At 38.4% G+C, this 144,179-nt stretch overlaps 1 protein-coding gene across 1 annotated transcript; it reads right to left on the minus strand.

Annotated features, from left to right (window-relative positions):
• Positions 1 to 95,435: 95,435 nt before the first annotated feature.
• On the minus strand, positions 95,436 to 97,747 carry LOC145156247 (transcription factor MYB74-like). Its single transcript, XM_079075695.1, has 3 exons — positions 97,514 to 97,747; positions 97,254 to 97,383; positions 95,436 to 95,998 (listed from the first exon to the last, which is right to left on the minus strand). Exons 1-3 carry the CDS (start codon positions 97,644 to 97,646, stop codon positions 95,578 to 95,580), a joined length of 684 nt encoding a protein of 227 aa, XP_078931821.1. The 5' UTR covers positions 97,647 to 97,747; the 3' UTR covers positions 95,436 to 95,577.
• Between the last annotated feature and the right edge of the window lie 46,432 nt (positions 97,748 to 144,179).

The raw sequence follows: 144,179 nt of genomic DNA on the forward strand, positions 1-144,179 counted from the left end.
CAAACTTAATTGTGCGTATGAACAGTTGTGAGAAGAACAATGAAGCGAATAAAGCTGAACTGAGGAAGGTCATGAACTGGTATGCAGAGATTCGAAGGACATTACATATGACTGCTCAAGTTTTGATAACTTGATTTCGACACTGCTTACAAAGGGGGAGATTGTAAGAGTCGAAGTTAGTTGTAAGGTGTCGTAAGTTTTGGATTGTTCGTGATGTAATGTAATGTTATTTACAAAGGCATTGTTGTTTTCAAAACTGTATTGTTTAGTCCTTTGTATTTTTTGTGTGCTTTCATTTTCCTATAAATTGGGAAGGATACTTAGACTAGATAGAACTTTTTGACATATTTTTTGTCTGAATCTCTTTGTATCTGAAAGCATAATATGAGCTGAAACAAGATTATATTTACTCTCGGTGTTCTTACTTCATATCAATTTTGATCTCGTTTCTTTACTCGATAAATCAAACCACTTCAGATCCTCAAAATATCCTCAATAAGCTAGGATCCCCTCCTGTTGACACCAATGTAATCAATGTGATATCTAGAGGATCTGACATTTGTGGTACCTCTTATTATGCAGCAAAAATGCATGCCAAGGTTTCAAAAATAGAAAAATAAGAAAGGCCACAGAAGAATTCGTTAATCACAAATAAGAAGGAGATCACCTTCGACGAAGCAGATAGACAATACATTCAGGATCCTCACCACGACGGATTGGTGATCACTGTTTACATTGCCAACCATTTCTTCAGAAGGATCCTTGTCGATGGAGGATCCTCCGTCAACATTATACTCTTGGATGCTTTAAAAAGAATGAACATCCCAGAGTCCGAAATAATCAAATGATCCTCAGTATTAACAGGATTCAGTGGAGAAACAAAACATACATTCGACAAAATAAAGCTACCTAACTACATTGAGGGGGTAAATTCTATGCAACGTTTTTGTGTAATAGATACATTATCCTCTTATAATGTTATACTAGGTAGACCATGGATTCACGACATGAAGGCACACCCATCAAAATATCATCAATGTGTGAAGATGCCCACCCCATAGGGGACAGTGAAGATCACATGTGATCAATAAGAATCCAAAGAGTGCTACAAGATCTCGATGAAATCTTCAACAATACCACGACAAGCATAACAATTAAAGCAGGGGCATAAGATGTGCTAGGAACAAGAGAACAAGATGCAAAGGAAGTACCCCTGAGCCTTGAGGATCATGATGCCAAAGTTCTCATAAGATCCTTAATACCATAACCAATTGAACAAGAACTAATAAAGTTCCTCAAAGCTAGAAGCAATACATTTGCATGGAAGCACGATGACATGACATGTATAGGAAAAATATAATAACCCATAAATTTAATATTGATCCTTCTTTCAGACCAATACACCAAAAGAGAAGGAAATTCACACCAGAGAGAAACTAAATCATACAAGAAGAAGTAGAAAACTTCTTAAAACACGAATGATCAAGTAAGTGAAGTTCCCATGGTGGCTAGCCAACGTGGTCATAGTACAAAAGAAGAATGGAAAAATGGAGAGTATGTGTGGGTTATACAGATCTCAACAAGGCTTGTACCAATGATCCTTCCCCTCTACCACACATAGACTCCATGATAGACAACACAACTGGTCCTGAGTTACTAACATTCATGGATGCATCAACAACATTCCAACAAATCCAAATGGAACCATTTGACCAAGAGGATATATCTTTCATAACCCCAACAGGTATATATTGTTATAATGTCATGCCAGTTGGTCTTAAAAATACAGGTGTAACATATCAAAGGCTAATCAACAAGATGTTCAAAGAAAAATGGGGGACACCATGGAAGTCTATATTGATGAAATGGTGGTCAAGTCGAAGAAAGCTGAAGACCATCTCAAGGATTTTGAAGAAGCCTTCGACATACTGGACGAGTATAACATGAAGCTGAACCCCTCCAAGTGTCACTTTGGAAGGAGATCAGGAAAGTTACTTGGGTACATGGTGACAAAAAGAAGAATTGTAGCAAGTCACGAGCAAATCAAAGCAATCATTGATCTAAGATCCCCATCCTCGACAGAGGAAATTCAAAGAATAACAGGAAGAGTGGCAGCCTTAAACAGGTTCATCTCAAGATTCTCAGAAAGATGCAAACCTTTCTACGACATCTTGAAAAAAAATAAATAGTTCGAGTGGACTAAGGCGCGCGAAGATGCTGTCCAGGAACTTAAAAGATACCTAAGTTCAGCACCCCTGTTGGAAAAACCATCAGGTGGGGAACCACTTCTCTCTACCTTTCAGTATCCTCAAACACAGTGAGTGTAGTCTTAGCTAAGGATCTTAACAGGGACCAACATCCCGTCTACTATGTAAGTAAAAGTCTCTTGGATCCTGAGACCCGTTACTCTCACCTTGAAAAACTTATAGTTGCACTAGTAACTGCTTCCACAAAATTAAGACACTACTTTGAAACACATCCTATAAATGTAAGAACTAATTATCCTATTAAGAATGTTATGAGATAACCAAAAATATCAGGAAGGATGGAAAAGTGGTCCGTGAAGATAAGCACATACGACATCAAGTATAAGCCAAGATCCGCGATAAAGTCTCAAGCACTGATGAACTTTATGGATGACTTCAGTAATGATCTACAATTTGAAGTAGAGATAGAAACTAAACGATTCCTAGTAGAATAAAACATAGGAAGATGGACACTATTCATAGATGGAGCATCAAACCAAAGAGGAACTGGACTAGGGATCATACTAAAGTTGCCACATGGGGACATCCTACCCTAGGTAGTCAGTTGTGAGTTCGATGCAACTAATAATGAGGCTGAATAAGAGGCACTAATCACGAGATTATAGCTATCCATGGATCTTTAGATCAAGGATCTTCAGGTATATGTTGACTCCTTATTAATATCTAACCAATTTACTGGATCCTATGCAATAAAAAGAGAAAGAATAACACTATACATCTAGATCCTCAAAAATTTAGCCTCTGAATTTGAAGCATTCAGCCTAAACCAAGTTCCTAGAGAAGACAACGCTGAAGCGGATGCTTTAACCAATATAGGATCTTCTCTTAGGATCCCACCAGAAACCAGGATCCCGATAAGCCACATGATGATCCCAGCAATCGAGGATCCTGCCAAAAGATTGAAGGATCGCAACGATGACGAGGTAACAACCAACGTTGCTACAATTGAATATCCATATCCTCAAGTTCCTTATTAGGATCCTAGCATCAAGGATCCTTCCCCAACCTCAAGATCTTGGATTCAACCCATTATATAATATCTCCAAAATAGTACCATCCCGAAGGAAGAAAAAAATGAAAAATCATTCAAAATGTGGGTCTCACATTTTGTGATGATCCAAGGTAAGATATACAGGAAATCCATGGCAGGTCCATACCTTAGGTTCCTAGAAGAACACGAGGTTGCGAAAGTTCTAAAATATATACATGAAGGAGATTGTGGTAACCATACTGGGGGCAGATCCTTGTGCTCCAAGGTGTTGAGCACGGGATACTACTGGCCAACCATGAAGGAAGATTACTTCTTGTATGCTCAAAGATGTGATGTTTGTCAACTACATAGCAACATCCTACACCAACTAGTGGAACCTTTACATCCTATCATCTCCCTTTAGCTATTCATGAAGTGGGGGATGAATATAATAGGAAAATTACCAGGAGGAAAAGTCTTCATGCTGGTAATGACAGACTATTCTCGAAGTGGATCGAGGCTGAGGCTTTTTTTCAAGTAAGAGATAAGGAGGTGGTGTCGTTTATCAAACGTAATATCCTAACCAGGTTCGGGATCCCCGCCGAAGTTATATATAACAATGGATCCTAATTCATAAGCAAGAGGACTAGGGACTTTTTCACAAGTTGAGGGATCAAAAGTATAATGTCCACTCCTGTTCACCCTTAAGCCAACGGTCAAGCAAAATCTAGCAACAAAATCATAGTCAATAACTTGAAGAAGAGGTTATACAAAAAGAAAAGAAGATGGGCAGAAGAACTTCCTTTCGTCCTATGGGCAGATAGGTACACTTCCAAAGTGGGCACAGGTGAAACTCCATACTCTTTGGTGTTCGGAGTATAAGCGATGATCCTCACTGAAGTGGTGACCCCAACGACAATATATATATGTCAAGACCAGGAAAACAACGATAGGATCGTATCCCAGGATCTTGATACTATCGATGAACTCAGGGATCTTGCCAAGATCCGCATCGCTGCCCATCAACAGAGAATCACCAATGCATGCAACAAGAATATCAAATTCAGAAGATTCCAGGTAGGAGACTTGGTCTTAAGGAAAGCATTCCAAAATACCAAGGATCCTAGTGCAGGTAAATTGGCACCTAAATGGGAAGGACCGTATCTCATAGATGCTGAAGCAGCAAAGGGGGCATATTGGCTAGCTACTGTCGATGGAAATGTCTTGCTAAGATCTCGGAATGCTATACATCTTAAAGCTTATTTCATGTAAGTGAGATTAGTCATTTTCCAACAAACTTAAGGTACGCATACTCTTTACCTTTTACCCTTTATTTTCATTATTATTATTATTATTATTTACTCTCCCGAAAACCATTACTAACTTAAGCATCGGAGGGGCGTTAGCTAAGCTAATGACCACCCCATTCTAACTATTTCGATGCGCAAGAACATAAGGATCCTAACACACGAGGATCCCGACACTCAAAGATCTAAGGATCTTGATATTTAAGGATCCTGGCACTTAATAGTCCCAATAGCTACAATATTCTATGAATCTTAACGATTGCAATACGTAAGTGTCCTATTAACTACGAATAGAGATTTATCATCTCTCTTACGAATAAGGGTACTTAATCCCCTCCATGGTTTAAAGAGTTAATTACCTCTTTCATATGAGTTAAGGTTTCTACACCTCGCTTGGACGCACAATATATAATTATGGGATGTGAATAAGGGGATCATTTCACGCTGCAGTGACTTGGAAACCCTCTTATTTCTGAACATAAGTTAAGATCCTAAAGTTTGAATCTAAGGTTTATAACATTGACATGTTATCTTAAGTTAGGATCTTCCCCAGAAAACACATAAGGTTTATAACATGTCTTAAGTTGGGATCTTCCCCTGAAAACACATATGGTTATAACATTGACATGTTAAGTTGGGATCTTCCCTAGAAAGTTTCCTAAGGTTTATAACATTGAAATGTTATCTCAAGTTGGGATTCTCCCCATTAATTTACTTAGGTTTGTAACATCAGCGTGTTATCCTGAATTGGGATTTTCCCCAACGATTTTCTAAGATATATGACACCAATGTGTTGTATAAAGTTGGGATGTTTCCAAAAAAATATGCAAGGTTTACAACATTATCACGTTGCAAAATAAGAGTTTTTCTCAGGTATTTTCCAAGTTGAAGTTATTTCCAATTGATTCCTAAGAAGGGATCCTTCCCAGGTTCATTGACTTAGGGCCAATCAAGGATCCTCTCTGATGAACTCTTAAAGCAAGGCTCTTCCTATATCATACTAAAGGACTTCTCCTAAGTCTAAAGATCACAAAGCCTAAGGATAGTTAGGTTCTACCTATCCTTTAAAGTTATTTTTCCTACATAATGATTAAGATCTTAACTATTCTAAGATCCCAATTTGATAACTAACCATTTTAGGCTAAACAGATCTAGAAAAATTTGTACTTTACAAGATCCTGACTACGTATGGATCCTCAGAAATCCTATAATCATATCACGCAAGTCAAACATGCAAACAAGAGGTATGAAACTGTTGGGTTTTAAGTACTATAACACTCCTATGGTGCACATACAACCCTAATGATTTGGTTCTAAGTTTTCTCTAGTTATACATTCAATTTTCATTTTCCAAAGCATGAAGCCTAACTAGCACACAACATTGATATTTGAAGCATAAAAACAAGTTAGATGATTAACTCTTTGTTGTAGCTTGCAGTTCTTGGCATTTCAAGAGCTTAGCACCTCAAGTGTGATGCCTCAAATGGTTCACAAAACACTACCAAAAATTGGAGGACAATGAGAGAGAGGTTAGGAACCACCAAAATCGTCTATATCCTTCATAGAATACTAGTGTCACGATTTTAAGGCTTAGGGGTTACATATATAGTGTAGAATTCCAAGGGTCACTTGTAAACCCTAATTCATACACTTAGGCTTTTGATCCAATAATTCATTTAGACTAACACTTCATGGATTCTCACATAAGCTTAGTCCATCACTAATCAATCATGGATCATTAGCCCAAACTATATGTATCACTGATTTACATAATCAACCCCTGTTAATTTAATTAATCTCTTTTGATCACTAAATTAATTCCAAATTAATTCTTGATCAATAAAAATTAAATAATATGATTTCTCAATTAATATATTATTCTTATAATATATTAATAAATCACAAATAACCTCTTTCTCAAATATCCTTCCTATGAAATTGCTCCGGTGAATGCAACCCAAAATGGACCATGCTACTCTCGGGTCAAGTACATACCAATTATAGTTGTGGGCTTAGACACCTAATCCAACAGTCTCCCACTTGGATAAGTCTAATAACTATAACTGCAAGTATGACTTCAAAAACCGACTAGCAATCGTAGCTCTCAAAAGCCGTTTTCGAACTCTGACGCGTCCATTAGATAAGGTATCAAATATTCCTCTGGTATACAAGATATTGTATGAAATGAGACAAGGATTATAATCATTCTCTCTATTCATGTGTTGTTTTCCCGATTTCCGATTTATGACGACTGACTAATTGAACAAATCAAATCTGTCCAGGCTTGGCCAAGCGCTTAGGGTGTCATCACTAAATCATCGAGGGGCCCACAGATATCGCTTTTATCCCACATTGGGTAAAAGGAACGGAAAAAATTCAACTCATACGTTCGCTCTATTTACTCATCAAATCACACACAACAATACGGTTTATAACACCAACTTACTGGTGCGTTTACGCATCATCAATGTGCAACCGACTTGTAAACTACAACTCATATGTCTTGGTTTCAAGAATATAAGATATTATAGTCTCACAATCACTCGTGATAAATCCATGAAGTGATTCAGATGAGCGTGGGTTTAATCCAATACTCAATTCTTATTACAGGAGTACTCATGAACACTGCAGCAAACTTTTGCTATGTCTAAACACTTTGGACAATATACAGTCGGATTCATGACAGTCTTACCTCATTACTTACTTCCAAAGTATGATTGACTATGTTTGAATAACGTAGTTATTCGGTAAGTAAAACATGCAAAGTGAAACACAAGAATAATCGAATCTAATATGGTTTCAAAACTTTTGAATATAAATAAAACACTTATTATTTAATCACCATATTGATTACATATTATTCATTGTATAATGTTTGAACTAATCAACTTTATACTTGAATTAAAACAATAGTCATCCCATGCTCCAAGCATGCACACTATGTTTACCTATGGTCCTTACTTTGTGAAATAGATCAACTATAAACATTTCCAATGACACTCATTTCACAATTCCAAATCCTTATCGTAAGTATAAGAATATCAAATTCTTGCCATTTATTGTGATCTGTTAGATTCTAAACTTATATCCAACGATCCTTTTGTAATGACTATGCACAAAAGTCACAGACAACAATTCCATGGAAACGAAGTCTCATATTCAAAGTACATCCTTCTTGCATTAAGGTTCCTTATCTTACACAGATTTTATGATTAACTTCCACTTATGGAAACATTTCCATATTCCCATTTTGACTATCACTTTTGAACAAGAGTTACCTCTTCTCAGAACATGTCTATATTGTCCTTCCAAAATTATACTATACTTCCAACTGTCCACAAGCAACCAATCCTCAGTGAAACTTAGATTGTCCTTGACAATTGTTTAACAACTTTTAGTCATATCTTGTTCTAGCCCTTTTTCTCTCGTAATGCCCTTGGCATTTGGAAAATTAGAACAGATTAATATTATAGCATATGTAATTGATCCTATATCCGAAGGATATGGGACACGATTCATAATGTCTCACATAAAGACATGATACTTTACCAGTCTCTCGCTATAATATTTCCACATATAGAATTTCCTTATGTTGAATCATTTCAACATAACATTCACATATGTCCATGACTAAATTAAAATTTCAATCTAAGTTTTTAGATTCGAAATGAAGTACCAGTATTTTCTGCCTATGACTTACTATAGCGAAACAATATACAAACTTACAACTTTGCAAACTTGTAACTTCTGTTTCCTACAAATAGTATTACAACTTTGCAATACTTAGTATAATAGTTGTGCTCCCACTAGCTTAACGATTATACTCTTTCTAGCATAACAATTTTTCTTACTTTAGCACAACACTTATGCTCCCACTAGCCTTGACATGTATCCAAAAATCAGTTGGACTTTTAGAAATCAATACTTATTGACTTTACCATAGTTCAGATTTCTGGTATGTAATGCTTCGATAAGTCCTTGCCCAGACTTCTCAAGCTCATACACCTTTCAGATTAAATAGCAAAAGTGTATGTTTGAACCTTTCAGAAACTTATAGTCAATAAGTCTCGAATGTTCAAACTAATTTCCATTTCTTACAATTCGAACTATGAAGAGGGATGCCATAGTCATACTCGAATTTGAGAAAGCAATTATCATAATTGCTAACTCTAACCCTTTAAAATCTACTTAGTGAAAGCATTTCCTCACAATCATTTTCATGAATTGGAGAGAAAACTTTTTTCACTTAGTTTTTTATGGTGTATATGTTCCTATCCATATAAATTTATCATTTCCAACCATTATCATAAGACAAGGTTTATGACAAATCCAAACTCATATGGACTGAACTTATTTAATCTTAATTTCTTGCCATCTGGTAGCACAAGGGGTCCTACCATTTCTTCCAAGTAATTGAGCAGCTCAACCCCACAAATCAATGTACTTTCCATTGATCAAGGTGCTTTGCCTTATGCATTCAAATGAGAACTCGTAGAACTCATATGCATAGTAAAACCAAATGGAACAGGCACAGAAAGAAGAGTATGTCAACACGATAGGCTATAAACCTTAAGTCGTGTGCTAGTGATAACTAAAAGGTTTATTCTTGATTAGTACTTGAAACTATTCAAGATCATCAAGACTCCCACTGACCTCTTGACATATAAGATTCTCTTGTCAGAAAACACTTCTTGATAATAAAATATTCAAGAGTTAGTGTGAGATCTTATCAAGACAACACTTCATGTAATTGGTCTTAGTTGATCTTTGTTTTATCCAAAACATCACAACTACCAATTTCAAATATGCAAGAATAAGAAACATTTCTATTCCACATTTCATGAGGCATTATAAACCTACTTAAGATATGTCACTCAATGTACAATCTTGGAGTATGACTCTAAGACTTGATCTTGGAACGAAGTATGATTCAACTTCTTGATTTAACCAATTCAATAATTCATAATTCCTCTTCTTAGTCATGCAAGTGCACTAAGGTGTCCTTAGAGGATTAATTGTGACATGGTTCCATAATCATTATGATGATCATAAAACACGATGCTAAAGTATTCTCCTTTCCTTTCAGATTGGAGAAAACCTTTATCTTTCTACCTAATTTGAATTCGTTCTGCTACACTTTGAATCCTTTTCAAGGTATCAGAATTATACTTAATTTTGTAAGCTTAATCATATTTACTGAACAATTAGTAAATCATGACGAATAGCCTTGTAACATCCGAATTTTCAGGTATATTATTGTGTGAAGTAATTCTGAGATATATGGAGCAACTCGACGAGTTGTGAGTCCAACTCGTCAAGTAGAGTCGAGATATATGTGCGAGTTTAATGAGCTGACTCGACGAGTCAGAGATCCGACTCGTCGAGTAGGTGCTATGTAGTGAAACCCTAAATTCCTGGGGTTGGGGCCTATTTAAGGGAACTTATAGCCTCAATAGCGGCTCACCTTCACTGAGAATAAACCCTAATCAACCATTGAGTTTAGAGAGATTATTTTGAGCTAATCTTGAGTGTTTGGTGCATCTTATGAAGTGAAAGGAAGAATTCCAAGCCAAGGGATGTGAAGGAGCTGCAAGATCCATGGTTGTTTCACTTTAGAGCTTCTGAGAAAGGTATAAAGCTTGCACCGTTCTCATTTTCTTTAGTAGATCTCATGATTTTGGGAATCTAAGGCTTTTTCCATCTTTTATGAGTACCTTGAGTGTTTTTAGTTCATATTGAGGTTTCAACCTCAAATCTGGACCTTGTGAGGTCCCTAGAGCCCAAAGGTCCCAACTTTATTCATCTATGTGAGGAGTATAGTGTTTAACACCTTGTGAGAGCATGTATTGGTGGATTGGAGCAAAACCACCATGCATGAGTGTAAAGCTTGAAACTTTACGTGACAACCGAGCCTTGGGAGCTTAGATCTAGTGTTTGGAGTGGTATATCTGCTTAAAAACGGCTGAATGGGAAACCAGATTAAAGTGACTCGTCGAGTCTATGAGCTAACTCGACGATTCGGTTAGGGTTTGTCCCGATGAGCTTGATCATGCGATAACTCGGGGAGTTAGGGGTCAACTCGACGAGCTAAGCTGGACCTTCATGAGACTTCTGGGGAAACGAGTGGACTCAACGAGTGACAAAGGTGCACTCGGCGAGTCGGGTCAAACATGGACTGTTGACTCGAGTTTGACTTCTATTGACTTTAGGGTTTGGTTAAGCATGAGTAATGGAGACCATGAAGGGTTACAATGGTCTTTTACCCACTTCATGAGTTAGAAGAAGGAAGAATAACCTTTGGTTTACTTAGAGTCGAGAATCGAGTATTTATTGAGATAATTACCCTATGTTTTAGGCGGTGGCTAGTTCGAGATTCGAGTACGAGGATAATTGCTTGCTTGCTTTCGAGGTGAGTTTTCTCACTATACATATCTGAGTAGTAGTTACTGTGTGACCGAAGGGTCTCCATAGAGATATTTGATCAGAGGGTCCTCATTATTGACCGGAGGGTCTCATTGTTATACTATGATATGCGTTATTGCGCATACTGTCTTTGTGACTTATGTTGTTATGTTATTCAATGTAAATGTGGTTATATGTGCTTACATTGATTTATGTGATTGAAATATGCATTATGCCTTGTGGTTATTCTATGCTTTGTGTTTATGCTATGCTTTTCTGAGTTAGGACCGGAGGGTCCACCCGAGTTGTAGGATCGGAGGGTCTCCACTGAGACACATTGACCGGAGGGTCTTATTTGCGGAGTACGTGGTATTTTGGGGACTCACTAAGCTTCGTGCTTACCGTGTTATGTGATATGTGTTTCAGGTACTTTTCATGATATCGGTAAGGCCCCGGCTCGATTGTACACACGAGAGAAAGAGTTATGTTTGGAGGATCCTGGACTCGTGATAAACAATTTAGATAAAAATGTGTTGATAATTGTTACTTGTGAATTGGAGGAAATGTGACCTATGTTTTATTGTGTTTTGAAATGAAAAATTTGTTTAAAAATTTACAGTGTTGCAAGTTGGTATCAGAGCCTTGGGTTGAGGGATTCGGATGCACCTTCGGGTTAGTCTGGACTCAAACTGAGGATTTGAGAAAAGTTTTCAAAAAGAAAAGATTTTTCTAAAACGAGTAGGAGTTTCTAAGAGAAAAATGAGAAGGTGCAGTGTGTACAATCAGCCAGAGCCCGAACGGTGATTTCCCAGAATACCTAAAATTGTTTACTTTATGAGATATTATTTATGCATGCTAGAGGATAGGCTAGGTACTTCATGTTTAGGGCTAGAGATGCCTGATTTGTGATGCCTTAGCCTAGGGATTGTTGCTATATGTTATGTGCCTTAAGTATGTGCTGAGTAAGAGCATCTAGCGGGAATCATTAGAGAGGGAGTTCCGAGTCGAGAGATAATCGAGGATAGATACCTAGATGAGCATTCGAGGAGTCTACTGAGAAGAGTAATTAGATACCATGAGAGGTGGACAGACTGAGTTCAGTGATGCCTTTGAGTTGTGAGTGGAGCAAGTTGAGTTGTGTGCTCGAGTGGTGGGTTAGTGTCGGTGGAGGTTAATCGATGCCCGAATGCTGCTTGCTTTGTGCTTTGTGGAACTCTTGATAACGGGAGGCAGCTACCGAGAGAATATGGCAATATTCAAGAGGTAGATGGTTGGCATCATAAGAGTTCTTCAGCAGTTGTTGGCAGAGAAATGTGAGAACCTAGGGGAGCCTAGTGAATAATTTGAGTCCTATGAGTATGCGGTTTAGGGAAGGGTATGCGCCGGAGGACGAGCGCATGTAACGAGATTGGTGATCGAGGAAGGTGAGCAGCTACTTAGGAAATCTGGGATGATCCGTGTGGAAAGTATGGGTAGATGTGGAAGGTAGTATGGGCCCGTACTACTGAAAGCAGAGGACCCATACTCGAAACAGGGAGAATTCTAGAGGTTCTAAGTAGTGGATTGAGAGGAGATAACATGGTTCGGGTACCATGATTTTAGTCGATTGAGAGGAGGTAACATGGTTCGGGTACCATGATTGCGGTAGATTAAGGGGAGATATCATGGGTTGAGAACCATGATTCGTAGTAGATAGTGCTTATGCCTTTTTCCGGTTGTCCAGTTGTGATTATTAGGTTGAGATCTGATGTAATAGAGTGTGGGGCCAGAGGGTCATGTCGAGCAAGCCTCAAATAAAGCTTATCTAGGAGGGGAAATTGGGTTAGTTTCCGAGAGATTTTACTGGTGAGAGGCCAGTTGGAGTCGCAAGACTCAAGGAGGAGTAGAGATGATGCCTTATGGAGGGTTACAGTCTGAGTTGAGCAATCGGCTGATAGTGGAGATGTCACTTTCTGTGACCAGAGTGGCGTTATTTCTGTTTCCTGTGTGAGGCAGAAGAGATATTGAGCTTCCGGTTTCTGAGCTTGGAGGTAAACCCTGTGGGGTGGTATTGGTTGTGACCTTTTCACTAGAGTATTGGGGCAGTACGTCTGCCGCAAGGTAATATTATAGCGTGAGAGGGTCATCAGTGGGGACTGAGATGATCAAGGATAAGGATATACCCTATTAGAGTATAGTATGGCGTATGTTAGCAGTAGAATCGGGTGATCAAGAGGAGTATATCGGGGCGGTGGCTCCCATTGTCTAAGATGGATATCGAGTGAGGGAGTGAGGTCTCTGTTCTCCTCATAATTCTCATGATGGGACGTTGGTTGGGGAGTCGAAGATGAGGAGTATGATATTCCATTATTTCAGACTGAGAGTCATGGCTGCTACGGGACAGTTGAGATGTCCTGTAGTGTGTCAAGTGCGAGATTTTGGATGACACGTTGGGAAGTCTTCGTGGATTTTATCTGAGATTCGGGATATTTGGAGTTGCTTGGTATCTATCAGGAAGACCATCGAGCGTTGCGTAGCACTCTCCAAGAGTAAGTGTGATGTACTTGGTAAATCAGTCTGTGGAATAGATTGTTGGTGTGCCAAATTGTGATGGTTCGAACCCTAAGTGGGGGAGAACCGGGTATTTTATTGGGAAGATCAGGGATTTGTTCAAGAGCGATTAGAGATCTGGATATAGAGACCTGCGGTACGGATTCATGAGACCAGGGTTATTGGTGGTCGGGGCGAGGTGCATAGCGAGATAATGCATGTTCGGGAAAGGATGAGTATCTCCATGACATGTGGCCGTTGGTTAGAGACCTTTTGGAGGTTAGGGATTCTTCGAGGTTATATTGGTGAATTCGAGGTGGTTGGCTCGTAAGGATAGTTCCGACGGTTGAGAATTTCTGGTTCAATGTAAGGGTTGTTATATGCACTTTGGAAAGGGCAGAAGTTGATTTGGCAACCAACTTCACGGTCGTTATGAGTATTCTTGCATGAGTTTCAAGCATTAGTGGAGGGAGTTTCGGATTGTCATCAACGTGTTCTGAGTCATTGTCGATTTCTCCGTGTTTCAAATTGAGATTCGGAATATTCCGAAGTTACGAGTTGTGTGAGAGGAAGATCAGTTGTGAGATTCTAAAAGGATGCATTGCGTTATATAAGTGCGATGCTGTAAGTAGGAGATCAGTGGTTGAGGCAAGACATCGTTAGGTTCTGTGATGGTGTACCGACGTATCCGAGTATGATGACCTGAATTTTGGATTATTTTGAGACTTGAGTTATGAGATGGCAAGTGGAGTATCAGGTGGCAACGGTTCCAGCGGAAGCCCTTCAGCTAAGTCTCATCGAACGGGAGTATCCAAAAATGCAAATTTCATTAAGAAAAAGTGTTTCGTCACGACGGTTGTCGTCAGGAGTGGTGATGCTTAACCTGGGTGGGTGGGTGTACCCATCTATGTTGGACCATGGAGTGTTCGGTAGTGAACCCAGTGGGGTGATGACTCGAGGATGAGATTATAAGGTGATAAGTGAGTGAGTGGATCCGAGTGGGAGTAATCACTTTGGAATATCAAGGGAAAACCATGGAGTGAGCCCATGGCGAGTTAGTGAGAGAGAAGTATTATGCTACTGCAAGGAGCCACAGTATTCACTAGTCAGCGAGAGAGCGTTGTGATACTGCGGGGAGCCGTAGTATTCATGAGTCAGTGAGAGAGTGTCGTAGGCCTGCGGGGATCCGTAACCTTCACGGGTTAGCGATAGGGGATGTTATGATACTATGGGGAGCCGTATTATTTGCTAGTCAGAGCATGACGCATAAGAGTTTTTAGGCTTGGGTAGCCTTTGTATTTGAGTTTTCGGGAACCTGGTCGGACCAGGGGTGAGACTGGGGTCTTCATATTGGTCGGGAATCGTTATACTCTGAATTAAGGTGTGGTTATCACAATCTGAAGGAGTTGGAGAAGCGATGTACGTGCGATTTGCGGATCATGGGTCATAAGTTGAGAGCTTCGTTGGGACGAGTGGTTCCAATTCTGGAACAGACCAGACTCTTGAGTTTAAGTTTGGCTCTAGTGGTGTATTGAGTAGGCGAAATGAGGTTCCAGATTCAGAGATGGGTTCCATTTTGAGGGTTATTGTTGTTAGATGGTAGAGGATACTTCTGAGCAAGCATGATCTTTTTCTTGTGTCTGAGGATAGGGTGTTGAGAGTTTATTGTTCAGAAGGGTTTTGATTGCAGTGCAGTGGATGGGACCCTGGTGTGATGTGACCTTTTAATTCTTTGGAGCATGATCCAGATTGTTTTATATGTCGGGTGTGAGTGATCGGTAGCCAATTCTTTTGGGCATTGACTTGATTCCATCGGTCGCATCAAGAGAATCAGAGGGGCAGTAAGTTATCTGGGTCTGTTATGCGAAGAGCGTTTAGCATAGTGATATCTTATAAGGGCGGTCTGGCAGGGAAACCGACCACTAGAGTTTTCAATTTCTGGGGAGCCAGAATGAGTATCATAGCGACAGAAGGGTCTGTCCTTCTTGGGTTTTGGAGTTCCTGGTTGGGTACAAGCGTCTTGGGAGGAAATTGTGGTCTGATATGAGATTCATTCGGTGGTGCTTCACGGGTCAATGAGTTGATCTATGTGTTTTTAAGGAGCGATTTCAAGGGAGAAATCTAATTCAAGTGGGGGAGAATTGTAACATATGGATTTTCAGGTATATTATTGTGTGAAGTAATTCTGAGATTTACAGAGCAACTCGACGAGTTGTGAGTCCAACTCGTCGAGTAGAGTCGAGATATCCGTGTAAGTTTAATGAGCTGACTCAACGAGTCCGAGAGCCGACTCTTCGAGTAGGTGATGTGTAGTGAAACCCTAAATTCCTGGGGTTGGGGCCTATTTTAGTGCACTTATAGCCTCAATTGTGGCTAACCTTCACTGAGAATAAACTCTAATCGACCATTGAGCTTAGAAAGAGTATTTTGAGCTAATCTTGAGTGTTTGGTGCATCTTATGAAGAGAAAGGAAGAATTCCAAGCCAAGGGATGTGAAGGAGCTGCAAGATCCATGGTTGTTTCACTTTAGAGCTTCTGAGAAAGGTATAAAGCTTGCACCTTTCTCATTTTCTTTAGTAGATCTCATGATTTTGGGAATCTAGGGCTTTTTCCATCTTTTATGAGGACCTTGAGTGTTTTGAGTACATATTGAGGTTTGTACCTCAGATCTGGACCTTGTAAGGTCCCTAGAGCCCAAAGGTGCCAACTTTATTCATCTGTGTGAGGAGTATGGTGTTTAACACCTTGTGAGAGCATGTATTGATGGATTGGAGCAAAACCTGTTGGATATAGTGTCTAAGTCCATAACTATATTTGGTATGTACTTGACCCGTCCCGGCATGGTCCATTTGGGTTGCACTTCACCCGAACAATTTATGGATAATCGTTTGAGAATAGTATAAGTTATGATTTATTAATATATTATAAGTCCTAATATATTAATATAAAATCATATTATTTAATTAGTATTGATCTATAATTAATCTAGAACTAATTTAGAGATCAAAAGTATGACTAATTAAATATGGGCTCTTGTATTTATATAGTGTGGGCTAATGCTTATTTGGAATGGGCTAGGCTTGCATGGAAAGTCCATGGATACTCCATGGAGCTTTAACCCATGGATCTCATGGAAATGAAAAGACATGGGTATTAGGGTTTACATGAATGTAACCCTAATCCACCACACTATATAAAGGAGGCTTTGGTTCTTGAAATCACATGAGTTGTGGTGAGTAAAGTAAGAGGGCCGATTTCAAGAAGGTGATTACTATTCTCTCAAAGTTCCAAGTTTGTGGTGATTTGTGATTTCCATTTGAGGCATCCACACTATTGGTGCTAGGCTCTAAAACTCCAAGCAATCAACTACAACTACAAGGTAAGTAATTCTACTAGCTTTATTTGATTCAAGTTCCCCATGCCATGCTAGATAGGATAAGAACCTTGGAAAAATAATTATTTGCATGTATCTTAGTCAAACATAGATCCAAGGTTTCTAGGGTTGCATGTACACCAAAGGAGTGTTAGAATGCTCAAAAATCCATCAGTGGTATCAGAGCCAGGTTTGTTTATTTGATACTTTTTGCAAAAAAAACTTGAAAATCGAAGTTTTGTTCAAAAGCTCGTAATCAAAATTTCAAGTTTTGTATATGTACTTACGATTCTTGAAATTTTTGATATGAACATTCATAAACATATGAGTTTAGAAGATCATAGAAATTATGTGCTAATAATTGATTAGATTAATTCTTGATCTTTATGTGTTTTGATGAAGTCCATAACTAGTTCTTAAGTTATGGATAACCAAAAGTCACATTTATAAATAACCATTAAAAGAACACATAGGTTACAAAAAATGAAGAGTCTTCATTTTTAATAACCATTAACTCATAAGTTATGAGAAATGAAATTTTTTGAAAGTTTACAAAACTTGCCCTCAAGTTTTGGAACATGTAAAGTCATATTAAAAACTTTAGTTCCAACCCCTAGAATTTTAAAAGTTAAAATTCAACCCTTATACTTTATAATATTATAAGTTTAATAGTATTTATATATGTATAAGATCAAGTCGTCTTACCGCTAGTACACCTCATTCACGAAGCCGGTCTATAAGGGGGGTATAAGGTTGTTGCCTATAAAATGGCAACTTAATGGGTGTCCACTCTCACCCACCGCTTCCTTGATCGGTGGAAGGTCCTTAGCCGAACGGGTAGGACAAGGACTTATAAATTCTCATTAAAAGTATAATGATAATACTAAAGTAACTAAACTTTATTGAATTCCCAATCTTAGTTATTTTAGGAATATGTGAATAAGGTGCTAATCCATGAAATTACACTTTACACTTTGTTTAAGTCGTTAGTGGAGCGTGTGTGGTTAACCGGCACACTAACTTGAACTTAACAAGGTAGGTAAAGGGTGACTTAATGTTTATCATAGTATCGATGGAGCGTGTGTGGTTAACCGGCACATCGATTGAGGGGTGATACATTAAGGGTACCAAGTAATTTGCATGGTTACTTCACACCTTGTTTTGTGATCCTTGGCATCCCAGTCACAAAACTTGAAGGGCACACTCGAGATTGAAACATGCCATTGAAGAAAGTTCAATGAATCTCAAAGAATCTAGGAGTTTATAAACCAATTAAAACCTAATTAAATATTTCGTTTTTCATGGTGGAAATTGGTGAATCGTCATTCACCTACCTTCAAATATCTTATAGCTTAGATTACGGCATCCCTCTTCTAAGTTATAAAATATTGTGTTGGGTCCTAGCCTTAATATTACATTTGGGTGTTTTGTTAAGGACTATCTCTATATCTAATCTAATCTATTCCCTCTTCTTTTCAGATGTCTTCCAATAACAATGCTTCTGGCTCAAACCCTACTAACTCCTTCTCTCTCATGAATCTTTGTGGGAAAGTCATCTTTGATGGGTCCAACTTTACAGATTGGATCAGAAACATCAGGATGGTCACTCGGTATGAGAACAAAGAATATGTTCTCGACAAGGAGCTGAAGGTACCCGAGCCAACTGCTACTCCTGAAGAGCTTGCTGAATATGAGGTACATGAAGGAGATGCTACAAAAGTGGCATGCATCATGATGGCCACCATGACAGCCGAGCTCCAAAAGTCCTATGAGGACTATTATCCTTTTGAGATGCACCAGGACTTGATGGACCGCTACCATCAAAGTGCTCGTCAAGAGCGATATGAAATAATCTCCTCCATGATAACAACCCGAATGAAGGATGGTGAACCCATCACGGGCCACATGCAGAAAATGCAAAGGTATGTGGACCGTTTACTGAAGCTGAATGTGAACTTCCCTGAGGGGTTAGCAATAGACAACATTTTGCACTCCTTGCCATCGTGTTATGATCAATTCCGCATGACATATCACATGAACAAGGAAGAAGTCACCCTCAGCAAACTTCAAGGACTCTTGAAGACCGCCAAAAGTGGTCTAAAGGGTAAGTCGGTTCTTACTACTCCTACTCCTACTCCAACTGCGGCCAATGTCTTGGAAATCGGGCATGACAAAGGGAAGAAGAGAAAGAACCCTTGTAAGGGTACCAAGGGTAAGACCCTTGAAGGCTCCTCTTCAAGCAAAACCAAGAAAGGTTTTGTCACTCCTTCTGCTAACCCTAATGAGGCTGAATGCTTCTATTGCCATGAAAAGTCGCACTGGAAGCGAAACTGCCCAAAGTACCAGCAAGATTTGAAGGATGGGAAAGTAAAACCCAACCATGTAGGTATATACACTATATTGTCTAATAACTCACCTCATTCTAAGTCTTGGGTCCTTGATACAGGTTGTGGTATTCACATATTTTGTGATTTGCAGAGACTAAAAAGAAGTGAGAATGTGGGGCAGGGAAAGATAAACTTGATCATGGGAAACAGGAAAGTTTCACCTGTCACCAAGATAGGAGTTTATTCCTTAGTGCTAAATAGTGGGTTTACATTAGATTTGAATAAATGTTATTATTCGCCAGAAATGGCAAGAAATGTTATTTCCTTTCAGGCATTGTATAAACAAGGTTTTACCTTTTATTTTGATAATAATAATGGTAGTATTGATGCTTTCTTTAATAATGTTCTTTATTTTAAAGCATTACCTTGTGATGGCGTGTATGAAACTGTATCTGTTGTAGATAATGTACGAAATAATGTATTGTGTATTAACTCTTCCACTAGTTTAGATAAAGCATCCTTATGGCATTGTCGTCTTGGACATGTAAGCAAGAAACGCATAGGCCAACTCCAAAAGGATGGAGTCTTGGAGTCATTTGACCTAAAGTCAGATGATAGTTGTGAATCTTGTTTGCTTGGTAAAATGACAAAGTCACCTTTTACTGGCACTTGTGCTAGGGGTGAAGGTTTGTTGGACATCATACACACGGATGTGTGTGGACCCTTCAGAACCGCCACAAGAGATGCTAATCAGTTCTATGTGACTTTTACTGATGATTTTAGTAGATATGGATGTGTCTACCTAATCAAGCATAAGTCATAAACCTTTGAGAAATTCAAAGAGTTTAAGCAAGAAGTGGAGAATCAGTTGGGCAGGAACATTAAGATGCTTCGATCCGATCGTGGTGGTGAGTATCTTAGTACTGAGTTCCTTGACTATCTTAAGGAATGTGGTATTGTCTCACAATTGACACCTCCTAGGACACCACAGTTGAATGGTGTAGTTGAGAGGCGCAATCGGACCTTGTTGGACATGGTTCGTTCCATGATGAGTCGAGCTTCGCTACCAATCTCATTATGGGGGTATGCCTTAGAGACTGCCGCCCATATCCTTAATCTAGTCCCTACAAAGAAGGTTGCCAAAACACCTCACGAGGTGTGGACTGGAAAAGTTCCCAATCTAGACCACATCAAGATTTAGGGTTGCGAGGCTTTCGTGAGACGCGAGACTCACGATAAGCTCGAATCCCGAAGCGAAAGGTGTATTTTCATCGGCTACTCACATAAATCCTTTGGTTACATCTTCTACAGATCAGTGATAATGTGGTGTTTGTAGCAAGAAGAGGATTGTTTCGAGAGAGAGAATTCATGAGCCAAGGAGACAGTGGGAGGCAAATTGACCTTGAGGAAATTCAAGAGTCAAGTGGTGAACGAACCTCAAACCCTAGCCCTTAACCTGAGGAGGAAACTCCTGTTGAGCCGACTGAAGAATCTATACCTCTGAGGCGTTCCACCAGAGTTAGGAAGGCACCTGAGCATTATTATGGTTTTCATATTACTGCAGAAGGTGAGACACTTATCAGTGATAAGACACTGGTAAATCTGGATGAGCCTAACAGCTACACGGAAGCCATGGCAGGCCCTGAGGCTGCTAAATGGAAAGAGGCTATGGATAGCGAGATACAGTCCATGTATGACAATCAAGTTTGGAACTTGGTTGACAATGTACCTGATCGTAAGATAGTTGGGTGCAAATGGATCTTCAAGAAGAAGACCGACATGGATGGTAATGTACACACTTATAAGGCACGACTGGTTGCAAAGGGTTATTCTCAAACTCCGGGAGTTGATTATGATGAGACCTTTTCACCAGTGGCCAAGATTAAGTCTATTAGGGTTCTGTTAGCCATTGCTGCATTTCATGATTATGAAATATGGCAAATGGATGTCAAAACCGCTTTCCTTAATGGAAAGTTGGCTGAAGATGTTTACATGGTTTAGCCAGAGGGTTTTGTCAGTACAGAGTACCCCAGTAGAGTGTGTAAGCTCGAGAAATCCATTTATGGATTAAAACAGGCACCTCGCAGATGGAATCTTTGCTTTGATGAGAAAATCAAAGAATTTGGCTTTTCAAGGAGTGAAGATGAATCTTGTGTCTATATCAAGGCTAGTGGGAGTATAGTCAGCTTTTTGGTACTGTATGTGGATGACATACTACTCATAGGAAATGACATCCCAACCCTGCAAGAAGTAAAGTCCTGGCTTGGGAAGTGTTTCGCTATGAAAGACCTTGGAGAAGCTGCCTATATCCTAGGGATAAGGATTTTGAGAAACAGGAGTAAAAGACTAATTGGACTTAGTCAAAGCACCTATGTGGACAAAGTGTTGAAAAGGTTCTGTAGCACCTGGTTCCTGGTATGTAAGATTGATCTAAGCATCTTGCATTTTTAGCCTTGGACTCGGCGAGTTGTAGGCCCGACTCGCCGAGTAGAGTCGGGATATTGAGCACGTTTAAGTTGGCGACTCGACGAGTCGATATTATGGACTCGGCGAGTCCGCCAGTCTGGATGAAACCCTAATTTCAAGGGTTTGTACCCTATTTAAACATCCTTTTGTGCCTCATGTCGGCCCCCATTCACAACCAGAACGTCCCTCACGAAACCCTAACCCTTCCCTTGGTGATTTGAGTGTTTTGTGTGTTTTCCTTGAAGTTTTGTAGAAGAGGAGGAAGGAAGGGCCAAAGAAGAAGGAGAAGAGCAAAGGCCTTGAGTCCATTTCAGAGTTTAGTGAGGTATAACTCGACCCTTTTCTATTTCTATGCTTAAATCCCCATTGGAACACCATTAAAGCTATTCTTGAACCATTTCTTGGCTTGGTAGTAGCATAGAGGACACTTTGAGATGAATAGCCTTCGGATCTAGCTATGTTTGAGTTCCAGAAGCCTAGATCTAATACCTTTATGGAGCCATATTGCATGAAAGCCCTAGATCTACTCTTTTAGTGCATTTTGAGCCTTTTAACCTTCATTGATGCTTATATACACGTAAAGTTGGAAACTTTACGTGTTAATCGAGCCCTAAGAACCCAGATCTATGGATGGAATGCACTGGATTCAAGCAGAATCGAGTATATAGTGATTGCATGTTTACGACTCGGCGAGTCGTTCTTCGGACTCGGCGAGTCGAGTTGCGAGTCCCAGATTTTCCCCCTTTCGAGTATGCTGAGTAGAGCAGTGAACCATAGGTGGACTCAGTGAGTCGGAAGCCAGACTCAGTAATGGAGGGACTCGGCGAGTCAATTCCCTGACTCGGCGAGTCCAAGGAAATCTTCTTGCCTCAAGAACAGACTCGACGAGTTGTTCATACAACTCGGCGAGTCACAGACCAGAGTGTTCATCAGATGAAGATGAACTCGACGAGTTGTTCATACAACTCGGCGAGTCGAGGAAGGACCACTGGATATTTGAATAGAAGGAGAACTCGTCGAGTTGACAGCAGCAGCGCCAATGAAGGCGCCAGCCCCAGCGACCCTGTGGATTACAGATGGCCGGTAGGCCAAGGCAGAGGCTCCAGTGGTGAGGAGCCGGGATTTTCAGTTGACGACCGAGGAGGCACGCGCGGCACCCGATGTGGTGACGGGTATGATTCTTTCCCTCTGATTTATTTATGTGATGTTTATGATATTGATATGTGCTCTGTTTAGGATCGTTCCATGTGAACGGTATCCCAGTTCAGGTATTGTTTGATTCGGGTACTACCCGATCATTTGTTTATCTTGCGCTTAGCAAGAAGTTTTCTGAGTCTCCGGGCACGTTGGATTGCCCTCTAGAGGTCGAGATTGCGGACGACCGGTCAGTGCGAGCATCTGAGGTCTTCAGAGATTGTGTGCTGAGATTATTTGAGGAGCGCTACTTGGTAGACTTGGTTCCCATTCCGTTGCGTGGGAACAAGGTGATTATAGGCATGGATTGGCTCAGCCCCAATGGGGCGGTGATAGATTGCGCACAGCAGCTAGTGCGAGTCCGGACCCCAGGTAGGGGAGAGTTAGTGATTCAGGGCGAGAGGCCACAGCGAGGACCATCCTTGTGTTCAGCAGCGAGAGCTAGGCGTTACCTTCAACAGGGTTGCGCAAGTTATGTCGCGTAAGTTATGGATACCCGTGAGGCGGGTAAGGCGACGGTGGGTGATGTGCCCGTAGTACGAGAGTTCGCTGACGTATTCCCCGAGGAGCTACCTGGGATACCTCCGGAACGACAGGTGGAGTTTAGGATCGACCTAGTCCCTGGTGCGGCTCCGATAGCCAAGGCACCATATCGGTTGGCTCCTCCTGAGATGCAGGAGTTGTCTACGCAGCTGCAAGAGCTGCTAGACAAGGGATTTATCAGGCCGAGTAGTTCGCCTTGGGGAGCCCCGATTCTGTTTGTGAAGAAGAAGGACAGGTCGCATCGTATGTGTATAGACTATAGGGAGCTGAATAAGGTAACGGTGAAGAACCGTTACCCACTCCCGAGGATTGACGACCTCTTTGACCAACTACAGGGAGCATCTTGGTTCTCCAAGATTGATCTGCGTTCAGGATATCATCAGATGAGGGTCAGAGAGGAGGATGTACAGAAGACCGCGTTTCGGACGCGTTATGGCCACTATGAGTTCGTGGTGATGCCTTTCAGGCTCACCAATGCTCCTGCCGCGTTCATGGACCTCATGAACCGCGTGTGTAGACCGATGTTAGACCGGTCTGTGATAGTGTTTATTGATGACATCTTGGTTTACTCCAAGACGCAGGAGGAGCACGAGGAGCATTTGAGAGAGGTTTTGGAGACTCTGAGGAGGGAGAGCTTGTACGCCAAGTTCTCCAAGTGCGAGTTTTGGTTGCGCGAGGTGCAATTCCTTGGGCATCTTGTCAACCAGAACGGTATTTTGGTCGACCCGGCCAAGGTAGAGGCCGTGATGAGATGGGAGGTTCCGAAGTCTCCATCTGAGATTCGGAGTTTCCTGGGATTAGTTGGCTACTATCGGAGATTCATCCAGGATTTCTCCAAGATAGCATTACCCCTGACCAGGCTAACGAGGAAGGTCGTGGTCTTTCGTTAGGGGCCTGAGCAGCAGGCATCGTTCGAGACACTGAGACAGAGATTGTGCGAGGCGCCAATCTTAGCCCTGCCAGAGGGCATGGAGGATTTTGTTGTGTACTGCGATGCGTCCATCTCAGGTTTGGGCGCAGTATTGATGCAGAGAGGGCATGTTATTGCCTACGCGTCGAGGCAGCTGAAGCCTCACGAGGCGAACTACCCGACGCATGATTTGGAGCTGGGGGCTGTTGTGTTCGCCCTCAAAATTTGGCGTCATTACCTCTATGGGGTTCGTTGTACGATTTACACGGAGCACAAGAGCTTGAGGTACCTCATGGATCAGCCGAATCTGAACATGAGGCAGCGTCGGTGGTTGGACGTGCTGAAGGATTACGACTGCGAGATCCTTTACCATCCGGGGAAGGCCAACGTGGTGGCCGATGCGCTTAGCCGCAAGGCGGCGCAGATCAGAGGTATCTGCATGCGGATGACAGTGGTGACTCCGCTATTGGAGCGGATCCGGGTGGCCCAGCAGGAGGCCATGAAGGTGGAACATCGGAAGAGTGAGCATATAGTGGGTCAGGTTTCCTCCTTCGACTATGATAGCAGGGGATTATTGACATTACACCGCAGGGTGTGGGTTCCATACCTCGGAGGCATGCGCCAGGTTCTAATGGAGGAGGCGCACAAATCCCGATTCTCCATTCATCCCGGGGCGACGTAGATGTATAGGGATCTTCGTCTGGACTATTGGTGGCCCTGCATGAAGCGGGATGTGGCATGGTATGTGGAGCGATGCTTGACCCGCAGGAAGGTCAAGGCCGAGCATCAGAGACCACGCGGCAAGATACAGCCGTTGGATATTCCGCTGTGGAAATGGGAAGATATTACGATGGATTTTATCACCAAGCATCCCAGGACCGCGCGGGGAGTAGATTCTATATGGGTCATCGTGGATCGATTGACCAAGAGCGCCCACTTTATCCTGATCCAGGAGAGTATCTCGGCAGAGAAGTTGTCCGATATCTACATCCGAGAGGTGGTGGCGCGGCACGGAGTGCCAGTCTCCGTGATTTCAGACAGAGATGTACGGTTTACTTCCAGGTTTTGGAAGAAGTTCCATGACGAGCTGGGTACTCGTCTGCATTTTAGCACCGCTTTTCACCCGCAGACCGATGGTCAGAGTGAGCGGACCATCCAGACTCTGGAGGATATGTTGCGGGCGTGCGTGCTAGACTTCGGTGGTAGCTGGGATACCTATCTTCCTCTAGCTGAGTTCTCATACAACAACAGCTACCACGCGAGTATTGATCGTCCTCCCTTCGAGATGTTGTACGGGAGGAGGTGCAGGACCCTGATATGTTGGGGTGAGGTAGGCCAGAGGGTCATGGGGAGCACCGAAGTGGTGCTCAAGACGACCGAGAGGATTCAGCAGGTTCGGAGCAGGCTTCAGACTGCACAGAGTCGGCAGAATAGTTATGCCGACAAGCGCCGATCAGACCTGGAGTTCCAGGTCGGGGATATGGTTCTTCTGAAGGTGTCGCCATGGAAGGTTGTCATTCGATTCAGGAAACGGGGCAAGTTGGGCCCCAGGTACATTGGACCCTTCAGGGTTCTGGCCCGGGTAGGCAAGGTAGCGTACAGGCTGGATCTGCCAGCCGAACTCAGTCAGATCCACAACACCTTCCACGTCTCCCAGCTGCGGAAGTGCCTAGTGGACAACTCAGCGGTGGTGCCTTTAGAGGATATTCAGGTTGATTACAGCCTGAATTACATTGAGCGGCCAGTAGCGATCCTCGATCGCAAGTCGAAGGATCTGAGGAACAAGAGGGTGGAGCTAGTAAAGGTGCAATGGCAGCACCGTAAGCGTTCGGAGTGGACTTGGGAGCCGGTAGAAGAGATGAGGGAACACTATCCAGAGCTTTTCCAGGAGCAAGCGGCAGACTTCGAGGACGAAGTCTAAAATAAGTGGGGGAGATTTGTAGCACCTGGTTCCTGGTATGTAAGATTGATCTAAGCATCTTGCATTTTTAGCCTTGGACTCGGCGAGTTGTAGGCCCGACTCGCCGAGTAGAGTCGGGATATTGAGCACGTTTAAGTTGGCGACTCGACGAGTCCATATTCTGGACTCGGGGAGTCCGCCAGTCTGGATGAAACCCTAATTTCAAGGGTTTGCACCCTATTTAAACATCCTTTTGTGCCTCATGTCGGCCCCCATTCACAACCAGAACGTCCCTCACGAAACCCTAACCCTTCCCTTGGTGATTTGAGTGTTTTGTGTGTTTTCCTTGAAGTTTTGTAGAAGAGGAGGAAAGAAGGACCAAAGAAGAAGGAGAAGAGCAAAGGCCTTGAGTCCATTTCAGAGTTTAGTGAGGTATAACTCGACCCTTTTCTATTTCTATGCTTAAATCCCCATTGGAACACCATTAAAGCTATTCTTGAACCATTTCTTGGCTTGGTAGTAGCATAGAGGACACTTTGAGATGAATAGCCTTCGGATCTAGCTATGTTTGAGTTCCAGAAGCCTAGATCTAATACCTTTATGGAGCCATATTGCATGAAAGCCCTAGATCTACTCTTTTAGTGCATTTTGAGCCTTTTAACCTTCATTGATGCTTATATACACGTAAAGTTGGAAACTTTACGTGTTAATCGAGCCCTAAGAACCCAGATCTATGGATGGAATGCACTGGATTCAAGCAGAATCGAGTATATAGTGATTGCATGTTTACGACTCGACGAGTCGTTCTTCGGACTCGGCGAGTCGAGTTGCGAGTCCCAGATTTTCCCCTTTCGAGTATGCTGAGTAGAGCAGTAAACCATAGGTGGACTCAGTGAGTCGGAAGCCAGACTCAGTAATGGAGGGACTCGGCGAGTCAATGCCCTGACTCGGCGAGTCCAAGGAAATCTTCTTGCCTCAAGAACAGACTCGACGAGTTGTTCATACAACTCGGCGAGTCACAGACCAGAGTGTTCATCAGATGAAGATGAACTCGACGAGTTGTTCATATAACTCGGCGAGTCGAGGAAGGACCATTGGATATTTGAATAGAAGGAGAACTCGTCGAGTCAATGCCTAACTCGACGAGTAGGGACGGGAGTGAGGACAACCAAATGGATAGGGACTCGACGAGTTGAAGGCCCAACTCGGCGAGTCAGGTCAACTGGAAGTTGACTTTGACTTTGACTTGACTTGATCAGGGGTAAAATGGTCATTTTACCCAAAGAGTAGATATCAGACTCTGATGATGGGTTTTGTGGGATTTATAGCCGGAGGATTTCCGAAGCAGCAGCAGATAGAGAGTTCCCGCACAGATCAGCAGCTACTACGAGGTGAGTTACCTTCCAGTAGCGGTGGGTCTACGGCCACAATGTCGGCCCACCAGTAGGGATCGTATGTTAGATATTTGTCTTTGTGATATTCATCTGTGTTGCTACTACCTGATATGTTATATGCTAGCGTGATATGATATGTGATAGTGATAGAGTTCGGTTGTTAGGACCGAAGGGTAGGTTAGGCACCCCAGATATGCCTAACAGTATGTTATGATATGTTTAGCAGCTAGCATGATATGTTGTATGAGGTAGAGGTAGTAGGAGGGGGAATAGTCCCCGAGATTCGGTTGTTAGGACCGAAGGGTAGGTCGGACACCCCAGATATGTCTGACAGTAGATTATGCTATGATATATGTGATAGTAGTAGTAGGGGGTGAAATAGTCCCCGAGGTTCGGTTGTTAGGACCGAAGGGTAGTCAGCACCCCAGAATGGCTTGACATGGGTAGGTCAGCACCCCATAATGGCTTGACATGGGTAGGACGACACCCCAGAATGGCCGCATGGGTAGATCGGCACCCCAGAATGGCCGTACGGGTAGGTCGGCACCCCAAAATGGCCGTACCGGGTAGGTCGGGCACCCCAGAAATGCCTGACAGTATGTATGCTATATGATTGTATGGTATGTGGACGATGGGGGAACTCACTAAGCTTCGTGCTTACAGTTTACAGTTTTGTTTTCAGGTACCTCTTCATCGAAGGGGAAGGAGCTGGCGCGGTAGCGGCACATCATACACACACGTTGTTTTCCGCATCATGAGTTATTCTGGGATTTTGTACTCTGACATTATGGTTGTTTTTATATGTTGGATTTCAGACACGAAATATGTTTATGAAATGATATGATCAGGCGAAGTTTATTCACTAATGTTTTTCCAAAACATTGATTTAAAAATGAAATTTTTGGCCTGTATTTTTGGGATGTTACAAGTTGGTATCAGAGCCCTGGTTTGAGGGATTCAGACACACCTTCGGGGGTGTCTGGACTCAAATCGAGGGATTAAAAGATTTTTGTAAAGAAATGAATTTCTAAAGGATAAGTAGAAGAGTTTTGAGAAAGAACGAAGTGTGTGATGTGCGCGACCGGCCGAGCTCAAGTAAGTTTTCCCCAGAGTACCCATACAAGTTTATGTTATGTTTTACCAGTTTCAGTAGAACAGCATGCTAGAATAGGACTAAGGATCTAGGAATGATGCCTTATGTGCCTGCTTTATGTGTTTCAGCTTTATGAGAATTGCATGCTAGTATTGAGTAGACAGTAGTAGGATAGCCTGTTTAGGTTATGCCTGATAGTATGAGCTTAGCATTGTATGCTAGTACAGATCAGTCAGTATGATAGCCAGAGTAGTATATACTTGATTATGTGTACTCAATGCCCGAATGCTGCTTGCTAAGTGCTTTTAGGAGTTCTAGTTGTCTTTCACTAACTAGTAAACGGATATGTTAAGTTACATATTGCAAGGACTAAATAATTTCAGAAGGTTGGGTTTAGCCCTATTTCGCAGCTCTTGTTTGAGTCCAACCGTTGTAGGGTAGGACCTCTCATTCGAAGAATTATCTAGTCTGAGTAATATGTAATAGTATCCGCGAGCTAGTTAGGGGAAGAAAGCAGGGGCTTCTTACGCAGCTGATGGCAGAGAGTGGGATGGCGATTTCCTAGGGCAAGCCCAGGACGAGAGTAGCATGAGATCAGCAGTAGTAGTAGAACGGACTTGGTGGAGTCGAGGCAGTCCTTGAGGAAAGTACGGATAGATGTGGAAGGTAGTATGGGCCCGTACTACTGAAAGCAGAGGATCTGTACTTGAATTGAGGAAGGCTGAGGCGAGACCAAGGACCTTGCAGTAGATGTGATCCCTCTAGATTTATCAGTACCACTGACGGTTGTCGTTATGAATTGCAGAATGGTGGTACTACGTTCGAGGCCATCAGTTAGCAGTTCAGGAGAGGGATCGGGTTCAGGTTCAGGTTCCGAACCAGTGGATGAGAGGCTAAGCGAGTTCATCGCGTCAGAGATCACCAGAGGCATCCTTGAGTCGACCCCCATCATTTTCGGGTCGATCAAGGAAGGGATAGTTGAGCTGATGGAGGACCGCCTCAGGGCGTTCAGGAGTGACATGACATATGGCCAGTCAGGATCTCGAACACTGTCCTTCAAGGACTTCAGGAGCAGCGGTGCGACGGATTTCCATGGGGCGAAGGACCCCATTGTGGCCAGACGATGGATCGCATACATTGAGTCTGCGCAGCTGACCAGCTTCTGCCCCGAGGGGTCGAAGGTGAGATATGCAGCAGGGTGTTTGAGAAACAGAGCTAGAGACTGGTGGGAGTCTGTTGGTGACTCATTGGGAGCCTCAGCTGTTGAGGCTATGACATGGCCGGACTTTGTGACCTGGTTCAGAGCGGAGTTCGCACCTGCGGTGGAGCTCCAGCAGTTAGCCAAAGAGTTTTTGGACATGAGACAGACGACGGAGACTGTGGCGGAGATCACCGCCAAGTTCCGGGAGAGGGTGTTACTGGTGCCCCAGTATACGGGTGACGAGGATATGAGGAGGACCCGCTACCACGACATGTTGCGAGCCGATATTCGGGAGCATGTCAGTTTTTCAGCTTGCCCTACCCTGGATTCTATGATTGCCAGGGCGAGGGAGAGGGAGATAGATCTAGAGCATATCCGGAAGAGAAAGGTAGAGGAGAGACAGGTGACTGGGGCTTCAGGGAAGAAGCCCAAGGGATCAGATGGTAGGCCGAAAGGCTAGTCAGGATCAGACCGCTGCAGGAAATGCGGCAGGCCACATGAGGGGGCATGTAGGTTGGGATCGTCGGGCTGCTATAAGTGCGGCAAGACGGGGCACTACAGCAGGGATTGTACCACCCCTGCACCTGTGTTACAGACGTCAGAGTTGCTGTGTTTCCACTGCAACCAGAGGGGCCACAAGAAGGCCAATTGCCCCCAGTTGACAGCAGCAGCGCCAATGAAGGCGCCAGCCCCAGCGACCCTGTGGATTACAGATGGCCGGTAGGCCAAGGCAGAGGCTCCAGTGGTGAGGAGCCGGGATTTTCAGTTGACGACCGAGGAGGCACGCGCGGCACCCGATGTGGTGACGGGTATGATTCTTTCCCTCTGATTTATTTATATGATGTTTATGATATTGATATGTGCTCTGTTTAGGATCGTTCCATGTGAACGGTATCCCAGTTCAGGTATTGTTTGATTCGGGTACTACCCGATCATTTGTTTATCTTGCGCTTAGCAAGAAGTTTTCTGAGTCTCCGGGCACGTTGGATTGCCCTCTAGAGGTCGAGATTGCGGACGACCGGTCAGTGCGAGCATCTGAGGTCTTCAGAGATTGTGTGCTGAGATTATTTGAGGAGCGCTACTTGGTAGACTTGGTTCCCATTCCGTTGCGTGGGAACAAGGTGATTATAGGCATGGATTGGCTCAGCCCCAATGGGGCGGTGATAGATTGCGCACAGCCGCTAGTGCGAGTCCGGACCCCAGGTAGGGGAGAGTTAGTGATTCAGGGCGAGAGGCCACAGCGAGGACCATCCTTGTGTTCAGCAGCGAGAGCTAGGCGTTACCTTCAACAGGGTTGCGCAGGTTATGTCGCGTAAGTTATGGATACCCGTGAGGCGGGTAAGGCGACGGTGGGTGATGTGCCCGTAGTACGAGAGTTCGCTGACGTATTCCCCGAGGAGCTACCTGGGATACCTCCGGAACGACAGGTGGAGTTTAGGATCGACCTAGTCCCTGGTGCGGCTCCGATAGCCAAGGCACCATATCGGTTGGCTCCTCCTGAGATGCAGGAGTTGTCTACGCAGGTGCAAGAGCTGCTAGACAAGGGATTTATCAGGCCGAGTAGTTCGCCTTGGGGAGCCCCGATTCTGTTTGTGAAGAAGAAGGACAGGTCGCATCGTATGTGTATAGACTATAGGGAGCTGAATAAGGTAACGGTGAAGAACCGTTACCCACTCCCGAGGATTGACGACCTCTTTGACCAACTACAGGGAGCATCTTGGTTCTCCAAGATTGATCTGCGTTCAGGATATCATCAGATGAGGGTCAGAGAGGAGGATGTACAGAAGACCGCGTTTCGGACGCGTTATGGCCACTATGAGTTCGTGGTGATGCCTTTCAGGCTCACCAATGCTCCTGCCGCGTTCATGGACCTCATGAACCGCGTGTGTAGACCGATGTTAGACCGGTCTGTGATAGTGTTTATTGATGACATCTTGGTTTACTCCAAGACGCAGGAGGAGCACGAGGAGCATTTGAGAGAGGTTTTGGAGACTCTGAGGAGGGAGAGCTTGTACGCCAAGTTCTCCAAGTGCGAGTTTTGGTTGCGCGAGGTGCAATTCCTTGGGCATCTTGTCAACCAGAACGGTATTTTGGTCGACCCGGCCAAGGTAGAGGCCGTGATGAGATGGGAGGTTCCGAAGTCTCCATCTGAGATTCGGAGTTTCCTGGGATTAGTTGGCTACTATCGGAGATTCATCCAGGATTTCTCCAAGATAGCATTACCCCTGACCAGGCTAACGAGGAAGGTCGTGGTCTTTCGTTAGGGGCCTGAGCAGCAGGCATCGTTCGAGACACTGAGACAGAGATTGTGCGAGGCGCCAATCTTAGCCCTGCCAGAGGGCATGGAGGATTTTGTTGTGTACTGCGATGCGTCCATCTCAGGTTTGGGCGCAGTATTGATGCAGAGAGGGCATGTTATTGCCTACGCGTCGAGGCAGCTGAAGCCTCACGAGGCGAACTACCCGACGCATGATTTGGAGCTGGGGGCTGTTGTGTTCGCCCTCAAAATTTGGCGTCATTACCTCTATGGGGTTCGTTGTACGATTTACACGGAGCACAAGAGCTTGAGGTACCTCATGGATCAGCCGAATCTGAACATGAGGCAGCGTCGGTGGTTGGACGTGCTGAAGGATTACGACTGCGAGATCCTTTACCATCCGGGGAAGGCCAACGTGGTGGCCGATGCGCTTAGCCGCAAGGCGGCGCAGATCAGAGGTATCTGCATGCGGATGACAGTGGTGACTCCGCTATTGGAGCGGATCCGGGTGGCCCAGCAGGAGGCCATGAAGGTGGAACATCGGAAGAGTGAGCATATAGTGGGTCAGGTTTCCTCCTTCGACTATGATAGCAGGGGATTATTGACATTACACCGCAGGGTGTGGGTTCCATACCTCGGAGGCATGCGCCAGGTTCTAATGGAGGAGGCGCACAAATCCCGATTCTCCATTCATCCCGGGGCGACGAAGATGTATAGGGATCTTCGTCTGGACTATTGGTGGCCCTGCATGAAGCGGGATGTGGCATGGTATGTGGAGCGATGCTTGACCCGCAGGAAGGTCAAGGCCGAGCATCAGAGACCACGCGGCAAGATACAGCCGTTGGATATTCCGATGTGGAAATGGGAAGATATTACGATGGATTTTATCACCAAGCTTCCCAGGACCGCGCGGGGAGTAGATTCTATATGGGTCATCGTGGATCGATTGACCAAGAGCGCCCACTTTATCCTGATCCAGGAGAGTATCTCGGCAGAGAAGTTGTCCGATATCTACATCCGAGAGGTGGTGGCGCGGCACGGAGTGCCAGTCTCCGTGATTTCAGACAGAGATGTACGGTTTACTTCCAGGTTTTGGAAGAAGTTCCATGACGAGCTGGGTACTCGTCTGCATTTTAGCACCGCTTTTCACCCGCAGACCGATGGTCAGAGTGAGCGGACCATCCAGACTCTGGAGGACATGTTGCGGGCGTGCGTGCTAGACTTCGGTGGTAGCTGGGATACCTATCTTCCTCTAGCTGAGTTCTCATACAACAACAGCTACCACGCGAGTATTGATCGTCCTTCCTTCGAGATGTTGTACGGGAGGAGGTGCAGGACCCTGATATGTTGGGGTGAGGTAGGCCAGAGGGTCATGGGGAGCACCGAAGTGGTGCTCAAGACGACCGAGAGGATTCAGCAGGTTCGGAGCAGGCTTCAGACTGCACAGAGTCGGCAGAATAGTTATGCCGACAAGCGCCGATCAGACCTGGAGTTCCAGGTCGGGGATATGGTTCTTCTGAAGGTGTCGCCATGGAAGGTTGTCATTCGATTAAGGAAACGGGGCAAGTTGGGCCCCAGGTACATTGGACCCTTCAGGGTTCTGGCCCGGGTAGGCAAGGTAGCGTACAGGCTGGATCTGCCAGCCGAACTCAGTCAGATCCACAGCACCTTCCACGTCTCCCAGCTGCGGAAGTGCCTAGTGGACAACTCAGCGGTGGTGCCTTTAGAGGATATTCAGGTTGATGACAGCCTGAATTACATTGAGCGGCCAGTAGCGATCCTCGATCGCAAGTCGAAGGATCTGAGGAACAAGAGGGTGGAGCTAGTAAAGGTGCAATGGCAGCACCGGAAGGGTTCGGAGTGGACTTGGGAGCCGGTAGAAGAGATGAGGGAACACTATCCAGAGCTTTTCCAGGAGCAAGCGGCAGACTTCGAGGACGAAGTCTAAAATAAGTGGGGGAGATTTGTAGCACCAGGTTCCTGGTATGTAAGATTGATCTAAGCATCTTGCATTTTTAGCCTTGGACTCGGCGAGTTGTAGGCCCGACTCGCCGAGTAGAGTCGGGATATTGAGCACGTTTAAGTTGGCGACTCGACGAGTCCATATTCTGGACTCGGCGAGTCCGCCAGTCTGGATGAAACCCTAATTTCAAGGGTTTGCACCCTATTTAAACATCCTTTTGTGCCTCATGTCGGCCCCCATTCACAACCAGAACGTCCCTCACGAAACCCTAACCCTTCCCTTGGTGATTTGAGTGTTTTGTGTGTTTTCCTTGAAGTTTTGTAGAAGAGGAGGAAGGAAGGACCAAAGAAGAAGGAGAAGAGCAAAGGCCTTGAGTCCATTTCAGAGTTTAGTGAGGTATAACTCGACCCTTTTCTATTTCTATGCTTAAATCCCCATTGGAACACCATTAAAGCTATTCTTGAACCATTTCTTGGCTTGGTAGTAGCATAGAGGACACTTTGAGATGAATAGCCTTCGGATCTAGCTATGTTTGAGTTCCAGAAGCCTAGATCTAATACCTTTATGGAGCCATATTGCATGAAAGCCCTAGATCTACTCTTTTAGTGCATTTTGAGCCTTTTAACCTTCATTGATGCTTATATACACGTAAAGTTGGAAACTTTACGTGTTAATCGAGCCCTAAGAACCCAGATCTATGGATGGAATGCACTGGATTCAAGCAGAATCGAGTATATAGTGATTGCATGTTTACGACTCGACGAGTCGTTCTTCGGACTCGGCGAGTCGAGTTGCGAGTCCCAGATTTTCCCCTTTCGAGTATGCTGAGTAGAGCAGTGAACCATAGGTGGACTCAGTGAGTCGGAAGCCAGACTCAGTAATGGAGGGACTCGGCGAGTCAATGCCCTGACTCGGCGAGTCCAAGGAAATCTTCTTGCCTCAAGAACAGACTCGACGAGTTGTTCATACAACTCGGCGAGTCACAGACCAGAGTGTTCATCAGATGAAGATGAACTCGACGAGTTGTTCATATAACTCGGCGAGTCGAGGAAGGACCATTGGATATTTGAATAGAAGGAGAACTCGTCGAGTCAATGCCTAACTCGACGAGTAGGGACGGGAGTGAGGACAACCAAATGGATAGGGACTCGACGAGTTGAAGGCCCAACTCGGCGAGTCAGGTCAACTGGAAGTTGACTTTGACTTTGACTTGACTTGATCAGGGGTAAAATGGTCATTTTACCCAAAGAGTAGATATCAGACTCTGATGATGGGTTTTGTGGGATTTATAGCCGGAGGATTTCCGAAGCAGCAGCAGATAGAGAGTTCCCGCATAGATCAGCAGCTACTACGAGGTGAGTTACCTTCCAGTAGCGGTGGGTCTACGGCCACAATGTCGGCCCACCAGTAGGGATCGTATGTTAGATGTTTGTCTTTGTGATATTCATCTGTGTTGCTACTACCTGATATGTTATATGCTAGCGTGATATGATATGTGATAGTGATAGAGTTCGGTTGTTAGGACCGAAGGGTAGGTTAGGCACCCCAGATATGCCTAACAGTATGTTATGATATGTTTAGCAGCTAGCATGATATGTTGTATGAGGTAGAGGTAGTAGGAGGGGGAATAGTCCCCGAGATTCGGTTGTTAGGACCGAAGGGTAGGTCGGACACCCCAGATATGTCTGACAGTAGATTATGCTATGATATATGTGATAGTAGTAGTAGGGGGTGAAATAGTCCCCGAGGTTCGGTTGTTAGGACCGAAGGGTAGTCAGCACCCCAGAATGGCTTGACATGGGTAGGTCAGCACCCCAGAATGGCTTGACACGGGTAGGACGGCACCCCAGAATGGCCGCATGGGTAGATCGGCACCCCAGAATGGTCGTACGGGTAGGTCGGCACCCCAGAATGGCCGTACCGGGTAGGTCGGGCACCCCAGAAATGCCTAACAGTATGTATGCTATATGATTGTATGGTATGTGGACGATGGGGGAACTCACTAAGCTTTGTGCTTACAGTCTACAGTTTTGTTTTCAGGTACCTCTTCATCGAAGGGGAAGGAGCTGGCGCGGTAGCGGCACATCATACACACACGTTGTTTTCCGCATCATGAGTTATTCTGGGATTTTGTACTCTGACATTATGGTTGTTTTTATATGTTGGATTTCAGACACGAAATATGTTTATGAAATGATATGATCAGGCGAAGTTTATTCACTAATGTTTTTCCAAAACATTGATTTAAAAATGAAATTTTTGGCCTGTATTTTTGGGATGTTACAGGTTCAACATGCATAACTCCAAGAAAGGAGAGTTACCCATCCAGAGTAACGCCAGAGTGAGTAAGAAGCCCTAGTACTGAGGCTGAGATAGCAGAAATGAGTCGAATACCTTATGCTTCGGCTGTAGGATCGATCATGTATGCTATGACGTGTACTCGACCTGATGTAGCCTTTGTTTTGAGCATGGTTAGCAAGTATCAGGGGAACCCTGGAAAGGCACATTGGACTGTGGTAAAGAATATCCTCAAGTACCTACGGAGGACTAAGGACTGGGTCCTTACCCTCGGTGGCAGTGAGGACTTGAGAGTTGTAGGGTACAGTGATGCTAGATTTCAGACTGACAGGGATAATTTCCGCTCTCAGTCGGGCTGGGTCTTTACTCTAAACGGAGGGGCAATTACTTGGAAAAGTTCCATGCAGGAGACAGTGGCTGATTCCACTTGTGAATCAGAGTATATAGCAGCAAGCGAGGCAGCAAAGGAGGCTATATGGCTAAAGAACTTCATCGGAGACCTTGGAGTTGTACTAGCTATAAAGGAGCCAATGGAGATTTTCTGTGACAGCAATAGTGCGGTTGCCTTAGCCAAGGAACCAAGAGATCATGGGAGATCCAGACACATTGACAGAAAATATCACTTCATTAGACATCGAATAGAAGAAGGAATCCTCGTGGCAAAGAGGGTATCATCGGATGAGAACCCAGCAGATCCCCTCACGAAGGGACTGACTAGGGCTAAGCATCTCCAGCATGCTCGGAGCATAGGGCTGAAGGATGATATTAGTTTTAGTAGTTAGATAATCTTGAAATTTGTAAAATGTAATTGACATTTGATGATAAATAAAAGCTGTTATTTATGAGTAAAGTGTTGCTATCTCTTGTCAATCGTTTACTATTATTTCTTTTTGCATGTTTTGACTTCTAGAATAATTATGTTATGGTTTATATCATATTATTCAAACTCTCCACAGTCGGTCATATGTTGGAATTAGATATGAATCAAGACTGTCATGGGTTGGCTTGTAGAGGTCTAATATGTTAGACAAAGCGGGGCTACAGCACTCATGAGTGCTCATAAGTTCTGAGTATTGGATTCAACCCACGCTCACTTGTATCACTTCATGGAATTTATCTCGAGTGATCGTGAGACGGTAGTATCATATAAGTCTTCAAACCTAGAGATATGATTTGTTGCCTATGAGTTGGTTATGCATTGATTGCACGAAAACGCATTGGTAACTCGATGTTATAAACCGTGCTTTTGTGTGTAATTCAACAAGTAGTAGAGCAAACATATGAGTCGAAGTTTATCTGTTCCTTCTAGGATTAGAAGCGATATCTGGGCCCCTCGATGATTTTGTTTTGACCTATGTACCGGGCCCGGTCAGAACTAAATTGATGTGTTCAGTTAAGTTCTATGTCAAACAAATTGGAAATCGGGAAACAAATGTTGGACAATAAGCAAGACCATGTTCCATGTATTTGTCCGGCTGATATCTAGAACAGAGGATTATATGATCACTTATCTAAAATGGCGCTTCATACTTCAACAGAGTTTAAAGAGCTACGATTGCTGATCGGTTCCTGAAGTTATACTTGCAACTATAGTTATTAGACTTATCCAAGTGGGAGACTGTTGGATATAGTGTCTAAGTCCATAACTATATTTGGTATGTACTTGACCCGACCCGGCATGGTCCATTTGGGTTGCACTTCACCCGAACAATTTATGGATAATCGTTTGAGAATAGTATAAGTTATGATTTATTAATATATTATAAGTCCTAATATATTAATATAAAATCATATTATTTAATTAGTATTGATCTATAATTAATCTATAATTAATTTAGAGATCAAAAGTATGACTAATTAAATATGGGCTCTTGTATTTATATAGTGTGGGCTAATGCTTATTTGGAATGGGCTAGGCTTGCATGGAAAGTCCATGGATACTCCATGGAGCTTTAACCCATGGATCTCATGGAAATGAAAAGACATGGGTATTAGGGTTTACATGAATGTAACCCTAATCCACCACACTATATAAAGGAGGCTTTGGCTCTTGAAATCACATGAGTTGTGGTGAGTAAAGTAAGAGGGCCGATTTCAAGAAGGTGATTACTATTCTCTCAAAGTTCCAAGTTTGTGGTGATTTGTGATTTCCATTTGAGGCATCCACACTATTGGTGCTAGGCTCTAAAACTCCAAGCAATCAACTACAACTACAAGGTAAGTAATTCTACTAGCTTTATTTGATTCAAGTTCCCCATGCCATGCTAGATAGGATAAGAACCTTGGAAAAATAATTATTTGCATGTATCTTAGTCAAACATAGATCCAAGGTTTCTAGGGTTGCATGTACACCATAGGAGTGTTAGAATGCTCAAAAACCCATCAAAACCACCATGCATGAATGTAAAGATTGAAACTTTATGTGACAACCGACCCTTGGGAGCCTAGATCTAGTGTTTGGAGTGGTAGATCTGCTTAAAAACGTCTGAATGGGGAACCAGATTAAAGTGACTCGCCGAGTCTATGAGCTTACCTGACGATTCGGTTAGGGTTTGTCCCAATGAGCTTGATCATGCGATAACTCGGCGAGTTGGGGGTCAACTCGAAGAGCTAAGCTGGACCTTCATGAGACTTCTGGGTAAACGACTGGACTCGACGAGTCACATAGGTGCACTTGGCGAGTCGGGTCAAACATGGATTGTTGACTCGAGTTTGACTTCTGTTAACTTTAGGGTTTGGTTAAACATGAGTAATGGAGACCATGGAGGGGCAAAATGGTCTTTTACCCACTTCAAGACTTAGAAGAAGGAAGAATAACCTTTGTTTTACTTAGAGTCGAGAATCGAGTATTTATTGAGATAATTACCCTATGTGTTAGGCGGTGGCTAGTTCGAGATTCGAGTACGAGGATAATTACTTGCTTGCTTTCGAGGTGAGTTTTCTCACTATACATATCTGAGTAGTAGTTACTATGTGACCAAAGGGTCTCCATAGAGATACTGGACCAGAGGGTCCTCATTATTGACCGGAGAGTCTCATTGTTATACTATGATATGCGTTATTGTGCATATTGTCTTTGTGACTTATACTGTTATGTTATTCAGTGTAAATGTGGTTATATGTGCTTACGTTGAGTTATGTGATATAAATTATGCATTATGCCTTGTGTTTATACTATGCTTTGTGGTTATGCTATGCTTTGCTGAGTTAGGACCGGAGGGTCCACCCGAGTTGTGGGACCGGATGGTCTCCACTGAGACACATTGATCGGAGGGTCTTATTTGCGGAGTACGTGGTATTTTGGGGAACTCACTAAGCTTCGTGCTTACCGTGTTATGTGATATGTGTTTCAGGTACTTTTCATGATATCGGGAAGGTGCCGGCTTGATTGTACACACGAGAGAAAAAGTTATGTTTGGAGGATCCTGGATTCATGATAAACAATTTAGATAAAAATGTGTTGATAATTGTTACTTGTGAATTGGAGGAAATGTGACCTATGTTTTATTGTGTTTTGAAATGAAAATTTTGTTTGAAAATTTACGGTGTTACAAGCCTTTATTATTCTTTGTGGTGGATCTGACTGGTGCACATCAATGTGTACCAGATCCTTTCATCTTTCACTTGACTTAGATACTTATGTAGACAAGGAATTAGTCCCAATTTTCCCAAGTACCAAGATTTTCATACATCACATGATTCAAATCTTATGATTCTAGGTTTCTATTCAATTGAAACTTGGGCGATGAGGATCTTTCCTTATTTAGAAAATTACGACACTACCATAATTGATATAGCTAAGAATCAAACATTTTACAACATTGCTATTAATGGAAATACATATAAACAACAATTTTCACAAATTCCATTGCAAGGAAACATAAATCAAAATTTTCTTTATTTATAAAATTGTGGAAAAACATGTCCTTACAATGCAATTACAAATGAAAAATATGTTGCTATTTATTCCTAAGCAATCTATCATAACTCCTTAAGCAGCAGCTCAAAAATCTGATCATCGAACCGTGCGATCGAAATCCATCTCTTCACGATCATACTCAACTTACTCTTCCTTTAATCTTCCTTTCTTTTCTTCGATCCTACAAAACATCAAAATTCAATCTTATCACATCATGTATTAAGAATCTGTAAATAGGAACTTAATAGAGTTAGATAGTAGATTTACTTGAAGTAGAGTCATACATTTTGACTTTACCATCCTTGCGATATTTCAGGTAAATATGGTAGCTTCAAAACCAATGCCCCTTTTCTTGGCAATAGAAACAAACAGATTCTTTCTGAATAATACATGGGACAATCTCATACTTAGCCTTTCTCTTTACCATTTGGTCAAACGGTTTGACCTTGGCCAATCCCTTTCCATTGGGAAGAGAAGACTTTTCTGGACTTCCAATGTTTCCATTGTCAATGTCCATGGAAGTTTGGGAAGTAGATCTTCCAATCAATTTTGTTTTACCAGTGTGCCAAATCATTTATGATTCAGTAGCAATTAGCAAATAGGTAAGATCGATAAGGGTCACATCAAGGTCTATCATATAGTAATCTTTTATGAACTCACTATATGACTTAGGAAGTGATTGAAGAACCAAGTCAACAACCAAATTCCTCGAGACAACGACTCCTAACATTCCCAGCCTATCAATATGCAACTGCATCTCCAAGACATGAGCACATACAGACTTTACATCTTTGTGTTTGCTTGCCAATAGGGCTTGAGTGACCTTTAACTTTTCAAGTCTTCGAACACGTGGTTCAGGGAGAACTATTGGAGGAGGTGGAGGAAGTGAAGTATGATTTCCATTTCCACCAATGCACGACATAGGGATTGATCTTTCACCTCGATCGTCATGTGGAATGTCACTTACGAATGGAAAGGATTCGGGAAGACCATAGTTGTCAGAACTAGACATCTATACAAGGGGAGAAATTCAAGTTAGTTGATTCAATCTTTAATATAACACCCAAATGAAATATTAAGGCTAGGACCCAACACAATAATTTATAATTCGGAAGAGGGATGACGTAATCCAATTGCAAACTATTTGTCGGTAGGTAAATGACGATTTACCAATTCCACCACGAAAACGAAACTTAAATGAATTAGGTTTTAAATGAAATTCCTAGATCTTTTGCGACTCATTGAACTTTTCAATGACATGTTTAATCTCAATTATGTCCTTCAAGTTTGTGAGTGGGATGCCGAGGATCACAAACAAAGTGTGAATAACCATGCAAATTAGTTTGGTACTCTCGAAGACATCAATCACTTAATCAATGTGCCGGTTAACCACACATGCTCCATTGATCTATTATAATCTCCGAGCTACCCATTGCCATCCTACATTAGTCCCAGATTAGTATGTCGGTTAACGACACACGCTCTACTAACGACCAATAAGGTACAATGTTCAATTTCATGGGTTAGCATCAAATTCACATTTTACCTAAAGTAACTAATATTGGGAATTTGTAAGACATTTAGTTACTTAAAATATTCATTATACTTTTAATGAGAATGTCCTATCCTACCCGTTCGACTAACAACCCTCCACTAGTCAAGAGTGCGGTGGGTAAGAGTGTATACCCAATGACGGTCATTTTACACGTCGTGTCCTTAAACACCCATTATAGACTAGCTTCGTGAATGAGGCCTACTAACGGTAAGACTGGCTTTTTACTTATACATATATAATATATTAAGCTTCTAATTTTATATAGTATAAGGGTGTATTTTAAACTTTTAAAATATTAAGTGGTTTAATCTATTAATAAATTAGACTTTTAATTTAATTAAACTTAAACCACATCAATATGGACTTATTAATTCTCTCTTTTAATTAAACATTTAATTAATTTAATAAACTCCATAAGAGCGTAATTTGAACTATTCAAAAAACATCAAGGTTCTAAATATAAAATACAAAATTAAAACTATTCAATTAATTTTTAAGTTACGAAACCAAGAGTTGCACCTTTTGAAAACTTTCAATTACTAGAGTTCTAGAATTTAATGAGACTTTTCAAATTCCAAAACTTGAGGGCAAGTTTTGAAACTCTTCAAAAAAAACTGTTGGATTCCAAAACTTGATTACAAGTTTTGTAAGTCTCTTTAAAATCATTTAGATCAAGTTTTAAACTAATAAAATAATCATATATTTTTATCATTTACCAATTTGATCTAATTCATAATTCATATAGCGAGACAATTCAAATAAAATAATACAAATAATTAGTTTATCATATAATCTAGTAATTATTTTATAATTTGACAATTTATCTTTTAATTGAATGAGGATAATCATTACCGTATCAATAAAATCTAATTTAATGATACAAAACAGTTTAAGGCAATGATCCTAATCCAATTCTGGCCAAAAAACCCGAAAAACTGCAAACAGGTGATCCAACTTGTCGAATCGGATACTGGACTCGTCGAGTTCATCACCAAATGACCTAACTCGTCGAGTCCACTGTTCAGACAACAATTCTCGTTTTTTTTCAACTTTGAACAATCAACCAATGCATCAATATAACAGAAAACACCCATGGCTCTGATACCACTGTTGGGTTTTAAGTACTATAACACTCCTATGGTGCACATACAACCCAAATGCTTTGGATCTAAGTTTTCTCTAGTTATACATGAAATTTTCATTTTCCAAAGCATGAAGCCTAACTAGCATACAACATTGATATTTGAAACATAAAACAAGTTAGATGATTACCTCTTTGTTGTAGATTGTAGTTCATGTCCTTTCAAGAGCTTAGCACCTCAAGTGTGATGCCTCAAACGGTTCACAAAACACCACCAACAATTAGAGGACAATGAGAGAGAGGTTAGGAACCACCAAAATCATCTATATCCTTCATAGAATACTAGTGTCACGATTTTAAGGCTTAGGGGTTACATATATAGTGTAGAATTCCAAGGGTTACTTGTAAACCCTAAATCATACACTTAGGCTTTCGATCCAATAATTCATTTGGACTAACACTTCATCGAATCTCACATAAGCTTAGCCCATCATTAATCAATCATGGATCATTAACCCAAACTATATGTATCACTAATTTACATAATCAGTCCCTGTTAATTTAATTAGTCTCTTTTCATCACTAAATTAATTCCAAATTAATTCTTGATCAATACCAATTAAATAATATGATTTCTCAATTAATATAATATTCTTATAATATATTAATAAATCACAAATAACCTCTTTCTGAAATATCCTTCCTATCAAATTGCTCCGGTGAATGCAACCCAAAATGGACCATGCTACTGTCGGGTCAAGTGCATACCAATTATTCTTATGGGCTTAGACACCTAATCCAACAGAAAAAACCATACATAAACGAAGAAGTGGTACATCGATTCCATAAGAAACAAACATTGTTTTATACAAAATCATGCAAAATGTTCTTATCTGACAAGCCTAGATCGTAGCCTGGTCATCATCGCCTAGGCTCTTCTTCTCCTCATTCTCCTTTAGATGTTGCCCCTCAGTATCCTCGTTCATCTTGACAGATTCCACTTTAATTCAGTGAGGGCTGCATGCCACCCAGCTAGATGCCAGCATCCTGCGTTGGCCACATCTTCAACTTCTTTGATCTTGGCCTCCCAAACAACCATGAATGTGCTAGCTTTCACTTCCGCCATCTCTGCATCATTCTCCTCCTCTTTCTTGGCCTTCTCCTTGCTCAGGAGTTCAAATCGTCTCAGGAGATCCTCGTTGGTCGCCTTCCACATTTTTTCTTGTTCTCTTAAAGCTTCTTCAGCCTTTTCAGCCCAGATCCTCAAATCTATATAGACACGATCAAAGACCTGGAGAAGGAGTTACATCAGAATGAGTGAAAGGAAAAGCGTAAGAAAAAAAAAGAAAAACTAACACCTACAACTTAAGAAAAGCAGACCAGTCTCTGAAGCGCACCCTCAGCTCCAAGATTTTCAAAGTTCAAATTTGTGGCTTCAGGAGCTTTCCTCTTTCAGGATCTTGGAGTCTTCATAATCAGATCAACGTGGTCCTTTTTTGGGGCATGGGAGGAGTTAATTTTCTCTTTCTTCAAAAATATCTTGCCACTTGACACAGCCGTATCAAGATCAGAAAGGGAGAAATGAGCACTGGCACGTGTGGCTTTGGATCCTATGAAAGCCAAAGAAGTCTTAATAATTTCTCAAAGCTAAAAGTGATCTAGGATCCCTACCGGTAGCCATAGGGATGATAGCGGTTGAGATTTCTTGATGACTAGAAGGGTCGATCTTAAATGTCCTGATATCCTCGGCCAGAGCAATGGATTTCCTGATCTTTTCATTGGTGCCTTCAGGGGGGGAGGGGGAGTAATTCGTCAAACTTGAATGCTGCAAAAAATTAAACAAAATAAGAAGTGTGAATATTGGGATCCTCAATATGAAAAATAAGGAACCTTAACCTTTTTAACTAAGGATTCAGATAAAAGGTCTCCACCAGGAATCGAGTCACGTTTTACGAAAAAGTATCTTCCTTTCCAAGCACCATCATTATGCTTCGATTTTAGTACAAGAGGTGATCCGTTCGTTTTAACTTTCAACAAAAAGCGAGAGTTTCCAAAGGTAGAAAGGTCGTAAACATAAGCTAATTCATTTAGACCAATGTTGAGACCTATGGAGCGATTTAGATTGTCAATCCAGTAAAGGATCCTCCAAACCGTTGGCATGGCTTGAATATATGAAATCTTGGTGATTTCAAAATTTTCAGAAATGATCCCGGAAAAGGGATATGCGAGGCCTAAGGTAAAGGGATACTCGAGAAAACAAACCCAAATAGAAGAAATAAAATCAGGTTGGATCCTAACATCGAAAGTCTTGAAGACAATACTAGCGGGAAAGGTTCCACTCAAACTCAAAGCTTCGATACTATTGTCATCGAAGGTACAAGTTTCCTCAAAGGAAAGGAGATTTTGATCTATGAAATCATCATCAAGTATAGTTATGATGTTTTCACGAAAAAGAGCTCCTTTCTTGGCCATTTTTAAGAAAAAGAAAACTAAGAAGGACAAAATGGATAAAAAAACTTCCATCGATGATGTTTGATGAACTTTGGGAAGAAAAGTTAAGAGTAACATGAAATTGAAGAGCTTCATATCTTATTTATATGGGAATCAATGAAAAGTAGAAAGGTGATTTGACCCTTCCAACGACTAGAAATCTACCCGTTGAAGTTCAAGTTACCCATCCGTTAGAAATTCTTACTTCAATTTTTACTTAAACTTTATACCTCTAAATATTTAAGACATTAACGGTTATATTTCACAGGTATAATTTAAAGGAAATTGTTAGGGGCAGGATCCTTGATTCATATTCAGGATCCTCAAATACTTCTGAAGCCTTAGGATCCTTAAAGATATCCCGGGATCCTGAGCAATATCATTAATATTTCTAACACATATAATGACTATATTTTCTCTGTTTTTCTCACATGTACAGAACGAGTCAACACAAGACCCATTTTCAATGGAGAGTCATCTCAACCAAGAAAAATACCCGAAATACCAAGTTAAATAACGTTCATATGCTGATTCTTGAGGATCCTGGAATTATCAGACTTCTTGTTATTAGCATTTGACTATAAATAGCACATGTAACTAGCACACTAGGGATACACGAAGCTCATCCACGATACTTGTACTTACATATACACATTCATATATGTAAATCAACATTTTATATACATAAAACTATCAAGGCAGTCATCATTATCACCTCCCAAGGTTTTGTGCCGGAGATCCTATCAAGGATCAAGGGCTTTCCGAGGCGGAGCCGGGCCTGTGTAGCTCTAGGAGGATGGAAACAGTAGGCGAGGCCGCTCCATGGTATAGTTTGGGTGGTACCCGTAGCCGAGGCCCGTATGATCATGGAAATGAAGGTCGGAACTGGAAGAGACCGTTGGGTTGCGGTATTAGATCTTGGGTTGCAGGATTGAGTGTGTAGTCAGTGAGTGGCACAGGGGGATGCTTATGTTAGGGTAGCCTTGTCAATTGAACTCTTAGGAACCTGGTGGCTGGACCAGGTACAAGACAGTTAGTCTCTGTAATGGGTTGGGAACCTTTATATTCCAGCTTATTGAGGGGTTGCTATGAATCAGAAGGTTTCGGGGGAAATGCAAATGTAGATCCTTGGATCTCGGGTTATGAGTTAGGTACCGAGTTGGTTCTTGGTTAGAACTCGTGTTGGGGATAGTGAGTGTTTATGTGCAAGGTCTTCATTGTAGTAAGAATCGAATTAAGGGATCTGTATGGTAGGGGCATCACTTGATGGGTTCGAGATTAAAGGATGGTTTCAGTTTTGAGGATACATCAGGATCATGTGAAGGTGTTTTACTTTGGTTCTATATGTGTGGGGGAATCAGGCAAGTATGAGGTTTCAAGATTTCAACAGCAGTAAGATTGGTTCGGCAGTTAAAGGAAGCAGTGTCTTGTTCAACACTAGAAGGTTTATCTTCCATTTTGTCTCGCGTTGTTCATTATTTTTATGGAATTGTTTGTTGGATTACATGTCTAAGCCCATAACTATAATTGGTATGTACTTGACCCGAGAGTAGCATGGTCCATTTCGGGTTGCATATCACCAGGACAATTTGATAGGATGGACATTTGAGTAAGAGGTTATTTATGATTTATTAATATATTATAAGTTCTAATATATTAGTATGAAATCATATGATTTAATTAGTATTGATCAAGAATTAATTTTGTGATCAAAAAGAGACTAATTAAATTAATGGGGACTAATTGTGTAAATTATATATATATATATATATATATATATATATATATATATATATATATATATATATATATATATATATATATGGTTTGGGCTTATGATACATGATGGACTAAGTTTATGGGAGAATCCATAAAGAGTTAGCCCACTTGAATCATGGATCATGGATAATAAGCCCAAGGGTATGGATTAGGGTTTAACCATGATTCTTAGACAATATATAGAACACCCCATAGCTAAAATCGGTTACTCTAATGTTCTAAGAGTTCATAGGAGCCAAATTTTGTGCAAGAAACTCTCTCTCAAGTTCTCCTTTGTCCAAGGTGTGTTGTGAACCGTTTGAGGTGCAACATTTGAGGCACTAAGTTCTTAAAGGCCAAAACTACAAGCTACAACAAAGAGGTAATTCTATTACTCACTTTTATGTTGTTTATGTCAATTGTATGCTAGTTGTAGGCTTAATGCTTTGGAAACAATATTACATGTATAATTAGAGAAAACATAGATCCAAAGCATTTAGGGTTGTATGTGCACCATAGGATGTTGTAGTATACAAAACCCAACAGTGGTATCAGAGACATGGGTTGTTTGCTATTATATTGATGCAAATGTATTATTTTTCAAAGCTGAAAAACTGTCTGACAGCACCTACTCGACGAGTTCATGCTTGGGCTCGACGAGTAGGATGGTTTTTGCCTTGAACTCGACGAGTCCATTATTGGGCTCAGCATGTTGCATGATCAGACAACAGTTTTTTGTGTTTTTTTTTTGCCTAGAATTGGATTAATATTATTAACACAAACTGTTTTGAATCATAAAATCCGTTTTTTATATGGTAGTGATCATGCTCATCCAATTATAAGATAATTGTCAAAAAATTTCAAGATTTGTATTAGTTTATATGATAGGCTAATTTCTTGTAAATTTTTGGTATGAATTATCTTTAATTATGAGTTTAACTAGATCATAGATAAATTATTTGATAATTTTTGTTAGTTAAAATTATGATCTAAATGCCTTTAATGAAATCCATAACTTGTCCTCAAGTTATGGAAAATGAAAAGTTTTTGATAAAAACCACATTAAACTCATAAGTTATGGAAACCAAAAGTTTTTGAAGAGTTCAAAACTTGCCCTCAAGTTTTGGAATTTGTAAAGTTACACTTGTGAATACTTTAATTCCAAACCCTAGAATTTTAAAAGTTAAAATTCAACCCTTATACTATTATATTATTAAAGGTTAATACTTATTTATATATATATATATATATATATATATATATATATATATATATATATATATATATATATATATATATATATATATATATATATATATATATATATATATATATATATATATATATATATATATATATATATATATATATATATATATATATATATATATATATATATATATAAGACAAGTCAGTCTTACCGTTAGTAGGCCTCATTCACGAAGCCAGTCTAAAAGGGGGGGTATAAGGTTACTGCCTATAAAATGGAAGTTTAATGGGTGTCCACTCTCACCCACCGCTTCCTTGACTGGTGGAGGGTCGTTAGCCGAACGGGTAGGATAGGACACTAATTCTAATTATAAGTATAATGATAATTATAAAGTAACTAAACTTTTATTAAATTCCCAATCTTAGTAACTTTAGGAAAAATGTGAATATGGTGCTATCCCATGAAATTGCACTTTGCACCTTGTTAACCGACACACTAATCTGGGACTGACAGTACATGGAAAAGGGTACCTTGATGTTAATCATACATCAATGGAGCGTGTGTGGTTAAGCGGCACATTGATTAGGTGATTTGTAACATTGAGAGTACCAAGCTAATTTGCATGGTAATTCACACCTTGTTTGTGATCCTCAGCATCCTAGTCAAAAACTTGAAGGGCACAATCGAGATTTACACATGCCATTGAAAAGTTCAATGAATCTTAAAGGATCTAGGAATTTCAATCCAATTAAAACTTAATAATCAATTTCGTTTTTCATGGTGGAAATTGGTAACTCGTCATTTACCTACCTTCAAATATTTTACAATTGGATTACGACATCCCTCTTCCGAATTGTAAAATATTGTGTTGGGTCCTAGCCTTAATATTTCATTTTGGGTGTTATATTAAGGACTTAAATCAACTAACTTGAATTTCCCCCTTGTAGATGTCTAGTTCAGACAACTATGGTCTTCCCAAATCTTTTTGAAAAATCTTTCCTAATGAAGATGATATCTCACATGGCGATCCAGGTGAAAGATTAGTCCCTTTGTCGTGCATTAATGGGACTGGAAATCATACTTCACTTCCTCCACCTCCTCCAATTATTCTCCCTGAACCACAAGACCGAAGGCTTGAAAAGTTCAAGATCACCCAATCCCTATTGGCAAGCAAACATGAAGATGGAAAGTCTATATGTGCTAATGCCTTGGACATGAAGCTGCATATTGACAGGCTGCGAATGTTGGGTGTCGTGTTCCCAAGGAAGTTGGCTATTGACTTGGTTCTTCAGTCACTTCCCAAGTCATATAGTAAGTTCGTTAAAGACTACCATGTGACAGATCACGACATGACCCTTATTGATCTTACCTATTTGTTAATTGCTGCTGAATCAGCAATGATTTGGTGCACTGGTAAAGCAAACATGTTTGGAAGATCTACCGTTCAAGTTGACATGGGCAATGACATGGACATTCCAAAAATGATTCCTTCTCCTAAAGGAAAAGTATTGTCCATGGTCAAAAGTTTTGATCATAAGAGAAAGGCCAATTCTAAGATTGTTCCGTGTGCCATTCCAAATGAGCCTGTTTGTTTCTATTGCCAAGGAAAGGGACATTGGAAGCGAAGCTGCCCTGACTACCTAAGAAATTTAATCAAATTGAATGGTTCGACTTCAGGTATGTCTGCTATCTAACTCTATTAAGTTCCTATTTGTAGATTCTTAATACATGATGTTTTGTAGGATCAAAGGAAGCTTAAAGGAAAGGCATGCTGAGTCTGATCGTGAAGAGATGGATTTTGATCGCATGGTTTGATGATCGGATTTTTGAGCTGCTGCTTAGGAGTTATGATAGATTGCTTAGAAATTTTTAATAACATAGTTTTCATTTGTAATTGCATTGTAAGGAAAAGTTTTGTCCGCATTTTATAAATAAATAAAATTTTGAGTTTATTTGATATAATATCTCCTTGCAATGGCATTTATGAAAATTGATGTTTGTATGTTTCTATTGTTAGCAATGGATTTGATTCTTTCGCTTGTGGTAGTGTCTAAATTTACCAAATAAGGAAAGATTCTCATCACCCAAGTTTCAATTGGATAGAAACTTGGAATCATGCAACTTGTATTGTATGATCAATGAGAATTTTCTTCTTTGGGAAATTAAGACTAATTCATTGTTCACATGTATATGTGAGTCAAGTGAGAGACTAGGGGATCAGGTACACTTGGATGTGCACTGGTCAGGTCCACCACAACGAAGGATAAGACTATTCGTTATGATTTACTAAAAGTTAGTAAATATGGTTATCCTTACAAGTTTAAGTGTAATTCTGAAACATTGTTAAAGTTTCAATGTATGGCAGAACGAATGAGAAGAATCAAATTAGGGAGAAAGAAAAAAGTTTCTCCAATCTAAAAAGATGGAAGAGTACTTTAGTATCGTGTTTTATGATCATCTTAATGATTATGAAAAATCATATCACAATTGATCCTCTGAGGATATCTTAGTGCATTTGTATGGCTAAGAAGAGGAATCGTGAATTGTTGAAATGATTAAATCAAAAAGATGATTCATACTTCGTTACAAAACAAGTCTTAGAGTCATAGTACATGATTGTGCCTTGAGTGACATAATCTTAAGAAAGGTTTATAGCACTTGTCAAATGTAGAGTAAAATGTTTTCTTACTCTTGTACATTTGAAATTGGTAAGTTGATGTTTTGGATAAGACAAAGACCAACTAAGACCAATTGTGTGAAGTGTTTGTCTTGATAAGAAACCGCACTAACTCTTGAATATTTGTTTGCCAAGAATGGTTGTTGACAAAGAGAATCTTATATGTCAAGAGGTCAGTGGGAGTCTTAAAGATCTTGGAAAAGTTTCAAGAACTAATCAAGAGGAAACCTATTGTTAATCTCTAGCACACGACTTGAGGTTTGTAACCTATCATGTTGACATATTCTTATTTATGTGCCCATTCAGTTAAAGTTGACTATGCATGTGAGTTCTGTTAGTTCTCAATTGTTTGCATAACAACCTAGAAGCAATGGAAGGCCATGTGCTGCCAGGTGGCAAGAAATTAAGATTGAACAAGTTTAGTCCATATGAGTTTGGATTTGTCACTAACCTTGTCTTGTGGTTATGGTTTTGACAAATTCACATGGATAGAAACACATACACCATAAAAATATAAGTGTCATAAGGTTTCTCTCTGCTTCATGAAAATGATTGTGAGGAAATGCTTTCACTAAGTAGATTTTAAGGAGATATCAATTGTAATATTTGCATTCTCAAATTCGATTATGATATGGCATCCCTCTTCATAGTTCGAATTGTGAGAAATGGCAAAGGTCTAAACATTTGAGACTTATTGATGTAAGTTCTTAAATTGTTTAGAAACACATGTGAGTTATCTATGGAAAGGTGTATGATTTTGAGAAGCCTAGATAAAATCTTATCGAAGCATCTCGTATCAGAAATCTGAACTTTGGTAAGGAAGTCAATAAGTATTGATTTCTAGAAGTCCAGCTAATTTCTGGGTACATGTCAAAGCTAGTGGGAGCATAAGTATTATGCTAGTAAGATAATAATTATTATGCAAGTGGGAGCATAATTATTATGGTAAGAGTTGCAAGTTAGCAATGTTAATTATAGAAAACAAAAGTTTCAATTCGCAAAGTTTCAGGGTTTGAAAAGTTGTTTTGCTATAATTAAGGGAGAGGAATTCATACTTCATTTCAATTCTAAAAGCTTAGATTCAGATTTTAATCAAGTTATTCAAAGATATATATGAATGTTATGTTGAAAAGATTCGACATAAGGAAATTATATATATGGAAATGTTATAGCAAGAGACTGGTAAAGTATCAAGTCTTTATATGAGACATTATGAATCGTATCCCATATGCTTCGAGTATAGGATCGATTACATATGCTATAATATTAATCTGTTCTAATTTTCCAAATGCCTAGGACATTAAGAGGGAAAAAGGACCAGAACTGGACATGACTAAAATGGTTAAGCAATTGTCGAGGACAATCTGAGGTTTACCAAAGATTGGTTGCTCATATGGACAGTTGGAAGTATAGCTTAAATTTTGGAAGGACCATATTGACATATTCTGAAAAGAGGCAACTCTTGCTCAGAAGTGATAGTCAAAATGGGAATATGGAAATGTTTCCATAAGTGGAAGGTATTCTTTAAATTTGTGTAATATTAGAAAACTTAATGCAAGATGGATGTTCAAAGGAATGTACTTTGAATTTGAGACTTCGTTTCCATGGAATTACTTTCCACTGGAACACTTTGTAATGTCTGTTTCCAAGTCTCTGTTACTTTTGTGCATAGTCATTACAAGAGGATCATTGCATATAAGTTTAGAATCTAACAGATTACAGTAAATGGAAATAATTTGGTATTCTTATATTTACGGTAAGGATTTGGAATTGTTAAATGAGTTTCATTGAAGATGTGTTCAATTGATCTATTTCACAAAGAAAGGACCATAGGCAAACATAGTGTGCATTCTTGGAGCATGGCATAACTAATGTTTTAATTCAAGTATTAAGTTGATTAATCGAAACATTATACAATGAATAATGTGTATGGTGATTAAATAAAAGGTGTTTATTTATATTCATAAGTTCTGTGACCATATTGGAACCTCCGGTTATCAGAAGTTGAGTAGTCGGTTGGGGGATAAGTAGAATGGGATTAGCAATGGTTTAGTATGGGCGGTCTGTCAGGGGGTTATACCAATTCGAGACTTTAGATTTCAGGTGAGTAGATGTAGCTTTTCTGCATGGTATATTTTTAGACTGGAAGAGGATTCGTTCATCTTCGGGTTTAGTGAGCCCTGCTAGGGTTGGGCTCGGTTGCCTTTGGGAAGGGTGTTGTATTCTCGGGGTTGTGTTTGTGTTGCTCAAGTCGTCTAGCGTGCCTGGGATGGTAAGGAATGATTTCGAGGATGAAATCTAATTTAAGTGGGGGAGATTTGTAACGCGCTGTCCCAAATTGTTTCCCATTTGGATTTGGGTGACGTAATTTATATGATCCGGGTGTTCGGTTTGTGTTTTGGCGCCAAAGAGTATTTTGGCAAAGTGTCAGCTCGGGCTTTTATAGAAATTGTATTTTTGTTTGGGAAATTTGAAGGCAGGTATGAGTTGGTAAAAGCGTAGAGCTTCTCATTACCTTTTTTTGATATAAGGATCTTCGAATGGGACTTATAATGAAAAAGAGATCGCATTCGGAAGAATTTAGGGAGTACGTAGGTTGTATTTGTGCGAGGTCGAGTATGCGGGGCGTACACTAGCGTATGAGGGTTACGCTTGGCGTACGAAGAGATTAATAAACCCTAAATTAAGGGTGTTGTACCCTATATAAAGACCTTAAGTCCTTAGGGCGGGCCTCTTTACCAGCCTCCATGCCTCCTAAACCCTAATATCGACGTTTTAGCCTCCATTGTTTTGTTTTTGAGCTCTTGAGAAGAAATTAGTGTTTGTTTGCTCATTTTGAAGAGATTGAAGAAGGTGGAAGATTTATAGCGTGGTGGGAAAGTTAGAGATCCAGAATCATCACTCATCTTGCAATTCTTTTGAGGTATCAAGTTCATACCTTGGCTTTTGAGTGCTTAGATCTCCTTATGTCTTTATTTTCATGCTTTTGGGTCCCTTTTTGGGTTGGTTGATGATATAAGACATTGTGGGGCTTGTCCTCTTAGATCTGAGCATGTTATGAGGTTGTTAAGTATAAAGGTGCAAGCTTTATGAGGTTTATTGTTATATGCATGCATTAGGTCACCTAATAAGTCCTTTTGGGCTTTAAGAGCATCATTTAGCCATGCATGAACGTAAAGTTAGCAACTTTACGTGATAAATCAACTCAAGAAAGTCAGATCTAGGTTTTGGAGTAAAGTCTTTATGGAATAGGAGTTGAATAAGGAAGATGGATAAATGCGAGGGTAAGCTGGGTGTACAAGAAGGTACGCTTGGCATACAAGCCCTAAGGAAAGTATGCTGTGTGTACGAGCTGAGTACGCCTCGTCTACTCAACAAAATGGGCCTCGGATTGTTTGGGCTTCGGTTTGGGCCACTCTTTTGGGATTAGAGGTTTGGGCTTTGTTAGGCCATTTGATTTTAAGTGTTTTGTTCTAGGAATATTATTGGGTCTTGATTTAAGGCCATGGAAGAGATTTTGGCCCAATTTGGAAATTGGGCCATGTTTGGGCCTCTTTGGATTGTAGGTTTGGGCTTTAGTCTTAGACCAAACTAGACAAGCGGTTAAATGTTGTTTTTACCCTATCCTTGGGCTAATGGTTATGGTTTGGAATCCAATTATTAATTGGATGTTATTTGATATTGATAGCTCGGGGATTTATCGATCCAACAGCCGGGGAATTATCAGTGTGATTCAACAGCTCATGGTGAGTTTCCTCACTAGGTTTAGCAGGTCTAAGGCACTAATGTCAGCCCTTTTATTTATGTTAGGATTCTAGGACTCTGCGTGACCCTTGCATGTGTTATACGCTGCTATGTTTACCGGGTGGGGCTCGATGTCGGGTGAGGCCCGATGATTGTATCGTGTGCTATTGTTTTATGATCATTGTATTTGTTAGTATGATTATGTGATATATGTCTATGTGTATAGTGGGCAGGGCCTAAGAATAACAGATCTGTATACCGAGTGTGGCTCGATTTCGGGTAGGGCCCGAAGCCGAGTGGGACTCGATACCAGGCGAGGGGCCCAGTATGTGATTTATTATGTATGGTATGGGGTAGTTTGGGGAACTCACTAAGATTTGTGCTTACGGTTTTCAGTTTATGTTTCAGGTACTTCTAGTTCCAAAGAGAAGAGCTTGGGATGATTGTAGGGCACACACCACCTCGTTCCGCGTTTTGTGATTTACTCTTATTTCATATGATGATTGATACACTTGTTTTATTTGAATTGTATGGTTGGTGTTTTTGGAATACTGATTTTATCAAATTAAAAATGAAAATTTTTTGTCTTATTTTTGGGACGTTTCATTGTAAATTATTTGTGTCACCTTAATTATCATTTCTTACTTGATTTACCATGAACATCACATCCTCTCATATAATTTGTTTAGATTCTACTTAGTTGATTTTTGACCAAAACACTTTATAAGTATAGTATGATAGTGATATTAGTATTTTTTTACCGATAGAAGATGGATTCTTTTTAAAAAAACAATTAATCTTCCTCCTATGGTCCTACTTTTCGTTTCTATTAAGTTTTTTACTCATTAGATCAAATAAAATGTCAAGATAAAAAAAATAAAAAAATAAAAAAATAAAAAAATAATAAGAGAGAAATTAATAAATTCAACGTGTCATTGTTTGTTGCATCTCATGGACTTTGGTTGAAGGCCTAAATTCGAAAGAGTTTAAATACATCTAATGAGGGACGAACTTCTAATCAATGACAAAGTCCTGTAGTCTTGACCCATCCACATGTTTCATACTTTGATTTATTCCAAATTTCCAATATCTCATTTATATATAAATATACAAAAAATAAAAAAATGCACGGTTTATTGCTAGATATGCATGATTCTTGGGACTCGTAGGTTATGTGAGTTAGTTGTTAAGTGAATATGTTAGGTATCATGTAATAAAGGTTGAATAGTCTCAGAGTTATGGATTTGACCCTATTGCGCAGCTCTCGTCTGAGTCTAACCGTTGTAGGGATGAGTCTTTTACTCGAAGGATTATCTAAGATTTGTTGCATGTGATTGTGTTCACGAAGTAGCTAGCTGACGTTATGAGGAGTTCTTCAGCAGCTGATGGCAGGGTGAGGTCGAGAACCTAGGAAATGCTTCAGTGGGCTTGGTTGCGTTGTTTAGTGAGTGCTTGGAGTATTTGTTTGAGAAGGTGACCTGGAGAATTCGGGATGATTCTTGAGGAAAGTATGGATAGGTGTGGAAGGTAGTATTGGGCCTGTCTACTGAAAGCACAGGATCCATACTCGAATCGGGGAGAGTCTTGGAGAATCTAGGGAGCCTGTGGGATGAGTATGGTTTTGAGCGCTCAGGAAGGGGGTTCAGGTCCTAGTTCTGGATTAGGTTCAAGGACTGCGCCGATCGATGAGCAGATGCGAGATTTCATCTCATCGGATACTACCCGCGGTATTTTGGAATGGACTCCGGTGATCTTTGGTTCAGTCAAGGAAGGGATTTTGGAGTTCTTTGATGGTCTTCTAGGGGCCTTTTGGGCCAAGATTGTAGCAGGACAGTTAGGGGCTCATCTAGATCCCAACGCATGTGGATCCCTAGAATTCTTCACGAAGGAGGATCCTATTGCTAGCTCTCGCCATTTGGGATCGAAGGTGGGTTATGCACCATGTTTTCAGGAGGGTCGATCCCATGATTGGGTTGTCGCGGAGCTTTCGCTAGCCTTACGCAAGAAGTCACCCAACATCATTGGGCGTGTCTCGGATAGATTGGTCGCCAGGTGCGAGGGTCGGACCTCGGCTGTTCAGGCAGTTGACGAAATGGTCGGGGTAACGCAAGAGCAGGAGATTGGTTCGGATAGGCAACTAAGGAAGAGGAAGATGACTCATGGTATGGCTTGGTGATCATAGCAGTTGAACGTTTCCATTACTAGTGTTAGAGACCTGAGGGGCCGTGGTGGTTGCACAAAGGATGTAGGGTCACATGAGGGGGTGCGCAGCAGGTCTAAGTGCGGAAGGTGCAGACGGAAGGGCCACTTCCGCCAAGCATGCACACTGGAGGTAGAATTATGCCAACGTTGTCATCAACCGGGTCATATCAGGGCAAATTGCCCACACTTAGTGGTTGGGGCAGCTCAGGTTCCATCGCGAGTATCTCGGCAGGAAGAGAGGGTTAGGATTCTAGCAGGTTCTTTTGCAGATATGTTATCTTTTGTTTTCTTCTTGTTTATTGTCAGAATTTATTTTGCTTGGGAATGTGTATTGGTTTGGGGTGAGCATTATCTCTTGTTTGGTCCTCTGTTATTGTCTGGGTTATATCATCAAGAATTCTTATATGCCATTCTGCATTTCATTAGTCATTAGTGGGTCGTATCTTGCTAAGCGGGTTTTAGTATGTTTGATTACTATTTCCGGTTTTTGATGAGATCAATTCAGGGGTGTTGTTTAAAGGGTCTATGGTCAGGAGTAGTGGGTTAGTTCTCCAGTGAAGTTAGGGTTCAGTTGTTTTATCTTTTGATCTGGTGGGATCGATGGTCGTCTATGGAAGAACTTTTGGGTTCAAACACTACTGTTGCTAGGGGAGGAGCGGTAGCAAGAAGATGGTGGTTACAATTGCATGAGTTGTATGGTCATTGGAAGTGTCAGGGGAAGTTTATATTCACGTGGGTTGTAGATGGTTAGAATTCAGTGATTCTTTGAGGATGGAAGTTGGGGTGAAGATTCGCCGGTTAAAAGCAAGGGTTATGGTTTTAGTCACCAACATAAGAACTCAAGGATTTAGTGTGGTATCATGGGAGGTGATTAAGGCTATCGGACTGGCTAATATTTCGGGAAAGCTTCGACGAATCCAAGTGGGGTAGAATCGATCAGAGTTTCCGGGAATTGGATCGGGTGAGGAACTTAGAGAAGTTTCACATCCTGGTCAGGAAGAGAGATGACATGAGTGGCCTTTTGGATGGAAGTTGCGTAGGTTGGGAGTTCAGGAAACTTCCGACAGCTGGTCGGCGTCTTCTCTGTGACTTATAGCAGGATTGCGGATGGATTCAGGTTAAGGGTTTGTTAGAGCCTCGCTTCCTGTTCTTGTATGATGAAGGATTTGGGGTTCGAAGCATGACCCAAACACCTGATTGGATTCAGTTGGATGTAGGTTTCGACTCGGGATAAGTGGGGTTGTGATGGTTTGGGTATGGTAAGGCCATGGGTGATAACCATGGTCGGTTTAAAGTGGTGTAAGACTGCAATGGGATCGTAGCATTCACCAGTTTGAGGTAGACTATCATTGGTAGTGGTTGTGAGTATAAAGGGGGATAAGTTCGTGCCCTGGGCATGACGGACAGGATGGTCTAGGAGCATTTCTCTATTTTAGGTTGAGGACCATTGGGTCCGTGGCGAAGTAGGGCGTGTGTAGCTCTAGGCGGGTGGGTCCTGTGGGCGAGGACGCTCCGTGGTATAGTTTGGGTGGGACCCATGGCCGAGGCCTGTGTGATTATGGCAATGCAGGTGGGACCTGTTAGAGGCCGTTGGGTCGTGGTTTTAGATCTTAGGTTGCAGTATTGATTGTGTGGTCAGTGAGTGGCATAGTGGGATGCTTAGGTTAGGGTAGCCTTGTCAAATTGACTCGTAGGAACCTGGTTGATGGACCAGGTGCGACACTGGTAGTCTCTGTAACGGGTTGGGAACCTTTATATCTTTGTTTAGAGAGGGGTTGCCATGAATCGAAACATTTCGGTGGGCATGCAAATGTAGATCCTTGGATCTCGGGTTATAAGTTAGGTACCGAGTTGGTTCTTGGTGGGAACTTGTTGGGTCTTGAGCATTCTAACACTCCTATGGTGTACATGCAACCCTAGAAACCTTGGATCTATGTTTGACTAAGATACATGCAAATAACTATTTTTCCAAGGTTCTCAACCTAACTAGCATGGCATGGGGGTACTTGAATCAAATAAAGCTAGTAGAGTTACTTACCTTTTAGTAGTGGTGGATTGCTTGAGAGCCTAGCACCAATCATGTGGATGCCTCAAATGGAAATCACAAATCACCACAAACTTGGAAACTTGAGAGAATAGCAAAACCTCTTCTTGAAATCGGCCCTCTTAGTTCTCACACATAAACTAGTGTAGTTTCTAGAACCAAAGCCTCCTTTATATAGTGTGGTGGATTAGGGTTACATCCATGTAAACCCTAATACCCATATCTTTTCATTTCCATGAGATCCATGGATTATCCATGGACTTTCCTTACAAGCCTAGCCCATTCCAAATAAGCATTAGCCCACACTATATAAATACACAAGCCCATATTTAATTAGTCATACTTTTGATCACTAAATTAATTCTAAATTAATTATAGATCAATACTAATTAAATAATATGATTTTATATTAATATATTAGAACTTATAATATATTAATAAATCATAACTTATACTATTCTCAAAAGATTATCCATAAATTGTTCGGGTGAAGTGCAACGCAAATGGACCATGTCAGGTCGGGTCAAGTACATACCAAATATAGTTATGGACTTAGACACTATATCCAACAGAACTTGCGTTAGGGATCGCAAGTGTTTATGTGCAAAGTCTTCATTGCAGTAAGAATCGAATTAACAAATCTGTATGGCAAGGGCATCAGTTGATGGATTCATGATTAAAGGATGGTATCAGTTTTGAGGATAGATCAGGCTCTTGTGAAGGTGTTTTGGTTTGGTTCTATCTGTGTGGGGGAATCAAGCAAGTATGGGGTTTCAGGATTTCAGCAATGGTAAGATTGGTTCGACGCTTAAAGGAAGCAGTGTCTTGTTCAGCACTAGAAAGGTTATCTTCTAGTTTCTCTCGCGTTTTTCATTATTTTTATGGAATTTTTATCATCGGGATGAGCCTTCCCTCGAAAGAATATATGTCCCTTTGGTCAAGTGAAAGGTTTTCGGCAACAGCGAATGGTCTGTGAATCTATTTTCTAGTAGGAATCTCTGGTTATCAGAAGTTGATTCGTCGGTTGGGGGATAAGTAGAATGGAATTAGAAATGGTTCAGTATGGGCGGTCTGTCAGGGAGTCAGACCAATTCGAGACTTCAGATTTCAGGGGAGTAGATGTGGCTGTTCTGCATGGGATTGTTTTTAGACTGGGAAAGGATTCATTCATGTTCGGGTTTGGAGAGCCCTACTAGGGTTGGGCTCGGTTGCCTTTGGGAAGGGTGTTGTATTATCGGGTCTGTGTTTGTGTTTCTCAAACTGTCTGACATGCCTGGGATGGTAAGGAATTATTTCGAGGACGAAATCTAATTTAAGTGGGGGAGAGTTGTAACGCCTTGTCCCGAATCGTTTCCATTTGGATGTGGGTGATGTAATTTAGATGATCCGGTTGTTCGGTTTGCGTTTTGGAGCCAAGGGGTATTTCGGTAAAGTGTTAGCTTAGGCTTTTATGGAAATTAGATTATTTTTTGAGAACTTTTAAGGTAGGTATGAGTTTGTAAAAGAGTAGAGCATCTTGTTACCTTTTTCGTGGATATAAGGATCGTCGAAATCGGACTTATAATGAAAACGTTATGGCATTCGGATGAATTTAGGATATGAGGAAAACCCTAGTACGTGGCGCGTATATAGGGAGTACGCAGGGCGTACTAGTGCGAGGTCGAGTACGCGGGGCGCACACTGAGCGTACTAAGCATACTTGGTCGTAGATGCGAGGCCTCGTACAGTGGGCATACGAGGAGATTAAGAAACCCTAATTTAAGGGTGTTGTACCCTATATAAAGACCTTAAGTCCCTAGCGCTGACCTCTTTACCAGCCTCCATGCCTCGTAAACCCTAAATTCGACCTCTTAGCCTCCATTGTTGTGTTTTTGAGCTCTTGAAAAGAAATTTATGTTTGTTTGCTCATTTTGCATGGATTGAATCCAATACTCAGAACTTATGAGCACTCATGAGTGTTGTAGCACCACTTTGTCCAACATCTTGGACCTCTACAAGCCAACCCATGACAGTCTTGATTCATATCTACTTGCAACATATGACTGACTGTGGATGGTTTGAATAACTTAATCATTCAGGAAGAGTGACTTAGTTATTCTGGAAGTCAAAACATGCAAAGTGAAACACAAGAATAAATGAATCAAATATGGTATCAAACCCTATGAATATAAATAGACCACTTTTCTTTATCACCATACTGATTACTCATTATTCATTGTTTCGGTTTTAAACTATCAACTTTATACTTGAATTAAAACAATAGTTGTCCCATGCTCCAAGAATGTACACTATGTTTTTTTTCCTTTTTCTAAACACTAGTCATGCCATACGCCAAGTATGCACACTATGTTTTTACAAACAATAGGTATGCCATACACCAAGTATGCACACTAAGTTTGTCTATGATCTTTATTCTGTGAAATAGTTAGATTGAACATAATTCCAATGATACTCATTTCACAATCCCAAATCTTTACCGCAAATGCAAGAATTCCAAATTCCTTCCATTTACCTAAATCTGTTAGATTCTAAACTTATATGCATTGGTCCTCTTGTAATGATTGTGAACAAAGTCGCAAAGACTTGTCAACAGACATTACAGAGTATTCCAATGGAGATCAACTCAATGGAATCGAAGTCTCATATTCAAAGTTCATTGCCTTTGAATATTCTTCTTGCATTAAGTTTCCTAATCTTACACAGATTTAATGAATAACTTCCACCTATGGGAACATTTCCATATTCCCCTTTTGACTATTACTCCTGAACAAGAGTTGCCACTTTTCAGAATATGTCAATATTGTCCTTCTCGAATTAACACTACACTTCCAACTGTCCCTGAGCAACCAATCTTTGGTAAACCTTAGATTGTCCTCGACAATTGCTTAATCACTTTAGTCATATCCAATTCTAGACCTTTTCCCCTCTTAGTGCCCCAAGGCATTTGGAAAATTTAGAAAAGATAAATATTATAGCACATGAAATCGATCTTGTACCCAAAGCAAATGGGACACGATTTATAAGGACATGATACTAGACCAGTCTTTTGCTATAATATTTCTATTTCTATTTGCCAAGTTCTCATAATTCAGATTATGAAAAGGGATGTCGTAATCATAATCGAATTTTAGAACGCAAATAATGGACCCATATGTAGAATTTCCTTATGTTGAGCCATTTCAACATGAAATTCATATATATATATATATATATATATATATATATATATATATATATATATATATATATATATATATATATATATATATATCCTTGACTAAATATGATTAAAACCTCAATCTGAGCTTTTAGAATTGAATTGAAGTGAAGTATAATTTCCTCTCCCTTAATTATAGCAAAACAACTTTTTCCCGATTGAAACCTTTTGTTTTCTATAATTAGCATTGCTAACTTGCAACACTTATTATAATTATCATGCTCCCACTTGCATGATGATTATCAGCATGAAGCTTATGCTCCCACTAGCTTTGACATTTACTCAGAAATCTGCTGAACTTCTAGAAATCAATACTTTATTGACCTTCTTACCAAAGTTCATATTTCTAATACGAGATGCTTTGATAAAACTTTATCAAAATCATACACCTTTCCTTAGATATCACACATGTGTGTCTAAACAATTTCAGAACTATGAAAAGGGATGTCGTAATCATAGTCTCAATTGTTTAGACCTTTGCCATTTCTCACAAGTCCATGTTAGTGTGCCGGTTAACCACACACGCTCCACTAACGACTTTGAGAATGCAAATATCATAATTGCTATCTACTTAAAATCTACTCAGTGAAAACGTTTCCTCACCATCATTTTTCATGAATCGGAGAGAAACCTTATGACACTTAGATTTTATGGTGTATGTGTTCCTATCCATGTGAATTTGTCAAAACCATAATCACAAGACAAGGTTAGTGACAAATCCAAACTCTTATGGATTGAACTTGTGCAATCTTAACTTCTTGCCACCTGGCAGCTCAAGGGCCTGCCATTGCTTCCAAGTTGTTATGCAACCAGTTGAGAACTCTCAGAACTCATATGCAAAGCCAACTTTAACTGAAATGGGCACAAAAATAGGAATATGTCAACACGATAGGTTATAAACCTCAATTCGTGTGCTAGTGATAAACTATAGGTTTTTCCTTCTTGATTAGATCTGGAAGTTTTCCAAGATCTATAAGACTCCCACTGTCCTCTTGACATATAAGACTCACTTGCCAAATATTCAAGAGATAGTGCGGATTCTTTATCAAGACAAACACTTCACACAATTAGCCTAAGTTGGTCTTTGTTTTATCCAAAACATCACAACTTACCAATTTCAAATGTACAAGAGTATGACACTTTTACTCTTACATTTGACAAGTGTTATAACCTTTCTTTAAGATATGTCACTCAAGTTACAATCTTGGAGTATGACTCTAAGACTTGTTTTGGAGCGAAGTGTGACTCATCTTCTTGATTTAACCACTTCAACAATTCATGATTCCTCTTCTTAGTCATAAGAATGCACTAATATGTCCTTAGAGAACCAATTGTGATATGGTTTCTTAATCATTAAGATGATCATTAAACATGATACTAAAGTACTCTCCCATCTTTTCAGATTTGAGAAACTTTTATCCTTCTGCCTAATTTGATTCTTCTCATTCGTCCTGCCATACATCGAAAGTTTTCCAATGTTTCAGAATTATACTTAAACTTGTAAGTATAACCATATTTACTAAACCTTAGTAAATCATGATGAATAATCTTATCGATCTTTTGTGGTGGACTTGACCAGTGCACAAGAATGTGTACTTGATCCCTTAGTCCCTCACTTGACTCACATATACATGTGAACAAGGAATTAGTCTTAATTTTCCAAAGCTGAAAGTTCTCATTCATCATATTATATAATTTGCATGATTCCAAGTTTCGGTCTAATTGAACCTTGGTTGATGAGAATCTTTCCTTATTTGGTAATTTTAGACACTACCACAAAGGAAAGAATCAAATTCATATTTCCATTATTGCTAGAAACATATAAACGTCAATTTTCCATAAAAGCCATTGCAAGGAGATATAAACTAAAATAAAAATAAATTTTTTTTATTTATTTATAAAATGCGGAAAAAACTTTTCCTTACAATGCAGCTTTAAATGAAAACTATGTTATTACATATTTCCTAGCAATCTATCATAACTCTCTGAGTAGTAGCTCAAGAATCCGATCTTCGAACCATGCGATTGAAATCCATCTTCGCGATAAGATTCAACATACTCTTTCTTTAAGTTTCCTTCCCTTTGCTTGATCCTACCAAACACCAAAATGTAATCGAGTCACATTTTGTATTAAGAATCATCAATAAGGAACTTAACAGGGTTAGATAGTGGACTTACCTGAAGTAGAGTCAAATCCTTCTGACTATACCTTCTCTCAGATCTTTCAGGTAGCTAAGGCAGCTTCGCAACCAATACCCCTTCCTTTTTGGCAATAGAACCATATGGACCCTTTGAGAATGGTACACAGGACTATCTCAGACTTAGCCTTTCTCTTTACCATTTGGTCAACCAAGTTGACTATGGTCAATCCCTTTCCATTGGTGTCACACCCCGGCCGTCAGCGAAAACACCGGGCGATGTAACGTCATTTCTCGTATCATAGTTATCAACTTCCTGAAAACACATGCATTTAAAAATACATCAACATAAAGTTGGTGAGTTCACAGGTTTTGACTCCATAAAATAATACATTTTCCAAGTTCAAAAAGTATAGTTTTGAAAGTATCATTTTGACTCTCCAACGTTTAGTATATATATATCCAAGTTCAAAAAGTAGTTTACCTATAAGTCTCATATACTATGAATATAAGTGTTTGTAATTCCATACAAACGAAAGTTGCTACGTATTAATCTTATTTCAATTCTATACGAGTAAAACCGCTACGTATAAATCTATTTCAATTCTATACGAGTATGTGTGTTAGGTATAATTATCTACTTAATATACAAATAACATACCTACTAGATTCTTATACTTAGAGTATAAGTCTTTGGGAAACTTATACTTAACATTCATACTTGTATATCAACAAAGTATAATGCTTCTAAAGTTGTGCTACCATGAGTCTATAGCTGCGACTGTATGACTTAGTTTTATACCTCTTATTATTATTACAAGGATCACACATTGCGGTAGTACAAGGATCACACATTGCGGTAGTACAAGGAGTACATCTTGCGGTAGTACAAGGATTACACCTTGTGGTAGTATAAGGATTACACCTTGCAGTAGTATAAGGATTACACATTACGGTAGTACAAGGATCACACCTTGCGGTAGTACAACAACTATAATTAGAATTAAAACCAGGTTTTATCTTGACATAAAACCAATAACAACAACATATAACACACCTGGTTTTATCTTGACATAAAACCAACAATAACAACATACTTATCAATTAACATATAGAACTTCCGAGTATAACTCTGGAACTATATCGCACACAACACATATATATAGAATCGTAAGTATAACTCAAGATCTACATTAGTATACTACTATAACAATAACATACTAACAACTTTACGATAGTTGTATAATTTCATATACGAAATAACTATATCCCGGTTATTATAACTATCTACGTTGATACTAATATACTATCATATAGACATAATAATAACGTATATATAATATTTAGCATGCGTTTTCCCCCGAAAAAATTAGAAAGTGGGGCCGTGAAACTCACCTTAGTAGCGCGATTATAGAATCTAAATGGTCAGAGGCTCGTCGTTGTCAGGCTCGAGAAGGGAAAACGGCCTTCGGAAACGAGAGAGAATGAAAGGAGAAGGTGTAAGGATTGAATGAGCTTTGATCGCTATTTATAGGGTGTTCTGGGGCCATTCACGTCGTGAACATGATAGGTTCACGTCGTAAACTTCCATGAGTCATCACATTGCCTTAACGCGTGTTTTCTAGCTCCGATTAGTGTCTGTTGACTCCTCACGTCGTGAATTTTTGATGCTCACGTCGTGAGTTCAGTCAAATTAGGGTTTCTGACAGTTGCATCTTCGGAAGGCCATAACTTTTGCATACGAACTCCGTTTTCGGCGTTCTTTATATGCACGCGTAGGTAATTCCGAGTACTACGACTTTCTTTTAGACTCCAATAGATAATTCTAAGTATATTTTAAATCCCTCTTGTTATAAGGCATTATAGCGTTAGAATTTATCATAACTTCTTCACGCGAAGTCAGATTTAGATGTTCTCTATATTTTTCGAATCGTATGGACGTATACTTTGAGTTATATCATAAAGTATGTATGAAAGTTCATATTTATATTAGAATTATCATGAAATACATAGTAAGTTTACTACATTACTTGTTTTGACAAAATCACATTACATGATTGGTATAATCACATGTGATTGTTATTGACCTACTTTTGACTAGTTTTACAATTGAGAAGAGAAAGCTTTCTGGTTTTCCAATGTTACCAATTTGTCAATGTCCATTTAAGTTGGGGAAGTTGATCTACTAATCAAATTTGCTTTACCAGGGCTCAAAATCATTTCTGATTCAGTAGCACCAAGCAAATAGATAAGATCATTAAGGGTCATGTCATAGTCTTTTACATAGTAGTCCCAAATGACACTCACTATGTGACTTAGAAAGTGATTGAACAACCAACTTTCTTAAGACTTTGACACCCAACTCCCCCGGCTTGTCCATATGTGACTTCATCTCCAAGATGTGATCACACATAGACCTTTCTTGCCAATAGGGTTTGAGTGACCTTGAACTTGTGGGTTAGGGAGAATAATTGGAGGAGGTGGAGGAATTGAAGTATGATTTCTAGGGGTGTCGAACGGGTAAAGTTTTCGGGTTTCGGGTAGAACGGGTATTTCCTTAATAAAATAATACTCGATACCCGACCTATATTGTAATTCGGGTTTCGGGTATTCAGGTTTGAGGTCGGGTCGGGTAATTATCGGGTATACCTGAAAATTTCTTAAATGACACTTATTGATAAATTTGTTTTTTATTTTTACATGTTGTTTGGTTTAATAAAGAATCGGGTAGGAAAATACTCCATACAATTAACAAGTACATATATAATAACAATACAAATCATTTTAATATGTTATGTACTTTTTTAATTCCATTCCGTGCGATAGTGAGAAACTGAGAATTGTGATGACGGTTTGGGACTTCAGCTTCAGCGTCGTATTCCCTTTGCAAGTTTGTGTCGACTGTCGAGTTGTCGTTCATAAGAAGGAAACGAATGGTTTTATTTTATTTGAAGTGTGCGTACGTGACTGCATTGTATATTTGGTATTATTTAAAAAACGAATTCGGGTATTCGGGTATACCCGAAAATAAATATTCATACCTAAAACCCGACCTATATTATTATCGGGTTAACCTATTACCCGAATGTTCATACCCGTTACCCGTTCTACCCGACCTATTCTACCCGAATTCGGAACGGGTCGGGTGGGTAGAACGGGTTTCGGGTTTTTTCGACAGGCCTAATGATTTCCATGATCCAGTCACGGGACACCATTTTCATTTGGAAAGCTTATTCCAAGAGTTTTTTGGGAAGATCATAATTGTCTGAACCAGACATCTTTTTGGAGATATTCAAGATAGTTGATTTAAGTCCTTAATATAACACCCAATATGAAATATTAAGGCTAGGACCCAACACAATATTTTATAACTTGGAAGAGGGATGCCGTAATCCAAGCTATAAAATATTTGAAGGTAGGTGAAAGACGATTCACCAATTTCCACCATGAAAAACGAAATAAATTATTAGGTTTTAATTGGATTTGAAACTCCTTGATCTTTTAAGATTCATTGAACTTTCAATGGCATGTTTCAATCTCGAGTGCGCCCTTCAGGTTTTGTGACTGAGATGCCGAGGATCACAAAAAAAGGTGTGAAGTAACCATGAAAATTACTTGGTACCCTTAATGTTTACCCCTCAATCGATGTGCCGGTTAACCACACGCGCTCCATCGATACTATGATAAACATTAAGTTACCATTTGCCTACCTTGTTAAGTCTAGCTAGTGTGCCGGTTAACCACACGCGCTCCGCTAACCGACTTAAGCAAAGTGCAAAGTGTAATTTCATGGGTTAGCACCTTATTCACATTTTTCCTAAAGTAACTAAGATTGGGAATTATAAAAAAAGGTTTAGTTACTTTATTTTATTCATCATACTTTTAAATGAGAATTATAGTCCTTGTCCTACCTTTTCGGCTAACGACCCTCCACCGATCAAGGAAGCGGTGGGTGAGAGTGGACACCCATTAAGTTGCCATTTTATAGGCAACAACCTTATACCCCCCTTATAGATCGGCTTCGTGAATGAGGCCTACTAATGGTCAGACGACTTTGTTCTTATACATATATAAATATTATTAAACTTATAATATTATAAAGTATAAGGGTTGAATTTTAACTTTTAAAATTCTTGGGGTTGGAACTAAAGTTTTTAATATGACTTTACATGTTCCAAAACTTGAGGGCAAGTTTTGTAAACTTTCAAAACTTTTCATTTCTCATAACTTATGAGTTAATGGTTATTAAAAATGAAGACTCTTCATTTTTTGTAACCTATGTGTTCTTTTAATGGTTATTTATAAATGTGACTTTTGGTTATCCATAACTTAAGAACTAGTTATGGACTCCATTAAAACACATAAAGATCAAGAATTAATCTAATCAATTATTAGCACATAATTTCTATGATCTTCTAAACTCATATGTTTATGAATGTTCATATCAAAAATTTCAAGAACATAAATAAACCACATAAAAAAACTTGAAATTTTGATAATAAACATTTATTTGGATGAGAATAAACATTACCATTACATCAAAATCAAGTTTTATGAACAAAAAAAAAAAACTTTGTGGTAATAATTCTAATCCAAAACAGGCCAAAAACTATTTTTTTTTACTAATAGCATCAAGTATCAAGAAAACAAACCAGTCTCTGATACCACTGTTGGGTCTTGAGCATTCTAACACTCCTATGGTGTACATGCAACCCTAGAAACCTTGGATCTATGTTTGACTAAGATACATGCAAATAACTATTTTTCCAAGGTTCTCAACCTAACTAGCATGACATGGGGGTACTTGAATCAAATAAAGCTAGTAGAGTTACTTACCTTTTAGTAGTGGTGGATTGCTTGGAGGTTGAGAGCCTAGCACCAATAATGTGGATGCCTCAAATGGAAATCACAAATCACCACAAACTTGGAAACTTGAGAGAATAGCAAAACCTCTTCTTGAAATCGGCCCTCTTAGTTCTCACAGATAAACTAGTGTAGTTTCTAGAACCAAAGCCTCCTTTATATAGTGTGGTGGATTAGGGTTACATCCATGTAAACCCTAATACCCATGTCTTTTCATTTCCATGAGATCCATGGGTTAAAGCTCCATGGATTATCCATGGACTTTCCTTACAAGCCTAGCCCATTCCAAATAAGCATTAGCCCACACTATATAAATACACAAGCCCATATTTAATTAGTCATACTTTTGATCACTAAATTAATTCTAAATTAATTATAGATCAATACTAATTAAATAATATGATTTTATATTAATATATTAGAACTTATAATATATTAATAAATCATAACTTATACTATTCTCAAAAGATTATCCATAAATTGTTCGGGTGAAGTGCAACCCAAATGGACCATGCCGGGTCGGGTCAAGTACATACCAAATATAGTTATGGACTTAGACACTATATCCAACAGAACTTGCGTTAGGGATCGCAAGTGTTTATGTGCAAAGTCTTCATTGCAGTAAGAATCGAATTAAGGGATCTGTATGGCAAGGGCATCAGTTTATGGATTCAGTATTAAAGGATGGTATCAGTTTTGAGTATAGATCAGGCTCTTGTGAAGGTGTTTTGGTTTGGTTCTATCTGTGTGGGGGAATCAAGCAAGTATGGGGTTTCAGGATTTCAGCAACGGTAAGATTGGTTCGACAGTTAAAGGAAGCAGTGTCTTCTTCAGCACTAGAAAGGTTCTCTTCTAGTTTGTCTTGCGTTTTTCATTATTTTTATAGAATTGTTACCATCAGGATGAGCCTTCCCTCGAAAGAATATATGTCCCTTTGGTCAAGTGAAAGGTTTTCGGCAGCAGCGAATGGTCTGTGAATCTATTTTCTAGTAGGAATCTCCGGTTATCAGAAGTTGAGTCGTCGGTTGGGGGATAAGTAGAATGGAATTAGAAATGGTTCAGTATGGGCGGTCTGTCAGGGAGTCAGACCAATTCGAGACTTCAGATTTCAGGTGAGTAGATGTGGCTGTTCTGCATGGGATTGTTTTTAGACTGGGAAAGGATTCATTCATGTTCGGGTTTGGAGAGCCCTACTAGGGTTGGGCTCGGTTGCCTTTGGGAAGGGTGATGTATTATCGGGTCTGTGTTTGTGTTTCTCAAACCGTCTAGCATGCCTGGGATGGTAAGGAATTATTTCGAGGACGAAATCTAATTTAAGTGGGGGAGAGTTGTAACGCCTTGTCCCGAATCCTTCCCATTTGGATGTGGGTGATGTAATTTAGATGATCCGGTTGTTCGGATTGCGTTTTGGAGCCAAGGGGTATTTTGGTAAAGTGTTAGCTCAGGCTTTTATGGAAATTAGATTATTTTTCGAGAATTTTTAACGTAGGTATGAGTTTGTAAAAGAGTAGTGCATCTTGTTACCTTTTTCGTGGATATAAGGATCGCCGAAATCGGACTTATAATGAAAAAGTTATGGCATTCGGATGAATTTAGGATTTGAGGAAAACCCTAGTACGTGGGGCGTATACAGGGAGTACGCAGGGCGTACTAGTGCGAGGTCGAGTACGCGGGGCGCACACTGAGCGTACTAAGCATACTTGGTCGAAGATGCGAGGCCTCGTACACTGGGCGTACAAGGAGATTACGAAACCCTAATTTAAGGGTGTTGTACCCTATATAAAGACCTTAAGTCCCTAGCGCTGGCCTCTTTATCAGCCTCCATGCCTCCTAAACCCTAAATTCGACCTTTTAGCCTCCATTGTTGTGTTTTTGAGCTCTTGAAAAGAAATTTGTGTTTGTTTGCTCATTTTGAAGAGACAGAAGAAGGTGGAAGATTTATAGCTTGGTGGGAAACTTAGAGATCCATAATCATCACTGATCTTGCAAGTCTTTTGAGGTATCAAATTCATACCTTGGATTTTGAATGCTTAGATCTCCTTATGTCTTGATTTTTATGCTTTTGGGTCCCTTTTTGGGTTGGTTGATGAGTTAAGACATTGTGGGGCTTGTCCTCTTAGTTCTGAGCATGTTATGAGGTTCTTAAGCATAAAGGTGCAAGATTTATGAGGTTTATCGTGAAATGCATGCATTAAGTCACCTAATAAGTCCTTTTGGGCTTTAACAACTTCAGTTAGTCATGCATTCACGTAATGTTAGCAACTTTACGTGATAAATTAGCTAATGGAAGTCAGATCTAGGTTTTGGAGTAAAGTCTTTATGGAATAAGAGTTGAATAAGGAAGATGGCTGAATGTGAGGGTACATTAGGCGTACAAGCAGGTATGCTTGGCGTACAAGCCCTAAGGCAAGCACGCTGCGCGTACGAGCTGAGTACGCCCTGCGTACTCAGCAGAATGGGCCTCAGATTATTTAGGCTTCGGTTTGGGCCATTCTTTTGGGCTTAGAGGTTTGGACTTTGTTGGGCCATCCGATTTCAAGTGTTTTGGTCTAGGAATATTATTGGGCCTTGAGTTAAGGCCATGGAAGGGATTTGGGCCCAATTTGGAAATTAGGCCATGTTTGGGCCTTTTTGGATTGTAGGTTTGGACTTTAGTCTTGGACCAAACTAGATAAGGGGTGAAATGGTCTTTTTACCCTAGCCTTGGGCTAATGGTTATGGTTTGGAATTAAATTATTAATTGGATGTTCTTTGATAATGATAGCTCGGGGATTTGCCGAACCTGCAGCCGGGGAATTATCACTGTGATTCAGCAGCTCGATGTGAGTTTCCTCATTGGGTTTAGTGGGTCTAAGGCACCAATGTCGACCCTTGTATTTATGTTTGGATGCTAGGATTCTGCGTGACCCTTGCATTTGATATACGCAACTTTGTATATCGGGCGGGGCTCGATGTCAGGTGACACCCGATGACTGTATCGTGTTATATTGTTTTATGATCATTTTATGTGTTAGTATCATTATGTGATCTATGTCTACGTGTATAGTGGGCGGGGACCGATGTCAGGTGGGGCCTAAGAATAACAGATATGTATACCGAGCGGGGCTCAATGTTGGGCAGAGCCCGATGGAGGGCGGGGGCCCCAGTATGTGATTTATTATGTATGGTATGGGGTAGTTTGGGGAACTTACTAAGCTTTATGCTTACGGTTTTCAGTTTATGTTTCAGGTGCTTTTGGTTCCAAAGAGAAGAGCTCGGGATGATTGTAGGGCACACACCACCTTGTTCCGCGTTTTGTGATTTACTCTGATTTCATATGATGATTGATACACTTTTTATTTATTTGGATTGTATGGTTGGTGTTTGTGGAATACTGAATTTATCAAATTAAAAATGAAATTTTTGGGTCTTATTTTCGGACGTTTCATTGTAACTTATTTGTGTCACCTTGATTATCATTTCTTACTTGATTTACCACGAACATCAAAGCCTCTCATACAATTTGGTTAGATTCTACTTAGTTGATTTTTGACCAAAGAACTTTATAAGTATAGTATGATAGTGATATTATTATGATTTTTACCGAAAAAAATGGATTCTTCTCAAAAAAGAATTAATCTTCCCCCTACGTTCCTACCTTTCATTTCTATTATTTTTTTTACTCATTTGGTCAAAGAAAATGCCAAAATAAAAAAAATAATAAATAAATAAAATATTAATAGAGAAGTTAATAAATTCAACGTGTTGAGGGGGGGGGATAGGACAACATGAGCTTGGGAGCACTGAGGTCGTTCAGAGGACCACCGAGTACACTCAGCAGATCATGTAACGCCCATGTTTCTAGACTAGACATTAACAGTGATGTAATAGTCTAGGTTAACCTTTGTAACCCATTTTGAAATAATAAAAATGTATTATTTGAGTATTATGTGTTTTATGCTTAATTGTTGTGATTTGATAAATTAAAAATAAAAATAAGAATTAAAATAAAATATTAGATAAACCTAATATCTATGAAGGAAGTTGTATTGGTCGTGACAAGGATTCCGGATATATAAAGAATGCTAAAATCCGAGTTATAACGAAGAAGTTTGTAGTGACATAAGAACATGGTTTGACATGCGGAATTAAAGATTGCACAATGAACATGGTGATTTGGGTGTTCAACAGATGTATTGATTGTATATGGTGTTACACAAAAAGGATCTAGATCTAGACTACATAAATAACACACACTTACACCCTCACTTTTACATCTCTCAAGCACACCTCTACAAGTGGACTAAACCCACCTTATATAGAGGTGTTTACATGTCTCTCTCTCACTCTCTATCTCTCATGTGTCACAAGGCTAATACTCCACATGCAAGTGGGTTTTACAAAAGTCAAACATTACAAAGTCATTCATGAATAACTTTGTACCCCAACATTCTCCCCCTCAAAGTTAGGAATGAATGACCCACTTCAAATCTTCCAAAATCGAGCAACTACGCGATCCGAGCCTCAAGGGTGACACATGTCGAAACGAACTTCAATATTCAATTCTTCCATGATTCTTCAATTTGGGCTCTAGGATGTGAGACCGTACAAACCGAGCATCAACAAATGAACACGAGCTTCTCAAACTCCAAATTGATCACCAAAAGTTGAGCATAAAGCACACCCCAAAAATCTTCAATAAAACCAAACCCATTTCAAATACATCACTTCCGAACTTCCAATTTCATCATTTTGTAAGCTTCAAAAATTAAGGTCACTTCGGTCTTCAAATCCGCGTAATATGAAAAATTCAAGTTCGAATTTCCATATAAATTTCTCCCCCTTTTTATAATCGAAATTTGATTATAAAACCTTAAAGGCAAGAGAACGTGCTCTATTTGGAATTTTTCGTGTCAAAACTCCCCCTTAACATGTGGCATAAACTTTGTGCTTCAATCCGGCAAATCCAAAAAATATTGAATTTTTAGCTTTGTTCACGGATCGCCTTTGACAAAATTTCTCAAAATTGGGTAGAAATTTTCAATTTCAAAATTCTGCAGTGACCTGGTGCGCCCAAAACAGCCAAATATGCAAAATTCTCCCTCTTTTCCAAATCTGGGTAGAAAGCGTCAATTTGCATAAACTGCAAGGACCTGAAATGTATTTTCTTCAATTTCTCAGCAGAATTAATCCTTTTTCGAATTTGGGTACTTGTTGCCAAACTGTCGAAATTTCAAGGACTACATTCGAAAATTTCTGCTTTTATCCCAAAATGTGGAAAATCAGCCCAATTGTCGGATGTGGGTAAAAGCTACCAATCTTTCGAAAGTTGCAGGGACTGTTTTCGAAAATTCTTTATTTCCCTTCTAAACATACGAAATGTTGCTTATTCGTACGAAATTTTGTAAAAAGAAGATGTCAAATTGTCGAAAGTTTAGGGACCATTTTCGAAAATTCGCTTTCTTCTTCCCCAATTCCTTTCAACGTACGAAACTTTATTCTTCCCTAAACTTTTTTCTCTCTCCCCTTCGTACGAAATTTCATCACCCTTCCTACAAAATCATTTGCCCATACAAACGAAACTTTTGTTCTTCATCGCTTCGTTTGATCTGAACACTAAATCCATAATCCCATTTTAACGAAAACTTTATGCTTTCATCCCCCAATTCGTTTCCCAGGCAACATCAATTTAACCAATATCTTCACTTCGTTAATCAGGAAATGAATTCAGTTTACACGCTTCGTTATGAACTACAACAATTCGTTAATGACTTCACAGTCTTCGTTCTCAATCGATTAAAATCTTCAATCGACACCAAAATCATCAAGACTTCATTGCTTTTCACAGTTCTTCCCAAAACGAATTCACAGATTTCGTTCTTAACATACAATATCATCGAATTCATATATTTCGTTCTTAACATACAACATCATCTTCCCAGTTCGTTCTTCAAGCACTATCACAAAATCAAGAAATCGACTTGCCCAAAAATTCGTTATTATCCCCAAAATTGAACTTGTAAACTGATTTCGAACCCATCAAACACAGTCGATTTCAACACTATTCGTTCTCATTAGATCCAACGATCGATCTTTGACTCCAAATCAACAATCGACATACATCATTCGTTCCCAAACCTGCAAACAGTGACTCCAATTCATCATCTGCTTACAACCATTCGACTTTGATACCCAAGCATCGACAATCTGTTCTCAATTCAACCCTCAAATCGATTAGCCAAAAACAAATTATCAGGTCTTCCTTATTAATCCTTCGTTGACAGCCTTCGCTTTTTAATTCAACTATACGATATTAACCATTCACTTTGTTATTAACCTGAGCAGTGATATCAAAATCTAACTCAAGACTTCGTTTTTGCTTCACCCCATACTCATTAATCATCTGATTTCGAAATCAACCAAAACATCGATAATTCAACACTCAAGAAAACGAATGTTGACTTTTGTTTGACTTATCATTCACCCATGCCGACAAACTTCAAATCGATATCGTATTCGATTTCCAAATCAAAATCAAAACGAACATCGATTCTTAAATCAATTTCTTGAATCGAATCAAAAACCAACATCAATTGAAATAGTGTTCGATTCTAATTCAACTTTAGTCAAAATCGAATGAATATCAAATCCAAGTCAAACACATAGAAGACGTGAAATATAGTCACAATCGAATTCCAACACTGATGAATCAGAAGTGTAAATACAAAATCAATCGAAGTTTCGCGACAGAACCGGTACGACACTGCGTGACGTAAATAATGAATTTACAATAGAATGATTTTTAGCCTTAACGATCTAAACGAAAGTCGTAGGGTTCGTTAAACTGAGAGCGTGCATAAAAAGAACGTCCAAATCTGACTTCGTATGAGGAAGTTATGATTTTTCTAAGTTTCGAGTTAGAAGTATGCAGCCCAAAACTCGAAATTTAGATCGAGTGATTTTTAGCCAAAACAATCTAAACGAGAATTGAAGATCTCGTCGATAGTAGTGTAACGGTAAAAAGACAGACGAAAACGAACGTCGGATGAAGAAGTTATGAATTTTTAACGGACATTTGCTGTCCCGACCTGTTAAAAATATAACCTTAAAATTTAAATTAAAATTAGCCGACGGAGTCTAAACGAAAGTTGTAGAGAATAGTCTCACCTACGCGTGGATATAAAGAACGTCAAAAACGGAGTTCGTATGCGAAAGTTACGAATTTTAAAAGTTTGGAAATTCGGAGTACGCCCAGCGTAAATGAGTACGCGCAGCGTACTCGTGTTCATAATCTGAGTTGGGCCACGAAGCCTACTCCATCGCATGAGTGCCACGAGTCCGTAGCCTTGATGTGTCCGAGCTGATCCACTTCTTACGCCCAGCGTACTAGGTGTACGCCCAACGTACATGTCGACGAGGCAGTACGCCCCGCGTACAAGGATGTTACGCCCAACGTAACTTGAGCATTCAGCCACTATAAATAGGATTCGAAGCCAGCCGGATTTGTGTTACAAAATTTCATTCCTTCATCCCTTTTCTTTCTTTCTAATTGTAAGAAATACCCCCGAAGTCCCGGTATCATCCCGACACCCGAAGCAAGTCCCGACGCTCCGAAGATCCCGAGAAAAATAGTTTTCGAGCCAAAACTCTGCCCGCGAGAAGCCCGCTTTTTGAGAAAATATCCCCGTTTTATCGAAGAATATTATTTTAAGAGACGAGGTGCTGCCCAATTATCGTCTTAACAATTGAGTGTATAATCACTTTCATCTTACACATAGATATAAAGTATTTTCCATAAAATACGTGCTATGTGTAATTATATTGCTTGTTTATTTGAGATGGGAGTTGAATAGATGTTTTATACAAGTTTTAAATTGTATATGTTTTTTTATCTACAAATATGTTGGGTAAAGCATGGGTAGATGAAATAGTTGATGTGTGTTAAAATGATGAGAGGCCTCGTTGTTGTTGTTGTTGTTGTAGTCATCTAGCGGAGTATAGATGACGACCACAAACCTTTCTAGACAGTCCAATGGAACGCTAGCAGGATCGCAACCTGTAGGTGTTTGTGAACTATATGTTCATTGGTGTACTCCATCCCCCTCATGGTTGCCTTATTTGACATAAATTGTTGAGGAATCCATAAAGCAGTGTTGTCACCCCGATGAAAATCCTTGGACTAGGTCCCTTATGATAGGTGTTTAGGGACGTAAAGTGAGGATAATGGGAATGGGTAATCAGGGTTATTGTTGGTTGATAAAATTAATAAATTTATTTTTGGTTGATGAATTTAATAAATTTATTATTATTTGTGGGTTGAAAACCTTATATGCTCACCAGACTCCCAAGCCTGACCCACTCAGCTTTTTATATTACAGGTAGTGGACCCAGAGCATAGTTGGGAGATGATGAGAGATTTTTGGATTATAGGTCAGTAGATGTAATTTGTAGTAAGGCTTATAATGTACTGTTTATGCTTTTGGTCTGTATCGGAATATGACATCCCGAGGTTTTGATATATAATGAAAATACATATTTCTTTAAGAAATGTTTTGATAAATTTTTTTTATCATGTTTTGTTTTGGGGACAAATTCCGCAACATATTATATAAAAAAATTACTCTGATTTTATTTTAAAAGCATAAATTAAATCGGTCTTTTCTGGCCGAGAAATTTGGGGATGTCACAGATCAGAGTGCACCTCAAAACCACTTAACATTGTTAGAAGAGTTACGCCGACAGAAAGATATCAGACTTGCAATTCCAAGTAAGGGATTATGTGTTGTTAAAGTTATCTCCCTAGAATGGAATCATTCTATTTAGGAAGCGACATAGTTGGGACCCCGATACATTTGATCATTCAGAGTTGTAGCCCGTGTTGGGAAGGCCGCCTACCGTTTGGAGTTGCATGCAGAACTCCATTAGATCCACAACATCTTACATCTGACGCAGTTGATGAAGTGTGTTGTGGATAATACGCTTATCACACCTCTAGATAGGGTGAGCAAAATCGAACCTGGAAACCAAAAAACCAAAAAAACCAATGAAACCGAAATCAAAAAACCAAATCCAAACCCTAACCGTCAGTTTTGGGTTTATATTTCTTAAATCGAAAAATTCGGTTTGGGTTCGATTTTGTAAATATTAGAAACCGAGAAAACCAAACCGAATCGAATATATATATATATATATATATATATATATATATATATATATATATATATATATATATATATATATATATATATATACACACACACACACATATTCTTTAAGATAATAACATAAAAACACGCTTGGTCCGATGGTTAAGTATGTAGATCTCCAACCCTCATGTCCTGAGTTCGAATCCTATTCCTTGCTTGTTTATTAACTTTTACTTTAAAATCCAATTCGCATCCCACAACTCCTTTCTAAAACTCTCCACTTCATTGTCCCACGTCGGCTCTAAGACTAAACTTATGCCTAACTTACATATTGTAAAGGAGACGTAAACTTCAATTCTACCAAATATATGTTTAGAGGAATCCCAAATCAAAACTGGGATCTTACTCAAGCGATTACTTCTTCTATATAATGAAATCTTTCTCTAACCAAAATGGAATAACACATAAATCGGTTACATTGGGTTTAAACCTGAAACCAAAGCCATAAAAACTAAAAAACGAGAAACCGAACTGTAACGTCCCATTTTCACAACAAAAAATTTCATTTTTAATAAGGTAAAACTTCCCACTCATAAACCCATTATTAACAAAACCGTTTATTCCAAATTACATTTATCGAAAATCACAGTAAAACAAGCACGTAATCCTCTATGCTGCTGGTGAGTGTGTATAGTCCCACGTTCGGCTTCCCACAATCACAAATAGAACCTAAAACATAAACAGCCGGGAAAGCACAAAGCTTAGTGAGTTTCCCCAAGATACCCCACACAACAAACATACTAGCATGCATATCGGGTCCAAAATCATCAGATTGGGTTAACTTGGGTATGTTGGCTTGCCGCCTCAACCCAACCGCTCTTCCCGATCCTCCGTGCCTACTGCTTACTGTTGGATAAGGTGTCTAAGTCCATAACTATTTCTGGTATGTACTTGACCCGACCCGGCATGGTCCATTTGGGTTGCATGGCACCATGCAATTGGATAAACTAAAATGAGAGAAATAACACTTATGGTTTATTAATATATTATAAGTTCTAATATATTAATAATATTATTTAATTAGTTTGATCAAGAATTAATTTAGAATTAATTAAGTGATCAAAAGATAACTAATTAAATATATGGGTAGATTATGTAAATCTTACATATCTTATATAGTGGGCTAAGAGGCTCCATGGATTATCAAGTTGGGTTCCACCCATAGGATGCTCCATGGATGCTCCATGGGAGTTACAAACCCATGGGTCATGGAAATGAAGAGTCATGACACATTAGGGTTTACATGGTGTAACCCTAGATGTGTCAACACTATATAAGAAACCCATTCTCCACCAAAATAGGCTACACTAAGAAACAAGAGGGCTAGAGCCGATTTTGCAAGTGTAAGATTCTCTCAAAGTTTACTCCTTTGCATTTGGTGTTGTGTGAAGCATTTGAGGCATCACACTTGGGGTGCTAGGCTCACAAGGTTTCAAGGATCATAATCAACAACAAGGTAAGTTATTCTATTTTTCATTCAAGTTAAAAATGTTCCCCATGTATGCTAGATAGGAATATAACCTTGGAATTCAACTTTGCATGATTATTAGACAAACATAGATCCAAGGTTATTAGGGTTGCATGTATACTTAGGAAGTGTTAGAATGCTCAAAACCCATCAGTGGTATCAGAGCCTAGGTTTGTTTGTTGTTTTTTTTTGTGTGCAAACAGCTTGAAAAAAAAATTGTTTTTCTGTTTTCTGCTCGTATGAAAGTTTGCACATTTGTTGCTGGAAATGGACTAGAAACATTACCCTAAACTGTTTTGATGTTTTAAAGCTTGTTTTGGATGGTGTAATGTTTATGCTAATCCATTTACAATGGCAATTATTAAAATTACAAGTTTTTTTAAGTGTAATTTTTTGATTCTTGAAAGTGTTCATATTCATGTTCTTGAACTTATGAAGATTAGATGATCATAGGAATTGTTTGTAACCTTCATGGTAGTTTAATTCATGATCATAATGTGTTTTAATGGAGTCCATAACTTGTCCTCAAGTTATGGAAAACCAAAAGTCTCACTTTTATTTAAGCCATTAAAAGAACACAAGAGTTATAAAAATGAAGAGTCTTCATTTTTATTACTCAATTAATTCATAAGTTATAAGAAATGAAAAGTTTTGGAAGTTTACAAAACTTTCCCTCAAGTTTTGGAACATGTAAAGTCTTGATTAAAACTTTAGTTCCAACCCTTAGAATTTTAAAAGTTAAAATTCAACCCTTATACTTTATAATATTATAAGTTACTAATATATATATGTATAACGTCAAGTCGTCTTACCGCTAGTACGCCTCATTCACGAAGCCGGTCTATAAGGGGGGTATAAGGTTGTTGCCTATAAAATGGCAACTTAATGGGTGTCCACTCTCACCCACCGCTTCCTTGATCGGTGGAGGGTCGTTAGCCGAACGGGTAAGACAAGGACTTATAAATTCTCATTAAAAGTATGATGAATATTATAAAGTAACTAAATGCTTTTATTAAATTCCCAATCTTAGTTACTTTAGGAAAATGTGAATAAGGTGCTAATCCATGAAATTACACTTTACACTTTGTTTAAGTCGTTAGTGGAGCTCGTGTGGTTAACCGGCACACTAACTTGGACTTAACAAGGTAGGTAAAGGGTGACTTAAAGTTTATTATAGGTTGGTGGAGCTCGTGTGGTTAACCGGCACATCGATTGAGTAATAAACATTGAGGGTACCAAGTGATTTGCATGGTTACTTCACACCTCGTTTTGTGATCCTCGGTATCCCAGTCACAAAACTTGGAGGGCACACTTGAGATTGAAACATGCCTTTGAAAAGTTCATTGAATCTCAAAAGAATCTAGGAATTTCTAAGAACCAATTAAAAACCTAATATTTATATTTCGTTTTTCATGGTGGAAATTGGTGAATCGTCATTCACCTACCTTTCAAATATGTTATAGCTTGGATTACGGCATACCTCTTCTAAGTTATAATATATTGTGATTGGATCCTAGCCTTAATATTACATTTGGGTGTTTTATTAAGGACTCTCTTAATATCTAAACTAATCTTGTTCTCTTCTTTCAGATGTCTTCAAACAATGCTGCTTCTGGCTCTAATCCTAATGGCTCCTTTACCCTTATGAACTTGTGTGGGAAAGTCACTTTTGATGGATCCAACTTCAATGAATGGATCAGAAACATCAGGATGATTACCCGCTACGAGGACAAAGAATATGTCCTTGACAAGGAGCTTAAGAAGATTGATGAGACCACTGCAACTCCCCAAGAGATCACTGACTTCCGGGCACATGAAAGGGATGCTACAAAAGTGGCATGCATCATGTTGGCCACCACGACAGCGGAACTCCAAAAATCCTATGAGGACTTCTACCCTTTTGAAATGCACCAAGATCTGATGGAAAGATACCATCAAAGTGCACGACAAGAGAGGTATGAAATCATATGCTCTATCATAACAACCATGATGAAGGACGGGGAATCCGTCATGAGCCACATGCAGAAAATGCAAAGCTATGTGGATCGGTTGCTGAAGCTTAATGTGAACTTCCCTGAGGAGCTTGCAATAGATATCATTTTGCACTCCTTACCATCGTGCTATGATCAATTCCGCATGACATATCACATGAATAAGGAAGAGGTCACACTCAGAAAACTTCAGGGACTCCTCAAGACCGCAGAAACAGGTCTTAAGGGTAAGTCGGTTGTTAACACTCCTACTCCAAACTCCGCCCCGGTTTTGGCAATCGGGAAAGGTAGAGGGAAGAAGAGGAAGAGCTCTTCGAAGGGTACCAAGGCTAGGACCCTTGATGGCTCTTCTTCAAGTGGAACCAAGAAAGGTTTTGTCACTCCTTCTTCTGACCCTAAAGAGGCTGAATGCTTCTATTGCCATGAAAAGTCACATTGGAAGCGGAACTGCCCAAAGTACCAGCAAGATGTGAAGGATGGGAAAGTTAAACCCAACCATGCAGGTATTTACACTATCTTATCTAATAACTCACCCCATTCTAACTCTTGGGTCCTTGATACCGGTTGTGGTATTCATATCTATTCTGATTTGCAGGGACTAAGAAGAAGTGAGAATGTGGAGCATGGAAGAATAAACTTAATCATGGGGAATAGGAAAGCTTTACCTGTCACCAAGATTGGAGTTTATACTTTATCGCTAAGTAGTGGGTTTAGTTTAGATTTGAATAAATGTTGTTATTCGCCAGAAATGGCAAGAAATATTATTTCCTTTCATGCATTGTATAAACAAGGTTTCACCTTTTCATTTGATAATGAAGTTGGTTCGATTAATGCTTTCTTTAATAATGTTCATTATTTTAAAGCATTACCTTGTGATGGTGTGTATGAAACTGTATCTGTGGTTGATAACTTAGGAAATAATGTATTGTGTATTGATTCTGTTAATGATAATAACTTGGATAAAGCATCATTATGGCATTGTCGTCTTGGACATATAAGCAAGAAACGCATAGGTCAACTCCAAAAGGATGGAGTATTGGAGTCATTTGACCTAAAGTCAGATGATAGTTGCGAATCATGCTTACTTGGAAAAATGAAAAAGTCACCCTTCACAGGTTCTTGTGAGAGGGGTGAAGGTTTGTTGGATCTTATACACACGGATGTGTGTGGGCCCTTCAAACATGCCACAAGGGATGCTAATCGTTATTATTTGACTTTTACTGATGATTAAAGTAGATATGGATATGTCTACTTAATCAAGCATAAGTCAGAGACTTTTGAGAGGTTTAAAGAGTTTAAACAGGAAGTCGAGAATCAATTGGGCAGGAACATTAAGATGCTTCGATCCGATCGAGGTGGTGAGTATCTTAGTTCAGAGTTCCTCGACTATCTTAGGGAATGTGGGATTGTCTCACAATTGACACCTCCCAAGACACCGCAGTTGAATGGTGTAGCTGAGAGGCGTAATCGAACCTTGTTGGATATGGTTTGTTCCATGATGAGTCGAGCTTCGCTACCAATCTCATTTTGGGGGTATGCCTTAGAGACTGCCGCCCATATCCTTAATCTTGTTCCCACAAAGAAAGTTGCCAAAACTCCTCATGAGATGTGGACTGGTAAAGTACCCAAACTAGACCAAATTAAGATTTGGGGTTGCGAGGCTTTCGTGAGACGCGAGACTCATGATAAGCTCGAACCTCGAAGTGAGAGGTGTATTTTCATCGGCTACCCACAGAAATCCTTTGGTTACCTCTTCTACAGACCTAGTGAGAATGTGGTCTTTGTAGCTAGGAGGGCTTTCTTTCGAGAGAGAGAGAGAGTTCATAAGCCAAGGAGACAGTGGGATGCAAGTTGACCTTGAAGAAATTCAAGAGTCAAGTGGTGAAGGAACTTCAAACCCTAGCACTCAACTTGAGGAGGAAACTTATGTTGAGCCAATTGACAAGTCTGTACCTCTGAGGCGTTCCACAAGGGTTAGGAATGCACCTGAGCATTACTATGGATTCCATATTACTGCGGAAGGTGATACACTTATCAGTGATGAGACACTGATAGGTCTGGATGAACCTAACAGTTACGCGGAAGCCATGGCAGGCCCTGAGTCAGCCAAGTGGAAAGAGGCAATGGACAACGAGATACAGTCCATGTATGACAATCAAGTTTGGAACTTGGTTGAGAATATACCAGGTCGTAAGACTGTAGGGTGCAAATGGATCTTCAAGAAGAAGACCGACATGGATGGTAATGTACACACTTATAAGGCACGACTGGTTGCAAAGGGTTTCTCACAAACTCCGGGAGTTGATTATGGTGAGACCTTTTCTCCAGTGGCCAAGATTAAGTCTATTAGGGTTCTGTTAGCCATAGCCGCATTTCATGACTATGAAATATGGCAAATGGATGTCAAAACCGCTTTCCTTAATGGAAAGTTGGTTGAGGATGTTTACATGAGTCAGCCAGAGGGTTTTGTCAACACAGAGTACCCTAATAGAGTGTGTAAGCTTGAGAAATCCATTTATGGGTTAAAGCAACCACCTCGCAGATGGAATCTTTGCTTTGATGAGAAATTCAAGGAATTTGGCTTTTCTAGGAGTGAAGATGAATCTTGTGTATATGTCAAGGCTAGTGGGAGTATAGTTAGCTTTTTGGTATTGTATGTGGATGACATACTACTCATAGGAAATGACATCCCAACTCTGCAGGAAGTTAAGTCCTGGCTTGGGAAGTGTTTCTCTATGAAGGACCTAGGAGAAGCTGCCTATATTCTAGGGATAAGGATCTTGAGAGACCGGAGTAAAAGACTAATTGGACTTAGTCAGAGTACTTACTTGGATAAGGTGTTGAAGAGATTCGGCATGCAGGACTCCAAGAAAGGAGAGTTACCCATCCAGAGTAATGCCAGATTGAGTAAGACACAAAGCCCTAGTACTGAGGCTGAGATAGCAGAAATGAGTCGAATACCTTATGCTTCGGCTGTAGGATCGATCATGTATGCTATGACGTGTACTCGACCTAATGTAGCCTTTTCTTTGAGCATGGTTAGCAGGTATCAGGGGAACCCTGGCAAGGCACACTGCGGTAAAGAATATCCTCAAGTACCTACGGAGGACTAAGGACTGGGTCCTTACCCTCGGTGGGAGTAAAGACTTGAGAGTTGTAGGGTATAGTGATGCTAGCTTTCAGACTGATAGGGATAATTTCCGCTCTCAGTCAGGCTGGGTCTTTACCTTAAATGGAGGAGCAATTTCTTGGAAGAGTTCCAAGCAAGAGACAGTGGCTGATTCAACTTGCGAATCAGAGTATATAGCAGCTAGCGAGGCAGCAAAGGAGGCGATATGGCTGAAGAACTTCATTGGATACCTTGGAGTTGTACCAGCTATTAAAGAGCCAATGGAAATTTTCTGTGATAGTGAAAGTGCAGTTGCCTTAGCCAAGGAACCAAGGGATCACGGGAGATCCAGACACATCGACAGAAAATACCATTTCATCAGACATCGAATAGAAGAAGGACTCCTCGTGGCAAAGAGGGTATCATCGGATGAGAATCCAGCAGATCCCCTCACGAAGGGACTGACTCGGGTTAAGCATCTCCAGCATGCTCGGAGCATAGGGCTGAAGGATGATATTAGATTTAGTAGTTAGATAACCTTGAAATTTGTAAAGTGTAATTGACATTAGATGATGAATAAAAGGTGTTTTATTTATGAGTAAAGTGTTGCTATCTCTTGTCGATCGTTTACTATATTTCTTTTGCATGTTTTGACTTCCAGAATAATTATGTTTGGTATATCATATTATTCGAACCTCCACAGTCGGTCATATGTCGGAAGTAGGTATGAATCAAGACTGTCATGATTGGTTGCAGAGGTCTAAGTTGTTGGACATGGCTACAACACTCATGAGTGCTCATAAGTTCTGAGCATTGGACTCAACCCACGCTCACTGGAATCACTTCATGGAATTTATCTCGAGTGATCGTCAGACGGTAATATCATATAAGTCTTCAAACCTAGAGATATGATTTGTTACTTATGAGTTGGTTATGCATTGATTGTACGTTAACGCATTGGTAACTCGATGTTATAAAACGTGCTTTTGTGTATAATTCAATGAGTGGTAGAACAAACATATGAGTCGAAGTTTATCTGTTCCTTCTTGGATTAGAAGCTGATATCTGGGCCCCTCGATGATTTTGTTTTGACCTATGTACCGGGCCCGGTCAGAACTAAGTTGATGTGTTCAATTAAGTTCTTTGTCAAACAAATCGGAAATCGGGAAACAAACTGCTGGACACAAAGTAAGACACTGTTCCATGTATTTGTCCGGCTGATATCTAGAACAGAGGATTATATGATCACTTATCTTAAATGGCGTATCATCATCTTCTCAGTTCCGAGAGACCTTGAAAGAGCTACGATTGCCGATCGGTTCCTGAAGTATTGCAGTTATAGTTATTAGACTTATCCAAGTGGGAGACTGTTGGATAAGGTGTCTAAGTCCATAACTATTTATGGTATGTACTTGACCCGACCCGGCATGGTCCATTTGGGTTGCATGGCACCATGCAATTGGATAAACTAAAATGAGAGAAATAACACTTATGGTTTATTAATATATTATAAGTTCTAATATATTAATAATATTATTTAATTAGTTTGATCAAGAATTAATTTAGAATTAATTAAGTGATCAAAAGATAACTAATTAAATATATGGGTAGATTATGTAAATCTTCCATATCTTATATAGTGGGCTAAGAGGCTCCATGGATTATCAAGTTGGGTTCCACCCATAGGATGCTCCATGGATGCTCCATGGAAGTTACAAACCCATGGGTCATGGAAATGAAGAGTCATGACACATTAGGGTTTACATGGTGTAACCCTAGATGTGTCAACACTATATAAGAAACCCATTCTCCACCAAAATAGGCTACACTAAGAAACAAGAGGGCTAGAGCCGATTTTGCAAGTGTAAAATTATCTCAAAGTTTACTCCTTTGCATTTGGTGTTGTGTGAAGCATTTGAGGCATCACACTTGGGGTGCTAGGCTCACAAGGTTTCAAGGATCATAATCAACAACAAGGTAAGTTATTCTATTTTTCATTCAAGTTAAAAATGTTCCCCATGTATGCTAGATAGGAATATAACCTTGGAATTCAACTTTGCATGATTATTAGACAAACATAGATCCAAGGTTACTAGGGTTGCATGTACACTTAGGAAGTGTTAGAATGCTCAAAACCCATCACTTACAGCCATCCCGCACCAAGTATCTTGGCATACAGCACACATCAAGACTGTCTCAACCTAACCCATCACTGTATGTTGACATATAAAAAATCAAGGATCAAGTAGGCACATAATACATGCAATTATCATTCGTACAACTCACTATCGCCTACTAGTCTTCTCAGAGGACAATGCTTCGCTACCAACTAACATCCATGAAATGTGTAACCATAAGTAACTAGAGGTGAGATAGCCACCCGAACAAATGATCATACTCTAGAGCCACAACAAAACAAGTAAAACGCAAGACAGCTTAGATCAAGAGTTTTTAGGCTATCCTACATGACTACATACAACCGATAGGGCACTCCACTAGACGATAACCAACCTACTAGTACTCTAACTAGGATAGCACTATTACCGCATCCTATATATACATAAATCTAGCAGATCACTAAAACATAGCAACATCCTATACATAAGGATACATAACCATTACCAACAATCCAAGGAATGCATAACCATATGTACCCAAAGGTGAGATATACACCCAGAAAAGTGATCTTACTCTAGAGCCACAAGTAAACAAGGAACAAGCTAGAAAGCCTAGATTAAGATTCTTCCGTCTATCCTACGTGTCTACATATAGTCCCTATGACACCCCTCTACTAAATGGTAACCAAAACTAGTGGCCAATATTGGTGCCTTCGACCCACATGTACAGTGAGGAAAAACTCACCTGAATCAAAGAACCCAGAAACACTGCGACACGCTCCTCTTTCTACATTACTTTCTCATACGGACCTTATAACACCTAAAACATGGTAGCATCTTAATAAACAGTCCAAAACCCTCAAGTTTGACCCAAAGTCAAACTTGGTCAAAAAGTCAACGATCAACGGTCAACAAAAGTCAAAGGTCAAGACTAGGCCGAGTACGCCCTGCGTACTCAAACTCTACGCCTTGCGTAGAGTTGGCTTGGCTCTTACGAGGCATCTCTGGACTACGCCCATCGTACTCATGAGTACGCCCTGCATACTAATGGCAGATCCAACTTTTCATTAAGCACTTATTCCTTTAAGACATTACTTCCAGAGTTCAGATCTAGTCCCAAATATCAATCTAAGTCATAAAGTTTCCGACTTTATGACTTCACATGGCTAAAAAGGAGTCCAAAAACCCAAAACCCTAACTTAATACACAACCCCAATATCATTACTCTTGCATAGAGGGAAGAAAGGGACCAAGATCACATTTTTATGGTTCTTAGCACTTAAAAACGCCTGAAAGGACAACTCTTATGGATTAGAGTAAACCATACTCATGAATACCAAGATTATGGGACCAAAATACATAAAAAAAACATAGGACCTATAAGATCTAAGGAAACATTCATCAAGTTCATAACTTTATACCTTCTGAGGTTGCTTGCAAGGTTAAAGTTCCAGATCTACATTTTCTTGAAGCTTCAAAGATGTTTCCACTACATTCTTCTTCTTTAAAGAGCACAAAACACACTCTCAAGATCAAAAAGGCTCACATAATGGATTAGGGTTTGCAAGGGACGATTTAGGAGGATGTTGGCTGGAGGTGGAAATAGTTTTGAGGGTTAAGGATGCTTAAATAGTGCTCAAACCCTAAAAATTACGGTTTACATATCTGCTGAGTACGCTCTACGTACCTATAACACCCGGAATCCAAAATGCCAAGAAAGGAAAGAAAAACCTGAACTAGGAAGGCTACTCGTCGAGCCCAGGGAGGAACTCGGCGAGTAGGAACGATTTTTAGCAACACGGGTTAAGTGACCTACTCGACGAGTTGGGGGACCAACTCGACGAGTTGGTCAGGGTTTGGGAAACCCTATTTAAGCATCTTATCCTCCTCCTCTTGGTTCCATTCCTAGCCCCCATTGTCCAGAACTTAACCCACGAAACCCTATAGCCTTTTGAGAGTGTGTGAGCCATCCTATAGTGTTTTATGTGTTCTTGGAGACTAGAAGACGAAGAAGGGGCTTGAAGGTTCAAGAAGAAGTTTGTAGATCCAACAACACCATCTCATTTCCATCATTTTCTGGTAATCAAGTCTTCATCTTGGCATATAGTTTCTTAGATCTCTTTAAGTCTATTGTATGAGAGTTTTGGTCCATGGAGCTTGATCTATGGGACAAGGACGTCCCAAGCAAAGATCCTTTTAGATCTGGAATCCCTAAGGGTGGTTAAGGCATAAAGGTGCAAGCTTTATGCCATTAGAAACCCCCATGCAAGCTTTAAGGAGTTGTTATGGCCTTTTGAGCCAAAAAGGGCCAGGCATGGAAGGAAAGGGAGAGACTTTATGTATTGTTATGGTGCCTAAGGCCAGGATCTATGTGGATATGTTTTAGTTTGGAATACTATGGCCTTTGGACAAAGATGTATGCTTAAAGGAGCTAGGGTTTTGAGCTAAACCCATTAAGAAGGATTAGGAGTGGGTAAAGTTGGAAACTTTACCCTCATGAGGTCATTTCCAACATATAGACGAAGTTTGGGGTTTGGATATGAGGTATAGGGACTTAATCTGTTAAGATGTCCCAAACAGACTGAGGGACTCGACGAGTAGTAGTGAGTTGTCCCGTTTCTGTTCATGCTTGCACTCGGCGAGTCTGAGGATGACTAGACAAGTTGACTCGGTTTATCACGAGTCTTAGTAGCATAGAAGTCGACGAGTTGAAGGAGCAACTCGACGAGTTGGGTCAAATCGGAGCGTTGACTTTGACTGTTGACTTTGACTTTGACCAAGGTTGACCTAGCTTGACTGTTAAGGACAATTGGGATTAAGTGTCATTTTGGTATTGGTAGCTCGGAGAGTTGGAGGAGCAGCATTTTCGGGAATTGCCAGCTAGCAGCTAGATGAGTATCAGCAAGGCTTTAGAATTGCAAGGTGAGTCTCCTCATTGTGTGTATGGGTCTAAGGCCACAATGCCGACCCATTTAGTTTATGCAGAGTAAGAAGACCCGGGGGTTAGCCCCAGACATTGTATGCTAGTATGTTATTCCGGACTAAGGTTTGATGTCGGGCGGTGCCCGAGGAAGGTTTATGTGTATGTTATTCCGGACTCAGGTCTGATGCCAGGGCAAGCCCGAGTAATGTTTTCATGTTAGATTATACTTGTTGTCTGTGTGATACTTGTATGTTCCTGGTAGGGAGGTGAGTGTGGGCGAGGTCCCGTAACTCACCACTACCTGAGAATGGACGAGGTTCTGTATCTCATTATTAGCAGAGCAGGGGCGGGGCTTGAGATAGGAGAGAGGTGAGTGTGGGCGGGGGCCCGTATCTCATCATCAGCAGGAGCATGGACGGGGTTCCATGACTCATCAGTAGCAGGACAGGGGCGGGGCCCAAGTTAGGCGAGGCCTTAGAATGTGATACAGTAATGTATGCATGTTTTATGTATTAGCATGTTACGTGATTGTATGTGTTTAGCGGGTGGGGCCCAGAGATAGGCGGGGCCTAAGAGAAACATATATGTATACCGAGCGGGGCTCGATGCCAGGCGGGGCCTGATGCCGGGCGGGGCCCGATGCCGGAGCGAGTCTGATGCCAGGCAAGTTTCGATGCAGCGGGCAGGGGCCCAGTATGTGGTTATGTGTATGGTATGTGGTAGGTTGGGGAACTCACTAAGCTTCGTGCTTACGGTTTTCACTTTTGGTTTCAGGTACTTCCGGTAGCGGAAGGAAGAGCTCGGGATGATCGCATCGCACACACCATAGTTCAGCCCGGGATGTTTTAGACTCCGATATTTTGATATATATATTTATATGACATTTGACATACTATGACATGTGTTTTGGATAAATATGGTTTTATTAATGATTTAAAATGAAATTTTTGGACCTGATTTTTGGGTTGTTACAGTACCTCATGAGTACGTGCAACGTACTTACATGCACTTGCGATCCATTTAATGAGCTATGCCATGCGTACTCCTCATGTACGCCGAGCATAGGATCCTAAACTCCATTTTCTAGTCAATTTCAAACAACTCTAACTTCTTCGTTTTAACTCCGTTTTTTGCGTTCTTTATATGCATGGAAAGGTATTGAAGAGTCCTACAATATTATCTAGCTCCTTTGGACTAAAACATATTGAACCAAAATCCTTAATTCATGCAAGAAACCTGATCTATAACTTTTCCTTTTCTACCCTTCAATCCAACACACAATTCAAGGGTTAGACATCACTACCCGCATTATCACCTCTCAAAGGGTCTAAACTTTACTTCCTTATGGCTCAAAGCCTTTACATGATCAACCTTCGATCCACAGCCCTGAATTTAGAAATGACCACATACCAATTGTTACACGAACCCTTTGGGTTCAGTTTGGGTTTGGGTTTAACTTTTTAAAATTGAAACTTGTCTGTTTTGGGTTCGGTTTTAGGTCAAAACCAACCCAAACCGAACCATTCTCACCCATACCTCTCGATGATATCCATGTGGATGAAAGGTTGAGTTGTATAGAACAACATGTAACTATTCTTGACTGGAAGATGAAGAATCTTTGGAACAAGGAAATTGACACCAGAAAGGATCAGAATGAAGATGAGAATTTGCGGTAGAGAATCACAATCAGTACCCTGATAGGACGGATTTCGATGATGAAATCTAAATAAGTGGGGGATAATTGTAACAACCAATATCAGGTTTGAAATACATTTTTCCATGTTAAAATTTTAATTGGATATTAGGGGTTTTAATCTCCCGTGGCACGGTTGTTGGATTACTACGGCGTGGTATTGCCACATAACCGCGACGCGATAGTCATTTAATGACCGCGGCTGGCACCGCTGTGTGCATAAAACCCTATGTTTTGGGTTTTGGACCTATATAAGCATCATTAACTTCTAGGGTTTCTCAAAGAATCAACCTCCGTCCTCCTATTCCGAAACCCTAGCCCCCCATGGTCGTTGCTTGAGGTGCTTGAAGTTCTGGGTGATTTGAGGAGCTCATTAGTGCACATTTATGGAGTTAGTTTTCCTTCAAGCATAAGAAGCCACCTACAACTTCCCTGTTCTTGTCAACCTACCTCTTACACACTATATTCCTCTAAGTGACCATCTATTTTCATTAAATAGAAGCGTGGGTATTAGATCTTGAATGTGAGTATATAGGGATAAGTAAGGCTTGCAATTTGGCTACTTTTTCTCTCATTTTCTTCCTCACACCCGAGAGTGTTTTCCCTCTCCCTCTCTTTCTCTCTTTTGAAGCTAGTTAAGAGTATTAGTTGTTTAGAAGTGCTTCTCCTTTAGTACTTAATTCTGATATGTACTTAAAGGCTTAAGAAGTTCAAGATACAAGAAGAGAACTAGCATTCCTTTATGACTTAATCTTGTTCATGGATACTTGCAGGTAAGATCAAGCCTCTTATCTTTTCCACCTTCATTAACTCCCCAAATTCGAGTTGGAACAAAGTTCCAAAGGTTATCATTCTAAAACACCCTATGGTTGTTTTAATATCAATCTAACCTATATAATTGGATTCTTGATGGTTTCGTTTTAAAATGGTAAAAAATAATAGTTATTTTTATATTGCTTATGTTGACGTTCTTAAGAACAAGTATAATTTTTAGTTATCAAACCCATCAGTTGATGTTGTCTTGAGACCAAAGCATTCCTCTACAGAGTTGAAAAAGCTTATGGTTGAAAGAATGTTGGTACATGTGCTGAAGTGACCTCTACATCTAAGGTTGTGAAAAAAGAAGTAGTGGATGGGTGAAGGTTTTGGTGTGGAAGGAAGGTTGGAGTAATGACAAGAGGAACAAAGATCAAAATCGCCTCAAAGACATGAAGACCAACCTTTAGTGTTCACAACACCAAAGTTGCTTTTTAACTATTTGTTTATTAGAGAATATATATTGTAATCTGTTGTCAGTGGATGGGTGTAATTCAGAGTAATATCGACCATACCGAAAAATGTATTAACCTTATACAACACATCTAGTTTGTACTATAAATAGGGTTCATGAGGTATGTGTTTAAATGTATGAGTTGTAATATGTCTTCAACATTTCATAGAAGTAAAAGTCATATATTCCACCAAACTATCATTGTCCATACTTAGTTATTGCTTTGTTTGCAAGCTGTAATTGAAACAACTTAGTTCCTTATATTTGCGTTATTCAATTAATAATGTTGTGTTTATATATTTTGTTACTTACGGTTCCTCATTTATCTTTATTCTTTAAGTTTAATTGATCCTTAAGGAGAGTTTTTTCTAATCTCCACACATACATGTTGCTGATCCCATGCTCCATAAGAGTTTAGATGCTATAGTTTAGTATGTTACATTGGATATCATGTTATCTAAGAAATTGTCTTTATATGTGTGGACCACTAGATGCTTATATTAGAAATCTTATGTGCATACTTAGATACATTCATGTGACACTAAAGTATGATCTTTAACTCTATGTTCAACCTACTATAGGCTGTATTTCTTACTATGATGCAGACCGTGGGGTTTATCCCTACACATAGTGAACTACGTTCGACTAATGTGTATCTCTAAATGATAATATGCTTTCTTGTCCCTTTAAATGACATGGTGTTATCTCTAGCTTCAATATCAAGTTAGAGGTTGAGTACAATGGTGTCACCAATGTTGTTGCAGAGACTTGGTGTCTTTAGACCTTTCTTTGCGAAGTTACAAGCCTCGCTACTAAAGAAACGATAATACATCGTGAGCAACATCGTCTATATGTATACCAACCTAATGTAGCATTAGTAAACACAACAAATTGAGATATGCATCCACGCATTGTGTTTTCAGGTTCCCTTTTGTCGGGTTCGAGTTCTCCACGTTCCCACCAGTTCTAAATATGTCGATATATTCACCAAAGGGCTTCGATAGTTTCTATTTCATGAGTTTTGGTTAAGTTTGAACGTTTAGACCATATCCTATGATCAAACTGCCTCCACACTGGGGGATGTTAGACTGTTTTTGTATATGGGTAAGCATTGGTTAGGCCATGTTAGTCTGTTAGACCCATTTTGTATAGACCATTAGTCTTTTTTATAATAAGATATCGGAAATCATATTCTTACAAATATTAACTTTACTTGAAATTATTGACATGACAATACTTAGGTTGTGTTCTTTATTTTTATTTTTATTATTATTATTATTATTATTATTATTATTATTATTATTATTATTATTTTTCAAAAGCTCTTCCTGGGCTCTTATATATGCGCCGTGCAGAAAACGTGCAGACGTTTGGTCCCGCAAACTATTTATTTTTTAGAAGACCGTATACTTAAAAAGGTCTGTATGTCATCTTCTTGACAAAAATGTGGACCTATGTCTCTTAACATCTTTTAGCTTCTTTTTACCTCTTCCATATATATATATATATATATATATATATATATATATATATATATATATATATATATATATATATATATATATATATATATATATATATATATATATATATATATTTTTTTTTTTTTTTTTTTTTTTCTTTTTATAATTACTTTAATCATTTTTAATGAAATCTTTGTTAGTTTTTTTTACTAACTTTGTGTTTTTAATGATATTCTTTTTAAATATATTAGCTTTGTAAGTTATTATTTTAACATTTATTTATTTATATTTGTTTTTATATGTATTTTTATAAAATTTCTTCGTATTTACGAATTGATTTTTGTAGAGATCTGTTTTCTATTATTTTACATATATTACTTTTTTATTAGTTTTTTACATTAAGTTTTTCCAAAATTAGTTTTTTAAAAGACTTGTTTACAAATATTTTTATATCTTGGTTTTTTATGATTCCTCCACTTAACAAATTAGCGTTCTTTATTATTTACTTATTTATCTTTTTGCATATTCTTTTCGGTAAATTCTAAAAATATTTAAAAAAATCATTTTTTGAAATATTTGTCTTAACAATATTGTTAAATTTTGTTTTGATTAATGGACTAATTATAATTGGTAATATACAATTTAGTAGTGATTGATACATAAAAAAATGAAAATATAATTATAACAAGTTTATTTATATTTTATTTTAATAGCATGCACGCGTTCAAAAACAAATATTTTTTTTTTGAAAAACAAATAACTTTTTGATGCAAATTCCAGACTATTTCATCAACCACTTTTTCTGTAGATGTGGTCCGCAGCAAAGTTTGCACATTTAAAAAAACAGACACCTTAATTTATTTAGTGGAATCAAATTGGCTTATGCAAATGTAATTTATTACACTGTATTAATCACTTGGCACATGCCGATTCAAATTTGAAACCCTTAGATTATAATGGAAAAAACATGACCAACCACTTGCAAAAGTTCAGTTGTTATAAAGACCTTTAGATGAAATTAAAGGAACTTCAATAACTCAAACAAGTTATTTAATCATTCCACGACTTATATATCGTGCAAATTGGAGGAAACAACAGATTCATTTGAGAATGTATCCTCAGGAAGATATTGAAACTTCAAGTCTTCATTGTTAAAGTAAAGCTGTTGCCAAAAACTTTCAACATCCTCAACTGTTCCGGGGGAACTCATATTGAAATTGGTTTCAAACTTGACTTTGGGTTCACATCTAGAACATATATCGAACAGGCATGATGAAGTGTCATGGTCATCCGTGATACTTGAGAAGATGTGATCAGTAGTAGACTCAATTGAACTTTCAACATCATTATTTAATGTTTTTATTTCTGCTGGTAATTTTGTTTCTGACATTGGATCTTTTGTCACTTGTTTCTTGAGATGGGTGTGCCAATAGTTTTTGACTTCATTATCCGTTCTACCCGGTAACTTACTTGCAATGGCAGACCATCTATCATCAAGTTTCACATGATAAGATACTTATTTTGCGAATGTATTCCTTAATTAGTTGTACTATAACATTGAATACTTTTATTTTTTTTTATTTTTTTTTATTTCATATTAAACAAATTTCTTCAAATTTTTATTATTGAATAAATTTTGAAAAAAATATATTATAATTTAAATAGCATAGAACGGCCTATTTATAAAAATGTATCTTACGATTCTACTAAATGTCCAGTGAAAGATTTAAGAGCATTATCATATGATTTAGTTTTGGAAGAAACCCAATATATAAAATACTTAATAACGATCATTTTGTTAAAAGATAGTTTGATATTCAAAATCAAAATAAGATGGTTAACAAAAAATAAAGAAATAGATGTCAATATAATTTATAATTATTAATAAAAGAATTAAGGAAATTAATAAAAATGACCAAAAAATCTATTCAGTTTATCCACTTTAGTCGTTCATTTTATTTTGTCAACTTTTAGCTAATAAACTTTTCAAAATCTTGTACATTTAGCCCCTCTTTTATTTTTGTGCATTTTTTTTTGAATGACAGGAGATATCAATAAAAAACCACTAACAAGAAACTAGAAATTACATACATTTAAAACTTATTTTCCGAAAGCATAACCAACAATCCTAAGAAATTCTAACATATCTACGTCTATTACTAATCCAGAAGTAGGAGAAAGACCGAATATTATCAAAAAATTTATTTTTTCTAGCTTAAATGTTTCGAAAACAAGATTAAAATTATATAAATTTGGAAAGTTAATTACCTAAAAGTGAAAAAAATATGTTCATTGACAGAAAAAAAAACGATTTTGAAATATTTATTGCCTGAAAGTAAACACAAATAAACTTAATAACCAAGTGTGAACAAATAAAATAGTTCGTTAGTTATTTTTTAATTTTTTGTCCTAATATTTATTCAATATTACTCTTAGAATTTAATTATGCAACCTTTAAACATTTTAGTATTTTTTGTTATCTTTAGTCTGATATACAAATTTATAAAAGTCTTTTAAGTATATTCAAATATCCATGATAAAAAACAGAAAAAACGAAGTACGTTCATTTAAGTCAATGCGATATAATTTTGTTTGTAAAGACTATAAAGACCAATCAGATAATTTTAGTACAGAAAAAGACGCTGTGGAATTTAAATAAATTATGTTTTGATTGTTGAACGGAGCGAATTATTTTAAATGAGATATAAAGAAAGTGTATGCTTAGTTAAATGTGTAAATTACCTATTCCCATAGATTGAATGGTGATAAATTATCGTTTCTTCTTCTTCACTCGTGAAGTTCCCTCGTTTTATATTTGGCTTCAGATAATTCATCCATCTTAACCTGCAACTTTTTCCCGTTCTCGAAAGACCTAAAACAAATAAACAAGTAAACAACCAAATACACAATCACAAGAGTCAATAGATATAAGATCATCTTCTTCTACTTACGATAGATTTTAAGAAACACATGATGAATTGCAACGAGATCATTATAATTACCTGCATACGGAGGCATCTTACACCAATTCCAAATGCCGTATTTATTGATGTAAGTTATTAACTTTTCATCTTCTTCGGCAGTCCATGCGCCTTTATTCAAACCTGATAGTGCATCATATTTTGGAGCTCTCATAACTTATCAAGAGCAATACGATAAAAATGTCACCTTTATCGTTTCTAGATCTTAAGTAAAGACAACCTGATAGTATCAAGGAATGTAGAATGGACTACTTTAAGAACAATAAACCTTCGTAGTTCGTAGAACTAGAAACGTGTTTGTCTTATATATATACCAGTAGTTAAAGCTTAAATGGTCGTTCTATATGGTCAAAGGAAACTTCACAATAGTTTCAAATTACAAGTCATATAAAATAATTTAATAAACAGCAAGTCATATAAAAGAATTTAATAAACTGCAGATAACTGAAGTTTCAGTTTAGTGACATAATTTATGAAGTGTTCCTATGTGAAGTTTTTGACAATGAGATGTTCATTAAACGTCTATAAGAATTTTGTTAACTATTCAAAGCATTACCAAGAATCTTTCATGGGATAACACTACAACAATCGAACCCTGTGGAGATGACAAATTCAGACCCTATCCAGACGACAAGTCGTCGGTATAGGGTATGGCGACGACAAGTCGTCGGTATAGGGTCGTCGGCACAGGCGTGTCGGCATAGGTCTGTTAGGTCGTCGGCATAGCGTACTCTATTGAGACAACATGTTGTCGGTACAGCTTTTGTCAACAATATTTTCGGGAGAAAAAAATAAAGTTTTCGGGATAGATATTGGTTGTTTTTATTTTAGATTTACTGGTTTTGTACATTACCATTCCTGTATTTTTAACAAATCCAAAAAACATTGCAGCATATATCAATTGAAATACATTAACTAGGTACCATTGTTCAAATTCAAAACATCAAATTCAAGTTTAATATTACAATAAGTAGTTAACTAACATTGTTCATAATACTAAAAAAACATCAACCATCATTGTCATTGTTGGGTCAAAAATATAGTTTATACTTTACTTTTCTAGGCATTAATAGTTTTTGGTCGTGTAATATATTTTTGCAGTTGTATTTACGGCCCAATTGGTGTTTACGGCCGTAAACCCATTTATGGCCCATATTCCCCAAGTATATATATATATATATATATATATATATATATATATATATATATATATATATATATATATATATATATAGGTGTTAGGTGGTTGAGGAGGGATAAATGAATAGAGAATGAGAGCTTAAGTGTGTGAAACCCAAGGTGTTCTAGAGAGAGAAACTAGAGAGAAATTTTGTGTGTGTGAATCTTTTGTATCTGGATCTTCATTCTAATCAATTCATACATAGATTCATCATATTCTTCTTCTTCTTCTCTTCTATTTTATCTGACATCATCCGTTTGATTGAGATTCCGCACCATCAAACGGATCTGATTGATACACAAGCAGTTTGGGGACTTACAATTGGTATCAGAGCTTGGATTGTATCAGTTATTTTTGTCAGATCTGGAGCTTATTTGATCTTATTTTTGAAAGATTTTTGCGTTTTTGGATAGATCTCTGCAAAATAAGGGGGGTTTGTTCTTCGCGTTTTTGATAAAAATGAGTTTTTGATCGAGTTTTGGAGCAAAAAGGGTGAAAAACGCTGTTTTTGGTCGTAACCAGCGAGGGGGTGGCGGCGTGTACGGTCAGCAGCTAGGGTTTCTGAGTTTACGGCGCCGGAGTTTGCGGTCCGAGATTACGGCCCTCCGAGTTTACGGCTCGTACGTGTACGGTCCAGCAGCGTTTCCGGTTCGCACGCCTTCTCGTTCAACAGCCTCGGTCTCGCGCCTCGCATCTCGTCCTCGCAAGCAGCAGCCTCGTCTTCGCATCTAAAAAAATAGGAAGTGTTTTTGCGCCTGCTTGGATTCGAACCCGCGACCTCTGATTCTTCAGCAAGGCGCCTTACCAGTTGATCTAGCTTGCTAGATGGAACAACACTTCAAAATTTAATTCATAAACACTCCCTGTCGCACCGCTTTCGCAAATTTAACACTTTTAACCCCAAAAATCAATTTCTTTCATTTTTAAATTTCTTTTTCAACCAAAAATTTTAGTTTTTAAATTTTGACTTTTATTTTTGACTTTTTATTTAAAATTTTGACTTTGACTTTTAAAACTTGACCTTTGACTTTAAACTTTGACTTTCTCGTTTAACTTTTAAATTTTCAAATTTAGCTTTTCGGTTTGACTTTTAAGTTTGACTTTTCAAGTTTGACTTTTGAGTTTGACTTTTTAAATTTGACTTTTGAGGTTGACTTTAAGTTTTTAGTCAAAGGGCATATTTAAAAAAAAAATGAGTTCTTCAAACGTTCCAGTCAATGAAGTTTCATGTAATCCATCTTGTAAAACTACGATTAAGTTTCTTCGGGAACAAATTGATTTATTAAAAAGAGAAGTTGAGGACCTGAGATATGAAGGATATCAACTCAGGAAAGGACAGAAACCCCTAAAGGCCCAGTTAGAGACAAAAATAAAGGACTTTAAGAGAATTCAGACAGAATACAGTGAAAAATATGAACTTTATGATTATATTAAGAGACAGAATGATGAGTTAATTACTGAGCTTGATACATTAAAGAGACAATTTGATACTGCAAATTTTGATTTTAAAAAATTTGATGGATCAAGCGAGGTAGTTGCCAACATGATTGATCATTGCATGCAGTTCAAACGAAACCAGTAGAAGGGTTTAGGATACGATAGTGTACCTCCTCCTTATAATCATACATATCAGTATCAACTCTTGTCTAAAGATGAGATTGCCAACGAACCTTTCATGGTGTATGGCAAGCCATCTGGTTTTGTTTCAGGAGGATTTATTAACGTTGAAAGTACTAACCTTTCTACATCCCCTGCAGATCAATCCTTAGATCAGTCAAAGCACGAAGTTGAAGGATCTGTTTCTGATAACAAAACTGAGTCTGAACCTGATGTTTCTCTTTCGAATGAAAACTCTATTGTTCCTGATGTTAAAATTGATGATACATCTTGTGATGCTTCTGCATCAGATCATGTTGAGTTGAATTTTTTTTACATATTTGATTATTTGTTTGAAAATACTGATGTTCCTGTTTCTAGTACATCTACTTCATGTGTAGGTAAAGTAGCAGAGGATGAGAACAAGGAGAACACCATTGAACAAACCAACATCTCCTTGAACTCTGAATCTGTTGCTTCGAACTTAGCTGCTTCTGATAAACCTGCTGTTGAGAAATACAGGCCACCAATTCTAGTGAAACAGAGTGCCTGTTGTAATTGTGCTTGTGGGAACAATAAGAGACAAGGCAAGGATACGCCACCAACTTCCCAGTGAAGAAAAAGACTTGTTTTCACTGTGGAACACCTGAACACATTGCCAGAAATTGTCCTAATTGCGCATATGTTCCCTACTATGCACAAGGCTGGCAGAACGCGCCAAGAGGGAGATACTTCAAAAGAAACCCCTCAAGGTTACGTTCAGACCATGGTGACTGGAACGCGCAGAAGGCCAAGAATCCAACTCCCAAGGGCAAGAAGGGTATGCCGGCCAAGAAGTCCAATCCAAGAGATGCTCCCGTGAAGCCAAAATCAAAGTCATCTCAACGGCCGACATCAAGATCAAAAGCAAGTACTGAGCCACCCATCAGATCGAAAAAGAAATAGGTTAAACCCAACTACAAATGGGTTCCAAAGGCTCACTCTCCTAAATCTTCTAACGATTCTAATATTTCTTCATCTTCTGTTTGTGATAAACAGGATATGTCATGGGAGAGAGTACCGTGCAAGGATGAAAAAGGTCAACCCAGTTTCAAAATGGACTGGGTTCCAAAGACCAACTAATCCCGCTCTGTGTCGGAGCAGCTATGGAGGCATATCATCAGACTTCGGTTTGTTGGTAGTGGCTGTTCCAGGCACATGATAGGGGACATCTCTCAACTGTACAACACTCAGAACATTATTTTAGAGTATGTGTCCTTTGCGGGAGGGGAAGAAAGGAAGGGAGTCACTCATGGCGTTAGTGCTTAACGATGTGAAGAATTTTTGGATCTGTTCTGAGATTACGCGTGTTGTTCTCAGACCTTCTGGATGCAAATTCAATCGGTGACTTACGGTTTGAGTGTTCTTCTCTATACTCCTGAGTTTTTGTTAAGCTGATTCGCTTTAAAGACTAATTTTTGTTTTAGGATAGTTTAAATTTGCGCATTTACTTTCGTTTCTCTCCTATGCACAAATTTAGGGGGAGAAATAAAAACAAAACAAAAATTAGAATATTTAAAAAAAATATGGTGTTAATGAAATGTGCTTGAGGGAGATGTTTTGGGAAGTGATATTATCAAGTGATAACAGGCAATCTGAATCTGCGTAACGTACCAAAATTAAATCGTCTACGCTCTGTGTTCGATGCGCTGGTAGGCACGAAAGATTAAAATGGACTTGACTAGGCATTAATGAACTTAAGGAATCTAGAGACTTGAAAAATCTTGACCTAGATAGATCCATTTAGCCTGACAATACGACACCCAAATAGGTTGAGCAGGGAGATATACATGATAATCCACCGGTCACACTAAAATAATTTTTATCTAGAACCGTGGTTTAACTCTTCCTCGATGTACGAACTTTGTCCTTAATTCCGGTATTGATGGGGCGACTGGGGAATTCCGATAAAGTAGGTCTGTAGGAAATTATTTTCATGCTTTCTTTCTGTTAGTCATATGTTGCCTCCTCTGCGTGATCGAGAGATCCGACCTGGACTGTAACATATGTAACTCTATCTCTCTACATCTTCTATCTATGCAATTCTTTCTATCTGTTAGTCATATGTTGTCTCCTTTGCGTGATTAACCATCCGACCTGGTACACAGTATATGCACCATTCTACTTCTCAATCCCTCTAAATCTGGTTAGTCATATGTTTCACCCTCTGCGAGATTGGAAGAGATCCGACCTGGGTGTATAGCATATGCATTCTAAATCTGACTTCTCTCATAATAATTGTCTGCTCACCTAAAGTAAGGAGTACTTTGGAAGTTCCTGATTATTGGGGTATGTCAGGAAGCGGGAAACATGTTCTAGTACATTTAAAATTGAACAATCACTAGGTTGTCTGTAGATCTCGCTGCTCAATTTAGGTGGACAACAATATCTTTGGTCGTCGTCAGCTGAATGGTCCTTAAGGAATATTATCTAGGAACTTAGGATCACATTGTCTTGTCACTTATAGTATGTCCTAATTTTGTCACAATCTCTCGTGTTTAAGTGGACCACAATACCGGCGATTGGCCAGATCTATTCATGAAGGGAGAGGTACTGATAAACGGATAAAGGCTGTCTAAAAACTTTGATCCCAAATCACTCTTAAAGTTAGTATCTTTTTATTTTTGTTAAATTTGTTCATAGTTTTCTTCTAATTTAAATATTAGGGGAGAATTAAAAATTTTGAAAACCAAACAAAAATCAAAAAATTAAAAATCCAAAAATAGTGTTGTTTCTGTTTTATTTCTTTTTCAGAAAATATGAAAAACCCAAAAATATTGTGTGCTAAATTTTCTTTTAGTTTTGTTTTGTCTTGAAAAGTGAATTCAGGTGAAGATGAAACTCATGGAGTTTGTGTCGAAGATTTCTGAGCCAATGCTTCATCCGTGATCATCGAAGAATTCTCATTCGAAGGAGCAAGAAATGAAGATTATTCTTTCGACATTCAATCTTTCAACCCCAGAAGCAAGGTGAAGCTGCACTTGAAGATTAGGTGACGGATTGCATTGAAGCCTCCTCAATCAGTCTGCTGCTATCTTGAACCTGCTGAAGTGATCCAGAAGATTTGTTCTCTCTGATGTTCTCTCTGAAGATTCTCAAGCTGAAAGCGCTATCTTTCAAGAATCAGTACATCAAGCCTCCTCACCCGACGTGCGTTCAAAGCCAAATTCTTGAAGAAATGCCCAACTGCTCAAGATGAAGTCATTCATTGAAGATTCATATGTTCATCTTGAAGTCATGAAGATATCGAAGATTAAAGATGAAGCCAAAGTTCCCAATGAAGATTAACAACAAAAAGCCAACTACTTTTTAGGGGGAGCTTGTTGGGTCAATTAAGAAAAGAAAGCTATAAACCAAGGGGGAGATTGTTGGGTCAAAAATATGGTTTATACTTTACTTTTCTAGGCATTAATAGCTTTTGGTCGTGTAATATATTTTTGCAGTTGTATTTACGGCCCAATGGGTGTTTACGGCCGTAAACCCATTTACGACCGTAAACCCATTTATGGCCCATATTCCCCAAGTATATATATAGGTGTTAGGTGGTTGAGGAGGGATAGATGAACAGAGAAGGAGAGATTAAGTGTATGAAACCCAAGGTGTTCTAGAGAGAGAAACTAGAGAGAAGTTTTGTGTGTGTGAATCTTTTGTATCTGGATCTTCATTCTAATCAATTCATACATAGATTCATCATATTCTTCTTCTTCTTCTCTTCTATTTTATCTGACATCATCCGTTTGATTGGGATTCCGCACCATCAAACGGATCTGATTGATACACAAGCAGTTTGGGGACTTACAGTCATAATCGTCTTCTCCTTCTTTTTCTTCTTCTTCTTCTTCTCCTTCTCCTTCTCCTTCTTCTTCTTCTTCTCCTTCTTCTCCTTCTCCTTCTTCTTATTCTCCTTCTTCTCCTTCTCCTTCTTCTTCCATCCTTTCGGCAAATTGTTGAGAGGTACTTGCTTGTGTGTTATAGTTGAATAGAAAGTTAGGAAATTGTGGTGGTTAGAAGTTCGGAATACATGCCGCCAATGATGCATTATATTGTTGCAAATATTCTTGCATTTGTTGTGCATCAAATTGGGATTGAGATTGAGACGATTTGGAAGTGGAAGGCCGTTTATTTGGAATTAAACCGAAGTTGGCGGTTGGTCTCCTACCCACCCCGCGAGCATGTCCACGTCTCGTCCCAAGGGCACGTTCTAAACATTCTTCCTCGTTTACTTCTCCTCCTTCCCCAACCTCGTTTTGCATGTTCTCATATTCATTTTGAATTTTCTCCTAAAATAAAGAAAACAATTAACATACGTTAATTAAAACAAACAACTAAACTTAAACATTCAAATAATAATAATATTCCTTAAACAAGAAACTATAATTAATAATAATATATTTAAACAACATATTCATTTCGTTTATCACTTACCCAGTCTTCTTCTGCTCGACTTGTACACCAACCCGAACCTTCTTTGTAGCGCATTTGTCTCCAACCCTCAATATGATGCGGCTTGATTCCCATTTTTTCCTATAACAAGTGAAAAAACAATAAATATATTTGTACAAATGTTAATAACAATTTTAAATAATACTAATGTATTTTATTACCTCTAAATAACGTCGTTGAGCATAGGGTCTACATCCGTGAGCACTTGTGTGTGGAAGTTTCGACCTAGTAACTTTATTTTTGTCCGACGTGCGTCTGTATTCCTCGGTCAAAAACAACAAATCAATCATATCGTTCCAAGCTTGGGCGGTCCAATCAGGCGGTGGATGTCTTCTTGCCCTCTCCACATTATGATATCCACCAACTCTTTCAAAATGTTTTTTTATCTGATACTTGCGCTCTCGATAAGCTCTTTGCATATCTTCTTGGATACCCGCTCGAAGGGGTTCCCACAAGTTTGTGCCCCGATACCTATTAATATCAAAATAAGTCTGTAAAAGGAAAAACATATTTGATTAGTAAAAAATATTTAATAAGTGTAAAATTCAATACATATAAAATATATTGTATACTTACCTCTAGCTCGGGATATAAATCATCTTTGGACTTGGTAGGAACACGACGCCAAGTATGATAATGCAACGGTACCTTTGATCCCACCAGATTTGAGATCCGTCTGACAAACATTTGCCCGTTGTCCCTTATAAATCGATACGTCCGCCCGGAGATATCAATTCTCAAATCCAAAGGATTACACTTGTTTTTTTCATACTCATCGTACAAATTTAAGTTTCTCCCTTTGCCACGCACATTTACGTTCACATTCTTCGCTTGTGCTATATTTACATATACAATTGGAAATTTAGAAATTTACAACTTTAATATATCTAATACTTCAAAATTTCATATAACTTACAAGATTGGCAACCCGGTGGTACACCGCGTGCAATCCCGTGTGGAGGTCTATCCCCACCGTCTCCTCCGTGTCCCCTCGCGACTTCTGCCATCTGTTTAACAAATATTAAAAATTTGATTTTAACCACAATTTCATATGAACCTAAACAAATTTGATTTTCATACAATTTCAATTTCGTATAAACCAAAACAAACAACAATATACATATACCAAACCAACAAACAATATACATATACCAAACAAAAAACAACAATCACACATATACCAAACAAAAGAGGATCAATTTCAATTTCAATTTCATGAAAACTTATGCATATATATAATTTCAATTTCAATAAAAATCAAATAAAAAAAAACTAACCTGTGGTTTTTTTCTTGCTGTTCTTCTTGCTATGATGGGGACTCCCCTTGTGAAGATCGATAGTGAGTGGCTGGTGGTCACTGGACATAAAAGAAAATCAGAAAATGCGATTGTTCCTCCGATCGTTCAAAATCGTTGTTGGGTTCCAACAATAAAATACGAAGGGTGGTGAAGGAGATAACCTGGAACAATGGGCGCCGGTGAACAACTCTCGGTGGGAAGTTCTGGCGGCGGAACCGCCGTTGGTGCTTCACCACCGGTGAAAACCTTTAAACACCAAAAAAAAAACCCAAATTGGGGGTAAAAATCATTACCACACATCAATATTCAACGAAATAGGAGTAGAAAAGGTTTACCTTGGGCTAATCGCCGGGTATGATGGTTGGAATCGGATTTTCGTCGGAGGAAAAAGAAAGTCTGCGTCGCTGTGAAAATGAACGAAGGATGCGCCATTCTTTAGGGTAAACCCCTATGCCGACGACAAGTCGTCGGTATAGGGGTAAATAAACGATGCCGTTTCAATATTTTGCTGAAACAAAATAAAATTAGAAATTAAAAACCTATGGCGACGACTTGTCGTCTGGATAGCCCTGGGATGCGGATTGCCACGTGTCATGCCGACGACAAGTCGTCGGTATAGCATACGCAAAACTACGTCGTTTCGTTTTTCTAGCACATGGATTAAAAATAAATGGAAACTATATTTTTTGATACCTATACCGACGACTTGTCGTCGGTATTGAATTTTAGAATACCGCCAGTATTTTCATCGTTCCCGCCAGAGTAAATTAGTCAAGTAAATAAGTCAAAGTTCGCAAAACGTATGGCGACGACAAGTCGTCGGCATAGGGGTACTTTTAGCGACGACAAGTGTCGTCGGGATAAGTGTCGTCTGCATAGGTCCGTTTCCTTGTAGTGTAATGTCACAGTAAAACAATAAACTTTAGTTATTTTTCAGATTTGGTTACCAAAGTTTTTTTTTTAATTATTTTTTTTTTTGCGCAATAAAAACTCATTTATAACTTGTCAATTAAACCATTATGTTCGAATTTAGTAAGTTACCCGGTGACAATATTGATGTGTCATTAACTATTAGTTTCTTTTTATTTTTCATAAGCCATATTGTTAATTCACAGTCATTTTGACTTTATTTTTTAGAACCACCGCCAACAAAATTCATCTTTCTCTAACCTGCCTCCCACCACCACATCATTGTCCACCATCACCAACAAAATCAGGAGACTAAATACATTCAAAGAAGCCCATAACCGGAACCTGATGATGCAGGACACAAAAAAAAAGAACAAGTCATGCACAGACAAAGAAATCAGACTGGAATCGACAGGTTCAGCAAATGTAGTTCATGGACTTCATCGAGTTCATCTCTCTAAAACCCACATCACAAAATCTCACCCCTACCTCTAGTCATGCCCTCGTCTAACACTTCCTAAAAATATGCAACTGTAACCAAACACTAGAAATAAACAACCACCTAGAAATCTGTCTCCAGGTTAAATGAAACACACCAACAATTTGTGTCTATCCGGGTCACTTGAATCTGATCTCGTCTATGGTAAGTTGGTTTATGTGACAGAGGAGTGAACCCAAAAATACCATACAACATTATGTCAGGCACCTCCATGACCCGCCCACATATCAACGACCTAGAAGCACTCCTGAAAGCATGACACATCCCAAATGGAGCCCAAGCGCTATTAAGTCTACCCTCGTGACCACCGCATACACAATGAACAACATGAAAGTGTTGCTATGTGATGCTGCCGGAGATTAGATGAAACACACAGAGGGACGGTGAACGACCTGAACACTTTTTCAACAAAAAATGTATACAAATCAAAGCTTCGGTGGCAGACATAAGATGAAGGAGGTGGCTAGGAGAAGAAATACTTGTGATGGTGGGTAGGAAGAAGACCTTGTCGTCATCTGTAAAGAGGATGGGGTTTAATTTAGGTTTCTATTAATAACCTAAAGATGAAGGAGTTAGCTAGTAGAAGAAATAACCCATCGGCACAGCTCTTTAAGTCAATCAAATTTGGTCAAAGTTCGCAAAAGCTATGTCGATGACATGTTGTCGGCATAGCCCTACTTTTAGCGAAGACAATAGTCGTCGGGATAGGTGTCGTCGCGATAGGTAATTATTTTTGTAGTGATATTTATTCAAAGTATTACCAAGAATCTTTTATGGGAAAATGTCACTATAGCACAATAAACTTTAGTCATTTTTCCGATTTCGTCATTAATTTTTTTTTACGCAATAAAAACTCATTTATTACTTGTCAATTAAACAATTTTGTTCGAATTTAGTAAGTTACCGGGTGACAATGCTGATGTTTCATTAACTATTAGTTTGTTTTTATTGTTTAGAAGCCATGTTGATGCACATTAGTTTGACTTTATTCTTTGGAACCACCGCCAACACTATTCATGTTTCTCTAACCTACCTCTAACCACCACATCGCTGTCCACCATCACCCACAAAATCTAGAGACTGGCTACATTCAAAGAAGCCCAAAACCAAAGATTGATGATGCAGGACACAAAAAAAAGAACAAGTCATGCACATACAAAGAAATCAGACTGGGATCGACATGTTCAACAAATGGAGTTCATGGCATTCATCGAGTTCATCTCTTTAAAACCCACATCACCAAAACTCATCCCTACCTCTAGTCATGCCCTCGTCTAACACTTCCTCAAAATATGCAACCGTAACCAGAAACTAGAAATAAAAAACCACCTAGAAATTCGTCTACAGGTTAAATGAAACACACCTACAATTTGTGTCTACCTGGGTTAAAAGAAGGAAGAAAGAGCTGAAAATAAGAGAGCTGGAAACGAGGGACAACAACTCTCTCTTATTATCGGTTCTGGTGGGTTTCGAAGGGAATAAGAGCAGCTGAAAATGGTTGAGTTTTTTATGATGATTAGAGAGTATTTGAGGAGTCTTTGCAGAAAATAAAAGTAGAATGACAGAGGGATAGAGATATCGAGATGTATAAAGGAAAGAGGGACGAAAGAGTTATGATATCTTGGAAGATATTAGGAATCATTTGGATTTTATTCAGTCTTTAACAAGTTGCTTGATGTGTGTTTTTAATGTACTAGTTTTTTATTTATAATTAATAGTCTATCGCATCTAAAGAACACCTTACAATCAGTGAACCTGATCGAGTATAACTTAGTTTTGATAAGAAATGGTGTCGAACTCAAGGGGAATGGTAGTGAATTAATATTAGAATTTTTTTATTAAAATTATACTAAGTAAAAGAAAGCAGTAAAAGGGGTTTTTGATAATTAAATTTCAATTAAATCAACAGATAAACTAATTAGATAAACTGAATGTAAACAAATCACTTTGGGTACTTTGGTTTAGACTGGATTTCATCTCAAAATACTGGTTAACTACTAAGTGCAATGGATATTTATTCATTATTCACCGATTCCTAATATGAATAGCATCATGGTTAGATTACAAATCCTTTGATTTTAACAAAACTATTAACTTAGTGATCAAGTGAACAAATAATCATGCAAACCAGTGTTTAGTTCGAATTATGCAAGAATTGAGTTATAAACTAATATTAATGATCAAAATACCAATTACATACTTGACTGATCATCACATATAAGCTCACACATTAAAGTTACTAACTTTTCTATTTAACCCTAGGTTTATGGTCAAAATCCTAGTCATACAAATCTAATGATCATATATTCATATTATTCTAGCACATCAAGATAGAATGATCATCTAATTCCAATAATACTCAACAATAAACAGAAAAGATTGAAACTTTAACACATGTGGATCTTTTATCAAGCAATCATAATAAAATAAATAAGAACAAATAATCCAATTAGAAAATCAACCCATAATCTCGAAAATTCATCAAGTCTAACACAAAGCAATAGGTTTTTGAAGCCCTAAATCATAAAGTAAACATATGAAAATCATAACGGAATGCTAATCGTGGTCGGAACAACAAACCAAATGATTTATGGCATGAATCGGCTCTCTAATCCTTTATATCTTCGTTCCAAATCAGCTTAACGGCCCTTCGGCTGCCTTCTAGACTCTCAAAATAGTTGTTTGGGGTTTTATTTTTGTAGGGAATGAATTAGGGTTCAAGATATGTCATTAAGCCTTTTTCGGCTCTATTTATATGTTTCAGTGTCACCACGACGTGGAGAAAGGCTTACCACACCGTGGGAAATGTAATCTTCATGTGCACGAAATTTTCTGATTTGCCACGCTGTGGAAACTCTTTTCCATGGCGTGGGTACTGGGAATATGAATATTTCAGAAAAACAAAAGTTGTCCGAAAATTTGTCTAGTTTCCGGAACATTTTGAATCTCGTCAATCAGAGTTACGAACCATGAGATATGGCCACTGACGAGGGATCAAGGTTCCAGCAACATCCTTTTGTGTCTTTTTATCACACCCCCAAACCAGAACGGCGGGAACGTCTGGGGGTGGATGACTTCATGTACAATATCATAACAAATGAATAGTAGTGATCAAGCATTACAACCATCATATTGATGATTTAGTAGTTTACATTAAACTCGAAACATTGTTTACTTGATATCAAATACATCTGGCAAAAATAAATAACATGACGCGGTGATGCCCCATCCTCAAAAACTCTTTTGATTACCTATTTACTAATTTCCTGAGAATACAAGTGATTTTGAAAAGTGTCAATAATTAAGTTGGTGAGTTCATAAGAGTTTTGTATAAGAAGGATTGGTAACTTTTCCTAATAAAAATGATAGAGTGTACTTTCAGAAAATCCAATATTTTCTTTAAAAATGAGCTGTAAGTCTTAAATCCAAAGACTAAAAATATAAGTAGTGTTGTACTGGAAAATAGTATTATGTAGTTTGATCGTTATATGAAACTAATTGAATGTATGTTAGCCCAGTAAACCAAATGTATTGTTAATACCCCATGTGAGTTATCATAACCATGCTAGCGACTAGTGGCCTGCTACGACGTTCTTCAGGCGTTAGAATGTTAGACATTTGTTACCCTAGACCTGTCGGTCTAACTGTATCTAACAGCTTGGGTGCGGGGTTGTCAGTCCCGTATAGATCTATACACAAGTGTAACGCTCTCTTACTGAGATTTTGATTATCATTCTGGACTTTAGTGTGTACTTTGGTAGGTACGGTAAGGCCAAATGTCTCACAAAATTGTATTAACAGGTTTACGTCTATTGTAATGAAACCCTCAATGAAAGTATTACCCTTCAATAGGGGCCATATAGTCTAAAGTAATTATGTTTTTAAGTAATTATATGATTCGTCCAAAATGATAGTGTAGTATCTATGATTCCCAAACTATACCAATTATAGTTTATTATGAATGTTTTGTTGAATGCATTTATATAAACATGTAATAGTTATCTTGTCTAGATGTTTTTAAAAGATTATATCATAAAACTCACATCTAAACACAAGTATGAGAAATTGGTATGAAAAGGTCCATTACTAGCTTTTGTCCCTTTTTGACGATATTTACCGGTAACTGGGAAAATATAACTCGATAAAACTTGTTTTTGACATTTTTAGGAATTTTAACTCAAAATAGCTTCATATATTTCAAAACCATATATTTTTAGTTACAACTCACAAAATATTGTCATAAACTTGTTATGTCCACTTTTGTTTAAAAATCTATTTTTACATAAAATGATAGCTTCTTGAATTTTCTTTTTGTAAAACTAACTCCTTGATATTTTGTCTACTTTAAAAATGCATGACCAAAACAACATATTTTGGGTTTTATCCCACAAAAATGGTGTAATAAATAGGTTATAACCATTTTTTTAGAAATGCCATTTTTGTGTCCAAAGAAAACCTTAGTCTCTGTAGTTCGTAATTATAACTTTTTTTATGAATATGTAGCATAGTTTTTTTTTCCAATAATGTGTCAATATTTTAATTGTCATCGTACAATGAGTGAGATGGCAAACGGGCAACAAGTTGTGCCGCTAAGCCTTTTTGAATGGTAAAACTAATTCTTTTAAAGACTACATCCAAAGATCTAGGGGATATAACATTACTATGCATGATTCGTTGTACTCTTTTAAGAAGCTCTATCGCATCCGGTGCGAGGAAACCAAACGTATCAAATGCAAATGGTATGAACACGTGTTGATTTTCCATGCACGATTTCTCATGTTTGGTGACTTTGCCTGTAGCTGCTTTTAAAGCAGCATGTCCCGCCGTGAAACCCCCAACCCTCAGGCCCACGAGAGGGGATACCCCTGTAAGATCCACACATGCATGTTTCCCTTCGACCCATCCAAAAATCAAAATGTCAGCCGGTCTGAGGGTTGACCTTCCTTCTGTCGGGTCAGTCAAGAAATTAACAGGTGCTTCTTTCTTAGCGGAAACCACGACACGCTTAAATATGTCAAACAAAACATCCCTAACCATAACGTGCCTGTATTTGAACCCCGAGAGTTCTTTACAGTGAACTGCATGCTCTCCAAAAGAGTCCAAACATGCCTTGCGACACACATGACATATCTCGTCAGCTGGGAATATGGGAATCATGAGTCGATATTTGAGAATAGTACGATACTCCACTGGAGACATGTGTTGGCCAAGCCCATCTATAGGGATAGCCAGAAGAAAATCTTGAGCATGTGGTGCACGTAAGCACTGGAAAACCGCTTTCTGCCGAGCCGTCATGTCGAGATGCACTTCCATATCTTGGACAATTTTACGAAAAAGGGCACTCGCCAGTGTATTCTGGGATTTAGGGGGGCGGTGTCTTTAGTAGTAAAATTGTTAAGGTCAAAATCTGGAAGCTTGTTGCGAAGGGATGCCATGGCACAGTCATAATCAGAATCCATACCATGTATACCACTATCCTGTAAGATGTGGTCTTGCAATACCCAAGATTGGGCCCTTGAGGCAACAAAAGCATAGGAGGTAGCCTCTACTGCCGAGTATAAACCCAAACCCCCAAACCTAATGGGTAAGGAAGCAATTCGCCATTGTATGTCACCCAAGATTGGGCCCTTTATGTTTTGTTTTTCTTAGTTTTAAACCTCAAAACTAACATACCACAAATAAATGTTAGTAAAAACTAGTGATAACCATATTTCATGCAAATAATGCTTTATATTCATCATAGAAATGAAAACATGCAAATATTTGAGTTATAAACCAAAGTTTACTTGTATCCCCCCACTAAAACATGAAAACTAGAAAATATGGGGGTATGAACTCACCTTGAGTGTGTTTGTGGTTGGTTGAAGAGATGATGTTGAAGATCTTCAAGCCTAGAGCACTTGAAAGTGGTTGAAGAACTCTTTGAAGATGGTATTATCCTATGAGATGAAACTAGCATGAAAGTGTGTAGAAACACTAGATTAATAAGGAATACTGACCAAAAATCCTAAGAAACAACTTGAAGGATTAATCCTTGGAGGTTTGCAGCTGTTTCTTGAGAGAAAAATGAAGAAGTTTGAAGGTGGTGGGGGTTTGGGGGCTCTCGGCCGTAGTTAAAGAGGGGAAGGGTGAAGTGATGTTTGCATTGTTATATTTTGGGTAATATTTCTTATTTGGAAAAGATGAATATGTCACGTCACAAGTCAACTCCTTTCTTATCCTCTTTCCAACCGAAAACGTCATTACCCCACCGAAATCACATGTGATTTCGGTCCATTACCACTGAAAACGTAGAGTTTTCGGTCCCCAACCGAGAACTCTAAAGGCGAGATCATAAAGTTTTCGGTCCCAACCCGAAAACTCTAGAAGCAAGCTATAACTCAAAATTTATGTCATAATTAGTTGACTTTCGTTGGCTTGTTTAACTTTTGCTGACTTGTTGACTTTTACTGGCCCAAAACTGCCAGTTGTCACACTTTTTCAGCTTCTTTCTCCCCCTTTTGCATCCCAACTCCGATTTTAACTCAAATTGTGAAAGGTCTGGTATGCTCAAGAATTATATTAAAGTGATATTGCTAATTAACATATGATACTAATGAGTCACACTAACAACAACTTGATATAATTGATTATTTATTAGAAATTGATTGTAATAAATATTCAATAAAACTCTTATAATTAAATTGGAAATTATTTATTTCATGGAAATAATAATTTTCATTAGCAAGTAACATAATATATAATATGGTATGATTTATTAAGTCATGTACAACACTTTGGACCAAAAAGACTTTTTGTCTTTTACTAAAAGGTTAACGTTTATATTTTATAAAAGAGTTTATAAAATTACCAAGTTTGACTTTAATTTTTATATCAAATCCGTGAGCATCCTTGCATGCATGCTAGTGATGGGCTTTTAATTATTTAAAGGGAAAGAAACCATGCTTTAAAGGCATGGGAGACAAGTAGGCTGTAGGAATTGTCTTAAAGTGTTAAGGAGTTATGGTCCATAAAATCACTTTATGCATATAAAAGATGAGGTTTGTACTCACCCTTACTTCTTAATGTAAATGGACGAAAATAGTCCTCTCCCTCTCATTCTCTCGTAATTAGTTAAGAGCTTTGAAGAATACGTGCTTTTACATACCCTCTCTAAGTTCATATTGGTTATGAACTTAAAGCTTAAGGGTTTAAGAGTTTATGGACTAGAATCTGCATCAAGTTGAGTTATTGTTGGTGTCTCAAAGGTTCAACATTCTTCATCGACTTCCAAGCCTCCCAATAGGACCCAAAGAACATCAGATGTTGTTATTTCTTCATCTTTTCTACGCTTGGTCTTTAATCTTTCTATAACTTGCAAGAAGATGCTTGATGAGTATAAAATGTTTATGTTATTTCAAAAATTAAATTCTTCCGTTGCCATAGTTTTCTAGTTTATGAAACTATTTTTGAACTAAAACCCAACAATTGGTATCAGAGCCACCTTGCAAGTTTGGTTAGATTTTTTGATTTTTGGAAATGTTAGTTTTTAGAGAATATGGATAACTTGTTTTTGTATAAAAATAAGTTCATACATATTTTCTATGACAACTTTATATTTATTATTTTATGTGACAAAAGTTTCATGCATCTTTTGTCATTTAAAGTTGTCTTAGAAAAAACAAAGGTTGTTTTATGTGTATGTTGATGTATGTCGTACATAAACTAGCCAAGGACCATTGTGTTTGTTGTGTTGGTTGTTTTTTAAAAATGGTTGTAATAATTTTTTATTCATATCGTATATAATAGATTAAATAGATTAGTTTTCTTGGTTTATTTTTGTAAGTAATAGTTTAGCTTTTTTTAGATTTAATTTATTTGTACAAAAATATAACAAGAGATGAAGTTGGAACCATTTATTGAAGACAAAAGAGCAATTTTTGAGTCTAAAAGATGTGCAAGATTTTCAGTGACATTTTCTGAAAAGTGTCACTAATGTCGTTTACAAAGGCATGTTGGACTTTTAGCGACAGTTGCTGAATTTTAGTCTTCAAGAAGTTTTTCCAATCCTTTACAAGCAATTGGTGTTTACTCAAGTGGGAGCTTCTTCAACAACATTACAAGAAGCTTTTTGGTCCCCTTAAATGTCCCTTTAGGAATTAACTTGACATCTTTTGTGTTGGCACACAAAAAATGTCATTAGTTCGCTATGTTTATGCACATATCTATTTATGCATCTTTATGTTGTTTATTTTATGCAATTATTATGTGTGGTTGATAAATTAGTATTTCACATGCCAGAATAATTTTGGACAAAATAAACATCACATGGAGTTTGGGTTTTCAAAATTGGACATAAGATGTAACAAGTTATTATTTTAAAATTAAAATACGGTTTTATAAAATCGTTAGTAATGACAAATTTTGAAATACTCCATTATAACTTTTAAAATGGTGATTGTTGTAACTTATACAAACTCCAAATATATAAGTAATAAAATGAAGTTTTTATTGATGATATCAAAAGGTTCAAATGCAATGAAACTTAATACCGGTTATTAAAATTGATTTGCATCAAATTATATAAAAAAACTTGCTTTTTATATAGAACCTTTAAAAGTGATTTTCTTTTGAAAATTGATACCATGTTTTATTATATGCATGTAATAACCATGATATCATATGTTTTTAAACTAGAATTATAAAACATATAAAGACCGTTTTTACAAACCTCAAATCTATGCAATCCTTTTGAAAAACACCTGCACATCTCTTGTATGAACTAGTGGGATAAAGGATACCTAACAACTTTGTGTTTTCTTTTGATGGTTGGGGTGTCTTCACGATTTCTATAACCAAGTTATAGGCCAATTACACAAGTTTTTCAAATTAGATGATTTGATCGGAAATCTTTTGAGATAAAGGATACGTAAGCAGGAGAGTCCTGAGGCATAGATGGGATAAAACATATCTAATTAAATATGTTATTAGCGGTCCCATAAATCTAGGAATTATATAGCAAGATATAATTGATAATCTATATCTACCGGGTTGAATTCAAATGGATGAGATAAAGGATACCTAACCATTTATTTGTTTTGCAACTTGGATCCATAATTAATGTTTTTGGACACTAAAATGTTATTAATTATTAAAGATTAAATATTGAAAATACTAAAGGAATTTTGTTAAAATTTTGTAGTTAAATAATCCATTCTCATTATCATGAATTGCCATTTTCTTTAATGACTTAGCGAAACAATAACATTCACTAGATACAACTTCAATGAATGGGTTCATGTCTTTAGAGACAATCTCGTGAGAGATATGAAATTGTATACACTTAAAGGTCCTAGTCCTAATCTATTTGCTTTGAGCAATAAACCTGAACATGATACCTAATAAAGGCATCACTGTGATGCTAAATATGCTTCTAACATCAAGCTAGGAATAATTAGTCATGACTTCTAGGAAGTCTTGGATAAATTAAACAGATATCTAATGATATGACATGTCAAGCAATATTCCAATAAATACAGTAATATTTTATTTAAAGCTAGTTTAAACATTGGAATAATGCAAGGCTAAAAGAATCACCTTGTGTGATCCAGGAAGCCCATGTTTTGTGGACTGAACACCTTTAAGCCCATGAAATCTATTAAAGCCCATATAGATGGATCTTGTTTCTTGTGTAAAGAAACTGGACACTGGAAGAGGATTTACTCCTCTTATTTGGAAAGAAAGTCTGCAAGAGACTAGTACTTCTATTATCTACTAGATAAAACTCATACTTTTCATGTAACACTTAGGTACTTGGTTCTTAAATGTTAATCTAATATTTGTAATTGGCTTGAAGATATTTACTGAAGAGTACCAGTTGAGCACAATCAAGTTGGAACTACACTCTCGGAGTTTAGTTTATTATTTATGCTTAGAACATAGATTAATTGTAATGTAAAACAATATTTATTTTGTAACAATGTATGTTTTAAGTTAGCATTTCTAAATTTATGTCTCGGTTATTTTATTCAAATGTTTGATCATTTACTCAATCATTTTTCATAACGATAATATTCATATTCTGAAATGATTAACTTCTATTTATGAGACTAGATCTCTTATTAGAATTGTAAAGTAAATATGAACATTTTTATAAATAAAAATTATATTCTATATGCAAGCACTTTTGACTTAAACTTGTTTTAAATCAAACTCATCTTTGACATTGTTATCTTTATTATATAAATGACATTCACCTCTTCCAACTTCAAGAAAGGGATCTTTGAAGGCAAATATGTAGTTTATTTGACATATGTGAACCTTATTTATATGTAAATGATTCCTAATGATATTTTTACTATGGTGTAGAGAAAATAATTAAGGAACAATACACTTTGGTGTATGACTTCCTTTCTAATGAATGTTTGAGATTAAGCACAAGATACCAAATTAACTTTATTAACAACTATAGTAGTTTTAATTATATTTTACACGGTAAAGCATAATTGTGAAATCTTTGTTGAGGGTTTCAAAAGATGAGATACAAACCGGTAAGAACCATCTAAGGCCTTAATGATAATAAAGGATGAATTAAATCTTACCTGGTATGATTTACTTTCTAATCGGTAGAAATATCATCCTTTTATTTCCTTGGGATAACATATATAACACTATTAATTGTATCTTGAATACAAATACCAACTAATAAGTAGATTAAACACTTTATAAGACTTAGTATGGAAAGGCTCCATCCTCATCTTACTTAATGTTTTATGGATTTGAAGTCGATGTTGGACTAAAGCTTCTAAACCCAAAATCTACTAAATACATATTTGTATATATAATACTCTAAATATGGCTTAAATTGTTATATCCAAACCCACCAAGAATATGTTCTTTTATTCTTGTGAAAGCTAACTTAATAGAAAGCAAGCTTCTAATGACAAAGCAAGTGGGAGGTACATGGAACTTGAAGCAGCTCAAGAACCATAACCTTATGTAGTAATAGTTGACACTAGTCTTAACAAAGGATTGTTAAACTTGAATAATAGCTATTCACAAACACAAATTGTTCGCATTAATTGTAGAAATCATCTATGACTTGAGCAATATGGAATCTCTCATTGATGAGCTTTTATTGATGGAATCTAGAAAATCCATCAAATACCAAGACGCTATGCGAGATCTCGAATCTGATAAATGACTTTGAGTCATGAACATGAGATGTAATCCATGTATGAGAATCAAGTATGGGCTTGATTATAATTTATCCCTATAGCAAGGCTAGAAGGAGAAAATGATTCTTCTAGAAAGAATAAATTACATAGATAACCATACATATTTAAAGGAAGACTTGTAGTAAAAGGATATTCTCATACTCATGTCATTGACTATGGTCCTCATCATACTCATGACATTGACTGTGATCAAGCCTTTTTCACAAGTAGCTATGATTAGATCAACAAGGATATTATTTACTATAAATTCATATTCTTAATATGAGATATAGCAAATAGATATCAAGAAATACCGTTTTCCTTAATAGACATCTACTAGAAGATATCTAGTTAGATTAGCCTGGAGGTTTTCTTAATCCATGTTATCCTAACAAAAGGTGCAGAGCTTGAGATCCACTTGTGGACATAAAGAAAACATCTCAATGTTGCAATCATCATTTCATATAAAACCACAAGGTGTGTTTTTATATCAAAATGGGTAGAACATGCGTTTTTACTAAGAACTAGTGGGAGCATAGTAAAATTCCTAATCTTGTATGAAGGAGACATAATTAATCATTTGAAATCACATTCTAACTAAGCAAGGTCGTTTTCACCTTGACTCGGAAAGTGTTTCTAAAATGAAGGACTTACGAAGGAAAAGATACATTCTTGGAATGTAAAATCTATAAAGGATATATAAAATGAATGTTAAAAGTTTCATGTCCGTATACATATATTGGCAATATCTTGAAAGGGATCAAGACACAAGATTCTTTTGGAGAATTGTAACATCCATAAAATTCATGGAAATTTAAAACTTTTTCAACCATTCAAAAATCATTAATTATTACAAAGTGTTTTCAAAATAGTTTCATATCAGAGTATCCCAGAAATCAACATCATAAAATATGAGTAGGTGCACGATCACGCCTTCGCCTTCCCGCGATCATCTGAAGTACCTAAAACAAAATCAACAACTGTAAGATCAAGTCTTAGTGAGTTCCCCCAAAATACCCGCACAACTAATAACACACATACAATAACAACATACTATGGGCCCAATCAACCATCGGGTTGGAATGACCCAGACCCTCAACCATCGCGTTGGAATGCCAACATACTATGGGTCCAATCATCCTCGGGATCGTATACCCTCGGCCAACGACAATCGGGTTGGAATGCCCTAGTGTATTGGCTCATGCACAAAGCAGAAAAGCCTCAACCACCAATCAAACATGTGCACATATATCAGATAATCACATAACAGTCTAAAGACAATCAAACCGATCTACAGATCGCTAAGCATAGCAACATCCTATCTACTAGGATACTGATCTAACAGATCATAACCACATAGAAACATCCTATCTACCAGGATACCTATCTAATAGATCAGAACAGTAATAAAACAGGATAACAATCCAAAGGGCCAGCCTTGGTGCCTTAGACCCTTGAGTATAGTGAGGAAAACTCACCTTGTGAGTAGCACTGGATGATAATGTCAAACTCCCCAAACACAGCTCCAAACTCAAACACCTACAATTATCATAGGACCAATTCTATCAAGAACCAGATTACCAAAATACCCTTAAGGTCTACTTGGTCAACCTTAGTCAAAGTCAACAGTCCTTGTTGACCCAACTCGTCGAGTGCATCTATCAACTCGTCGAGTTCCTTCAGAACTCAGAGACCGAAAACTCGAGTCAACTCGCTGAGTTTCCAAATAACTCGTCGAGTTCATGCAGTGTCCAAAAGATGGGTAAACCCTAATCAACTCGTCAAGTTATCTCACTAACTCGCCGAGTTCATGCAGAATTCAGAAAGCGGGAAACCCTCATCCAACTCGTCAAGTTGACTATGCAACTCGTCGAGTTCCTTCAGTCCTTTTCTCATTCAGACGCTTTTAAGCGAAACCAAGGCTCCAAAGTGTAGATCTAGCCTCCTAGGGTGTAGTTACCATGTAAAGTTTCTAACTTTACGTGCATGCAAGGCTTCAAGAAGCTAAAACAATCAAAACTAGCCTTAGGAAGAGGTTTTGGACATAGAGGAGGCCCAAAGCTTCATAAAGCTTGAGGCTTTATGTCCATAAGGGCCTAGAGGAGTCCAGATCTGAAGTTACAACTTCAGATCGTGTTCAAAACCAGCAACACTTCAAGAGATCTATCAATACAATGATCAAGGTAATGGCTTTTTACCTTCAAATGAAAGCCAAAACGAAGTAGATGTTGGATCTACAAGCTCCTTCTCGTTCCAAGCTTCTGAACCTTCAAGTCTCTTCAACAAATGCACCAAACACACACTTTTAGCCTCACACACACACTCAAAATAGGGGTTAGCTCAATTAGGGTTTGCTTCTGGACGTGAAGAGGTGGTAAGGAGGCTAAAAGGAGGACTTAAGGTCCTTTAAATAGGGTGCAAACCATAAAAATTAGGGTTTTCATGCACAACCTATACTCGTCGAGTTGGGGTCCTCCAACTCGTCGAGTAGGTTCCATAAACAACACGACTTGATCAGTCTCTACACGACGAGTTGGGGTAGACAACTCGTCGAGTAGGTCTAAAATATGAATATATAAAGCTTTAAATTTTATACCTGGCAGTCGTGGTGTTATAAGAATTCTTGGCGTTGTCATATGGCACCATTTGGAGCTAGCCTCAAAAGTACATAGCTCATAGGCTTAAACTAGATGAAATGATTTATATTCTATTTTCTTGGCAAACAAATTCATCATTTACGCCATATTATGCGTAGGACATGGCATTTGATCAAGCCATGAGCATGTAATATGATACTAATTGAATACATGGTTAAGTCACTGGATGACTAAGAGAGCATTCTAAGAGTACTTCAGAAGAACTAAGATAATGTATGTGAAACAATCAGTTTAGAAAGGATCTTTATGGAAAGAGCCACACAAGATGTTAATTTCTAAACAAATATAAATAATTATGAATTATAATTGGATTTTGACTTCATTATGGAATGAAGGGTAAGTTTTGTTGGAATAAGGTCCAAGCAAAACATAATGACACAATCTACTACAAAATAAGAATATACTACTTTAGAAATTGATTTCAAATATGATCGGAAGAATGGGATCATTAAAAACTATGTTGATTTCTGCCATTCAAGGATCACATAGAAATCTTTGTGACTTCGAGAGTATACTTAATCAAACTAAGAGACTCTATATCACGAAAGAACACCAATCATATTCTCCAAGATATTTAACTATACTTAAAATAAAGTTAAGTATGGAAATGATAGTATTCACAGAATTCACACAAATTAAATTTTGTCAGATCCATTGATAAGGTCATTCTTTTGAGCTAAGTATGAATGGTCACACTTCATCTATAAGGCTTTATTATTCTAGAAATGGGTTTTTGATTTTGATTTAGTATTTGTATATTGGAACATTATAACAACAACTATTAGATAATGTTATGATATATTGGGTGTCACACCCCGCTAAAGCTGAAACGCAAGGTATGACAGCGACAAAGGTTTCATTGCAAAAGATAAAGAATACATCACCATAGCAATATTCAAAAGTTTACAACCCATAACTTAAAAGAAACAAATGCAAGTTTTTCCAAAATAACATTGTTCAAAATATAACTTCATAAATAACTTCAACACGATGCAGCATGCTCTATGATGATGAATCTTTATATCCACTTACTAATTATTTCCTGAAAAAGCATGTAAATCGAGCGTCAACTATGAAAATAGTTGGTGAGTTCACAAGTTTATAAAATCAAGATTTGGAATAAGGCTTTTCATAAATACTAGTACGTTGCTTTAATGAGAAACAAAGTTGATTGCCATTATTGATAACAAGTTTATTGCTATAACGAGAAACGTGTTTGTATGTGTATGAGCAAACAATGAGTATCAACCAAACCTATGACTGAAGCCCTATCAAGATCTATGCTTATCGTTCCATAGATGAATATGGTATCATGCACTCCAGCAATAGGGCGAGTGAGGAGTTGTCAATTCCTAATAGCGCTATCCATAATGACCATTGGCTCAAAGAGTTAATGGTTAGAGATAAGGGAAGGGCCTTAGTACGATAAGTTCTCATGTTCCGTGTTGCATAGACATACATAGAGAGACATAGCAATACAATAGCAATCATGTTTGATATAAATCGATTTAAATACAACATGCAAATAATAGTTTTTCGGGACATGGTTTTCCACCCCAAAACATAAAAACTGAAAATAGGGGAGTGCGTGAATACTCACAATGTTTCGAGTAGATACAAGTGGTGCCTTGGAATACACCAACGTCTTAATGCCGGGATCCTACGACATCAAACACACACTAGTGAGTTTCCATGTCGAAATCTAATGCTAATATACTAAACTCTACATATAGTGAAATGCCAATTTATGTTCTAATATTGGATTTTATATTAATTGGTTACACTTTTTCTGAAATGATGAAATTCTACAAGTCATGCCATAAATACAACTTTGGGATATTAATTTTCCAGATTTAGTAATATAAATTTAAGGGTGTTTCAACACATTTAAAGGTGTTTTAAATTCCTAAAAATGTAAAATATTATCAAATAGTTTCCAAAAATTGTCAAACCTCGTATTTTTCATTCTAAATACAATAGAGGTTTTCCAGAAAATTTTCCTTGAATTTTTGATATGGTTAACTATTTTTCCAAGTTTTTAAGCCTTCATAACCAAATAAATTCACGAAAAATAGCATTCAAAGGATGAAAATTCTCAAACTTTTTATTTTACTGTTATTACACATTACTAAGCTAGGAAAAATATAAAAATGGATTTCCAAGCTGTTTAATTATATTTTATGATTTTTGAGCATTTATTCTAGTAAAAATTGAAATAAATAGAAAACAGTTTCCAAAATTACCCAAACTTTTTATTTAACTGTTATTATACATAACTAGGCTGAGAAAAATATAAAAGATACTTTTCAGTGGGTATTTCTATTTTTCCTTGTTTTATCCCCTTAAATAATCATTAATTGAAGAATAAATAATAAACAGTTAAAATAAATTACCAAAAACTTTTGTAACATCATTTACAGTGTAAGTAATCTGGGAAAAATACCAAAAGTGGTTTTCATGTTGTATAATCCGGTTTTGGGTATTTATGTGTATTTAAGTGTATTTAAGTGTATTTAACCTTATAAAATAGGAGAAAAATAGTATACAGTAGAGGAAAATCATCAAAATTTTTATGTAACCTCCTAATGTACAACATGATGTTATGGTAAATTTTCATGAATTTTGGATAATAAGAACTATTTTTCCTATTTTTAGGCCATTATAACTACCAAAAATTGGGAAAAATAGAAAGGCATGATGAAAAATTCTGAAATTATTTTTCTAAGTCTCCCACCACAGGTAAGAGCTGCGAAAATTGTTAGATACAATTTTCACACTCTCTAAAGTGGTTTTGCGATTTATTGGAACCAAACAAAAAGAAAATCAAAAGTCATACTAAACAGAAAGATAAATCGATGAAATTTAATGAGATGTCATTATTCACCATAGGGGTCATCCATGAATTTATTCCGGATTTATAGACCTCTGAAAGTATTTTATGTGATTTATGCCCTTGTTTTCTTGCAACAATTTTAATAAATCAAGGATAAGATAAAAACTCTTGGGATTTTCCAGATATTCATATTACCTTAATGGGAATCTGGAAAAATTTTGATTTGAGCAGAAAAGAACTTTTAGATATTTTTCTAGACAAAATCATTTACATGCACTATTAACAATGTACTTTGATCATCAAGCTCTTTAGCTTGGTGTTCTTCACATGCATCACGGTTTGAAGACCATGCATGGACATATGTTTGTTATAGTGATGTTTTTAAAGGAAATACTTGAATGCATAAGGTGTATGAACCTTTAAAACTTGTAAAAATCCGAACTTTAGTGTTTGACATAGGTTTTGGTCCTTGGATTTCACCATTAAACAACATGCATGTTGTTCTTGGGTGAAACCCTACCACCATCATCATCAAACTCGACATTCATGAACATGTTCATGAATGTTCATAAAGAATGGTGTAGAAGGAAGAGAAATACAAGAAAACTCTTTAAAAACAAGAAAGAAAAGTAAGGGAAAATGAAGGATTTTCGTGAATACCTTGAAGAACAACCTTAGAAGATGAAGATTTGAGTGTGGAGAGGTGTTCTTGGCTGATGATTTTCGTGGGTTTGGAGAGAGGAAGAGAGAGTTTGAGAGTTGAAAGGGTGGAGTGTGAGAGAGAGTGAAGAGAGAAATGGAAGAGTGGGGATTGTGTTTTAATGATTGAAGTTTTGGGAAGAGAGAGGGCATGGGGGAGAGGATGCACGAATTTTATGAGTGAGAGAGGCTCCCTCTCTCCTAAAATTCAAATTATATAATTCTCCCTTCAATTTTTATAAAACCTAAATTTTTATAAAAATGTCTCTTTAAGCAATTTTTGATTTATTTAAAAATCTTGTTTTTTTTAACTAATAAATTATGATTAATGTATGATAATTTAAATTTCTATTTCATTGATTATAATCTATAATTTGATTAATAAAAATTTTATATTAGGAAGTTTATAGAAATTTTATAAAGTTTTTAAGCTTTAAAGTTTATAAATTTGGATTTTTGGGCTCTTTAGAGTTTTTGGAACATTGTTTGATATTCACCATCATATTGGAATGAAATTAGAATATTTTAATTTATTTTTAGGGTTTTATACCCTTTTTCAATTGTAACAAAGTTTGAAGTTTCATTCTAATTATGGTATTGGCATTTCCAATTGTAGTTAAGCAACTTACTAGAATCGTAAGAGTCAAGTATATTAGTCCTATATCTTAGTTGGATCCTAGTTTATGCAAGATTTTGACCTAATTTATACTACTAGGCCATGACATGTTGTGCATGAATGGTTTTTATAAAGATGCATGAGTCCGAGAATGACCTGAATTGACAGTTGTCACAGTATCCCCCACTTAAAAAGAATTTCGTCCCGAAATTCATTCTATGTCATCGTTTGTCATTGCATGGGAAAAGTTGTGGATACTTTTCCTTCATGAAGTCCTCACGCTCCCAGGTGTACTCCGGCCCGCGTTTTGAGTTCCATCGAACTTTCACAATCGGAATGTTACTCCGCTTGAGTTGTTTTACCTCTCTGTCAAGGATTTATATCGGTTCCTCAACAAAGGTTAGCTTATCATTGATCTTAATTTCCTCCAGAGGTACTATCAATGCTTCGTCGGTTAAACATTTCTTAAGATTGGAGACGTGGAATGTGTCGTGAATGGCGCTTAACTCTTGGGGCAATTGGAGTTTATAAGCCACCGGACCAATCCTTTCAATGATTTCAAAGGGTCCAACATATCTCGGGCTTAGTTTTCCTTTCTTACCAAAACGTACAAGCCCTTTCCAAGGCGACACTTTTAAAAGTACCTTGTCTCCTACTTGGAGTTTTAATGGTTTTCGACGATTATCCGCATAACTTTTCTGACGATCTCTGGCACCTTTAAGCCTATCTTTGATGATAGCAATCTTGTCAGATGTTTCCTGGATAAGTTCGAGTCTAGTCAATTGTCTGTCTCCGATTTCTGTCCAGCATAAGGGCGAACGACACTTGCGTCCATACAATGCTTCATATGGAGCACATTGGATACTCGTGTGGTAACTGTTATTGTAGGAGAACTCAACCAGAGGCAAATGAGTATCCCAATTTCCTTTGAACTCAATGACACATGCTCGTAGCATGTCTTCTAATGTTTGTATTGTTCTCTCTGTTTGCCCATCTGTCTGAGGGTGGTAAGCTGTGCTCAAATCTATCTTGGTTCCTAGTTCCTTCTGTAACATCCACCAAAATCGCGATGTAAAACGACTATCTCTATCAGAAATGATAGATAGGGGTACACCATGTAGTGAAACAATTTTGTCGATGTAGATTTGGGCCAATTTTTCCATCTTGAAATCTTCCCGAATGGGGAGAAAGTGAGCAGATTTCGTCAGTCGATCCACTATGACCCAAATTGAGTCATGACCTTTAGCAGTTCTAGGAAGTTTGGTAACGAAATCCATGGATATCTGCTCCCATTTCCATTGGGGAATTTCAGGTTGTTGCAATAAGTCGGATGGTTTTTGATGTTCAGCTTTGACTATTGAGCAAGTTAAACACTTCCCAACATATAAGGCAATATCCATTTTCATTCCAGGCCACCAATAGTACTCTTTAAGATCCTTGTACATTTTATCCGCTCCAGGGTGGATTGAGTATTTAGATCGATGAGACTCCTCTAGTACCATGTCTCTCAGATCGTTAACCCTTGGAATCCAGACCCTGTCCTTAAAATAACGAACTCCATCAGGTTTGGTTTCAAATCTCACTTCCAAACCATGTAAGGTTTCGCCTGGAAGACGTTCCTTGAATAGCGCTTTCTCCTGGGCATCAATGATTTGAGATTTCAAGCTTGTCTGAATTACTATTCCCAAAGCTCTCACACGGGAAGGTTTCACTCTTTCTTTCCTACTTAGAGCGTCGGCTACTACGTTAGCCTTCCCTGGGTGATATCGTATCTCACAGTCATAATCACTAAACAACTCTACCCATCTCCTCTGCCGCATGTTTAACATTTTCTGATCTAGGATATGCTGAAGGCTTTTGTGATCGGTATAAATGGTGCACTTGGTTCCGTACAAATAATGCCTCCATATCTTTAGAGCGAAAACTATTGCTCCTAGTTCTAGATCATGGGTTGTATAATTCTTCTCATGCGGTTTGAGTTGTCTGGAAGCATACGCAATGACCTTATCTTTTTGCATTAACACACATCCTAATCCTTGATGAGACGCATCACAATACACTACAAAGTTCTCTGATCCCTCTGGTAAGGCCAGAATTGGTGCATTGCACAGCTTGTTTTTCAGGATTCGAAACGCTTCTTCGTGTTTCTCTTCCCAGAGAAATTTTCTGTCCTTTTGGGTCAAAGATGTTAATGGTTGAGAAATCCTAGAGAAATTCTCAATGAAGCGTCTGTAGTACCCAGCTAATCCTAGGAACTGTCGTATTTCTGTCGGGGTTTTGTGGGTTCCCATTTCTTGATTGCCTCGATCTTAGCTGGATCTACATGAATTCCTCTTTCGCCGATCACATGACCAAGGAAATGTACTTCCCGAATCCAAAATTCACACTTAGTGAACTTGGCATACAATTTCTGCTCCTTCAACAGCTCCAACACTAGCTTCAGATGTCTCTCATGATCTTCTTTGGTTTGTGAGTAAACAAGTATGTCATCGCTAAATACAATTAAAAACTTGTCTAGGTATGGTCTACAGACCCTATTCAACAAATCCATGAAAACAGCGGGTGCGTTCGTTAGTCCAAAAGGCATGACTAAGAACTCATAATGTCCATAACGGGTTCTAAATGCTGTTTTGTGAATGTCTTCTTCGTGAACTCTTAGTTGATGGTATCCTGATCGGAGGTCGATCTTTGAGAAGTACGAAGCGCCCTGCAACTGATCGAACAAGTCATCAATTCGAGGAAGAGGATATCGATTCTTGATTGTCAACTTGTTCAATTCTCTGTAATCAATACACATTCGGAATGACCCGTCTTTCTTTTTGACGAATAACACGGGGGCTCCCCAAGGTGAAGAACTTGGTCGTATAAACCCTTTGTCTAGAAGTTCTTGAAGTTGTCCGGACAGTTCTTGCATCTCGGATGGCGCGAGGCGATATGGTGCTTTTGCTACCGGTGCCGCTCCGGGAATTAAGTCTATCCGAAATTCGACCTGTCTGTGAGGGGGTAGACCGGGTAATTCCTCCGGAAACACTTCGGGATAGTTTTGAACCACTGGAATCTCCTTGAGTTGCTTAGCTTCAGGTTCTCTTTCTAGCACGTGGGCCATGAATGCAATACAATTCTTCTTCAGATACTTGTGAATCTTCATGCTTGATACAATGTTTAAACTTCTTCCTGGCTTCTCACCATGTATGATAAGGGTTTCTCCATTAGGGAGAGGTACCCTGATGACTTTCTCGTAACAACCAATGTCCGCTCTATTTTTGGATAACCAATCCATTCCTACTATTACATCAAAACTACCTAGCTCTATAGGAATTAGGTCAATGCTAAAGAGTTTATCAGCTAAATTCAGAGTACAGCCAGGAATTATTTCATTAGCCCTAATTTCATACCCATCAGCAAGTTCAATAACATAAGTATTCCTCATCTTTCTCGATTTCGAGTCAATTAACGGTCTAAATGCTAAAGAAACGAAACTCCTATCTGCTCCCGCATCGAATATTACTGATGCAAAATGGTTGTTCAGGAGAAACGTACCTGTTATCACCTCAGGGTTCTGACGAGCTTCTTCTGCACCAATCACAAAGGCTACACCCCTTGGCCGCCCACCTTGATTTCCTTGGAAGTTTTGCCTGGCTTGGCCTTGTCCATTGTTACCAGGCCCCTTGTTCAGTTTGGGACATGCTCTACGGAGATGATCAGCACTCCCGCACTCGTAACATGCCCTTTTTCCATCCTTATTCAGCTTACAATACTTCGAGTAATGGCCTGTTTGTTTACAGTTTTGGCACACTGGGCAAGCTCCCTTGTGATGGAAGTTACACTTATTGCACTTCGGAAGCGGTCCTGAGTACTGCTTTCGCTCCTGCACTTCCATGACTTCCGGTTCCTGAGTTTTCACTGGTTCTTGCTCTTGGGCTCTTACCATAAAGTTTCTTGAGACTTTCTGCTTCCTCCCTGACTTGCCTCCATACTTCTTCTCTCCCTGATCTGCTGGCTTCCTCTTGCTACTAGAGTTTTCCTTTGTCGATGCTCCCATCCTTATCACATCATTGGTTAGTCGATTTGCTAGACTTACTGCACTTTGAATGGTAGTTGGGTTTGCTGAAGTAACCATTCCCTGAATCTCTGGTGCCAGACCCCAGATGTAACGATCTATCCGTTTCTCCTCAGGAGTAACCATGTAAGGTACCAGTTTTGCTAGTTAATGAAATCGGACTGTGTACTTCTCTATTTGTGTTCCAACCATAGAATGGTTCCAGAACTCAGATTCAAGCTTCTGAATTTCATCCTTGGGACAACACTCCTCTATCAGTAGCTTCTTCAGGTCTTCCCAAGTTAGCTGATATGCCGCTGCACGACCTCGGGTTTGCACTAGAGTATTCCACCAGGTCAATGCCCTATCTTGGAGTAGACAAGTTGCATACTCAACTTTGTTGCGCTCGAGGCATTTGCTAATGTGAAGGACCGACTCCATCCTGTCAATCCATTTCAGCAACCCGACCGCACCTTCCTTTCCATGGAACTCCTTAGGTTTACATGCCATAAAGGACTTGTAGTTGCATTCTCTTTCATTGTTTCCTCGGTTTCCTCCACTACTTCCTTGGTTAGCATTAAGTCCCGCAGTTACTTGAGTAACAATGTTTGGGATTGCTTCGATGAGTTGTTGTGCTACAATTTGAGCAACATCGGGTGTTTCGTTCTGTGGGCGCCCACGATTAGGCCTTCCTGACATGGTTCTAAGACACAAGAGTAGAAATACGTATAAATACATAAAATAATGTATAATATTTAGTTCACTACTATTTTGAAAACCGTAAGTGTTGTCAAATTAATGGTTTGCATTAATACTAGGCATATAGATTTGAAAAAAAGAAAGAAAAGAAAAATCTTTTTATTCGACCATTGACTAAGTAAATTCTAGGGTTTGACCTCATAGTAAAAGTTTTTAAACATAAAATAAACTTCTTCATCACCATTTGAAATAGTCTTAAAACCAAAACAATACATCAATTCCCCAAATAAAATTTTAAATGTTTTTCCCCAAAAGACACCCAACATGGGTTTTCGTTTCATGACAAAATAAAATAAAATACTGAAATCAGAACCAAATACTAATCGCTATCCCAACAAGAAACATCAACACCACAATCAGTAATAGCCCTCCAAGCACATAATATGCCGTCATCGCATGACCTGCCTCTCGTCTAGCAGCACTAGCAGTGTCAGTAGCCTCCATCGAATGTTGAAACAAGATTTCCATCCCTGTCATCACTTCATTCAATACCTCCTGATGCCCAGCTATCACAGCGAGGGTATGACGTAGGTCCGCTGCCATTGAATGCATCCTCCGGGACTCCTCCGGGGTCATACCTGGCTGCCTGACAGGTATCCCTATGACTCGCTGTGGTGGGGGTGCTCTCGGTCCTGCAATGCTAGGTCCTGCCGTGCCAAGTCCTGCTGTGCTGGTGGCTATCCTTCCTGGAATGGGAACACTCTTCCTCGCCGTCCTCCGAATGCGAAGCCCATAAAGTGGTGGTTGTGGCATCACCGATGTAGGCGATGCCTCGTGTCGCTGACTCGGGGCGTTGTCATTGCTGATCTCCACCGAGTTTCCTGTATCTTCTGTGTCTTCCGAGGGGTCTTCCTCCACCGAGGCGGGGGGATCACGTCGAGGGATAACAGTGACGTAGCCGGACTCATCGGCTGAGGCGGTAGCGTGAGAAGATGACGATGTCGACATAGTGGACTGAGACATAGATTCAATGAGATATGAAATAAATGACAATGCATGCCTATAATATGCAACGCTTACACACACCAAAATTAACCTTTTTGAATTTTTTTTTTGAAATAAAGTTTTCTCAAAAATTTTGTTGAACATATTCCCATTATAATTAGCTCAAGCTTTGTATAAATCTTTCCTTAATTAAACATAGTTGACCAGGCTATGTTTAATTGAGGTCCAACGATACAATTCCCGACCTAATTATATTAGTAATATGTTTGATGTAAAAAGAATTTTTATAAGTTTTGGTTATAGGTTGTGTTTTCTTAAAGGAAAACTGATGTTCTCTAGTCAAGCTTTGTATAAATCTTTCCTTAATTAAACATAGGTGATCAGGCTATGTTTAATTGAGGTCCAACGATACAATTCCCGACCTAATTATATTAGTAATATGTTTGATGTAAAAAGAATTTTTATAAGTTTTGGTTATAGGTTGTGTTTTCTTAAAGGAAAACTGATGTTCTCTATAACTTTAGCTCTGATACCACTTCTGTCACACCCCGCTAAAGCGGAAACGCAAGGTATGACAGCGACAAAGGTTTCATTGCAAAAGATAAAGAATATATCACCATAGCAATATTCAAAAGTTTACAACCCATAACTTAAAAGAAACAAATGCAAGTTTTTCCAAAATAACATTGTTCAAAATATAACTTCATAAATAACTTCAACACGATGCAGCATGCTCTATAATGATGAATCTTTATATCCACTTACTAATTATTTCCTGAAAAAGCATGTAAATCGAGCGTCAACTATGAAAATAGTTGGTGAGTTCACAAGTTTATAAAATCAAGATTTGGAATAAGGCTTTTCATAAATACTAGTACGTTGCTTTAATGAGAAACAAAGTTGATTGCCATTATTGATAACAAGTTTATTGCTATAACGAGAAACGTGTTTGTATGTGTATGAGCAAACAATGAGTCTCAACCAAACCTATGACTGAAGCCCTATCAAGATCTATGCTTATCGTTCCATAGATGAATATGGTATCATGCACTCCAGCAATAGGGCGAGTGAGGAGTTGTCAATTCCTAATAGCGCTATCCATAATGACCATTGGCTCAAAGAGTTAATGGTTAGAGATAAGGGAAGGGCCTTAGTACGATAAGTTCTCATGTTCCGTGTTGCATAGACATACATAGAGAGACATAGCAATACAATAGCAATCATGTTTGATATAAATCGATTTAAATACAACATGCAAATAATAGTTTTTCGGGACATGGTTTTCCACCCCAAAACATAAAAACTGAAAATAGGGGAGTGCGTGAATACTCACAATGTTTCGAGTAGATACAAGTGGTGCCTTGGAATACACCAACGTCTTAATGCCGGGATCCTACGACATCAAACACACACTAGTGAGTTTCCATGTCGAAATCTAATGCTAATATACTAAACTCTACATATAGTGAAATGCCAATTTATGTTCTAATATTGGATTTTATATTAATTGGTTACACTTTTTCTGAAATGATGAAATTCTACAAGTCATGCCATAAATACAACTTTGGGATATTAATTTTCCAGATTTAGTAATATAAATTTAAGGGTGTTTCAACACATTTAAAGGTGTTTTAAATTCCTAAAAATGTAAAATATTATCAAATAGTTTCCAAAAATTGTCAAACCTCGTATTTTTCATTCTAAATACAATAGAGGTTTTCCAGAAAATTTTCCTTGAATTTTTGATATGGTTAACCATTTTTCCAAGTTTTTAAGCCTTCATAACCAAATAAATTCACGAAAAATAGCATTCAAAGGATGAAAATTCTCAAACTTTTTATTTTACTGTTATTACACATTACTAAGCTAGAAAAAATATATAAAATGGATTTCCAAGCTGTTTAATTATATTTTATGATTTTTGAGCATTTATTCTAATAAAAATTGAAATAAATAGAAAACAGTTTTCAAAATTACCCAAACTTTTTATTTAACTGTTATTATACATAGCTAGGCTGGGAAAAATATAAAATATACTTTTCAGTGGGTATTTCTATTTTTCCTTGTTTTATCCCCTTAAATAATCATTAATTGAAGAATAATTAATAAACAGTTAAAATAAATTACCAAAAACTTTTGTAACATCATTTACAGTGTAAGTAATTTGGGAAAAATACCAAAAGTGGTTTTCATGTTGTATAATCCGGTTTTGGGTATTTATGTGTATTTAAGTGTATTTAAGTGTATTTAACCTTATAAAATAGGAGAAAAATAGTATACAGTAGAGGAAAATCATCAAAATTTTTATGTAACCTTCTAATGTACAACATGATGTTATGGTAAATTTTCATGAATTTTGGATAATAAGAACTATTTTTCCTATTTTTAGGCCATTATAACTACCAAAAATTGTGAAAAATAGAAAGGCATGATGAAAAATTCTGAAATTATTTTTCTAAGTCTCCCACCACAGGTAAGAGCTGCGAAAATTGTTAGATACAATTTTCACACTCTCTAAAGTGGTTTTGCGATTTATTGGAACCAAACAAAAAGAAAATCAAAAGTCATACTAAACAGAAACATAAATCGATGAAATTTAATGAGAGGTCATTATTCACCATAGGGGTCATCCACGAATTTATTCCGGATTTATAGACCTCTGAAAGTATTTTATGTGATTTATGCCCTTGTTTTCTTGCAACAATTTTAATAAATCAAGGATAAGATAAAAACTCTTGGGATTTTCCAGATATTCATATTACCTTAATGGGAATCTGGAAAAATTTTGATTTGAGCAGAAAAGAACTTTTAGATATTTTTCTAGACAAAATCATTTACATGCACTATTAACAATGTACTTTGATCATCAAGCTCTTTAGGTTGGTGTTCTTCACATGCATCACGGTTTGAAGACCATGCATGGACATATGTTTGTTATAGTGATGTTTTTAAAGGAAATACTTGAATGCATAAGGTGTATGAACCTTTAAAACTTGTAAAAATCCGAACTTTAGTGTTTGACATAGGTTTTGGTCCTTGGATTTCACCATTAAACAACATGCATGTTGTTCTTGGGTGAAACCCTACCACCATCATCATCAAACTCGACATTCATGAACATGTTCATGAATGTTCATAAATAATGGTGTAGAAGGAAGAGAAATACAAGAAAACTCTTTAAAAACAAGAAAGAAAAGTAAGGGAAAATGAAGGATTTTCGTGAATACCTTGAAGAACATCCTTAGAAGATGAAGATTTGAGTGTGGAGAGGTGTTCTTGGCTGATGATTTTCGTGGGTTTGGAGAGAGGAAGAGAGAGTTTGAGAGTTGAAAGGGTGGAGTGTGAGAGGGAGTGAAGAGAGAAGTGGAAGAGTGGGGATTGTGTTTTAATGATTGAAGTTTTGGGAAGAGAGAGGGCATGGGGGAGAGGATGCACGAATTTTATGAGTGAGAGAGGCTCCCTCTCTCCTAAAATTCAAATTATATAATTCTCCCTTCAATTTTTATAAAACCTAAATTTTTATAAAAATGTCTCTTTAAGCAATTTTTGATTTATTTAAAAATCTTTTTTTTTTAACTAATAAATTATGATTAATGTATGATAATTTAAATTTCTATTTCATTGATTATAATCTATAATTTGATTAATAAAAATTTTATATTAGGAAGTTTATAGAAATTTTATAAAGTTTTTAAGCTTTAAAGTTTATAAATTTGGATTTTTGGGCTCTTTAGAGTTTTTGGAACATTGTTTGATATTCACCATCATATTGGAATGAAATTAGAATATTTTAATTTATTTTTAGGGTTTTATACCCTTTTTCAATTGTAACAAAGTTTGAAGTTTCATTCTAATTATGGTATTGGCATTTCCAATTGTAGTTAAGCAACTTACTAGAATCGTAAGAGTCAAGTATATTAGTCCTAGATCTTAGTTGGATCCTAGTTTATGCAAGATTTTGACCTAATTTATACTACTAGGCCATGACATGTTGTGCATGAATGGTTTTTATAAAGATGCATGAGTCCGAGAATGACCTGAATTGACAGTTGTCACAGTATCCCCCACTTAAAAAGAATTTCGTCCTGAAATTCATTCTATGTCATCGTTTGTCATTGCATGGGAAAAGTTGTGGATACTTTTCCTTCATGAAGTCCTCACGCTCCCAGGTGTACTCCGGCCCGCGTTTTGAGTTCCATCGAACTTTCACAATCGGAATGTTACTCCGCTTGAGTTGTTTTACCTCTCTGTCAAGGATTTCTATCGGTTCCTCAACAAAGGTTAGCTTATCATTGATCTTAATTTCCTCCAGAGGTACTATCAATGCTTCGTCGGTTAAACATTTCTTAAGATTGGAGACGTGGAATGTGTCGTGAATGGCGCTTAACTCTTGGGGCAATTGGAGTTTATAAGCCACCGGACCAATCCTTTCAATGATTTCAAAGGGTCCAACATATCTCGGGCTTAGTTTTCCTTTCTTACCAAAACGTACAAGCCCTTTCCAAGGCGACACTTTTAAAAGTACCTTGTCTCCTACTTGGAGTTCTAATGGTTTTCGACGATTATCCGCATAACTTTTCTGACGATCTCTGGCAGCTTTAAGCCTATCTTTGATGATAGCAATCTTGTCATGGCGACACTTTTAAAAGTACCTTGTCTCCTACTAGTTTTGAACTGACCCACATCAAGATCATCTCACGGATCGCTATCATGAATGATAATTGATTAAAAGGTACTATCTTTGTATCCTTAAAACCTGAGATACATAGTGGGACTTAAGTGTAGGGAGTACTATGCTTTGATATGGTCAAATGCTTTTCCTTAACCGGACAGTTATAAAAGCCATTTTCAGGTATGGTGTGAACTATGCAAGAGGCTTATGTACTAAAGAAGGGATTTGTTCCTCTTATGTGTTGAGAGTTAGACATCTAAGGCGCCTTACCAAAAGTTGAACAACTAATGAGATTGATCGCGATCCTTATCTTATGTTCAACATGATGTTTGTAGCAAAGGTGTAACACCCAAATTTTCAAAACAATTTTTCACATTTTATAAAACACATTTTCATTCATAATCGTTATAAAAACACCATCTTATCACATAGTCAATCAATACATCATATCCCAAGATCATAATAAAAATCTCCCCGTGTGTGTACTGATCAAACCGGCGCCTTCCCGCGATCCTCGCTGGTACCTGAGACGCATAACACAACACTGTAAGCATAAATGCTTAGTGAGTTCCCCAAAATACCACACACAACACATATTAGCCACTCGAGGCTATAACTCTGATGACCCTCTGGTCAAGGTGTCTCTGTGGGACCCTCCAGCCCCATAACTCTGTGGGCCCTCTAGCCCTAACTCCGTGGGCCCTCTGGCCCTAACTCTGTGGACCCTCTAGCCCTAACTCTGTGGACCTTCCGGTCCTAACTCTGAAAATTTTGTAACATACATAGCATATAACACATAGAAATCACATCATGCAAAAGCATACAACATACTCTGTCTCATAGCTCTAATTACCACTCTAGGTAAAGTATAGTGAGAAGACTCACCTCGGGTAACTCGGTAAAGCTCGAACTCTGTAAAATCGGGTCTAGCCTCCGCCTAATCATGTGAAATAAATACTCTAAATCAATACATCTCTCAAGGCTAGACTATTCCTCCTCTTAGTACTCTCAGAAGGGTAAAAGACCATTTTACCCCTCTCATAACTCAAAGGCCTCACTATAGACCAAACCCTAAAAGTCAACCCTCCGGGTTACGCTGCGCGTACCAGATGTGGACGCTGGGCGTACCCGACAGTCTCTCAGAATTGGGGAACGCCACCCTGTACGCCGCACGTACTGGGATTACGCCCGGCGTAAATCCCAGTTTCAGTCCCTTAGCTCTTGAGGTCTTAAACAGTTAAGACTCACGTCCAACTTTTAGATCTGACCATTTCTAAGCCTCTTAATCCATAAAGTCGATGACTTTAAGCCTTTGCATGGCTGAACAAGTCACTAACACCCAAAATATACCATTTCCTAACACTAGAAAGCCCAATACTCAAGCATGATCTCATATCCACGACCAAGATGGGAACTTTATGGATCTATAACACAAATACCACTAAAATGGGACAGATCTAGGTCCATGGAGCACAATACACTCATAAAGTCTCCATCTTTGGGACTTTTAACCCTAAAATGGTCCATGAAGCAACAGACCAAATGAAGAGGAAAGTTTTGAACTTTATACCTCTAAATGCAGCTCCTTCCTCTGTAGATCTCAGATCCAAACTTGCAGTTCAAGCTCTAGTCTCCACAAACTCCTCTCCTTCTTCTGAATTTCGGGATGTTACAAAAGGGATAACTGATAAACTTACCTTATACACCCATTGTAGCTTTGAGCTTTTTGGCAATTGGGCGTTGATAGAATGGCACAAAGTCGTATGTTGTTGAGGGAGTGAAATGTTGCTATACGTTCACTACTGTCTATATCAGTCTAATATGAGTCTTGCGCAAGTGGGAAATTAAAAGGTCTAGTATGCTCAAGAATCATATTAAAGTGATATTGCTAATTAACATATGATACTAATGGGTCACACTAACAACAACTTGATATAATTGATTATTTATTAGAAATTGATTTTAATAAGTATTCAATAAAACTCTTATAATTAAATTAGAAATTATTTATTTCATGGAAATAATGATTTTCATTAGCAAGTAACATAATATATCGTATGGTATGATTTATTAAGTCATGTACAACATTTTGGACCAAAAGGACTTTTTGTCTTTTAGCAAAAGGTTAAGGTTTATATTTTATAAAAGGGTTTATAGATTTATCAAGTTTGATTTCCTTTTTAATATCAAAGCCGTGGGCATGCTTGCATGCATGCTAGTGATGGGTTTTTTATTATTTAAAGGGAAAGAAACCATGCTTTAAAGGCATGGGAGACAAGTAGGCTTTAGGATATATTATTTTCTTAACGTGTTAAGCACTTATGGTCCATAAAATCACTTTATGCATATAAAAGATGAGGCTTGCACTCACCCTTTCTTCTTGATGCAAATGGCCGAAAATAGTCCTCTCCCTCTCATTCTATCTTAATTAGTTAAGAGCTTTGAAGATTACTTACTTTTACATGCCCTCTTTAAGTTCATATTGGTTATGAACTTAAAGCTTAAGTGTTTAAGAGTTTATGGACTAGCATCTACATCAAGTTGAGTCATTCTTGGTGTCTCAAAGGTTCCACATTCTTCATCAACTTCCAAGCCTCCGAAGAGGACCCAAAGAACAACAAAGGGTGTTATTTCTTCATCCTTTCTATGGTTGGTATTTAATCTTTCTATAACTTGCAAGAAGATCCTTGGTGGGTATAAAATGTTTATGTTATTTCAAAAATTAAATTCTTCCGTTGCCATATTTTTCTAGATTATCAAACTATTTTTGAACTAAAACCCAACAATTGGTATCAGAGCCACCTTGCAAGTTTGGTTAGATTTTTTGATTTTTGGAAATGTTAGTTTTTAGAGAATATGGATAACTTTTTTTTGTATAAAAATAAGTTCATACATATTTTCAATGCTTGCTTCACATTAATATCTAGTTAGGAATTGATTACATGAATTCATCTAGTTAGGAGAGAGAGAGAAAGGTAACTGTTGAATCTATATGCCCAAGAATCATTATAGAGTCATATTTCTAGTAATATATGATTCTATAGGATCACACCTTTATCAAGTTGACACATTTTGTATACTTATTATTAATGTGATTATTAATAAATAATATCAATTCTTGTATTTTAATTACGGAATACTTATTGTTTTATGAAAATGATAATTATAAGAGAGTATAATTAGTTATTATTTCATATGGTATGAATTAATCAGTGATGCATAATTTTTTGGACTATTTGGATTCTTTTTTCTTTTACCTAAAGACAAAATTTATATTTTATAAACTTTGAGTTTATAAAAATTAAAGAATCTTTATTCTTTTATTAGGTATGGCCGAATATATATATATATATATATATATATATATATATATATATATATATATATATATATATATATATATATATATATATATATATATATATATAAGAGTGGAGGTTACTTGTCAACCTCCATGCCATGTCTCCCATGCTTCTAAAGGCTACACATACTTTAGAGTATTTTAATGTAAAGCGCTTACCTTGCATGAAACTATATAAGAGCATCTTGCATGAATTTGGAGCTAGTTGTTCATGTCTTTCACATATTCTCTAGAAAAAACCTCATGGTCGAAAGTTCTCTATCCCTTCTCCCATCACTCACTTTTGAAGTTAGTTTGGTGGTTTAAAAGCTTCCTTGAGTTGTTTCCTTAATCCTTATTTGAGTTAAGCACTTAAAGGTTTAACACACTCAAGAATACAAGAAGAAACTAGCATTCCAAATGTTCCATCCCAAAAATCACAATAAATTTCAACTTTTCAAAAACAAGCCATAACCATAAATGTTTACAAAATCATTGTTTCAAAAGTGTATATTAGTAATCAGGGTATCCCAAAATCCAAACAACATAAAAACCAGAGGATGTGCATGATTTCACCTTCGCCTTGCCACAGTCATTTGAAGTACCTTAATTAATAAACTGAAACTGTTAGCCAAAGCTTAGTGGTTTCCCCTAAAGTACCACCATGCAACAAAACATATATAACATTGCATGTTGGGTCCAATCAGTCATCAGACTGGAATACCCTTGGCCTAATAAGTCATCAGACTAGAATGCCAATGTACAGTGGGTCCACTCAGTCATCGGAATGGAATACCCTCGATTTCACTTAGTCATCGGACTGGAATACCCTTGGTCTGTTGGCTCACACACAGAGCAGTAAAGCCTCAACCCTAACACAACATGTCGACATATAACAGATAGCAAACATATTCAACAGACATATAATCATACAACCAATAATCACAGGTAGTCCTACAAATCTACCAGTCTAATGCATATCCACAACTATCATCTAATAGTACAGATCTACCACATACTCAAAGTATCATCAATCAATATATAGCAGGATATCAATCCAATTTGCCGAACTTGGTGCCTTCGACCCATAAGTAAAGTGAGGAAAAGTCACCTCTCAGTATGAAAAAGATCTATGTTACCATGTATTCATCAAATAATGAGCATTCTCAGTTACCACTCTGATACCCAAAATACCCTTAGGTCAAACTTGGTCAAAGTCATAGGTCCACGTCAACTGGACAGGTCATCACGTTGTGGCCTACCTTTTGCCACGCTGTGGGCGCTTCACAATAAAATAGTTGGGCTTTCTCGGTCGCCATGTCGTGGCATCCAAACGCCACGTCGTGGGAATTGGGTTCCAGCAGCTTAACAGATTTAGCCCTTAATCTGTTAAGTCCTCTCCTTCTAATCTTCCAAAATCTTTACTAAGGTCTAAAATATTCCCAAGATCATTTATTTTTCAAACATGCATTCCCCAAAAAAGTCTAGATTCCAACTTAGGTCAAAATGATGGAATGTCACTAAAAATCTCATGCATGGAACTCAAAATAGCATTAAAATGCAGATTTGAAATATATGATAGCAAGGGGACCTTAATAATCCATAAAGTTTCCAACTTTATGGACTCCATGCATTCTACTCCACCCAACATTAAGAAATAAGAACAAACACGTAGATCTAGCATGCTTGAAAGAGAAAGGTAGAAGCTTTACAAGTTACAAAGATCTAGAAAAAACTCAAGATGATGGAAAGAAGCTTGCATTCTCCCAACAATACACCGATGGAGTATTCTTCTTCAAGAAAGAGCTAAAAACAACCACAAAGGACCAAATGAGCTAAAAAACTTCAAAGGAGATTAGGGTTATGAACTCGGAGGTTTAAGAGTGATGGAGGTTGAGGGTGGGCAACCCTAGCCTCCCTCTTTTCTTTAAATAGCCAAGAAATTAGGGTTTCTCATTAAACAGTTGCCACGTTGTGGCCATAGACTTGCCACGCCGTGGCGGCCATTTAAAACCCGCGACATAACGACTATAGCCACGTCGTGGGACGCCTTCAGCACGAAGTAGTGCTGCCTAAAATCCAAATATATATATATATATATATATATATATATATATATATACACACACACACACACATAAAATTAAAGTACCTCCAAGAATCCATATATTACAATTCTCCCCCACTTGAATCAGACTTCGTGCTTGAAGTCCGCTGGTGCAAACAAAATCGCCACTGGCCTCGGGTTCCCAGCTCCACTCCTATCCCTTCCAATGTTGCCAGTCGACCTTGACCAAAGATATCATGTTGTTGCGCAAGGCCTTTGTCTTTCTATCCAAAATTGCCACTGGCCTCTCAACATAGTTCAGGCAATCATCAACCTGAACATCCTTCAAGGGAAAAACCGTTGAATCATCAGCCACACACTTCCGAAGCTGCGAAACATAGAAAGTGTTGTGGATCTGGTTGAGCTCCTTAGAAAAATCCAATCTGTAAGCTACCTTGCCAACCCTGGCACTCACCCGAAATCGCACAATATATAGGGGCCGCAACTTTCCTCTCTTCTTGAAGCGTATTACACCCTTCCAGGGTGATACCTTTGATAGGTTTTGAGAACTACAACATTCCTATGGTGTACGTGCAACCCTAATGGTTTGGATCTAAGTTTTTCTCTATTGAACTTGCAAATACAAACTCCAAAGCAATAACCCTAAGACTAGCATACACAATTTCGAAATTGACATATCAATTAGGGTTTAGTCATTACCTCACTTGTTATATTGTAATAACAAGAACAATCCTTGAAGTTCTTTGACCCTTGAAAGCTTAGTGCCCCAATTGTTGCACCTCTAACGGAGTCATAAACACACAATGCAAAGGAAGACTTGGAGAGAAGATGAAATCGGCCACTCTAGGGTTTCTCAAGCATTGGACCGATTTTCCTTAGTCTTGGAGTGCTTATATAGCTGGGTGGGCTGCTAGGGTTTCTGGAGGAAACCCTAATTCCCGCTTAAGGCTTATGCAGTCCATGGACTCTTGATTAGCAAACCTTGGATGAAATCTATGGGGCCTCCCTATAGAATTTCGTCCGTTCGTAACTAAGGAGTCCAATAGCCCAGTTCTACAAGTATCAATAATTTGCAAAACAGCCCATCCATTATTAATCAGTTCCTTTTAAACCCAAAATTAATTTCAAATTAATTTTTGATTAATTAATAATTAATAATATGATTTCCAAATAATATATTAATCTTATAATATATTAATAAAATCATTTTGAGTACCAATTTATTATTCATATAATAAATCCTACTCTCTCTCCACTTGTCATTCTATCAAGTTGCATGAGTGAAGGAAACCCAAAAGGACCATGCTCATAATCAAATCAAGTACATACCAAATATAGTTATGGGCTTAGACATCTAGTCCAACAATCTCCCACTTGGGTAAGTCTAATAAGTATTATTGCAAGTATGACTTCAGAATCTAATCAACAATCGTAGCTTTCAAAAACCGTTGTCTAACTCTGATCATATCAGAAACGCGTCCTTGTAACACTCCAATTCAGGTATTACTCTTTAGACCCTTGAAAAGGAAAAGATGGCATAAAAGCTCCCTTAGTACATGGGGCGTACTCCAGGAGTACGCTTAGCGTACTAAGGGTGCATGATCGCGAAAGGTGGCCGCGTACGCCCTGCGTACGTATAGGTACACAGGGCGTACACGACAGAGGGATAAAACCCTAATTCTCGGACTTGACACCTATTTAAACATCCTTAAGCCTCTTGGACCAAACCCTAGACAGCCTCCATAGTATTATTTCGCCCTTCTAAACCAAAGATACCTTGTGAGAGTGTTTTTGAGTTTAAGGAGTGTATTTGTGGCCATTTTAGTGTCCATTCAAGAAGAAGAAGTTGCTAAGCAATCTTGGAGTGGCATTGGGCTTCAAGGTTCTGCATCTAGTTCACATTGAAGAGCTCTGGAGGTATAAAGCTTTGATCTTGCCATCTTATTCATTATATCTAGCTAGGGTTTTCTATATTGTCCCTTTTAGTTGGTTTTGGACCTTCTCTTGAGAGTTGAGCATCTCCAGAGGCTGAAATAGTTAGATCTGAGCCTTGTGAGCATGTTAGATGCATAAAGGTGCTAGCTTGAAGAGTATCTAGACTCCATGCATGAGTTTGAAGCTTTAAATGAAGTCCTAATGTGAAGAATGAAGTTTTTAAGTCCCATATAGAATGCAAGGGCATAAAGTTCCCAACTTTATGACCTAGTACGTCTTAATGAGCTCAGATCTGATAATGGACGTTAGAACATCGAGTATTAAGCACTTAATGGAAAATGTTCTTAATCTGTTTGTACGATGGGCGTAACTTAAAGTATGCAGCGCGTACGGCTCAGGGACTTAGTACGCTGCGCGTACCAAGGTGGTATGCAAGGCGTACACACCTCAGATGGGCTCGGACTTGTTTTGTGTTTGTAAGCTTTTGGGCATTAATTATTCATTGGTTCTGGTCACTTTTTGGAGTTAGTGCTCCAACTTATCTGTTTTGGGGCATGGTTCCTATGGTTGGGCTTTATTGGGTCATGAGGCCTATTAATGATTTCAACATGGACTTTGGCCCATTAGCAAAGGTGGGAGGAGCTTGAGAGATGGAGTCGACACCAGAGGCAGCGCCCACCATTTGGTATGGAGCGAGGGTTTTATAAACTCAGCCATGGAGCATCCGCTGATAGAGCCCTCCCAGTCATGATCCAGCGGATCTCGAACATTCGTGACCAGACTAGGGCGACGGGGAACCGCGTATTGGAGTTGGGAGCCGTTGCAAAGGTCACAAACGCGCGCACTCGAGACCTTGAGAGGGATTACTATCCCATGGACATACTCATCGAGGATCTTACCACCGCCCGAGCGGAGGTAAGGGAATATCCGGAGAGGCATGCATCACTCGTGGAGAGAGTGTTCGC

This window comes from Lactuca virosa, chromosome 2 (assembly GCF_052849685.1).
Source record: "Lactuca virosa cultivar CGN04683 chromosome 2, Lactuca_virosa_CGN04683_v6, whole genome shotgun sequence".
NCBI lineage: Eukaryota > Viridiplantae > Streptophyta > Magnoliopsida > Asterales > Asteraceae > Lactuca > Lactuca virosa.

Excerpts from the sequence above, each read along its gene's own strand:
- LOC145156247 (XM_079075695.1), bottom strand. The coding sequence starts at position 97,646 with ATGAGAGCTCCAAAATATGATGCACTATCAGGTTTGAATAAAGGCGCA. Across the intron at positions 97,384-97,513 it reads TAAGATGCCTCCGTATGCAG|GTCTTTCGAGAACGGGAAAA; the intron begins GTAATTATAATG and ends TATTTGTTTTAG. Across the intron at positions 95,999-97,253 it reads CATTCAATCTATGGGAATAG|ATGGTCTGCCATTGCAAGTA; the intron begins GTAATTTACACA and ends ACTTGATGATAG.